The sequence below is a fragment of the Drosophila nasuta genome, chromosome 3 (assembly GCF_023558535.2).
Source record: "Drosophila nasuta strain 15112-1781.00 chromosome 3, ASM2355853v1, whole genome shotgun sequence".
Lineage (NCBI taxonomy): Eukaryota > Metazoa > Arthropoda > Insecta > Diptera > Drosophilidae > Drosophila > Drosophila nasuta.
The window spans coordinates 4,779,533-4,907,882 of NC_083457.1; the positions used below are offsets into that span (position 1 = coordinate 4,779,533).

A 128,350-nucleotide genomic window follows, 5' to 3' on the forward strand; every position below is an offset into this window, starting at 1 on the left:
CGCAGACCAAAAACCAAATGAGCGCAAACAGTGGGCGAAGCTTGCAAATTGATTGTAAGTTTGCGCAACGCATTTTCGCAGACCGGAAACATTGTTGCAACTCAGCGCAAGACATTTAAAATAGGCGGGGCAAAGTTATTGTTGCTCTGCACTTTCAATTCGATTGGCAAGCTGCCACACAACGCCATCTGCAGCAGAAACCGCAATCGGTGAACTGTCAGCAAATCGAACTTACGTTGAAGGCCAATGTGCAGCAATGTGGCAGCTGCAAGTCGAAGTAATCGGCTGCTCGACTTGCTCTTAGTCTGTCTGCATGCCCCATTTTGCGTGGCATCTGTCAACTGCGTTGTGTATACGTAAGTGTCTGTGTGTGGAGTCTGTGCGATAACAAAGTTTTGTCATGGCTTCGACTCTATCTCCAGTGAGCAGCAGCAACGACAGGCAAAAAGGTCACAGCCACATGGCATATGCAAAGAGTAAATATTTGAGCTTAAGTCACATGCAAATACCCTGTAGTTTCAAACCTAGTAAGAAATTGTTTTGCTCTGAAATGGGATTGTAAAGTTAAAATACGTTCTGATCAAAAATCTTTTCAATTCGAATTGTATTCTAGTTTTTATGCAATTAAAGTGCATTTTTTTTTGTTGCAATTATGTTCCATTTATTTATTTTTATTAAATCAAATCAACTAAAAAATAACTATATAATATTTTTATAAAACCAGTTTACCCTTTCTTAATTCATAAATAAACAAAAAATACAAAACAAATTGATTCTAAATTGCTAACGTCGTCTATACTCTACTGTATTTAAAACTTCAATTAGAACAATATAAAAATACACAATTGAACATATTTTACCTGAAATTAAATATTGATTTGTTTTTACATTAGAACATCTCTCCCATTAAATTGTGGACTAAACTTTTGTACAAACTTTCGCTTATTAAATTTTTTGTACACACACATTACAGGGTATTGGCAAACACAAACTCCTGCCCACACTAGCACACTGACTGAATTTCAATTTCTTTGTCACTTTTGTCGCTTTCCTGGCGTTTTTTTTTTGTTTGTGTTACTGTTGTTGTTATTGCTGTTGTTGTTACTGCTGGTTCTCATCTACTGCTCCTTCTATTTACGTCTCCCTTCTCATCCTTTCGTCTTCGCCTGTTTAATGCTCAACAAGTGTGTTTTTGCCTGGCGAAGGGCGTTGATAAAGCTGCAATACAAACAACAACAACGACAACAACTAAGTTAGGTAAAGAAAGTAAAATCCGACTTTTTTCGTTGCTTGCCTTTGACTTTTATGCTTTGGCCATTGCCATCGTCGTCTTTATTTCCAACGTCTTCGTTGACTCGGCACACTGGGACACACATTGAAAAAAAGTAGAATTTCTGAAAAATTACTGTGTTAAGTAATGATTATTGTAACATAATATAAAAAAAATAATGTTATTATTATGTGTTATAAAAAGTTATAAAGTTCAATTCATGTATTTTTAATGCGTTATTAAAACATTAACATTTTGAACTTGCAGACACAATAATAGTTGGCAATATTAATACAAATATTAAGGATAACATCGTATTTAACTTTTCATTTCATTTTGAATAGTTTAATATATGTTTAAATACTCCAGAATTCATAGATCTTAGTTTATTAAGCTGTTAACGATATAGTAATATTGTATTTTAAATATCATATTATTTATACTGTAAAGATTTTTTAATGTAACCAAATTAATAATAATTACTTTTTTGCTCAATGTTGTCATCTCGGTCGGTTTATAGCCTTTTAAATGAAACAAAAGTTAACAATTACATCATTTACTTGGTGAAATTATAATTTTATTTTTTTTTTTACATATATTATAAATTATTTTAGTTGAAGTATACATAGTTGTTTTTATTTAATTTTGTCGTATTTATATTTGATATAATTTTTTTTTTATATAATTATATAAAATTATTATGTATTTTGTGCCACTGTGCTTCGTGCTTCCATCTGTTTACTTTGGGCAAACTTTGTGAAAATGGCGTTTTGGCATTTGGCTGTGAAACAACAACAGAAATTGCGTCTATTTAGCGTCTTCTTATTGTCAAAGTGGTGTCCTGTGCCAGTCCTCAGTCCCCTTCGTCCTCCCATATACAATATATGTATTTGCGGACATTTAACAGATTATTTTGTCAACGTTTGTCTGAAACATTTTAGTTTTTACCGTAATAAAAAAACAAAAAAAACAATAAGTGAAAATAAAATGATAAAAAAAAGAACGAAATGCAGACATTTGAAGGACATGCGCTGCGCTAGGTAACAATTTAAATTCCTGTAGTAATTTATGGGCCACGGCAGGGGTCCTCGCTTTCGCTTTCTTCGTTTTTTAGGGTCTGCTTTGACTTTGAATTTTTCGCAACACGTTGCGTTTGCGGCTGTTTTGTTTGCCACTAAGGAATAAACAATGTCCTGGCAACTTCCTGTTTCCTCATTGCCTGCGCGTCGGCCTCTACGCAAATTTACAAAGCGCACATAAAGCGTCAAAAGGAAGCCAGCAACAACCTTTTCTCATTTCCTTTGTAGCCCACTCACACAACTACAAATACACAGCTATCTATGTACATATGTAAGTATGTATGTATGTATACATTCATCGGCTGCCGCTCACTTGTTGCTGTAAGCGTTACCTTTTTGGAAAAAGCAATTTCATGGCATTGCTTTTAAGAACGCAGCATCCACCTCGACATCAACATCCACATCCACATCGACATTGAATTCGACAGCCACGACGCCTTGCAAAGTGACAGCAACAAGCCTGGCCCCGAGTCTGATTGGCCACCTACATACATACACACATATCCAATCCCCCAGCACCCTTTTTAGCAAGCAATATTTGATTTTGGCAACGTACAGACAACCAATACACACACACATACAGGCACCCACACACACACACACGTACTCATTTACACAGTCTTTGGCTGCAACTCCCCCGCATGGCCTTTCGACTCCTTCAGCAGCTTGGCTATTGCCTTGTACTGTCCGCTCATCGTCTGGTGTCTGCCGTCTAACGTCTTTCGCCGCCTGCTTGTCTGTTTGAACGCATTACGAATTTCGACTTTATTTGGCCCGTTTAGCCGTAACCAAGAAAATTAACTTGCCCATCGAGCACATTCACTAATCTAAATAATTTGTTTGTCTTTCCATAATTTGTTCTTTTCCAAACGCTAAGCTCCTTATGTGACACTCAATGGCAGCTGTTATTGAACTTTTAATTAGAAGAAACTTTGCAGTCACTGTCTGTAGGCTGTCAAAGATCCGTTTGCGAATTAAATGTTATCCATAACTTTTTAATATATCACATTACAATTGTTGACACATTGAGCGTGATCGTAGATAGAAATAATAATAATAATAATAATAATCAAATTAATAATAATAATAATAATAATAATAATAATAATAATAATAATAATAATAATAATAATAATAATAATAATAATAATAATAATAATAATAATAATAATAATAATAATAATAATAATAATAATAATAATAATAATAATAATAATAATAATAATAATAATAATAATAATAATAATAATAATAATAATAATAATAATAATAATAATAATAATAATAATAATAATTGTTATAGTACTATTTTCTTCCTTCTGTACTGTTCGATACTTAATAAAGAAAAAAAAATTAATAATAATTCGCAATACTTTAAAGTGATTTCTTTGTCATGTGCTTTACTTTAAACCAGTAAAAATAATAATTTTCATACATATTTCACAACGTACAAATATAGCTATATTAAGTATACGGTCAATCATTACAACATATAAAAACGCATGTCGAGAAGTATGCTATATTATTTCAATATAAATACTGGCCTATTTCTAGAGTATTTCTAGAGATAATCCTAGCGTAATTATATTACAATTTATTCTAATTAATGCGTCATGAATATTTAACAAACTTGTGTCATTTTCCCATAATGCAAATAAGTATAAATAAATTAGCTACAAGGGTAACGAATGCCCAGTTTAATTAAAAATAAAAACAAACAACAAAGAAAGTTTTTAATGTCCACATAAATTGTCACATATTGCTTAAAAGAGTTATACGTTTTATTGAGACATTGATAAATGGATTTAAAATATCGATTCGAAAAAGATTAATTCTCTTTCTGATAACAAGGAGTATAGTATAAAACGTTTTTAAATTATCCGATTCGTTTTTATACCCGCTACCCATAGGGTAGAAGGGTATTATAACTTTGTGCCGGCAGGAAATGTATGTAACAGGTAGAAGGAGGCATCTCCGACCCTATAAAGTATATATATTCTTGATCAGCGTCAACAGCCGAGACGATATAGCCATGTCCGTCTGTCCGTCTGTCCGTCCGCCCGTCTGTCCGTCTGTCCGTATGAACACCTAGATCTCAGAGACTATAAAAGATAGAGCTATAATTATTTTTCGACAGCATTTGTTATGTTTGCACGCAGATTAAGTTTGTTTCAAATTTTCGCCGCGCCCCCTTCCGCCCCTACAAATCAAAAAAATCGAATAACAAGCGTAATTTTAAAGCTAGAGTTACGAATTTTGGTATATACAGTAATAACTATAGTAGTTATGATCCCTGAAAATTTGGTTGCGATCAGAAAAAAATTGTGAAAGTAATTAAAGAAATACTTTTGTATGGGCAAAAACGCCTACTTGCTAGGGGTCTTAGTTGCTTTGGCTGACAATCTGGTATATTGTGCCGTCTAAGGTATATTTTGAATGCGGTTCTATATCGATATTCCACATATACCGTTTGGTTTTTTAGTATTTTTGCAGTATATTTGGTATATTTTGAGAATAATACCGCAAAATATATTGCTTTTATTCAAAATGGGTAGGGGGTATCTCACAGTCGAGTACACTCGACTGTAGCTTTCTTACTTGTTTTTTTATGAAAGCAAGAAATTTGTAAATGTCATAATGGATTTTAATAAATGTGAATTGTATAGAACAAATAAATGTTTTAAGATATTCGTATATCCGTGCCCAGTGCATTAGCTAGTCACCATCTTTTGTAACCTTAAATTGTGTGTCGTCCGTTTAGTTGTTGCGTCTCTAGAGCGGCAACGTTGGCGGCGTCTGTGCAAATAATCATACTTCAAAGGCTATAAATCGTTATTTAAATTTCATTTTTTCACATTGCTTAAAGTTTCATTTGGCCAAATTCCAGTTGGGAGGCATTACGACAGCCAGAGCAGAGCAGAGTAGAACAGAGGAGACAAGTAGGCAAGCAGGGACACGTTGCTCTCTGCCTTGTTGCCTTGTTGCCTTGCTTCATGCTGAGCTCTGAGCCCGTGGTTTGTTTGGCAATTTGCGCGTGGACGGCGGCAAAGTAAAGTATGCTTTATAAAAATTCAGCTTATTTGGCAACGAGTCCCGAATGTGCTCTCGCTTGTTTCAAGCGAATATTTCTTCATAATCGTGAGAACACTGTGTGTGTGTCTGTGTGGATGTGTGTGTGTGTGTGGGTGTGGGAATGTGTGCAGGTGTGGGCAGTATTGCCTGTTTACTCTTCTGGCTAGCTAGAATGTCAGCGCGTGTGTTTACTATACTCGCATACACAGACATTCTCTCACAATGCTGCGTACTTTATTTAGCATCCTTTTTGATCCTCTTACGATATTACATTCAAAAGGGTGACGATGACAGGCAACTTTGGGTTTAGCATTGCTGTAAATACCTTCATCTGGCTTGCTTCAAAGCTTTCCTAATCCAATACAGGAAATAGATAAGCCTTGCTTGAATATTGAGGTATGCAAAACCAAATTGTTTCAATTGGCAGAAAACACATTTCGCATTCATTTTAAATGAAATTACTTTAAGTGGGCAATTCACAATAGTTAAACTGCTTTCAATGAAGAAAGTTTTGTGGCAATCCTTTAAAGTACTTGCTGAGGTATTATTATTATTTAATATAAACGAGGTGTTCTCTGCTTTTGAAGCTTTGTAGTTTGACAGCTGGCTTCATTGCCATTAACAATATTTTGGATTTCATAAAATATAAAAAGTACGGTATTTTTCTAAAAATATCACGAACAATTATTAAAATATATTGATACACTAATACATTCAAAATATACCATAAAGTACAACCTAAATAGATCATTGATCAAAATAACGTATTTTTGCACGCTAAATAATTGCTTAGATTACTGCTAACAACCAAATTTTAGGGAATTATGAAAATCGACTTATGTTACAAAATCACGCTTGCTATTCGCTATGGTTTTTAATATACAGGAGACGGAGCATACTATAAATCTAAAACAACCTTCCAAAAATAACAAGAACTTTCGAAATGAATTTATATTTATCTCAACCGCTTATAGTCTCTGAGATCCAGTGTTTCATATCGCCAGTTGACACTGATAAAGAATATATACTTTATGGAGTCGGAAATGTCTCCAGCTGCCTCTTACAAACATTTTTTGTAGGTATAAGTTATAATACCCCGTAATGATGATGGGTACTAAAATGATGAGCATATTAAATATGTGACAAGCACAACAGGCTGCACTCCATAACAAGTAAGAAAGCTATAGTCGTGAGTGCTCAACTGTCAGATACCCATTACACATTTTTAATACAAGTCAAACAGTTCAGTTCTTTTTTAATATATCAAATAATACCAAAGGCTATATTTTGTATATTGATATAGTACTACATACATAATATACCATAGAGTACAAAATATACCAGATTGTCAGCCAAAGCAACTAAGACCCGTAGTAACATAATTAATCAAATTCTACAATATTTATCTGATCGGAATCAAAATTTTCAGGAACCGTAAACTATGCTTATTATTGTACGTACCAAAAATCACCTCAGTCTTCAAAATTACTTTATAAGGTAGAAGATGACTTCCTCTCCTTGTTACAAACATTTTGTGCCTGCACCAGTTAAAGTAGCCTTCTAACGTATGAATGAGTATGTGTGGGTTAAGCTGAATGTTTTACATTAAAGATGTGGCAGGTACAAACGGAATCATAGACTTCATAAAATCGAAAAAAAGTTTTCTGCATATAAAACAAGCTGAAGTCACTAAATTTGGAGATAATATTAGAGGTAAGTCCTTTACGAATATATTACATATCGATCCGTCCCTCTAACTCTTGAAAGAAAGTCCAAGTTTGTTTAATACAAGTTAAGCTTTCAATTCTTAAACTTAACTTCAGCAATTAAAGGCTGTTCACAAAATTGAAATATTGAAACAACGAACATTAGTGTAATTGTTTTAATTTATCTTAAGTATAATAAGTAAGCCATCATATGAGACGCCTTCTCGACCTTCCAGCCCTTAAGGTTAACAGATTCACAATTGAATCCTGTTAAATGTGCGGCTTTAATTGTACGCTTTCCTTTTACGCTGCAGCACATTAAGCGGGTCTTGTTATCCTGGTATAATCCTTGTTAAGTTCTTAATCGATTTGCGTGTCGTCACTGAGGATACGGCTGAGGGTGCGTCCCCCTTGGTCTCGACGCATTTACTCAATTACAATTACGACACCGTCATGCCGTGGCAAGCGAAGCAGTGGTGGGGAAGGTTCTGTGAGGGGGGAAGGCGAGAGGTGTTGTGGAGCACCTTGAATCCAGAATCCCTCGATTGGCAATGGCAATGGCTCGTATATTCATAAATTATTTAAAGTATGTCAATATTTGTTTTGGTGGCCAACGATAATAATGATGATGGGCATGACGACGAGAATGATGACTTGGCCGTTGATTAAAGGACAGCTTCAGAGAGAGATTGTTGATGTATTTTGTCTGTCTGTATGTATAGGATACTATGTATATACTCGTGTATGTACTTTCTTTATTGAACTTTAAATTAGTTTTATTTTGGCGTCCTCGTGCTGTGTGAAAAGCAAACAACAAACTTAGTTGTAAATGACAGCGAAATAAGATGAAGCAAACGCGAAGCTGAAAGGAAATGCACGATGACAGAAAAACAACAAGAACAACAACAAATATAACTGCGAGAAAATAGCCTAGCAATTTGTATAATAAGTCCTCTCGGTGTCTTGCCTGGCCTCGTCTCGAAAAGATGAGTCCTGCTAAAAAGCGATGGAAGTACGGCGGAGCGTTAAATATAATGAGATAAGCTCATTAAAATGATGAGACTGGCAGGTGACGGTGCGGAGATCAGGAAAATTCAAATAAATGCCATGTCCTTTTGACCAATTGTGGGACGTCTTCGTCCTTTGTTTTTTTATCCTTCGTCTTCTGTCTTCTGTCTGCCTCCCGTCGACTGATCCCATCAATCAGACGATGCGCATTGCCAACTTTAAGTTAATTATGGAAACTTTTGCACTTGATTGATTCTCTTGCCAAGGCAACAACGAGCGAGAGGCAGCAGCAGAAGTAAAAACAACCACAACGACGAAAACAACAGTCGCAGATACGAGAAACACCGAAGCGAGTTCCTTCTCGGGATGCACTGAAGCGTATAATCCTGACAATGTGCCGGCCCTGCGGTCCAACCGACTGTGATTGACATCAGGCACTTAACGCGTTTTTGTGTCGCCTAAAGTGAGTTGCCCTCGCTCCCTCCGCCTTCCCCTCTGCCACTCTTGGTCTGTTAATGAGCCGCAAGTGCGCAACAGTCGCATGAGTTGGCAGCATGTGGCAACAGCATCTTCATATTTATTCTCACCCACTGCCCAGAAATGAAACACAGAATTTAGAGAGTTTTGTTTTTGGCTTTTTCGTTTATAATGCTTATAGAGGCCATGACCAAGGCCAAGACTGGGACTGAGACTTTGACTGAGACTTCGACAATGTACAACAACAACAAAATTGCACTTTCTATCTCGCATTAAAATTGTCATCAAATTGTTTTCATCTTTTTCTGTTTATGCGTTCATATAATCAGCAGACTCATCAGCATGATGTCAGCATATTTAGTTAAATTCATAATGGATCTGCTTCATTTGCATTCCACAAAAGCGTTATGCAACAAATTCTTAAATTCTAATACATTTGCATTTATTTGGTTTAGCTAAAAGCACTCCTCAATTTGACAGCTTTCAGGTTTAAACATATTCCAAAGTTATTATTACAATATATATTTCAATCATTTGATTATTATGTTATATCGATTTCCTGAATAGAGTTAAGCGAGTCACAACAAAAATTGCATTTGTTGAATAAGTGTACAGTGAAAAAATATATATTTATCTATATACAGATATGCCTTTGGTCGAGGTCGAGTCAGCTGTAAGAATCTATTAATCACTTCTCAAATTCACATTTTCTTTTGCACATAATAGTATATTTATGATAATTGATCTTTCAGTATTTGCTAAACTCTCGCTTCGCTTCGCTTCTCGCTGCCTCTGCTGACCTCAGCTTAAAGCTTCTTTGATAGCACGTGGAAGATTCAAGAATTGCATTCTAATGCAATTGATTATAATATTATATGATTCTTTTGTTAAACATTAAATAGTACACAATAAATTCGGTGGGCATTTAGTTTGCTTAGATTCCTTTTTTTATTTTGATTTGAATTGATACTTCGCGAGTTTGTGTAATAATAGTAATATTCATTTTAACTCGCTGCGCTGCGTATGCGCGATGCAGATTGCGTATACGCTTGTTTATATGAATTAGTTTATTTTATTTTATTAGTTTAGTTTCGTTTTGTTTTGTTTTGGCGGAAAAGTTTAGCGTTGCCGCAACTTTGCTCTCAACTAGTGAGTATTTCCCATGTTTGCATTGCGGCAAATTAAAAGTTTAACCGAACAAAACTTTCTCCCCCTTTTTTTTTATTAAAATTTAAATTTCAAGCTACAGTCGAACAGATTCTGAAGTGTTTCCTTCGCATGCATGCACATGTTTTGAGTGTGTGTTGAGTGTGTGATTGTCTGAGAAAAATCAACATAAAGTTCATTCTCGAAAGCAGAGAGCGAAGTATAAAGAAAACCAGAGATGTCTTATTAGATTTTGACCTAGTATGTTTGCTTAAGCGTATGAGTTCGAAACTGTTAGAAGATAGTGTAAATATATCTTAAACAATTATGTTTGTATCTTCTAAAAGAGTTTAATAAATATATACCATATGGCTTTATGAACTATTCAATTTTTGTGTTAGCTTAGTTAATAACAACAGTCAACATTTAACAGTCATTCCGATATGAGTTTTCTTTACGATTTGGAAGAGATTTTTTTTGTTTTGCTTGTTTCGAAGTACTCAAAGGAGCTCTTTCATAAATATGCATTTATAATATATGTATATCCACTATATATGTATATATGTATGTTATTTGTATGTGTGTAAACTCTTAAAACACATTTATAAACATTATATTCTTAATAAAATAGTTCTCTACAATATTTCTGTGGGCTATTCTTGAGTTCACGCTTAGAAAAAAATTGACAGCATATTAAAAATCGCATGGAACACATAGAAATATATTTGTTTAATTTTTGCTTAATTTCTTTTAACTACGAGCACATACATATGTGGGCATTTTTTTGTGATTATGTGAGTGAGTATGCGTGTGCTTGTGTGTGTGCCACGCCCAATACCAAGTCACAGTCAGACACGCGTCTCGCTTATCAACGAGGTCTGCCTTTAAAAGTAGGTGCGGTGCCAACATCAAGGCCAGACACTTGCCCCGACTTATCGTCCCGTTCGGTCTCTGTTCGATTGCCGTCTGGGTTTAACTAAGAAACCCAATCAAAACATCCGCCATAAACAAAAGAAACAATCGCGAGTCGGAGGCCTGACACTAGTCATTTATACTCGTCTACGAGCTAATGACTTGTTCTACCATATCTTGATTTGCTGCTTTGTTTTCTTTGACTGTTCGTTCGAGGTGCGGTCAACGTTGCAGGCGCAGTCACTGCAGGCTATTCCGTCTATCCTTTTTATCCCAGTTACCAATTAGCTAGGATATTATAGCTGCGACAGGAAATGTAAGTGACAGGAAGAAGAAGGAAGAAGGGAATATAACATATTATTGTACTGAATACTAAGATATACCAAATGCTAGGAAGGAGCTTTTGGTATATCTTAGTAGTATTTCAGTATAATAATTTGGTAGGAGATAGAGCTTTTGGTATGTCTTAGTATTTTTTCAGTATATTAATTGAATATCATTTAAGCTATGTTTTGCACGAAGAGTGTATGTCCGCTTGACGGCCTGTACACATACAACTTTTGGTATATTGTAGTATTTTTCCCGTATTTTCATTTGGTATATTTTTACAATAATACCACCTGTCTATCCACATATTTTAGTTGTTTTTGGTATATAACTATTTGGTATACTTTAACTGTAACGCCGAATTTGCATTTATTAATAATGGGTAGCGGGTATCCCGACTATAGATTCCTTACTTTTTAGATATGCATTTTTGAACTTTGGCTTTAATTTTTTATCAAGAAAAGTCTGCGATTTTGATATTTTTTTTAACCTACCCAAGTCAGGCCAACGAGACTTTTGGCATGTCAATGCTAAATACTATTTGCAAATTTCAGCAACATTTTTATTAGGTTCTTTTTTTGTGTCAGAGTTTAATAACCTTTCTTTATGTACACTCACACACACTCATCTCATCTGTACCCACATACATATAGATTTACATATATTTTGCTGCATATAGTATGACATACATATGTTGTACACAAATTGGCTGTAACATATTTGCAACGTTCATAATAATTCGTCGACTTTATAATACTCGTAAAAATGCTTTAAAAAGAGAACATCAAAAACAGTTTTAGCAAGCTGAGCATTGGCTATATAACTTAGGTATTTACGAGTACGTCTATATGGTAGATAATATTGGGCTATGTATTTATGTAAATTGCGGTCTCTTTAAAATACTAGCAAAATAATTTTATTTCATTTTCGTTTTTCTTGTATTTTTGGTTTAGCTCTGATTTGCTGCATGAATTGCTCGATTCTCTTAAAGCACGTGAAGATTTTCACAGCTTTTGGATTTGGAAATGTCGCTAAGGCAAATTTTCTGTAGAATTTCCTTTGCCAGATGTAGGGATATGTGGGTGCGTGAGGTTTTCATCTTCGAGGTAGATTTCTTTTCGCGTTTCTCCTTGAGGCGCATCTGCAAAACACGAAAATATTTGTTCAACACCCCCATTTGAAATTGAATCGCCATTAAATGGGAGGTATATTAAATATCCGGACTTTGTCACAATTTTCATTAATTAGTGAGCTTTTGGGTCTGACAAGGCCAGAAAACTGGTGCTTACCACACAGACACACACACACACACATACAGCGACCGACAGCCAACGAGTAACCGCAAATCCATTTAAGTTATTTCCTGCACAATTTTCGCATGCATCAGTGAGTTGCGTGTATTTCGCACCTAAACCTAAATAACCGCAAAGCCTCAATGTGTTCTGGTGGGTGGGGGGAAGTAACTGAAGCGTAACCTACTACTCTAAGAGCCTTGCTTACCTGCTTCAATATGCCGACGAGCAGTTCATCGACATTGTGCTGTATGCCGCTGGACGTCTCAATAAATTTGGCATCGCGTGAGGCGGCCAACGTTTTGCCCTCTGTGTGGGTGGAAGGAGAGCAGAAATGAAGAGTGAAATATGAAATGAGATTGGAAATGCGAGTGGCGAATGGCGAATGGGAAATGGGGATGAAACGGCAATGAAATCAAGCCATCATAATTAAGTCCTGGATTTCATAGGCTTTTCTTTTGCAGCTAGAGATGAGCGCGTGAGCACGAGACTAGAGCAACGCCGTGTCACGGAAACACTCGCACATCTCTAGTTGCAGGGAAACAGGTAATGAGAACGTGAGCACGACTCAAACGGAGTCGTGTCACTCGGCGACACGAGCTCATCACTAACTGAAAAGCCATCTTGATTGCCTACCTTGCGATGTGATAAGCCGTGCCCGAGCCAAATCCGCTTTGTTGCCAACCAATATGACTGCCTTGTCCTTGGTATAATTCTCCTGCCACAAATAATTGATAATCTCCTCGGCAATGCGAAATGAGCCCTTGTCGACAACGGAGAAGACAACAACGCAACCATGAGGCTCGTACGTCGAAAGCGAGTTCTCCACACTCATCTCGACGCTGGGATGATCGATGAATACCATGTCGGACTCCTCGTCGTCCAGCAGAACGCTCACCGTCTTCTCGCCGAACTCATCGTCTAAAACTCAGATCAGAATTAAACTCTATAGACATAAGCGGAAACCAGCGGCAATGGGGATTGGCATAGGTTCCACATCAAAAAAACTTGGGGTAGCACAAACTACTCACTGTCCGACTGCTATCCGACTCCACCTCCCTTCGGACAGTCAACTTACCTAGACTCGCATCGTAGGTGTGCATGTACTCCGATGTCATAAACTGATTCACCAGCGCCGTCTTTCCCACACCAGCATCGCCCAGCATTACGACCCGATATCGTGCCGGCGGCGGTGGCTCCAAATTCTCCGATTCATCGGGCGAGGCCGGCAGAGAGTCCACATTGGCATAGCCGGCGCCACAACAGCTGCCCTCAAAGGGAGACCTCTCGCTGGCCCGACTGTTGGTTGAGTTCACACTGGTGTTGCTGCGCGATCTGCGCGAGATGATCGAGTCACCACAGTTGACCACGTTGCCCTTGCTTATCGAAAAGTGGCGCAGTCGATACAGATCATCGCTGGCCCGTGGATTATATGGACGTTCTGGCAACGAGCAGACGCGCGGTCGAATGTGATCGGGAACTATTGAGAAATTACACAAATTTTTGAGTGATTAACATCAACTTGAATGTGTAATATACACTTCATCACTTTTATTATAACTCTTTAAAATTAAGTTCTAAAGCTTTAAAGCTGATTTAAGTGAATAATGTCTATCAATTAATAACTCGAGTTAGAATTTAGTGTCATTCGGATAAAATATAGGACAAACTTTGCTTTTGCATGATTCTTGGTTTATATTCTAATCTGTCTCTATATTGAGTGTGTGATGTAAATATGTAATATTTTTTTAATAAGATGTAAATCTAGTCCTAGTCTCCCACTATGTTATGTTATAATAGTCAGTAACATACTGACAATTATTAATATATAATTAGGTTAAGCTGCAATATCCTAATTTAAACAGGACTTAACCCAAAAATAAAATAAATAGAAAGCAAGTTAGAAAGCTACAGTCGAGTGTGCTCGACTGTGAAATACCCGCTACCCATTTCGAATAAAAGCAAAATATTGCGGTATTATTTTTAAAATATACCAAAAATACTACAAAAATACTAAAAATATACCAAATGGTATATTTGGTACATCGATGTAGAACCACATTCAAAATATACCATTGACGGCATACCAGATTGTCGGATAAAGCAACTCAGACCCACAGTAAGTAAACGTTTTTGCCAAAACAAAAGTATTTCTTTAATACCTTCTAAATACTATAGTTATTATTGTTTACACAAAAATTCTAGCTTTAAAATTAAGCTTGGTATTCGATTTTTTTGATTTGCGGAGGCGGGAGGGGGCGCGGCAAAAATTTTAAACAAACTTGATCTGCGTGCAAACATAACAAATACTGTCGATTATAGCTCTATCTCTTATAGTCTCTGAGATCTAGGTGTTCATACGGACAGACGGACAGACGGACATGGCTATATCGTCTTGGCTGTTGACCCTGATCAAGAATATATATACTTTATAGGGTCGGAGATGCCTCCTTCTACCTGTTACATACATTTCCTGCCGGCACAAAGTTATAATACCCTTCTACCCTATGGGTAGCGGGTATAAAAATATGTTGATATGTGATACACATTCAATTATCTTTACGGAATCTAGACTTATACTCATTCAATCATATTTTAATATTTTTTTATGATTAAGATTGGTGATTTTCGATGACCCAAAGATTAGATTCATTAAAATATGAGTTACATATTTTGCAATATATTGTATAAAGGAATAATAGATTGATAAAAATATGAAACTATGCTCAATCTTTGCAGTTCTTCAACATTTTTGGCGGACCGAATTATAATGTAGTTAACAAATAGCAATTTCTTAAAGATTTTAAAGAGTCTACCTATTGTACCTATTGTATATTTGCGAAAGTCTCAGAGATGATCACCGAAGAGTAAATATTTACTTACCTGGCAACTCGAGAAAATTGGAGGTGCGTCGCTGTCGCCCGCGATTGGAGCTCTGGAAGGCTAGCGGACCGATGTCATCGTTGGAGAAGATGGATGTGTTGGAGCAGGCGCTCTTCATGGACTCGCGTGAGCTGCGACGACTGGCCAGATAGGCAAGTCCACCCTTGGAGCTGCCACGACGTCGAGGCTTGTACTCGACCGGATCACGCTTGGGCTTGGCTGGCTTGCAGCCGCTGAGCTCGTGCTCCGAGTCCTTGGTGAGATCGCTGGTGGACTTCCGATAGCGCAGCGAGACAACACTGTCCGAGCAGGTTCGATCTAAGGTGGAGTGCGAGCTGTGGAGCACTTGGTAGCCAGGATTGGAGGTAATGTTGATGGCATGTCGTCGCTGACGATGCGAATGCGGTTCATCCGACATGGTGACATGGCCAGCATCGGTATCCGTGTAGCTGAAGCTGGTGGTTGTCGTGGTCACCAGCGTGCTGTTTGTGTGCTGTGTCATCTCACCCGATTCCATTGAAAGCTGAGTGCACTCCGTAATACACGAGTCGCGTTTCAGCCCATAGTAGCTGCCAGTGGAAGCACTTCCAGCTCCTCCTCCACTGCTGTAGCCACCCGCAGAAGATGCTGCTGTTGCTCCAGTTGTTGCTGTGGATGTTGCTGCTGCGGCAGCATTGAGGCAACGTGCCTCAATCTTGGTTATCACCGGCAGCTCCCACTCGTCGCGACGTCGCTTGCCACTCCCCCCGCGTTGTCCTCCCACACCTGTTGTGGTCAACTGTGGCAACGTTTCAAGTGGCTGCTTTGAACGCATCAGCTTCTTGGAGCCCTGGCGACGAGGCGAACTCGGTGGCTCGTAGTAGAGCGAGCCATCATCCGGCGAGATGGGTTCGTAGTACTCAAACTTGCGGCCCAGCGCTGCCTGATCCATGCCGGGACCCGGACTGACGGCATCAAAGACAAATTTACACGGGGATTTGGGACTGCGCACGCCATGTCCGCTCATCAGCGACGAGGAGTCGTCCATGGATCCCGAGGCCGAGCCCGATGTGGGCGTTTGGTAGTAGGACGATGGTGTCGAGCTGCTCACCTCATCGCAGCTGTCGTTGGCAAAGGTCGTGGTAATCTTGGGACTGCGCGGAGGCTCATAGCTGCCATAGCCATAGGCGGACTGTGTGGACGTGGCATAAACCGAGGGCGGCGCTGGATGATAGCTCCTGCACAGAGAGAAAAACAGTATTTGAAAATGCAAAGCAATTTCGATTCTACTTAAGCCTGAATCCTGTTTAAATTTGTTAAATGAATCCTGTTTGACGATTAAAAAGACCAGGAATTCCTAAAATTTAGTCATGAACCTTCCTTTCCTAATCTACTCATCTTTTTTTCCATTTTATCCCTGTTAGTAGAGCTATCCCTAATCATTCTTAAAGTTGCTTAAGGTCCTGAGTTCAAAGTGATCGGTTGAATTGAGATTTCGTATATAGCATTTCCATAATTTTAACAATTGAGAATGCTTTAATCGAATGTCGTAGACTCATTTCCAATAAAAGCAATACTAACAAGTAAGAAAGCTACAGTCGAGTGTGCTCGACTGTGAGATACCCGCTACCCATTTTGAATAAAAGCAATATATTTTGTGGTATTATTCTCAAAACATACCAATTATACTACAAAAATACTAAAAGTATATTTTGGGGTATTATTATAGAAAAATATACCAAATATACTAAAAATACTAAAAAATATACCAAATGGTATATTTGGTATATCGATATAGTACCGCATTCAAAATATACCATAGACGGCACAATATACCAGATTGTCGGCCAAAGCAAATTAGACCCCTAGTAAGTAGGCGTTTTTGCCCATACAAAAGTATTTATTTAATAACTTTAATAACGACAATTTTTATCTGATCGCAACCAAATTTTCAGGAATCATAAATACTATAGTTATTATTGTATATACCAAAATTCGCAATTCTAGCTTGTTATTCGATTTTTTTGATTTACGGGGGCGGAAGTGGGCGTGGCAAAAATTTGAAACAAACTTGATCTGCGTGCAAACATAAGAAATGCTGTCGAAAAAAAATTATAGCTCTATCTCTTATAGTCTCTGAGATCTAGGTGTTCATACGGACGGACGGACAGACACACAGACACACAGACGGACAGACGGACATGGCTAGATCATCTCGGCTGTTGACGCTGATCAAGAATATATATACTTTATAGGGTCGGAGATGCCTCCTTCTACCTGTTACATACATTTCCTGCTGGCACAAAGTTATAATACCCTTCTACCCTATGGGTAGCGGGTATAAAAATATACCATAGGGTATTTTAGATATATTGATACAGTGTGTACATACGGACGGACGGACAGACAGACATATCAATAAAGTCTCATTTGTTGACGCTGATCAAGAATATATACTTATATAATACTTTATAGGGTCAGAGATGCCTCATTATGCCTTGTACATACATTTCTTGGAGGTACAAAGTACCTACCACCAAAGTATAATACCTTTTTACCCTATGGGTAAAGCATTTCGGGATTAAAACAATCAAATATTTGCGAACTTAAATTAAGTCAATCTTGGATTATACTGATATTGAGACTTTTTCAAGCTTAATTTAACGTGTTTATTTTACAATATTGTATTATTTTTTTCTGTGTGTGGAAGACCAACTCAATCTCGTATTTGGAATTTTATTTGTGTTTACTCACCTGGGCGACTTGGGCGTGGCGCCTTTGTAGGGCAAAGGATTGCTCGCCGCACGTGCTGGCGTCTTGTGTCCGCCACCATGTGCATGCCCATGGGATTGTTGATGCCCATGACCATGCCCACCATAGCCACCTCCTCCGCCTGCGCCACCAGCTGATGACTCGCCGCCATCCCAGCTGTGCTGCTGTTGAGCCATTTTATCCAATTGCTCGACTGGCGTTTAGTCCTCTCGGTGCTGCTGCTGTTGCTGTTGCTGATGCTGCTGAAAGTTGGTCGCAACTCATGTGTAAATATTACGGGCCATTACTCAACACAAACACACACATGCACCCAAACACACACTCACACATAAACACATTTGCCTAAAAGTCCGCAGCGAGCAAACATAATTTATGGTTTTATCTTTATTTAATAAAATAATGAAAACTACAATAAAACGCAAAACGCAAAACACATAAAGACCACGGCCGCGGCCTCGACCAAGCCATCATTCCCTTCTCCTCCCCTGCCCCCTCTTTCCCACACCCCTTGTGGCCACCACAATTCCGCCTAAATGGCTCACGGGCTTAGCAAATTTGTTGTGCGTGTGTCTCGATGTGTGTGTTTTTGTGTGTGAGCGTGTGTCAGCAAATTGCTTATGAAATTTTGCGTTGTGGCTCCCTCAAAGTTGACAGCACAAGTGGCTGTGGTTGAAACCCCCACCTTAACTCCGCCTCCCCACCCCCTTTGCGGCTGTCCACTCAACTGTGAGGTTAAGCTCTTAAAGCATTTTGTTGCAGCTTTCAAATGTTGTCTTTTGTCGCACGTTGCATGCAACAAGCTGCCTCGGCTGCCATTGATTCCCCGCTGTGTGTGTGCGGGCAAAAACTTGATGTTTGTCTTTAGATGGCTTACCGAACTGCCAGACACACGCAAACTCACACGCAGAGGACGACTTGTATTGACAGCAAAGTAGTTTGTCAGCAGTTTAAAGATTCTTGTCCTAATCTAGGTTCAGCCGACAATGCCACTGAGTGAGGTTCGACAGACAATTAGAGACGCTAACTTGTTGAATGTTGAATCAAGTTAACTAAATTTGTAATCTCAAACAAATTATCCTACTTCTACTTTCACATGATTAACTCCATCAATCATTTAATTTAATTTGGTATCCTTATTACGCATGTAACACCGAGGTAACATGCTTTCATGCCTTCCAATATATGTCCTTAAACTTTTGTGATTGAATACGAAATTCAGTTCAAATAATCTTTACTAATATTACAAATCGAATATTTTTGTAATCTTGGGACAAAATGATAATTGTTCCATCGACAGACGTTATTCATTAATAGCGGGAATAAAAATCTGAATGAAAACAAGTAAGAAAGCTACAGTCGAGTGTACTCGACTGTGAGATACCCGCTACCCATTTTGAATAAAAGCAATATATTTTGCGGTATTATTCACAAAATATACCGAATATACTGCAAAAATACTAAAAATATACCAAATATGTGGTATATCGATATAGTACCGCATTCAAAATATACCATAGACGGCTCAATATACCAGATTATCAGCCAAAGCAAATTAGACCCCTAGTATGTAAGTAGGCGTTTTTGCCCATACAAAAGTATTTCTTTAATAACTTCCACAAATTCGTAGCTCTAGCTTTAAAATTACACTTGTTATTCGATTTTTTTGATTTGCGGGGGCGGAAGTGGGCATGGCAAAAATTTGAAACAAACTTGATCTGCGTGCAAACATAGCAAATGCTATCGAAAAAAAATTATAGCTCTATCTCTTGTAGTCTCTGAGATCTTGGTGTTCATACGGACAGACGGACAGACACACAGATACCCTCTACCCTATGGGTAGCGGGTATAAAAATCCAATGAAAAACAAAATTTAGAATTCAGATATTTAACTAAAAGCAAAATTGCAAGTTCCAGAAAAATTCAAATCAGATTAAGCTAACATTCGATTAGTGATTACCACATCACCCTCTCATTTTAAACACACATTACATTTATTATTTTAGCTTTACAATATTAACTTTATTTCTTCTCGTAAATGCTAAATTTATAAAATACAAAAAACCTTTTTCTCAGCTTCTGTAAACTCATTCATAAGACGAATTTAGTTAAGTTGATTTCATTTACGTGATATGCGAACTCAGGTGTCTGGCTGTGGCAAGTAGTACTTGCATCATTTGTTGGCAGTTCAAACGTCTAAGCAATTGAGCTTTAACAGCAGAACAAAGTTCAATTCGAGCTGTCAACTGATTTCGATTTTCATTGGCATTTCTCTTGCTGATTTGATTGTTGCATAAGGGCGCTCTTTAACTATTTGTACTACAGTTTTATGCTTGTTCCTACTATAAAAAGAACATATAGTTATACTCCTGCAACGTGCAACGACAGCAACAGCAAAAGCGGCAGCGACACTGCTATAAAATTGTCCAGCACTTACATGAGCAAATCTAGTGTCTTCCTTTTATTGTCCAGCTCCTGCGGAGCTCATTTTCCCCGAGTCTCAACTGTTGCCATAGCTTGCTCTCCTGTCCCCACCTCATCACCCCACGCGTTTAGTTATCTATTGTATTGTGTGTGCAGCGTATACAAATAGCCAGTCACCCACTCACCTTCGCTCTGAGCAGATACAAAAGCGTGGCTGCGTGGATACGTGCTCATATTGTAAAGCAAATAATATGGAAGCAGCCAACTGAGGGCGAAAACTTACCGTCTACTCGGGTATATATGATTGTATTCTTACTTCTATATACTCCCTAAACGGGCTGTCCTTTGGGGCTTTACTTGGCTGTGACAATAACTGCAACTGGTGGCACATTCAAAGTTCAAAAGTATACTGTAAATTCTATTCAGTTGTGCGGAAGTAATTAGCAGAGATAAAACTTGCTGATGGCTTTACCTATTTCCAAGAATATGTATTTATGACATTTACCTTTAGCTGAAAAACGTGCTTGCTTCACAAAATCAATAAGTAAAGCAAAGTATTAAATTTAAATGAAATTTAACTTGGCATTTTAGAGTAAGTTCTTAAATATTATGAATTTTTTTAAAGAATGAAGTTAACTTATGTTGAAGCTGAGAGTTCATTTATGCAAATCAAAGTGTCATTACTGAAGAATTCCCTAAAATCTTTCCCAATTACTTTACTACAACGATATTAGCTTTAATGACTTTCCAGAGTTAATTACAGAGTATATTATAGTCGAGCATTGCACTCAATTAATTAAACTACGCTTCAGTGTGCCTGGGAATCACGTAACCTGGCCTGTTGCCACCACAACCAATCATTCAGATGGACAGACAGGCAGACGGACAGACAGACAGATGGCGAGACACATGGACAGTGGGCGATTGTGTGTGGGGGAGTAAGCTGGATTGGAAGCATGGATAGAATAATCATACAAATGTTGAATAGAAAAAACAGTTCACAATTCCGTGTAACTTTCCAGTGCTGATAACATTGGACAACAGTTTTGGTTATGCGAAAAATCTGTGGACACCGAGAACAGCAAAAGCAAAAACAACAGAGACACAAAAATGTCAGCTCCAATCTTATTCGCCCTTTCACTCTTATCTCATGGCATCTTTGTCTATTTATCTCTGTCTGTCGTCGCAAACGAATCAGTTTGTGTGTTGGCATTACAAGAATTGTCTATGCATGACAGGGATATCAGAGCCTACGCCATAGGAACGCAGTGAGCTATGCTATTGTGTTTCAACACATGGAATTTGTAAGAATTTTACATAAACGTATGCGACTCACTCTTAAGCAGGTAACAGGAACAAAGCTAACTTCAGGGTCAATATAATTGCTGCATATTTGATAAGGCAGCAGACTCAATATATTTCTCTTTTTCTATTCTCCTAAACAACTTCACACAGGTGATGGAATTCAATAATGAAAAATGAATAACTTATGCATTTGTTTTTATTGTATTTCAAAGTTATGCATAACATTTGCGGAAAGATAACCTGAGGCCGAAAACTGATTTGATTTTGAGGGGATTTGTGAATAAACAAGTAAGAAAGCTTTAGTCTAGTGTTCTCAACTGTGAAATAACCGATACTCATTTTGATTAACAGCAAAATATTGCGGTATTATTCTTAAAATATATAAAAATAAATTTATAATGAAATATACCAAAGGCTGGGCTTTTAATAGTTTTATATAGTACCATTCAAAATATACCAGTTTGCAACTAAGACATGGAGTAGGAGTTTTTCCGCATAAAAAACTACTTCTAAAATATCTTCTCCAAATTTTATCTGATCGCAACCAAATTTGCAGGAATCATATTGTATGTATCACAATTTTCAATATATGTATATATATTAAATACAATTCCTGGAGGCACAAAATTGTAATACCCTATGGGTAGCGGGTATAAAAACATAGCAGAGGGATGTAAATAGCATAACGAAGGCAAAGGATTGGCGACTGAGTAATTTGTGAGAGTTACTTGGAAAAATATACGCTGTTTGGAATAGTCATCGAAAAGTTCAAATGTCTCTGACCTGTGGCCAAAACTGTCTGCTACTCCTAGCCTTGCCTTGTGAGAGCTCTCTAATAACAACGTCATCGCCATCATCATCAGCAAGCGTAATGAACCCGAGTGCAGTGCCAAGAGCTATTAGCTTATGGGTAAACCTCTAACCAGTGAACGACTTGTTTCGTCTTGTCCAAGGCAGAGAGAGGGAGTGAGTGGCTCAACCCTTTTAAGTAAACTTTGCTTAATTACATGCCCGCACCCGTTAAGCACATATTTAACGCCCACATAACGTATACGTCTCTACGTGTCTGTATACATAAGTAAACATAAATATTTTCTGAGCAACCACCGCACCTCTTAGTGCTTAGTGCTTACTCTTTGGATATCGGCTGAGTTCTGACCGGCCAGCACTTGGCTCCCAGAATTAGCGTTTGTGGTGAAAAATGAATATGTTGCTGCTGCTGCTGAGTGTGTGTTGATGTTGATGTTGCTGTCTGTATGTGTGTGTGTGTGTGCAGCATAAACAAGAAAAGTCCATAAAACACTTAGGATCAAACAATATACAAGGGACGTCAAGAAAGTGTAGCCTACTTAGTGGGGCAAAATGGGGGCTGAGTTTTCTTGCTGGTCAACGACAACGACAACAAGAACGAAAACAGAAATGGCAATGGCGAATTAGAATTCTAGGCTAAAAGTCACGTTCGCAACTTAGTTATTAGATTCTGGGCAGCCACTTGGCACCAACCACCGACCCCCGATCCCTGACCCCGCGCAGCCCATCGATTTTATTGCAACACATAATTCTTGGCGTGCGCCATTTGTGCAAATCTCATGTTGATGGCATATTAAGTGACTAGCTGAGGCGAACTGAGAAGCGGGCCCAACAATTTAGTTTTAAATGCGTCATTTGTGGGTGCTGGGGGCAATCTCTGCAGTCCACAGAGTGTGTGTGTGTGTGTGTGGGTGTCACGATGGAGCACAATTGTGGCCCAGGTTGGGCGTAATTAGACGCGTCTGGCTGAGAAAGTTGGGCGCGAGGATTAGCAATTAAGCGAGTGTCCTGTGCGGCGAACGACGCGCAACAAGTGCTAACAGGGACACGCGTAATCCCAGCAACCGACACACACACACACACACTCACACTGACACACGCACAGGCATACATAGACACACTCACACGGAGACAGACGCAGTCTCTCGTAAGTGAGAAGTTTGAGCGTAGAAAGAGCAGCGCATAAATCAACATGTCAAATCGCAGCTTAGCAGCAGACAACACACACATACACACTACACTTCCACTCCCACACACACACACGCATATATACACACAGACTTATACTTAGTCTCAACTTAGGAGGAAATCATATTTTATGTTTACCATTCTGGGTTGTTTTTGCAAATTGCGCTTGTTTGTAATTTCCGAAATTAACTTTTCTAATTGTCTTAATTGCGTTACAACACACTCTTGCTCTCTCCGTCCCACTCCCACTCCCAGTCCCACTCCGACTCGCACTCCCGCACTCTCGCTGCGTCTCCTTCGTGCACAAGAAGAGCAATTGGTACTATAAACTAAGAACACCAAGCAACAGTTTGTACAGTTAACCGTTTGCCTCTCGCTGCACTTCCGTTTCCGCTTGAATCCGCGCGTTGCAAGTGCTGCAAAATGCCGCACACGATAATCAACGACAGTTCGCGTCCGTAGCTCGAGCTGAACTGTGTCTCGGCTCGCCAGCTTGGCTGCATTTTGTGTGTGTGACGAACGAACCTCGCCATCGTCGATGCCGACGACGACGACGACGACTTCGACACCGCAGCCAAAAGCTCTAGCCTAACCGAAAAAAGCACTTCCAGCTTGGAAGTCATGTATCTCTTTGGGGCACTTTTCAAACTCAATTGTTCGTCTTCAATATACCGCCAACATACATGCAACTGTTGCTTCTTTTATTTATTTTTTTAGATAATATTCTTGGTATACATATTTCAAAACCTAAATAAGCTTTAATCTAAGTCAAATCAAAATTGTTACATTAGCTTTTTGTTATCCCACCGAAGTGCAGATTGGTTTTCTACACCGTACATATTTGTATTCAGCTAATGACCGGCTACTTCTCTTTAGTGCATACTTCTTCCTCCTTTGTGCGTACACAAATTTTTTTAAATTTCAATCATAAAATCAATTTGTATAATGGAAATAACACAGGAATCAAAGATAACTGCATTTGAGCAGTCCAACTGTGAGAAACCCACTAAATAGCAGAGGCGTAAAATTTCGTAATGTGTTTGAAAGGCAGATGCAATTGACTTACTCCATACTAAATTTCTCATTTAGTAACTACCAAGTTTATTTTAAATTTTTTTGAATAATACATTAAATAATACAAAATAAATAACAGAGGCGTAAAATTTCGTAATGTGTTTGAAAGGCAGATGCAATTGACTTACTCCATACTAAATTACTCATTTAGTAACTACCAAGTTTATTTGAAATTTTTTTAAATAATACATTAAATAATACATAATAAATAACAGAGGCGTAAAATTTCGTAATGTGTTTGAAAGTCAGATGCATCTGGCTTACGCCATACTAAATTTCTCATTTAGTAACTACCAAGTTTATTTGATTTTTTTTTTAAATAATACATAATATTTTATGAATGTGCTGTTGACACAACGTCTCCGTGTTAATTCAATGCGGCTCAGACGGAGTGTTGAAACAATGAAATTACACTAAATAAAGTTTCTTAGAGAACAGATGTATATTTCGTAAAATGCCAACCCTTAAGTAGTAAGCATTTTGTGTTTAATTTTTTACCTCACATGTTTATATTTTTTTGGTATATTACTGCGGGATTTTTAAGATCACTTCGTGTTCATGCATGAATATTCTTTGTAAACCACAATCTAATTAACACTTTACCAGTAAGATTGTTATTGTTATTCCGATTCGCGAAGTCAACTTTTGCAGCTAATTAAATGTATGTGTCAAAAAAGTAGCTCTATATTTTATAGTCTCTGAGGTAGCGATCCCGTATCGATTATTATCGCTTAAGAATTTATATGGTTATGTGAGTATTAGATGCTTCTATCGTGTTTCAACAAAAAGTAAAAAAAACTGACCAAAACAAGTAAGAAAGCTACAGTCGTGTTTACTCGACTTTTAGATACCCGCTAACAATTTTCAATAACAACAAAACAATAAGGTATTAAATAAAATTTACCGAATTTGTATACAAATACTTCGAGAATACATCGAAAGCTTTAATTTGTATATCGATATACTTTGGAATTCAAAATATACCATAGAGTACAAAAGTAAATAGTTTTTATCTAATTTGAATCATTTATTCAGTAGTTAGTACCATAAATCGAATCTAGCTTAAAAACTACGCTTGTTATTCATTTTATTTCGATTTGAAAATAAGTCGAAATATATTGACTGATCACATCACTTGATTGAACACTCAAGCTTAATTGAGTATAACGAATTTGGAAATATGATCACTGCTTGAAAAATGGCGAAGTAAGTTTGAGTAAAAGTATAACAATACATCTGATGTTAATATTGCTCATTTTTTTAAACATTTTCTATTAATTTCAATGTTATTCAAAAAAGAATTTTGAACTTTAGAGAATTGCGGATAGACTTTTGTAATTTGAACAAATTCAAGGTTTCTCTCAGTTCGTTTTAGAATTAAAGCATTTAGGCTACTCCAGTCATGGTTAAAAAACAGGAAAGAAAATAATCTCAAAACAGTTCTTTTAAATAAATCATACTTAATTTCGAACCTGTTAAAACAAATTGGTTTAATAAAAATAAATACATTATAAAGACAGCTGAACAACTTGTTGTGAAGCTTTCTCGACTGAACCTTTTTACCGTATTTTGTCTAAATCCTAATGCTGAAAGGTAAGAAATTTCATAGAAAGTGAATTGGAAAAGAAAGAAAGTCAGTAATATTTAGAATAAATTCTTATGGTTTTATTTGTTTTTTTTTTCTTTTGTTTTCATTTTGTTTTTGTTTTCCCTAATATAAATGTAAACTTATTCTAATGCTTATATAATAAATAGTTTTGGAAGTCTGCGCTTAAGAGCTAAAGAAACGATCTAAGTGAAGAATTGTGTAGTTAGCATAGTCTTCGGGTAAATAGAGTATATAGGGGTGTAGTTAGTTGGGAGTTTTTGGGGTTATAATGGTTATAGTTTTGGTTTTTGTTTATGGGTATGGGATAGTTGCCTATCGGTATAAGGTGTTGCAGGGCGGGTAAAGATGTGTGTTTGTGAATTGTGTTGTGTTGTAAAATGTTTGCAATAAATTCTCAGCTCGAAAGCTTTTCGATTCGTTTACAAATCGGCAACGCGCTCGCTCAGCTTATCCAGCTCAGCATAAATGCTGGCGGGCAAATCGGCGCCCACTTGGGACTCGAAGTAGTTGCGGATATCTTTCACCTCCTGAGTCCAAAAGTCCTTGGGCAGCGAGAAGAGCTGCTTCAGATCCGTCTGCTCCTTCATGCCAGCCAAGTTGAGCTCCCCATCAGCGGGAATGCGACCAATGGCCGAATCCTGATAGCAAGACTCTCCATTGCAACGACGCAGAATCCACTCGAGCACACGAGAGTTCTCGCCGTATCCGGGCCACATGAATTTGCCCTGATCGCTCTTGCGGAACCAGTTGACATGGAAGATCTTGGGCACCTGGCCGCGCTTCTCCATGCTCAACCAATGAGCAACATAGTCGCCAAAGTTGTAACCGAAGAAGGGACGCATCGCGAAGGGATCGTGCATGATCACCATGCCTTTGTGCTCAGCTGCTGCGGTGGCTTCGCTGCGCATGGCGGCTCCAATGAAGACACCGTGAGTCCAGTCACGAGCCTCGTAGATCAGAGGCACACCAGCTGGACGACGTCCGCCGAAGAGCATGGCAGAGATGGGCACACCAGCTGGATCTTCCCAGGCGCCATCGATGATGGGGCATTGAGCGGCAGGGGTGCAGAAGCGGGAGTTGGGATGAGCGGCAGGTTTGCCCGAGTCCTTGGACCAGGGCTTGCCCAGCCAATCGGTGATTTGTACATTGGGAGCCAGGCTGCTCTCCATGCCCTCCCAGAAGACACCGCCGTCCGATGTGGATGCCACATTGGTGAAGATGGTGTTCTTGAACACAGTGTTCATGGCGATGGGGTTAGTCTCCGTTGAGGTGCCGGGTGCAACGCCGAAGAAGCCGTTCTCTGGGTTAATGGCACGCAGAACTCCTTGCGAATCGAACTTCATCCAGGCGATGTCATCGCCCACACACTCCACCTTGTAGTTGGCCAGCGAAGGGTTTAACATAGCCAAGTTGGTCTTGCCACACGCCGAGGGGAAGGCGGCGGTGATGTACTTCTTGACGCCCTTGGGATCGGTGATGCCCAAAATGAGCATGTGCTCGGCCAGCCAACCCTCGCGCTTGGCAATGGTGCTGCCAATGCGCAGAGCGAAGCATTTCTTGCCCAGCAAAGAGTTGCCGCCATAGCCAGAGCCATAGGAGACAATCAGGTTCTCGGCGGGCTTGTGCAGGATGATGGTACGCTCGGGATCGCAGGGCCACGATGGCTGCTCCACTTGGCCATTGGCGGGGGTGCCCACAGAGTGCAGGGCACGCACGAACTCCTCTTTCTTGGCCAGCTGCTGGAGCACAGAGGCTCCCATGCGGGTCATGATGCGCATGGAGGCGACAACATAGGCGGAGTCGGTGACTTCGATGCCAATCTTGGAGAGGGGCGAGCCAACGGGTCCCATGCTGAAGGGCACCACATACATGGTGCGTCCCTTCATGCAGCCGGGGAAGCGTTGCTGGATGGCAGCCTCCATGTCGATGGGTGAAATCCAGTTGCCCAAAGCGCCCTTCACACCATCCTTGGGCGTGGGAATAGTCTCCTCGCGCTCCTCGGTGCAGATGAAGGTCTTGGACTCGACACGCGCCACATCAGCGGGATTGGTGCGAGCCAACCAGCAGTTCTCGTACTTGGGCAAGGCCACAATGGTACCTTCCTCAAGCAGAGTCTTGATTAGCATCTTGTTCTCCTGCTCGCTGCCATCGCAGATGTGCACCTGATCGGGCTGGCACAGGGCAATCGCCTCTTCGACGAAGCTGCGCACGCCAGCTGTCAAGGAGTTGACATCGCCATAGGAAGTGGGGATGCCACGGATGTGGCTGTAGAGGCCACAATTGTCCTGGCGCTGCTTGTGCAGTTGGGGAAGACCGCAGCCATTGGCGGAGCTGAAGAGAGGCAGAGAAAAGAAGAGAGGTGGATGAGCGAGAGTTGTTTAAAAAGTAAGTGGGTCAGAGACGGGGTGATCGATGAAAAGTCAGTCAGTGTGTCAGACTGTTAAATATGTTCGCAAATGTATTTTTTTCGCAGCTGAATAATCAACTCAGTGAATCAGCTGTGTTAATTTGAAAAGTCATTATGATTGATCATGGAAGTTTAAGAAATACATTTCTATTTAAAATATAAAAAATTCATTCAATTTGTTGCTATAGGAACTTAAGAAATTGCAAGTACATATTTATAAAAATGTATGTTTTTTGCTCTAGAAAATTTAAAATAGCAATTCAAGTAATTCTGATTTTTTTGTGAATCAGATGAGTTAAATTAAACAATCGTTATGATTAGTCAGTGTATTTCTGGGGAATTTATGTTTATATCATAAACATATTGAAATTAAAAGAATTTCATTCAATGTTTTGCGCTTTAATAATTTGGAACAAGCATTCAAGGAAATACACATTTTTTCAGCACACAAATAGCATTGAAAAATGCAGTTGCAATGCTTTGAAATATTTGCGTAAAAATACATTTGTGTCGTTTCATGAACATGCATAGTATATTATGAGAGACTTCTCTAGAGACTTCGCTATGCCTCTAGTGTATGTCTGGTATGGTTATTTTTCTTTCTTTCTTCTTAGCTTGCAACTCGTACTTACATAATTTTGCTTTGTTCAATGAGCTCAGGCATTTTGTTAGTTTAGTTTTAGTTTATTTTCTTTATAAGACTTTGGAATATGGCGCACAAATTTTTGTGTTTATTTTTGCTTTTTTATTGGCAAATTTTAAAATTTGTTAATATCACAATTATCAATTATCACAATTTGATTTATTTTGTTTGTATTTGCTTTTTCTTTTATTGGTGTTGTTTTGCTTTCATATGTTTCGCCAGAGTTTTTTGTCAAATATCAATTTGATTTTCAGATCACTGAAATTAAATGTTTCACTTGATCTTTCCATTTACTCAGTCCACGAGTAACTGATGCCAACTGTTCACCGCGGCTGCCTTTTATACGCTCCCGCAATGCCAGCACTGGCGCCTGCCCGATCCGACTAGAACAAGTTCGTGCGACGATCGGCTCAACGTTCGGCTAATCGCTCGGCAAATTGTGACGGCGTGCGCTCGTTTGAGGCGTCGGGTCAAACTTCGGGCACGCTGATTGGCCCGTCGTTGGGAGGCTCGCCGATTGTTTTGGTTTTTCACAGAGCAAGTGTATGGATGAGGTGGCATCGAGAAGGGGGATTGTCCGCTGCATGGCAACAGCAAAAGAAGCGCGTAGTAAAATAGTAGATGTTGTTATTGTTGTTGTCGCTACTGTGGCAAGTTTCAGCATTTATTTTTGTTTTCTGTTTTCATTACGTTTCGATTTCGATGCCGTTTTTTGTTATTTTTTGATAAGCATCGTGCGCATTGATAAGATTTGAAGCGACTTGTTGATATTTTTCGCTGACTGCTAATTTAATTATTTTGTTTATTTATGTTAATATGCGATATCGGGCAATTGGCGTGCGTAAATACCACTCAATTGGCAAATAGTTTTCTCACAAAGTCGTATTCAAATAGTACGCTAGATACACGTAACTCGAATCTCACTTTATTGCCACACCCACGCACTGATTGATAAACAAATGACGAATACAGTAGTCACTCGCTATTTCGAAGGTTTGACTCATCCTAAGCTGAAGCTTACTTAGAATGTAGTGCAAGAAAGAGTTTTAAAAATATCCTTTATTAAATTTCTCTTAACACTAATTATGCATTTGTTTTTAAAAGCTATTTAAAAAGCCTACTATATGTGGATAAACAGCTCCTCACCCATTCCCAAGGCATGAACACGCGCCCACCTACGCCCATGTGGCACCATCACATGGCATACGATTTGTTGACACGTTGCCAAAAAAGAATCTCACTTTCTTTTTTTTGCAAAGTATTTCTATAAGCATAGAACTGGTGACGGAAATTTTGATGATCTGGCCAGCTCTCTTTCTTCGCAGTTCTCAGCGCTCGATGTTCTTCTGGCGCTATAATGTTGGCCATGGCCATCAGCCAAAAGCCTTTGGAGGCCATGAATGGCCAGAGCAACACACGTTGCTGGCTGGCATTATTCATGTGACATGTTGTACCCAATAATAGCCAAATGACTTTCGATCATGTGTTCTTTGCCAGTGGAAGGAGAAATGAAGGTTCCCACAACTGAACTCTAGACTTTAGAACTATATCGGATAGTTTATCCACCTTATTCCCTGGCGAACTCTTCATCTTTCCCACTGCATTGCTGTTTAAGTTAAAGGTTTCGCTTTTTATCAGCCTGTCTCCACGCGCCTCTTAAAAATTCGCTGAAATTTTTTTGTGTGTTTATTTTTAAACCATGGACTTGTTTTTCTAGTTCAGCTTGATAAGCCTGATCATCATCATCATCATCATCAACAGCAGCAGCAGCAGCAGCAGCATCATTATTACTGTCTGCCTGCTTGTGCTTCCGTTCACACACCCCCCGATCTGCCCTCGTCCGTCATGGCTCAATACTATATACTATATATCCCGCAATTCCCCCTTCAAACGGGCGACTGATGACTTGACTCTATTTTTCTGAATTTACGTCAATCGATTGGCGAATCAATATGGAAAAATCAACATGCATATTGTGTCTATATACTCGTATAATATAGAGTTATAGCTCTATATTTATTACATCGATTTGTCAATGCGCCTAATCAGGTGCTCAACCAAGCCCCTTCCTAGTGGAAAATACCTTCTAAATATAGAGCTGAGCGCTGATTTTAGAACTGAAGCTTGCATTGAGCCGGATCTAATTATTTTCAGTATTATGTGTAGTTTCTAGACTTTATTAATAGTTCCCCGAATACTATAGTTGTTAATTATCAATTAAATTGAATTGCACAAAATTCCAAATTGAGTTCAATTTTTCACATGCAGTTGAATTTGAACCGGATCTGAAACCCTTTTCATTAGTCGCAATTTTGATCTTATCAATGTTCATTCTATTGTATCTGGTATTTTGGTGCATGTCGAATCACACCACTCCGATAATCAGACCTTGGCAACGCCCAGCAACGGAGGCCTGTTTCAATTTTTCAAGATCAATGTTCGTCGAGGCTCGTTCTTTATACTAGTATATACTATAGCACTTTCTGCCCCCGAAATTTTTTTTTGGTTGTGGTATTTTGACACCCATTTTATTTGCTTGTTTTCGCTGCGATCTTGATAATTGGCAACAGTGCAGGAGAGGTTAGCGCGATTATGGATTTATATGCTTGTTTACGCCAATATTCGAATTGTGGTCGGGCCTCCGACTCATAAACTTGCTGGCTATTGATAAGCTCTGGCCACGCCCCGTCGAGACCCATTTAAAAATACTCAACTCGGAACTACATCAAAATCTCATGCTCGCTTTTTATTAGTAGACTCTTAATAAACTATGATTAGCAATAACCTATGGAACCCACATCACATGGCTGCCACACGCGCCTTCAACTCGACCAGCTGAGTGGACACCTCCTTGGGCAGATGGCCACCCACCTGCGCCTCAAAGTACTGCTCAATCTCGGCGACCTCCTGTTGCCAGAACTCCTTAGGCAGATCAAACAACTGCTTCAGATCCACACTGTCCTCCAGTCCACTCACATTGAGTGCATCCTTGCTGGGCAAACGACCAATGGGTGACTCCTCGTAGCACTTCTCGCCCTCCACACGTCGGAAGATCCAGTCCAACACCCTCGAGTTGTCCCCAAATCCAGGCCAGAGGAACTTGCCTTCACTACTCTTGCGGAACCAGTTGACATGGAAGATCTTGGGCACCTGACCGCTCTTCTCCATGCTCAGCCAGTGGGCGAGGTAATCGCCAAAGTTGTAGCCGAAGAAGGGACGCATCGCGAAGGGATCGTGCATGATTACCTTGGCCTTGTGCTCAGCTGCTGCGGTTGCCTCGCTGCGCATGGCAGCTCCAATGAAGACACCATGTGACCAGTCGCGAGCCTCATAGACGAGCGGCACACCAGCTGGACGACGACCGCCGAAGAGTATCGCAGAGATGGGCACGCCAGCGCTATCCTCCCAGGCGGGATCGATGATGGGACATTGGGAAGCGGGCGTGCAGAAGCGGGAGTTGGGATGAGCGGCAGGTTTGCCTGACTCCTTGGACCAGAGTTTTCCCAGCCAATCGGTAACGGTAACATTCGCCAGCTGCGATGTCTCCATGCCCTCCCAGTAGACGCCGCCATCGGAGGTGGAGGCCACATTGGTGAAGACCGTGTTGCGGAACACGGTGTCCATGGCAATGGGATTCGTGGCTCGTGATGTGCCAGGGGCAACGCCAAAGAAGCCATTCTCTGGATTAATGGCACGCAGAACTCCTTGCGAATCGAACTTCATCCATGCGATGTCATCGCCCACACACTCCACCTTATAGCCAGGCAGCGTCGGTGTCATCATGGCCAAGTTGGTCTTGCCGCAAGCCGAGGGGAAGGCGGCAGCCACGTAGATCTTCTTTCCCTGCGGATTGGTGATGCCCAGAATGAGCATGTGCTCAGCCAGCCAACCCTCCCGCTTGGCAATTGTGCTGCCAATGCGCAGAGCGAAGCACTTCTTGCCCAGCAAAGAGTTGCCGCCATAGCCAGAGCCATAGGAAACGATCTCGTTGTCGGCAGGCTTGTGCAGGATGATGGTGCGCTCGGGATCGCAGGGCCAGGAGGCCTGAGCCTGCACCCCACTGGCTGGCGTACCCACCGAGTGGAGACACTTGACGAACTGACCGTCGCCTTGTTGCAGCACTTGGAGCACTGGGGACCCGGCTCGCGTCATTATCTTCATTGACTCGACAACGTATGGCGAGTCGGTGATTTCGATACCGATCTTTGAGAGTGGTGAGCCCACTGGACCCATGCTGAAGGGAATTACATACATGGTGCGTCCCTTCATGCTGCCGGGGAAACGCTCTGCGATCGCCGCCTTCAAGTCAGCCTCAGATATCCAGTTGCCCAGAGTGCCAGGCGTCGCCTTGGGTGTCACCGGCACAGTCTGCTCCTTGCGGTCCGTACAAATGAAGGTCTTCGACTCGACGCGTGCCACATCAGCGGGATTGGTGCGAGCCAGCCAACAGTTCTCATACTTAGGCAGGGGAACAATGGTGCCTTGTTTGAGCATAAGGCTCTGCAGCAGTTTGCTCTCAGCCTCGCTGCCATCACAGATGTGGACGCGCTCCGGTTGGCAGAGGTTGACACACTTGTCCACATAATCCCTGACTGCTGGCGTCAAGGTTTTTGCATCGCCGTATTGCACGGAGAGAGCACGACAGACCAGGCGAAAGTTGTAGCTCTTGGGCGGCGCAATAAGTCTAAGGAAATAGAAGAAAGATAGAGGATACGATGAGGATCAAATTGTGGAAAGATTTCAGTGAAGCAGAACTGAGTTCAGTCCTCAAATACAAATGTTATGCGACTAACAACGCTTGGGCACAACTGTACCTCAATTAGTATTCTAAGTATGCTCGCACAGCTGCTGGAAAAGAGTCGACGCGACGCTGTATTTACCCCAACACAATTGTAAAAAAAGAAGAAAAAAAAAAAAAACCAAACTGGCTAATCAGCTGTTGGCTGCTTGTTTCAGGCAGGTTTCTGCGTATACCCTGTGCAAATAAAACATCAGTTGGGTTTTATGTGCTTATTAGGAAGGCAAAGAAATTTTAATTTTTTTTAATTCCAGCTTGAAGTTTAGCTCAGAACATTGTAGTTGATAACAAGCAGCAGTCAAAGAAATTATTTTTAAATTATTGTAATAATTATTACTAAAAATTGCTCTCTCTCTTTACATCTTTCTACGATAATATTATATCTTTTAAGAGCTTCGAAATCTAGTTTAAGCAATAGTAGATTTACATTCAATGAATTTTCCCAACAGATAAAGATTTAAAGAATACAATAAAATAAGTTTATCTGCCAAACTTGTCAATTTACTTCAATCTTTCTACCATAGTGTATTCTTGAAATAGCTTAAAGCGTATCGCAAAGTCGATATCTTTTAAACCCAACATTTTGTATTTATTTTTGTGTTAAATATCATGAAAAACTTGCTCAGACTTTTGCACAACACAACAGACGGCGTTCGGTTTTGGGGATTCCAAGAGCAGCAGCCAAGTGGAGACAACCTTCAATTGTCTCTGTTTGTATCGTAGAGAGAAAGACGGAGAGAGAGAGAGATAGAGAGAAGGCGTCGTCATGACTGCGTCACTTTCATTTGGCTTGTGTGTTGATCGTCTGAACGAAGTGATGCAATGTTTCATCAGCCATTCTGGCTGTCTGGCTCTCTGTTTTGGTGTTGTCTCTTTTATCGCCTCTCTTTTGCTTCGACTGATCGTTTGTCATGGCACCAACTGACACTGAATGCTTATCATGGCACTTAGGATGAATCTCTGCACAAGTCCTGCAATTAGTTGCCCTTAAATGAGGCAATTGAACTTCTAATCCCCCATCTATGACCCCTTCCTCACTCTGCTGTCGTTTATCGTGTCTGCTGTTGAGGTTAATCAGCTCATATCATAATATCTGGGCCACTCAGACATGCTTCACATACAAATGCTATACTCTATACTCGGTTACATGGACAATGCTGATGGGGTGCAAAGTCCAATCATTCGAGCTCTGTTCCATTTGGTGACGTCACGACGCAGCGTTTTATGTAATCTAATTTGGCTGAGCAGACCAATATATTCGTAGTTTCGGAACTGCGCATTTGTCTTCTCGATAGTAACTATGTAAATGTGTGTGTGTATTTGTTGTGCGTATGTCAATAGTGTGTGTGAGTGTGCGTGGCGTGTGTGATGTCTGATGTCTGCCCTGGATAGCGTCATTAACACACATTATGTGCATGACTATGGCATGATAATAAGTATACTCGATATCTAGTCTCGCGTGGAGTCCACTAAACAAAGAGATAGAAGAGCTCTTTTTAGAGCTGTGTCAACAACTATTCAAAATAAATAGAGTTGAAAAGCAACAGCTGATCGCAAATAAATTCTGATTCAATCATTGAAATATATTTAAGAAGTAAAAAACTTGCAGTACAGATGCATAAATTCAATATTGATAGTAGAATAAAAACAATAACAAAGTTAGGAATTCTACAAAATGTTCTATAGAATTAAGAATTGTTATATAGACTTTTAAATTAAATTAACAACAATAACTAATAGAAAGTATGCATAAATAAAATGTCTAATTATAACAAATGCTTTTCGAGCATTCAACTGATTTCCCCTTCAATAATGTCTAATATTGTCTTCAAATTCAGTTATATAAATCATTTTCCTAAATAAACAATTTGGTTGATTTGCCACTGAATTAACCTTCTTGAATTTGCGTATATAGCAAAAGTGCTAATGAATTAGTCTGCTAATTTAATGTGTATGCATTTTTAATAATTTCTGTTTGTTTTGTTCGTTTTTTCGCTTTAATCCAATTGACAGATTTTATCGTCAGTCGATCATCTCATGTACTATGATTTTTCCGTTTGCTGTTTTGCTCGACTTCTTTTGACTTATTTGCATTTGTTTTGTTTTCGCTTTGTTTTGGCGAAACTTAATTTGATAAAGCGCAAAGATTTGTGGCCGTCTGGTGGAGTTTTTTGTTGGGTTTATGGGGCTTTTAAATGGATTAAAACGAAACACAGAACTCTTAATACTTGCTAAATATTCATGTAGCATTATGTTTGCTAATGCTAATGATAAGAACTGACCACAGCTGCAATTTTAATGGGTAGAGCTCGTGTTGTCCATTCCAAATTTTGGCTATCAGTATCTCGACACTTGCAACTAATTACTCGGCACACATCTCCCTAAATACTATACAATGTTTGATGACTGTCACGCGCCAATGCGAACTAGAAATCTATTTGTGATGATAACAAACCCAGGGTCTGTCTGTGTAAACAATCTTTGACTAAGGCTATGGGAATGAGAATTGGAATGAGTGGATTTGGGATTTCAAAGAGGGAATTTCTTCATCTTTTTTTTTTTGTTTGGCATTTACAAATGGCAAGTACATTTTTATCTCAGTCACAGAGATGCATTGTGTGCTCTTTTAATTCAATATAGGACCAACACAGTTGCATTTCATACTGTAAGATACCCTGCCTAGAATATGAAGATAAGGGTTTATCTTAATCACTAATTCTATTTTTAACACTACTCTAAAATGTAAATATTTATGAAATATTTTTTATACAATAAAAGATATAGATGTAGATACCTACAGTTTGAGATACTCTAAAGAAAATAGAGAAGATATGCAGTCATTGCAAATAGTTTACTTCCCTAAAAATCATTTTAATATAACATATTTTGTTTACATTGTTTATCTATAGTTTTATTATTATTCATATTGTCTTTATTGTGTATTCTAAATACACTTGTGTAATATAAATATTTTCTAATCTAAAGGTTCAACAAGTAATGAAAACAAATGAATTTTGTTGAAATTTATAAAATTTCTTTTTTGGTTGATTCGCTCTCTATAAATACCAAAAGAAACGCATTATATTTTAGACACTCTAATATATAATAATAGAAATGCTAATCGAATAACTTGTACGAAAAAATGTGCATTCGATTAGCATGTCTCTCACGCATTGCATACCCTACTGGATGCTGAATGTACTGGGTATCTGGCTGCTGGCTGATGCTTTGTTGCCATTGCTGCGGCACATTTATTTTTGTACTACGTATATTTATTTTTATTGAGATTTTCATGCGAAATACGCAGAAAATTAACAGGCGCGTGTTTTTTATTCTCATATACTTTCACAACTGAATACGTATGCAGTATATACGTGGAAAATTTATTGAAATACTATATATGTGTGTGCAGAGATATGAATAGGTGCTGTATATAATATTTATTTGGGGTTTAGACGTGGCAACAGAGTAACGCCACTATTTTGTATTTAAGTCATAAGCGAAAAGTTCCAAATAAATCGTATTCTAAGGGCGTTTGTTCTGGGGGATAAATTCGTTAACTCGCCTTGGCCGTCTGTCTTAGTTTTCGGCAAAATCGAGTAGACTAAGGGCAGAGCCCCCAAATTAGATGTGCGTATCGCTGGAGACCTTATCAGCTGGCCATCGAACAGCGAACGCCAAGGCACTAAACACGTAATACTAAACGCGTATCGCAAGCAAAACCAGTTTCGAGGGTGTCCAGTTTGAACCAGTTATCACTGACCGACCGACCAACCGATCGAGCTGGCCAGACAAATGTCTTTGTTGTCGACGCGTGGCTCCACTTAAGCAGCAATACATTTTATTTAGTTCTCAGCTAAATTGTTTACAGACCGATTTATTTTATGACGTCTGCCGAAAAGGGAATTTCGCGACTATTTCGACTTAGTCATGTTAACCTGCAACCTGTCTCTCTGACAGCAATAAAGTTGATGGAAAATTTTCCCTACGTCACAAACATACTTTCTATAATCTCTACAATCAAAAACAATATGCAATCTAAATAAACTTTCTATATATTTATTTATTCTCTTCGATTCTTGACTTCTTTCGAATTCCACACCCTTACATTACCTAAATAAATGTATTAAGTATTGTTCATATATATATGTAAAAAGTAACTGGCATTTATCCTTGACAACATGTCTTAAATATAATTCATGACTAAGGTCATCGGACCGTCCGGAATGTTGCCCCACTTAACCAGTTAAATGCCAACTCAGGATGGATTGCAACGAATCAGTTTTGGGAATGTTGTCCTAGTCATCGAGAAATAATAACATACTATACTACTCGCATCCATTGTCTGAAACCAATTGAAGGCCAAGGCCAATTAGTTGTGTTGAAAGTTGCCCCCACAATAAATATAAGAACTAATATCAATTACCGGCGAGAACTGGTCTTTGCAGGAACTGAGAATAATTGTTGAATTTCAGTTTGATTATACTAATGAGCTCTATGACATATCAAAGTCCAGTATCAACGTGTGTCTGTCCCTGTGTTTACCAATTGATAAGAGAACGATCGTATCTCTCTCTCTCTCTCTTTCAGTGTAAAACGTAGTAGGTGGCGTGTAGATTATAGAGTAAAGTCTTCCTATAATAAGTGTATGTTCGTTTGTAATGTCGTAAATCGTCGTGGTCTGTGCGGGTGCTCTAGGCATTTCTACGGCATACAGTGGCGCAGTAGATCACCTTATTTAGTTGGTAATAGAATGCAATACACGTCATGAAATTTTCACATTTTCATAAACAATTCTTGTTAAACCAACGACACTTCCCTTCGGATATCTTATCTTATCTTGCATTGAAATATTTTATAAAAAACCCAACTGAAACCGACATGAACCGAAATATGAAAGTGTTCTACAAGTAAACAAACAATTAACTGATAACAACTGAAGTATTCGATACAATTAGCGAGTTCCAATTCTTCTAGACTTCTATTGATCGATGTGGAACAAAGACTTCTGAGAAACCCATTAGATGAGTCGCGTGGCCAATTTGATAAACATTGTCATAAAGTAATTACAATTACGTACTATATATAAGATTGCCCACATTTATTTTGATTATTCATTCATCGAATGCGAAAATATGTGCAAATATTATTGTCTTTCTTCATTGTTTGAATAATATTATTTCTCTTGTCAAGTTCTATTTGTATTTGTGTCTCTGTTGCTGCTCACTTGGGGGGGCTCGGCTAACAAAATAGCGTCAACAACAACAAAAGCGAAAATATTGTTGTGGTTGTCTTTGCTGTTTTGCCGTTGCTGTTGCTGTTGCTGCTGTCGTTGTCTCGGTCTCTTGTTGTCGTTGCCGTTGTCGTTGTCGTCGGGTTGTCTAAGGTTATCATCAGCGTGTCAGAAGAACGTCGTTGCTAGCAAACTGTCAATGGATTGCACAAGTAATAATAATAACAAAAACAGTGTCAGATACACGTACATAACATATGTACGTTGCCTGCACTTTGATAAAGCGCATGAAATATGAAAAGGAAACCTCCAGCGATGTTGTCAGGCCTCAACTCACAAAAACAATTGGCCAAGAGGTCCAAAAAAAAAACAAACCAAAAAACCACGCCACTCCAACGCTGCTATCAAAACAAAAGCAAGCAAAACAACAGGAAAAACAAGTAACTAAACGTTAAAAGAGATTTCGATTTTGTCTGTTTTTCGGTTATTTTGTTTTTATTTTCAGTAACCGGCGCGGTGCTGTTCCTGTTGCTATGCAGCCTCAAAAACAAAGGCAGCCACCAACACAATCATCGATTTGTTTTTGTTTTGATTGCTTATACGCCAGCAACGTCAGACACACAGATACACACTTGGACAAAGAGAGGCGGCAGAACCAGTTGGTTAACTGCAGGCAAAGCGTCGCTCCCCGAGATCGCTCTCTACACACACACATACACACGTTCACACATTTATACAGAAAGAGAAGGAAAAAACCGGAGCCAAAACAAAAATACAAAAATAATAGACGAAGCGTGGGCGGTACGGTGAGGGGAGCGGAAATTGTTGAATAAAGAATGCGAAACACAAAGCGGACAAAGCAAATGCTTACAGAGCGAGCTTTTGCCCACAAATGTATGCAATAATTGCTTGCAATTGAGTTATTTAGTTGTCAGCCCCGAAGTATGCTACACTTTTTTTATTGCGCACAGCTGTGCAAAGAGAAAATACGGGCTTTGGGGTTCTTCTAATCGCAATATGCGCGTAATCGCCAGCCAAATAATATTTATGAATTATCAGCATTTTGATTGGCTTAACTAAAAGCAGAGTCTTGAACAACAGGGAGATTAGAATTAATTCAATTGAGACCCTGCAACTAACAAAAATGTTGCATAATTTTAAGCGCATGCAAAAAGTCGTATGACGAGTCAAGTAAGCTTCCAATTCATTGATAAAACTGTTTAAACATGGGGGGTAACAACTGAGAGAGTTGATAGCGTGCGTGAAAATTGTTTATAAACAAACTAGCGAGCGTGTAAACTTAAGCATGCGAGAGCGCGATTGTAAACAACATGAGAGCGGCCAAACTTAAGAACATTTTACGTTGATGTTGATGTGGATGTTGATTATTTTATTTGTTGTTCATACGAGTGCATTGATCTTGAGAGAAGTCTATGGCATTAACATTGATAAGAATTGCTGCGGATGCTGCGAAAAGTTCAGTGTGGAATTTTTCTGTAAGTGAGACTAGTTTTACATGAGCCGAAAGCGATAAGAGCCCTTCGATTGAGGTAGGTTATTGTCAATGAAAACTATTTGAAGCATATTGTTGAAAATAGTAGTAAACTACATAGCTGGTAAGACAAGTAGTAGTGCAATGCCAAAGCATAACTCAATAGAAGTCCCTGCTTAACTCGAGCAATACTGTGCTGTGCGCTTTAAATGGCTAACCACGGGCTGACAATGACCTGCTTATGGGGCGACATTTAAATCCGATTAAAACTTACCCGCTTCGCAATAAGTGGATGCCTTTGAGTAGCATTTTGTGTTTTCTCGTTTTATCGCTTTATCGCTTCCCTTTTTTCTGTTTCCTTTCACTTTCAGCTGCGTCCGTTGCAGTTGTAGTTGCAGATGCAGTTGTAGTTGTAGTTGTAGATGCGGTTGCCAATTGAGTTGAGTTCGTTTAATGAATTTATTTCGTTTCGCTTAATTTGATGAAATTGTAGTCGTAATGCGAATTTAAATTTAAATGTCTTGCACTCTGCACAAACTAATTGAAGAAACGTGGCGCGAATCCAGAGAGTTCTCTCACTCTCTGTTTTAATCTCTCTTGCTCTTGGCACTTGTTGTGCTTCAACAATAATCGCACAGCTGCTGCAACTGTTGCTCCTACGACTGCTACTGTTGCTGCTCCTACTGTTGCTGCTGCTGCTGCTGCTGCTGGCACTTGTTGCTGCGTCCACACAACAAACCAAACTGAAACTCTATGGCTGGCGTTGGTTGGGCTTAAGTAACAGATGTATCGCATACCATACGACACATAACATACGCTTTGCTATACATTTTTCGATTCGTTTCGATTTCTGTTGTGTTTGTCTTTATTTCGCTCTCTCCACTTCTGTTTTATGCACAGCCACTTACGCTCACACCCACACTCACACTCAGTGTCATCAACATATGTGCTGCTGATAAGATAAGAGACCTGCCCACGTTGCCGGCTTGCCGTCTGCCGTCCACCGCCTGCCGCATGCTACGTGCCGCTCTCCGCATGCACCTCACTCGCCAGACGAGACGCGCCTCCTGCCGCCAACTTGGCAGTCGCTGCAGTTACTCAATGTCTGCTCCGGCAGGCGAGAGTTCCATCAGCCGATCTCAGCTGTTGTCTGGATGCCTTATCGCTCTGACCTGTGCCCCGAATTATGCTACAACAATAGCAACAGTCGCTTATCGTTGCGTTGCGCGTTCCACAGATTTCTATACCCCATCTGGGCTATAGCCAAAACAGTTTTGGATAGCTTGATACAGAGAATCTTCTAGTCGTGCAACTCTTTTTTACTCAGTTCATATCAATCACTCAATAGTAAACACATTTATTATTGTTCTTTTCGTTTGCGGCATTATTTAATAGCTCCGTATTGTTTATGATGGTTATTTTTGCCACTTCAGGAATGACTGTAATTACCTGTACTGAAACCAATTGAAGCAGCAATGCAGCACTTGCAATAATTAACAATAATATTACAATAGGATAAATAAGCTATGAATGAGGGAGAAAAAACCATTTGGATCTTTATCAATAGCTACTTGCGAAGCTATTTGGCCGAACGAAACTTGAACCCAGAAGCGATAAGTATAATCTGTTGGAAATGTTTTTAGCGTTTACTAAACGTTATTCTCAGTGCAAAGTTCCTTCCTCTCGCCTGAACGCCAAAAGAAATTATTAAGAAAGCAAAATAAACAGACTGCATTGAACACGCAATTAATGATTGCCAAAGATGTACAATGGGTGCAAGTGGCAATTAAGCTGAATATAATTTATAAAGTGTATATTCGCTTGCTAATATGAAATAACAATTTTAATTAGACAACGAAAATGTTAAAAAAAAAGTAAAAACTGTTTTCACTTTCATTGGGTTAATTGTGATGTTATGTTTAAGATATGCCTTTTTTTATATATTTTCTGTTATAATGATGTGTTATAGGTTGCAGGTATTGGTTATTAATATATCACATAGATTGAGAACCGTGTTACAAATCTTTAATAGGAAACTAGTATCGACCATAGGATAACATGAAAATTCACCTTATCAATCATGGGTAGTTAAATTAAAATAGTGTGTTTATGCGATTGGGTTATTGACTGAAGTAATGCATTATAATTGTCGACAAGACGATTGAGATCTACTGAAAAGAAAGTGTGGATATGGAATGTTCTCCTATGCTATGTGCAGAACTCTCTGACAGCTAATAATATTGAGAAAAGATTTTCACTCCTTGTGTATCCAAACGAAGGTACTGATCTATGCTACATCTATTATTGAAACAATAACTTCAACAGCTTAATAAGATTCCACGTGAAAAAGCTGAAATGTTAATAGAGTAACTAGAAATACTCCAAATTGTGATCATCTAAATAGAATTCACCATATTGTGCAATTGAACTGAATTCGACGTCGTTCGCTTAACGGTGCTCGAAATTCGAAATCGACCGAACGTTCTGGGGTTCTAATCGCAGCTATGAGGCGCCAATAATGAGGTTTACAATGACCAATTATTTCGCTGTTTGACACATCTGAGTATTCTTCGGTTTGCTGATAGGCGCATAGTCTAGTTAGTGCTCAAAGCTAAGCAAAAGCTCATTTTAGGTTTCAAGTTCTTAACGGTCACAAAAGAGGGCGCTTTGCAATTTTATAGTGATGCCTAACTGTCATCATTTAAATGTAATCAGTTACGCTCGAGACTAGGAGACTAGCGTATTCGATTGTGGTGAACGCTATGTAACAAAGATAGCGATGTGTGGACGTAAAGATGTTTTGTGTTAATAACATTCAATTTAGTCAATACTTCATTTTTGTAATCCATCTATTCCAGTTTATTGTGAATTACGGTAGCAGAACAGTTTATAAAGACCGAAAACAATTTCTGGCTCAGAATGAAAGGATTTGAATTTAATGAAAACACAACATTACAATTGTTTTGCTCTTCTTCAACTTAACCCACTATTCTTGAAATATGTTTATTAATAATAATTACCTGCGTACATATGTATATCATAGTAATATTTCACATAAGTAATTTCTCGATACGTTAAATACAATCGAAATTTACATGAGTCCATTTATTCGCATCGTTCGCTTATTTCTTAAACACTACGACAATAATTGATATACAATATTTATAGTTTTATTTTATGTTTGAATGTTGAATTTTAAACATGCGAAATAAATTGTACAATTTGATCATCAATTGGTGTAAAGGACAAATAATATTCGAAGGAGGAGGATTAACTGCGTAGATCCTTCATTCATTCCAGTTACTGTCAACAGATTTTATATACTTAGCTATAACTATCGTAACTAACGCTTCTTATCTACCACTCGCGCTCTCGACCAGTGTCTTCGCAAGGTACATAAATAGAACATGTGGCAGGCACTGTACTGTACTAAACTGTACAGTGCCGCCAGCATTTTACAACTATAGCAATCTACTGACTGAAAGGAAAATACTGATTTGAAAATCTCTTCAAAATGGAAATCAAAATTCAAAATTCTCTGTATGTATAAACTTGTGCCTATCGGAGCGTTCACAATTCAATTTCATAAGTATTTCTATTTTGTTCATTTCATTTCATTTCATTTAATTTTTCATTGTATTTTTAGTACTTTTTATGTCTTATTGTCTTCAACGGTTGCCGTTATTAAAAAATTCCATTTCTTTTGATTATAGGAAATTCAATAGAGTGTTTATCTTGTATGTGAATTATAAATGTATGTGAGTTGCTTTTAAACCTGTTACGGAAACCGAATGTTAAATACATATATAGTATGATTTTAGAACAGAGGTGAAAGATGAATCTGGAGTTTAGTCAGAGATTAATGCTGCTTAATAGCTAATTCATTTATTTATAACGCTTCTCGATTTTTTGTTTCGACTTGTAATAGAACTTTACAACCACTAAAACTATTCACAGCAGATTTTTATTTTATTTTTCCATTTGTTTTGAATACTCGTTTAGGAGAACACTATTAGTGTTGGGTGTGTGAAAATAAAACTTAACTGAAATATGGAAATATGGACAGATTAAGGATTATGAAGCAAGTGGCTGTATGAGAAAGAACAGTGTTTGAAAACATAATTTCTTGATGATACATTTCTTAGACTACACTTTGAGGATATCATTTAGAATATCACATATTCCATTTGGTTTTTTCTACTCTTCGGTTTATCATCTTTCTTTTGTGTGTGTTTATGTGTGTATGTGTATTTTTCCAGATTTTTGTTGTTTGTATTTTTGTAAATTTATTTGGTATATTTTTGGTTATCGTTTGCATTTAACAACTGAACTAGAAGTTATCTTGTTAATATATCAACTTGTTTGCCATTCTTATTATTATTACAATAGTTAATATATATGTATATATAAATATTTATATCATACTTTATGTAGAGCTAAACTGAATATATTTGGGTGTTTGAGTATGTAAGTTCAACTTGAAGAAATGAGACTAATAATGAGTTAAACTCGTGGAAATGCATTCGTTAAAAGTGTTTCTTTGGATTTCTACAAAGCATCTTGCAATTAAAATTCTCTCGGCTAGGCAGGGTTAGATAAATATAGTATATATATGTACATATAGATATATATGTCGATTGGACTTAAAACATACGAAAATACGGCTGTGATTAACAGTTAAAGCATTTAACTTTTTCCAACTAAATACTACGGCAACATAAATAAATGTATGTAATCCCTTTCTCAAGATCTCCAACTTTGTTCAAACCCGTTTTGTAGTTCAATTGTAGCTCATTGTACATAGTGTATCTTTGTGATTGTGTATGTGTTAGTGTGTGTATGTGTGTGTGGGAGTGTTAGTTTGTGAAATGTTTATTTAACAATTTTTATATTTGATTTTTTGTTCTATTCATTTGAAAACGTTTTACTTAACTTTAAGTTGTATTATTTTAATTATAGATTACATTAAAATACTTAAAATACTCTCATATAAATGGTTTAGCGCTTTCATAAGCATCTGATTTACATAGTACATTAAGTATATGCATATATACCAAATATATAGTATATTTGTATATATTTATGGTATATTACTCACCCTTGCCACCTCGCAATCTTCTTGCAACACACTATCTACACATCGTATGCGTCCTTTTTAAAGTTCTGCTTTCTGCTTGTTGGCACATTTAGATGATTGCTGCCCGTTTTGTTGAGGGGCGTGGTTGGGTTTGTTTTGTTGTTTGTTGTTGTTGTTGTTGCTGCTGTTGTTGGACGCATCATCATTAAGCGCATGGTCATAGGCTTATCCTCCTCATCGTCCTCGGAAAAGTCGCTCTGGGTCTTCACATGACCACCCAACGCTGGCCCACTGAAATCATTCTCATCGTCCTCCTCATCGTCCTAAGAAGGCAAACAGTTTGTTGATTAATTATTAACACTACTAGAGACGTTGTTAATTAACTTTAAGGATATACAAAATATGTATATATTTGATACTTAAAAAAAAGAAAGATAGTTAACTAATGGCATAGCTGATATTAAGCGCACTTAGAACTGGATTAAAGCCCATCGACAGCTACAGTTTATGAACTTCAGTAAGAGTTCATGACAATACAAGTACCAAAAGACAAACGAAATCAAAGGGAACAACAAACAAAACAATGTAAGATATTAACAAAATTATACATTTTAGTTTGAAATTAGTTTTTGATCAATTTACAATACGTTACTTTACCTCTTGTGTTTGCATTACTGAACCATCTTTAGGCCAGAGTTGCTACTCGTAATCTGACTGCGAATAGCCCATCCGTCTGACTGTCTGTCCATTCTTTCTGTTAGTCAGTTAGTCACTTCTTCGGTCAGTCTGCAGCCTAAGCCTAATCATTGAGCCTTGTCTAAACTTGAAGTTAACTTTTTATCATATAGTACGAGTACGAGTACGAGTAACATTTGCACTAAACTAATTTGTGGTAAATAATTGTTATCATTGTTCTTCTTCTTCTTCTTCTTCATATTTTCGTTCTCTTTGTTCTTGTAAAGAAGGCGCTGAAGAGTACAAATTGCAGTTGTTCGATAGATACGATAGAATACATAACATTTTGCTTATGTATGTATTTCAAAGTATATTTAAATGGCATTGCAATTGTTTGTTGCTAGTTAATATGCTGTGCGTTGTTGTTTAAAAATATTTGCTTGTTGCTTTACTTATTTCAAATCGGTTCAACAATAAGTGAGCAAGTTTGCTGTATGAGACTTTTGTATAGTCAGGCAGACGGCGCGTGTTTAATTTCTCATTGTCCTCGAAATGCGTGGAGTCAGGCGATGCAACGGGTCTACTTTGAGAATTGAGTTGAGTTGAGTTGAGTAAGGATTTTGGGTATTTACTTGAGTTGGATACTTAAAATGTGTTGTTATTCGATTATTTGTAAGTTTTGGTTTTTGGTTTTCATTTTAGAAGTTCTAGTTCTGTTTGCATGAGTGTGACACATAAAATAGAAGGGAAAGAAGAAAATCGAGAATTGTGATATTAGCAGCTGTCTTATGAACGTGGCGGTTGTTAGGTGGCGATGATAGGACAACATAGAACTTACTTCAAAGTCTCCAATTGTGAAGCGTGTCGCCGCTAATGAATCTTGCGGTGGCATATCCGGACTCAAATTCTGATAGACATTGAGCGAGATGGAATGGTTTTGAATGTCGCGAATGTTGATGTTACAAATTTGAAGCATTTTTGTTTTGTTTTTGTTTTTTTGGTAGATAGAGAAACAAGCGCAAATGTGTGAGTGAATCGTTAAGTGAGAGAGAAGACACAATTAGTTACATTTATAGTAGTAGTTGAAAAGAGAATCTTAGCTTAACTTCAAGACAACAACACAACTAAGTACTTTACTATACAGAATATCCAAAATGGGATAAAACCCGCCCCGAAACCCAGATTTACACTCACATCATCATCGTTGTCAATCATTTCCTTGGTAGAGGCGGTTGTCTCATTGCGACGTATCGAACCCTGGTGAATATCCAGATCCACTTTCAGGCACTGGAAGCTGCGCATGAGGAACACAATGGGCATGGGCAGCACTCCCGCCATTATCATGGCCAAGGCAATGCCCATCACCCAATTGGGGTAATTCTTTTGCTCAATAGCACCCTGAATAATAAGGAGAGATTAGTGAAAATACTGCTACAAAATTAAAAAGTATTCATTAGCTACCAGTTCGGCATTCCAGGCTCCATATGTGGGATTGCGAATGACCATGAAGACCACAGAGGAGATCAATATGCAGACCATGATAACAGGGCCAATGTAGCGCCAAGTTAGCTGCCAGTATAGACCCGGTCTATAGCCCGTCATCTGATAGATATCCTCAGTGAAGCTGTGAATGAAAGTCAAATTGTAATCAACATTCAAAATGCAAATCTCAATAATTACCGCTCGTGTCCGTAAATAAAGATGACGGCTATCATTTCCATTAATGCGACAACAACCAAACCGATTGTGCCGGCAAAAGAGTCAAACATCTTGAGCCAATACTCGCCGGCACCTGTGCAGAAGATGAAACCGACAATAAAGCAGAATAGACATACCACGCCAGTGACATGTTGTTTCTTAACCCGCTTTATGATGTCTATGTCGAATAACGTGCACAGCATGCCCTCAAGGATGCCGATCTGCGATCCCAATCCCAGCGACAACAACATGGTGAAGAACAGCACAGCCCAGAATGGTGCACCGGGCAGCTCGACGATGGCCTGGGTGAAGACAATGAATGCCAAGCCTGTGCCCTCAGCAGCCTAGGGAGATGGTAAAGAAGAATTTAGCAGAGTTTATATAATATTAACTAGAATCTAAAGTGATCAACTACTTATAATAAAATTCTAACCAAAACATCTAATTTGCTTCTTGCAGGCAATCGAAATTGACAGTAAAATAATCAAAATTGTAAATTAACAAGTAAGAAAGTTACAGTCGAGTGTGCTCGACTGTGAGATATCCGCTACCCATTTTGAATAAAAGCAAAATATTGCGGTATTTTTTAAAAATATACCAATAATACAACTATACTACAAAATATACCAAACGGTATATTTGTTATATCGATATAGTACCACATTCAAAATATACCATAGACGGCACAATATACTAGATTGTCGGCCGAAGCACCTAAGACCCCTAGTAAGTAGGCGTTTTTGCCTATACAAAAGTATTTCTTTAATAACTTCCACAATCAGAAATCATAAATACTATACTTATTATTGTATACAAAAAAATTCGCAGCTAAAGCTTGAAAATTTCGCTTGTTATTCGAATTAATTGATTTGCGGGGGCGGAGGTGGGCGTGGCAAAAAATTTGAAACAAAGTTGATCTGCGTGCAAACATAACAAATGCTGTCGAAAAAAGATTATAGCTCTGTCTCTTATAGTCTCTGAGATCTAGGTGTTCATACGGACAGACGGACAGACGGACAGACACACAGACGGACAGACGGACATGGCTATATCGTCTCGGCTGTTGATGCTGATTAAGAATATATACATATACTTTATAGGGTCGGCGATGCCTCCTTCTACCTGTTACATACTTTTCCTGCCGGCACAATGTTATAATACCCTTCTACCTTATGAGTAGCGGGTATAAAAATATTACTTTTTACAGCATGTAATAATAAAATGGTACATTTTCAATGCAGTACTATATCGATATACCAATTGTATTTTTTCGGTATATTGATTTGGTATATTCTCAGACTGTACTTCTCATACTCATACTTTTAATGTCTCTAATAAAATGTTCGTTCACACACTTATAAAATTATTATAATATTCATTTGATATCCCTATCTATACGTTCTATTACACCTTCCTTATAACATAATGTTAATATTAGATTATCTAATCTATCGACTGTAGTTATCGTACTCATTTTTCTTTCTTGTAAACATCCCCAATAATAAGTTCATTCAAACAATTAAAAAATTATAATAATTATTTTCCTATCTAAACGTTCTTTAACACCTTTATAATAACATAATGTTAATATTCGATTATATAAGTTATCCGCTTTAACCACTTACATTGTCCAGTTCCTTTTTAATGTCGCATACACTGAGCACAAATGGTTTTGGCTCGGTTGCATTGTACTTGGCCATAGCCACATTGAACTCCTCGACTGTGGCATTCGTGTAGGGCAGCATATCATACTTTACCAGCATTTCCGAATTTCTAAAAGAAAACAGAGCCAAGAGAGACCAGTTGTAGTCGGATTGAACCAGTTAGGCAATAGAGTAGAGAATAATAACTCAATACCTGGGGCAAGCTCAATGGGTCAACACAACACAAAAGTTGAAGAGCAATTGTCAATAGCTCAAAGAGAGCGATGGGAATGCTGTGGAACGGCAAGAGGGAGTGGGGAGGGAAGGGAAGGGAAGGCATTGCAGAAACCTGTGCAGCGCCCATTAATTGAAACAAATTGACCGCGTATCGATTGGGCTATCAATGGGCAAGCAAACAACAGCAAATGTAGCGACGAGCTAAAGATAGCTGCTCGTCGTCGTACACAAGCTGCCGCATGCCAGTTACAACTGGTGAATGAGTGGATTCGATGGTCAGTAATGACCCCGCCCAGTGCGCTGATGCCCGCTGATGCGTACTGATGGTGAACTTGCAATGACCCCAGACCCAACCCTAAGCCATGTCACAATCAGTGCTCACAACTCACCCGGCATTACAGCGATCCACGTTGACTGTGGCCTTGAATCCGAGTATAGCAAAGATGACGACACTCGCATAGATGGCGGTGACCGCATTGCATACGGAAACCAGCAGCACGTCCCGGACGCAATTGTTTTTCGGCGTATTGTAGCTGCCGAAGGCAATCAGCGACCCAAAGGCCAGGCCAAATGAATAGAAGACCTGTGTGGCCGCATCCAGCCAGACCGTCGGCTCCAGTAGCTTACCCAGCTTGGGCGTATACATGTGCATCAATCCGTCGCCAGCGCCGCGCAGCGTGATTCCTCTTATGAAGAAGATGGTGAGCACAATGTAGGGGAAGAGGGAGGTGAAGTAGACCACCTTGCCGGAACTCTGGATGCCCTTCATCACAATGAAGAAGACAATGGTCCAGGACAGCAGAAGGCACAAGACAATCCACCACTTAAGGCCGCCGGGTTCATCCATCGATGGGGCCGCATCCAATGTGGTTCGATACCAGAAATATGTTGTCTCCGACGACTTGGCGCATTCCTCTAGCTCAAAGCCACTGCTGTTTGTCGGACAAGTTGACCACGGCAACGGATACTGCAAAAGAGAAACAGATTTCATTATTTACCCTTTTATGAATATACTCGTAGTAATAACTTACTCGAAAACTGTTGAACAGATAGTAGAAGACCCACGTGATGATCACATTGTAGTAGAGCGCCACAAAGAGTGTCACAATGCACGAGGAGATGCCGATGCCACCCAACCACGGATGAATGGTGTTCCACACACCCAAGGCACCCAAGCGCATACGCTGACCCATGCCCAGCTCGATGAGGAACAGCGGTATGCCTTCCAGTATCAACATTATCATAAAGGGTATCAGAAATGCACCTGCAAAAGAGCAAAGCAAAGTCAACTCATTACTTATACGACACGTTAAACGGGTCGACTGACTTTAGTGGGTCATTGATTCATAGTTAAGAGTATTCCCAATGGGTCTATTTTTAGTCGATACATTCGTAATTGAATTAAAACCAAAAGAGCTTGAAGCTCGGAATGTTTCCTTCAATAAAAGTGCGTTGTTGTTTGGCACAAGAGAGGTGTGTTTATACACATACGGTACATAGTTCGCCTCGGGGCCAAGGCCCACAATTAAGCTCTTCCGGCAGTCCCAATAAAACCCGCCAAGCGCCACCGCCGCCCTTACACAAGTGCAGCCCATTCACGAGTCGTAAGCTCTGCAATTAGTGTACATTAAATCTCATAATGTTATTGTCAGAGCAGCGCATTTGATTAGCTTCAGCCTCATGCGCTCATGATATCGAATTTGTATGTACGAATGCAACAGGAGCGGACTGCGGGGGAAAGAGGGCCATTGAGCTAACAATGTTGGATTTGAACTATCAATTTTATTTATCCAGACTTGTTTGACATTTTGTCAATATGCTGTTTTTATTTACAACCTCCCGTTGAATCAAATCCGCCTCTGCTCCTGCCTGCTTCTGTATTGACTAAAGTCAATGCAATTAACGTTATCATCCAGACATATTAACTTCAGTTCGATTTGGGTTGACCCAGTGCATTGATCGGGCAACGATTTCTTATCTCATATATACAGTATAATTCGTTGAGAGATATTTCACTATATTATGTTACTTACCGCCACCATTCTGTTGGCATAGGTAGGGAAAGCGCCAGATGTTGCCCAGTCCCACGGAATAGCCGATAATACTGAGGAAGAACTGCATCTTGCCACTCCAGGCGGCACGATCCGGTTCGCCTGGGATGTCCACCGATTGCACTGAGTTACGTTGAGGTGCGGTTAACACAATGGTCACCCCATGGGTGCCATCGCCCCTGGCTCTCGTGTTCAGTGGCGCCATCTCGTGGCCGTTGCGTGGTGCATCAATTATTTTAGTGGCAGCCATCAACGTTGGGAGTTAACTGCCCCTTTTACTTCAACGTCACTTTTTCTCTGTGAATTATAATGTAGAACTGAATTAGTATGCAGAATAATTATCTACTTATTTAATGATGATATTGTAGCTTCAAAAATATAATAACATAGTGTTTATTGGGGCCTTTGGCGATAGTTTGTAGTAATAACAATTCAATCTACTGTAATCCACGGTTTTTTTAGGGAAAATTTTAATATTCTATCTACATTCGATTTTTATTAAGTGTACAAAAGTAAGTGACTACAGTTAAATTCATTGTCCAAGTAAGTTACGTAATATGCGAATTGAAATGAGCAAGCCAAACAACTTTTTATCAGTTTCTATTCATTCTTTTTTTTTATGAATCGAAACCTTTTTCGAATTTCGGATCTACCGCTGTCATAGCAACGATCCAATAAAAATTATTTTTTTTAAGTCCTGCAATTGGTATTGCTATTTAGAGACTTAATAAATGTGAATTCAAATAATATAATAAATTTCTTTATGATCAGCTATTTTTCTAGTTTTATTCTTTTTTTATCAAAATTGCTAAAATACTAAATAATATTCCTGCTATTGGAATTTCATTTTGTTCCATGAAATGCTACTATAAAACTTATTATTTAGTTAATCAACTATTCTGCTTACACGTTTTTATTATACTCATAAAGTAGCCAAGTATCTGAATTGTGTATTCATGCAGTCTGCAACTTTTTGATGAACCTGTCATTTGTTTGATCAATAATGTAGCTATAGACCATGTGTGTTTCACAGTGAGTCTCTGCAGACTTGTGTATACATGCAAATAAGCTTAAGCTAACCATTTTTTGTGGCACGTCCTTGAGCTGGCTTTCGAGTGGTTCGTTGTATATGGCGGAATTGTGATGCCAGGTAACTCAATTTGTGCCCTAATTGTTTGGCCATTATAGAATTTTATTTGCTTTCTTTATTCACTAGTTGCCAACATTTTCTTTTTTTTTTTATTTGTAATTTTATAAAGTTCAGTGATGAAGCTTAAGTGGATGCCAAACTGACATATATTTGTATGTGTAGTTTGCTCCTGCCACAAACAATGTCAGTGCATCTCATTCTCACTCCCATTTTGTCTCTTGCTCTCTTTTCCCTATGTCCTCTGTGTTACCAACTAATCTACCAAACACCAAGAGCTTTCAATTGCAACCAAAGAGAAGGTTGCCACTAATTAAAATGCAGTCCAGAGTATGTACATGTAGTATTAATGTGGTAAGTCGTTTATTTTATGTACTTATGTGACTACGCACATTGAATATATAATTCGTTAAACTGGATTAGTTAAGTAACATATTATCCAAGATCCCTATGCATAATTATATGAATTTATTAAATGGTATTAAAGAAAATTTCTACTTAATATTAATACCAGTTATGGTCCCTAATATAAAATATTTATTCTAAATATATTTTCAACCCACTTAAGTAATACTATATATCTTCTTGGTCATACCTATTCGTACGTCTGTTAATATATTCCTTGAACACTTGCATAGCAATAACTATAAAAGCTACAGATAGGAACTTGGAAACAATATTCGTATTTAAATTTAGAGCAAACATTTAGAAATGGTAATAGTATTTATAATATAAGTTCTATTAGAATATTATATTGTGATGATACAAAAAACGAAGAGTTTACTTCAATAGAATTTTTACTTTTGTAGCAAATCCAGACAATTAAAGAAATATAGCATATTTATTATATCCGTTTCATATGATTTGAAACTTTTAGATATAGTTATAAAACATATGAAGCAAAATTAAATATAAATAAATTCTCAGAACTTTAATGCTATTTTGATTATCCAATGGATCTTTCTTTACAATCTTATTTTAAATGTTAATATTATCCCATTCTGAAAATTTAAATAATATAATAAATATAGTACATATAAAAATCGATGCAATTTGATTCCACTTGATTCCAGAGTATTTCATCGTCTCAATCGAAACTTTTCATTCGTTCACTGACAAATGGCAGTTGCTTTTACTTTTAATTGTTTTACGTGTTGCACAGTGTAAGACCCCCAAAAAGGGCTGCAGAAGGTCGTTACAAAGCAAAGCAAGCAAAAGTACGCACTAACCCACACACACACACACACACACACACACACACACACACACACGTTTATACATATTAGCAAACACATGCCCATGGCTATGTATTTGTGTGTTGTGCTATTTACTTGGAGGCTCGTCTCGCCTGCTGACGTAGTAAAATGTCGCCAACAGAAGTCCACAGTAAAACGGAAACTACAATGTGGATAAAAGGGAAGGGCGATGAGTGAAAGAGAGCGACGAAGAATGAAAGAGCAAACTGGCACATACATACAAACTTATGTATGTATGAGTAAGCAGCTGTGCAGCAAGAAGAAGGAACATTAGGTGCACTAACGAAAGAGAAACTCACCACAAAACGACGAGGCAAGAGAGTGACAGAGCGAAAAGTGGAAAAGAGTGAAAGAGAAGCGGCTAAAAAGCTGTCTGAAAAAGCTTTTTGGCGTCCTGCTGCTTCATTGATGGCACTGAACGTTTACATACATACTACATAGGCAAGTGGGTGCAAGGGTGTGTGTGTGTGTGGGTTGTGAGTGCGCCCAACTTGGCGTATACGTAATGCGCTATGACGTCTTTGGCTGCTTTTCAAATGGCCAGCGGCAATTGCGTATCTTGTACAAGAGCTCAAACACTCGCTGGTTAGAGGATGCAATTGTAAATATTTATTCTAGATGGCAAATCAAATGACAACTGACTGGTGAAAATTCTAAAGCTGCCCACCCAAATTATATCCCTGCACTCTAATAAAGCACTCGAAGCGCATTATTATTCAATTGTGCGAAAGAAATTCTCCCTCTCCTGAAATGATGTCTCACCCTTGACCTAGTCGCTTAGTTGCTGATTCCGGTTTGTTTATCACTATCGCCTCTGTCTGTCTGTCTGTCTGTCTGTCTGTCTGTCGTCTGTCCAATCCTCCAACTTTCTTTCTCGCTCTGTTGATTACACAATCCAATTTATGTTACGTAAAACGTTGTGTGTGAAAATAGCAGTCCTGTGAGGTCCTGAGCTATTGTTATTGTGGCCTAACACTGATTTCTACGTCGCAATTCTTGTTGTTGTTTTCCATGCACCTGGCATTTGACCCATGCCTTAGTGCCCCCTTCTCTCTCTCTCTCTCTCTCTCTCTCTCTCTCTCTTTTCAACCGGCGATTCTATATATAAATTTCAAGCTGTCCGCTGTTGTTTTGTTTTTGCTCTTGCAGGACACATCTGGCCCTGGCCCTGTCAACAGCAACCTTTCCGCGAGTGACGCGGGGGTGTGCAGAGGAACGTTGGCATGAGTGTTAAGTGGTCTGCAGCACATTACTTAAGCAATTTTTGTAGGATATTATTTAATAATAGCCCCAGCAAAGGCCACAAATTTATTTATTGGACTCAATTAGGGCTTCAGTAGTATACCAAAATATTATCCCGATTCCTTCACTAATCCACGAACAGTCGCACACAACTCTTATGTAACCGCATTGTAATGCACACAAAATAATTTCACAAGAGCAAGGCAAACGCGTTGGCTTCGACCTCAGACAAAAATACATTTTAAATGAATGGAAATCTACCGAAAGTGCGCCCAAAACGGAGCTACCTCTAAAATATCATATACAGACTCACACACACATTGACACTCACTCACACTCAAACACACACATTGGGCATAAAAGCTTGCCATTTGTGGGCTTGTGTTGGTGTCTTTTTCGGTGCGCTTTAAGTTGTACCTTTGAATAAAGGACAAAAGGGAATTGCGTCGTGCCAAAATGTTATTCAAAACAAGTATTATAAAAGCGCAAATTGAGCAAGCACTGCTCATAGATACCCTATAAAAGTGTATGGGAGTATATAATTTTTTTCTCACAGAAAGGTTCTATAAAGATTGAAATGATTAGGAAAACATGTAGAAAATAAATGATGAATAAATAAATAAATGATATAAAGAAACGATTGATATTAGGAAAAAGATTTATGATTTATAGTTTGGTAATAACATACTGCACTATTCCTTAATACTAGATTCTCAAAAGCTACCAATTTAATAATTATTAAGAGAGTTGCAAAGCGCTAATTTTGATATATAACAGATATTATTATCGCATATCGTATATGTCGAGCTGAGCTGGGCTTTTTACGACACACTTGAGTGCAGTATTAAGCGGAAATAAAATACAATTCCATATGGTAGTTGTACTCATATGCCCTTTTTGAATTTAATAGCTTCATATTTTATAGTCGCTGCGTTTGATGCGTTCATAGTCTGACATATGAGGTTCGCTCTGACAACTTTTGGCATAGGGTAGATATGGAATATGTATATTTGTGTATTGTAAGTTCAACCCTTCAGCAACGCTAGGCGATAGAGAAGGATTTGCCTTGCGGCAGATTCCTCTAACTCTGACACTTTAAAGCCAGCACACTCAAATATAGTGTAGAACTCAAGGGAAAGAACAGAGTAAAGGATTATCTAGTGTGTAGTGTGTGACATGGCGTGTTACCCGATCCAATCGATACGCGAATTGAGGTAGTCGAAATAGAAGAGACACTATAAAAAGAAGAAGGGCGGGGGCAGGTTTCATTCTGCATAAATCATGCAGTTTGATTAGCAATGAAAAGCATTCGATTCATGCCATCGATTTGCACGTTTTATGGGGCTTTTTGGATTTGTTATTTGCTATTTCACCTCTCTCTCTCTCCCTCTCCCTATCTCTATCTCTCTCTCTATCTGTTCCGCTACAGCTTTTGCCACCGCACACTTGAACACTTGTAAACATTGTCGGCAAACTCAAGTTGCTCGTATTTATGAATACACACATTGAGAATTTTAATTTTCAAAATTTTCCCATCTATTTTTAGTCAAAGAACAAGCGCATTTTTGGCAATTGCAATGCTTCAATTGGTTTACAATATTTTTGTCCAATTTTTGGTTGTTTAGGAATCAATACCATAAAGCGTTGGCCTCTGAACTTGTTCGACTTCCCACGCCATGCCTTTGTGCGCTTCGGTTAAAGTGGCGCCGATTCTATTCTCTTTGATAGCGTAGCTGAACAAAAATTCAAGTACAAACCCCACTTCCCGCTTTTGGGGTGCGTCAGTGGCCTGACCTTGATGATTACGCTCAAGAGTCGCCACCTGCACTCCTCGACGGTTTTCTAGAATTCCAAGTTAGTCGCCTTTGAAGCTGAAGCCATGGCTGAGTTGGACTGGACTGGTTGGAGCCACTTTAATCTGCTTTAGCTGTTCCATTTAGTGGTTTTGTATTACAATTCGCTTTGTTTACGCATCCCAATTCTTGGTCTGCAAAAACTAGCTCAACGCTTATGTAAACACTTGCACTTAGTTTCAGCGAAATTGTATCTCAAATCATGAGACAATGGAAAATTTACCAGCTACCCAAAATTGATAAGATTTTAGCCACATAGAAACCAAATTAATCCAACTTTTTGAAGGCAGCTAAATTTTTAAAAATTTAAATGAATTTCAAACACATTCAATATTTTACAATGCGGAAATGTTTATTATGCTATTATTATAATTACAAGCTACGCAGAATAGAATACTTACTATCTATAAGAAAGATTTCAATGCCAAATGCAACACAATGTATCGAAGGTAAACATCAATTCATTTGGTGGACATAGTATCGACTTTTAAACCCCAAAAAACTACTGCCTTATATGGCGGAATTTCAACACATAATATACTTTCGCTCTCTCAACACAATGTGAGAAAGAAGGAAGAGAAAATGAGGGAGATAAATACTGAGAGGGTGGATGTAGATGTGGATGTGGACATGGATGAGAAGAAGGGAATCGGAAAACTGGCAATTGTCAGGGCCAAAACACAATCAGCCAAGCACAAAGTTCACTTTCTTGTTTTTTGGCAGAGCATCAACTGTTGGGCTGTTGGGCGGATGCTGCTGCTTTGGCTATGGCCACGGACATGGATGTAGATATGGATGTGGATGTGGATGTGGGGAGGAATAGGACATGGGTTAAGCTTTTGGACAGAGCAACCCCCAGCCAATGCCATTGCCAGCCTCAATGCAATTTCCCTTCACCACATTTGGGTAGATGAGAGCAATTGAGCACGCAATAAAGAGAGACAGAGAGCGAGAAAATGCCTGAGTCGAGAGATGAGAGAGAGGAAGGCAAGCAAAGGAGAACTAGTGTGAAAAGCTTGTACGGAAATCCACGTATTTTTCGCAGCAAGAAATCTGTTTATGTTTATGGGTTATGCAAAAATCAATCATATGATATTATTACTAACTTCTGATTCAATTTGCAAACTCATAACAGTCTGTTATTATTGTTGCCACACATTCTTGTTGAGCTTTCAAAACACACGTGCTTCTGCCCCATGGATGCTTTCATTTTTATACTCTTTTTTTCACTGTAAAAATGACAGAATAAAGCATCGTTCGACGTGCATTCTCAGCGAATAATTTTGCATGACAATATTCGCTGATTGCAGATTATGCATTTAAAAACATTTCACAAATTTTCGTATTTCGGAATTGCTTATGGCACAATCTATATTCAATTGTGGACTGTGTAAAAATGTTGAATTGAAATCGCAATGCAACCGAAAGATTCTTAAAGGGAAGCACGTGTATCCTTAATGTATGTGTATGGGTGCGTTAGGTATTGGTGAGTGTATGACCGCATGTATATGTGCTGTGTGCGCAGGACACGTCAGGATACAAATTCTGACAGTTCTATGCGAAGTTGAAACGTACCAAACTTTCAGTTCGCTTACTTCAATAGGGCTCTTTAAGGGCGGAATTTTTTTCACACAGACACAAAGGACACAATCGCGCGGCTTTTTGCTTTTTTCTATCTTTTGGCTTTGACAGATACCAGATTCTCTTTGAAAGATAAACTTGTTGGAATTTCTTGTAGGCACTTTGCACCACACTCACAAATTCCAAAAATTCTGTCACGAAAATTTGCGTTTATTTTATTTGTTTTAATTTGTTTATTTATGGAGCTTTGCTCAATTCTCACGACCGTTGCTTTGTGCTTTCCGTTGTAAACTGATTTGCTTGGCGCCGTTAAAAACCCACGAGTGCTCTGTGGTGCATTAGATTCATTCGATTTCACTCGATAGCAGCGCGAGAAGCTCGCAGTTGGCTGTGGTGAAAAGCATTCGTAAAACCACCACCAAATTGAGAATTTTGGGCATTCTGAGCAGTGACGCTGAAGGATATAACAGGATGGTATGGAAATTTTTCATATTCCAAAGCGGAAAATTATTTTCAAATATATTATACAACCCAATAAATCACAAAGCACAACCCCCGAATGAGTATGACAAAGAAAACAGGACTTGGGGGATTTTAAAGCTTCCGAAACTCAATGCAAGTTATAAATTAGATAATGAAAGAGTCAAGTTAATACTTTTATTTTAAAGATTGCTCAATATTATTTCTCATTTGCCATTTTAATAAATATTTAAATAATCTTTTACATAAAAATAAAAAAGACAAAGCGATCAGCATAGAATGTTACAAAAAAACCTGAAGTTCATTTTAAATTAAAAACATTACAATTTATTTTAAGATTGTAACAACATTTTTAGTAATAAATCTCATTTTTTATATTTGTGATTCAAATTGAGCGCCTTGCATCTGATCTAATTTCAAAAACATACTATTTTACACCAAAAAATATACCAACATCTGCAGCAGTGCATTATAATTGGTTTTGCTACCCAACGCTAGGTGTCGCTCCTATTAGCATTCTCATTGTCAGAGATTATTGTGAATGTCATGCTTACGGTGCGCTGTGATTGCCGTATTTTCTTGTTGTTGTCAGTCGCAAAATTTTTGTCTCAATCGATTTTTTTTTATTGTATTTAAAATTACCATTTAACAACCTCTCTTCAATAAATACCACAAAAAGAATAAAGCATACAGCAAAACTACAACGAAGATGGATGCGTAAGTAGAAAGAAGTGCGTTTAGTGATCTGTTTAATTAATCGGTCGACACTTTGAGCACAGTTTACTAGACGAGGAGTTGGAGTCTCTGGAGGCGATTCTTATGGATGATGTGCGCATTGTACGAAATGCCAGGTAAGTACAATAAAAAAATTAAATTAGAGTACTTACTAACATTTGGAAATTTGTCCATTGTACAGCGGTGCTGTGGAGAGCATCGAGACAACAGTTCTTCCGTTGACCGGCGAAGAGGATGAGCAGCAATACATCTGTGTGACACTGCAGGTGCTGCCACCTGCCGGCTATCCGGATGTGAGTCCAACATTCAAGCTGCTGCGCCCTCGTGGCCTTGATGATGCCCGCTTGGAGGCGATTAGAAGCGCCTGCAATGCTAAGATCAAGGAATCACTTGGATTTCCCGTTGTCTTCGATCTCATCGAGGTGGTGCGCGAACATTTAACTGGCAGCAATCTGCCCAGTGGCCAGTGCGTGATCTGTCTGTATGGCTTTAGCGAGGGCGATGAATTCACACGCACCGAGTGCTTCCATTATCTACACAGCTATTGTTTGGCCCGCCATTTGAACGCACTGCGTCGTAACTACCAGGAGGAGTTCGAGAAGCTGCCTGCCTGGCTGCAAAAGACAGCCGACGCCTTTCAGGCTCTCTGTCCCGTCTGCCGCGAGCATATACACGACGAGTCAGATAGCCTCAAATGCGCCATGCCGCCATCGGAGCTAGAGAATGCGCCTGATTTTCGGGTAACACAGGAGCTGCGTCAAATGCAGCATCATATGTCCCAGCTGTATTTGCAGCAGAAGAGTCGAGGCGCCATCATTGATGCAGAGGCTGAAGGCAGTGCAGTGATTGCCATAGAGACCGAGGAAGATATACGCCGTCGACGTCGTCGCGAGGAGGCTGAAGCAGCCAAGAAGTTGGCTGGACCGCAGGAGGCTACAGGCAGCAGCAGCACGGCAACTACTCAAGCGAAGCCAGCGACCAGCAGCTTTGCGCCCGTGGTGCAGGAGACACAGCGCATTATGCCGGAGCCAACTAACAATAATTATCAGCATCATAATCGACGACATTATCGTGGCGGTCGCCGTCATCATCACCATCATCATCATCATCGCAACGAGCGTGCCGAGAATGCGCACAGCACTGCCGGGGGAGGTGGCGGCGGAGGAGGAGGAGGAAATGGTGGTCCCAATGCTGGCCAAGCTCCAGCCAGTGGCAGCGCATCAAATGGTGGCGCTGGCAAGCAACCAAAGGCTCAGACTGCCGCAGCCGGCCATGCCAGGTGACAATGGCGCAGCACCAGGCTGCTGCGGCTAACGATTCCATTTCAAGAAGACGCAGCAGTGACGTCAACTATCGCAATGGCAATGACAAGGCCAAGGCACATAGCGTTGCCATTCCCAATACCAATCCCATTCCCATTGTCCTGCTGCTAGTATTTAACGAAAACAACTACAAGAACAACATTAACGAGAATAACAGGAAACGTATAGCATCTACATAACCCACAACCCGTTGCCACTTCTGCGTCGTTTTATAATCGATTTTAGTTCATATTCTTTTATTTTATTTTTGATATTCCCATTGTGGATAAACTCAATTTCTGTGAACTTGAGTTAAGGCTTTCGACCTGGACAGGTGTATTGAAGAATTAATGTTTAGTTTAGCATTAGCGAGCCGGGGTTAGCTAATTTCAATTGATATTTGTGTATCGATATCGATATCTATATGTATTTAGTTTATTTATACGATACTTGTATTTGTAATTGCTTACAAAAGACTTGCGGCAATATGCCGGGATGATATTATAGGAGTAGAGCTACGACTACAATGTAGGGCATTCAAACTAACTAGGAAGTATTTAGCAGCACCAACTGGCAGCGCTGGCGTTGACGAACACTTACACACACTCACACACACACACATACACTCATTTTATTAAAACGATATTTGACTACTATACGCATAATTCTGCAATTGCACATGATGTTTAGCATAAATGTTTCGCTCTATCTCTCTTTACACTCACAAACTCTTATCCCACTTTGCGTCGACTTTCCCTGTAACAGCAAAACATAAAGTAGCACAAAAAATGACAAAAACCATTTAGGCACAAATTCGTAAACCGGATGAATTGGACGTGGCTAGACATTTGCCACGCCAATCTAGTCATTTAATTGAATGAAAGTCACAACCGATATTACAAAATACAAAATAATAATACAAATACGAATACGAATAAAATACTAACAATTATATGTGTCGCATTCACGTATTTAAATGTCTAAACTAATCGAATGTTTGAGTAGCATTTGGATGAGCTAGAGGATGCGTAGAATGTACTAACTAACAAACCAAATTTCAATGTGTCAAAACAAATCGGAAAACTTAAATCAATAAATCGAATTAAAAAAAGAATGTTGTTTACATTTCGATGCACATTTACATATATTTTATCAACCATAAAGGATCAGAGCTTCATCGTAAGTTGTTCGTCCACTTTATATCATGATTGATTCTGAATATGTATAAAAACAATACGGTTTTAAAATTTCAGCCTCCTTGCTATTACCGTTTGATTCATTTCATTTTCCTTTACAGGGTCAATCCTTAAAATAATTCCACCCAAAATAAAATTGGCTCTTCTCGAGCTAGAAACAACTTGACATGTTTGTTATTAATATTTTTTTTGTAAATGTTTATTTCTCGTTTGAATTGTTTTAATTAAGAAGTATTACAAAAACTTTGAATGTTTCTCTCGTTTCGTATAACAAAATAATTTAGTATTAGTATTATACAATATTTATATAAACGGGATTTCGTTTGAATTTGTTGTCGTTTTTGTTTCTCTTAGTTTTCTTTTTGTTTTCCATTTGCATATACAAATCAAAAATAATTATGCATTACAAATTGTGTGTGGTATTTGCGCTTAGTAACTAAATATTAATTAAACTTAGAGTAATGACTTTTAGTATATAATTAAATAATTTCCTCATTCTTCTTCTTTTATGTGGCCTTCTCATTTACTATTATTGTTAACACAACAAAATCAGATTTTATTTTTTAACGGGATTATTTTCTCTTTTTTTCAACCTCAATGCAACTGCCATCTTTACAACATCAAAAGCGACCTCAAACTGGCGATTTTGAGAACGCAATCGAATATTGTAATTAGATGGCAGAGCATCTCGGCACTTTAATTCGAATGTTTTTTTTTTATAATTTTTCCTTTTTTTAATAATTCCTTTTAATTGCCTTAAAGCACTTGGAGTGTATTTTGCATTATATTATTATATATACAAATTATAAATTTGGAAATATATGTATAACTAGTAAATAGGCATTAAATATTAGTAGTAGCAAAAGTTTGCATTAGTTAGTAGTACTCTCGTAAGTAGGTTGCGTTCTTTCGGATCAACTTTGTGTGATAGCTTTATAAACTCTGAACTATAAAACTACATTTTACTCTCTATCCTTCTTGTCATCACTCATTGTGTCTTTTATGCTTTACCAACATATTTCTTCATTCTTCTTTAACTGGTTGCTAGTGATACATTTTAACATTTTAATGTAACATTTTCTTAGCTTGTTGTTGTTGTTGTTGTTGTTGTGGGGATGTACTTGGGGGGAGGGAGGCAGGTAATTCACAATTTGTTGTTGATTAGTTAAATAACTTCAGTGCATTGTTAGTAATTTGTGTATTAATTGATAATTGGCATTTCAAACTGTTGGGTCTTCCAATCGCCGACTTATAGCCGGAATGGTTCGCGTTTCTCAGTGGGCGTGGTGCCTCGCGACGTCCGCCTCATGGTCGAGCTGAATGTTGGCTCAGCGGAGGTCTTGCGTGGTGTTTGCATTCCCGATGGCGTTGTACTGCCACTGATGTTGCGCCTATTGGAGGGAAAGATAATGCATTAGTAAGTATACAATACTTCTTCAAAAATATCAAACTTTGAACAGTGTAACATAAATTAAATATTAATAAAACAATAATATCAATTAACAAACTGTCAATGCTCTCGCAAATCGATACTGATATCACACAATGTTATGGAAATTGTAATCCTATTCTTCAGAAATATATTCAATGTGATTTGCGAGCACATATCCAATGAGTATCACAACAATAATAAGAACATCTTAAAGCATCTGTTAACATTACGTTCATTCATTCCGTTCAGTTGCAGTTTGCCATGCACTGTGTGGTTACAAATAATTAAACTTAAAGCAAATAACTTAGAAGTATAATATTTTAATAATAATTACTTGAACTGAAAGAGTATCTACTAGTATGTTGGTGTCGTGGAGGTGCTTATATAACTTAGGAGTAGTATTAGCAGCACTCTCGATTTAGAACTTTACCCCAAGCTAGGATTGCCTGTCGAACTGGTTGGCGATGATGTTTTGGAATCGTTCAGAGGTATCTTAACCGGTATCCTTGATGGGCGGCTTTAGTGGGTGTATGCGTGGTTATATATAGTGGTAACAATTTACGAGTAGTTAGCAAATATGCAATTAAAACCATAACCAAGATTTATGTGCTACATCTTAGAACTAGAAGTTCGATTAGGAATTACCTTACTCTTAAATTATGTAAATCAACGTATAAATAATTAAAAATATGTAATGTTTAGTGTATGCTTGTTGCGTTACTTAATTATTATGTTTTGTTGTTGTTGTATTTGGGCATTACCTAGTGGGTTTGAAGCCGAAGCCTGTTAGTGCTGGTATACTGGATGATCTACTCATGCCTCCATTGCTGTATATTTTGAATCAGGCACGAGTTTCGATTTTTATAAATGGTATATTTTTGTTTTTGTTGTTGTTGTTTTGATGTTGCAGTTAGTGTTGTTGCATTTCAAGCAAATTTCGAGATGAGTCAATAAATGCCAATTCAGAGTTTTAGTTAGCGTTTGTTTTCAATGATTTTTTTGGTTGTATTTTTTTTTGTTGTGTGAGTCAAAAGTTAATGCAGAAACCGAAAATATAAGTTTAAAAAAATAAATTAAATAAATTAATAATTTTGTATTTGAATGACAGAAATCCCACCCAGCTATCCCCAATTTACATAAATGCAGTTTAATAACTAAGGATTTAGCTTGAGAGGACTCACCTTGTGGGCGCTGGACTCGCAGAACCAGATGCGGTTTTGCGTGTGATGGTACTGGTGCCATTGAGCCTGCTGCCCGGTGTGGCAGTGGTCACTGACAGACGAGCCGGGCGGGGTGTTGTGCTTGTTCCTGTGCCGCTAATGGTGCTCGATGCGGATGGTTTACGCTGCGGTATGCGCGAGGGTGTGTGATCATCTGAAGAACAAATAATAGAATTAGATGTTGTCTCAATCGGGATATGTGTTTAAGACTTACCTGTGCTGTCCAGCGACAGTGTTGAGCCATGACGCGAGGGCGGCTTGGAGCCTTGTCTGCTGAGCGGGCGAGAATTGGGCTTGGAGCCGGCACGTGATCCGCCTGGCGTCAGACCCGTGCGTGTATACGTAACCTTGCGGGGCGTATAGCGACCCGATGGTCCTCCATGGCTGCCCTCATTATCGCTGAGCGAGTCTGGCGTGCTGGCCGAGAGCGATGATCGCGATGGCCTTGACATGGGTATCGAACGTACCGAACGCTCGCGAACCTATTAAAATATAAGAATAGAGTTAGCAACTGGTACTGTCTGTCGAACAATTCTACTTCAAGTGCCCGCAAAACCCGTTGTACTCTCCGCCTCTCTGCAGTTCACCTCCTTTCTTCTGTGATCAGTGATCTTTAGCTCCTTGCTAGTTTTAGCTTTTAGTTCACTTACCCAGTGTGTTGTTGGATGACAATGCAGCACGTGGGGACTCAGCGGCACCGAGCGGCTTGTATTGCAACGCACAAATACTGTGCCGCCGGCTCCCATATGTATGGGAAAGGCGCATGGGACTTGGTCTTGTGCACGTATTTTCTCAAATATTGGCATTAACTCGGCCAAGTGCTCATCAGCTATCGGTATGTATGTGTATATATATATAGAGAATTGGAATTTGTAACGCATTAGCCAGGTAATTTGACCTGTATTCTTACAGCTGACAAACGGTATATGATCATTTAAGCCTTTCATTAGTCAAACAAAATGAAGCTCTCTGGCTTTCTGGTTTCAAGTTCAACAATAAACAACAATAACCGCCTACCTAAGTTTAACCTCACACAAGACATAACAAGATGAATAAAAACAATAAAACAGTAGCAGCTGCTTAAATTGCTTTTAGTGTATACTGTAATTGTTTTCAGCTGCATGTGAACGTTTTTCTAGCATTAAAATCAAACGTTAAAATCGAACCAAAGAGATTACGAAATAAATAATAAATATATGTATATACTTATAATACATGTATGTAGATATATACGTATATGCATGTAGTATAGCAACAACAATTACAATTTTACAATAATAATACATATTTTATTCTCATGCACAAAAATCAAGAGACGGAGCGGCGCAGCGCATCGGCAGCAGCTGTTGCTTTAGCTGTAGCAGCGAGCTTTTTGTCAACAACACACACAATAAACCCAAATCGAAGCACTAAACTCACCTCGAAATGACCCTAGTGTAAAATAGGAACTTTTGGTAGGATGGTCTGGGATATTTGGGGGTATTTTCTTCGTTGTTTTTTTTTTTTTTTGCTTTTGTTAACCCACGTTTTTTGTTTTTTTGTGTATGTTTGATTTACCTTTATGATGGGACCCTGTCCACTCATATATGGCGGCAAGTTGGGGCTACCGGCGCCGCCATTTTGCGAACTGTTGGCAGTTTGAGCAGCATTGGGCGTGGAACGTCTGGTCGTGAATGCGGCCATGCTCTGTGAGACGCCATCGGCCAATATGAATTGCTCGCGTAGCTCAATGTTAGTGCGTCCCTTGGCTGCTCCGATCAATGCGGTATTACGACGGTATTACCGGACATTCATTTGGTATTTTTCACCACAGACATACAATTGCATATACCCGCCACGCAAGCACGCACACGCGCACGCACAATACGAGCATGTGTGAGTGGTATATGTTGTGTTTTGTAATTTGGTATTTTTTTCGTTTTTGTTTTTGTTTTGGCAGGGCGAACATATAACAACAACAATAACAACAAAATTTTGTTACCGCAAATTACATAGATTTTCAGGTTGTTCAGTGTGTGTTCAGTAGTTTTTGTGGTATACAAAGATATAAAACATTTTGTTTTTTTGGGCGCAGGCGGTGCATTGTTGGCGTGGGCGAGCGGGCGGCGCAAGAGCAATTATAACAAAGTTGTGTGGGTGTGTGTTCAGCGTGTGTTTTAACATTTTTTTTGAGAATATCGGGCATATTTCGTTATCGGTATCATTTTTGTTTTAACGAAAAATTTATATTTGAAAAAGAAAAAAGGGGGAAAACATAAAATAAGATTAGTAAAAACGAAAACGGTATACAACATTAATGTAAAACAAATCAAATTTTAACAAAAATTGGACGAACTTGAAATGATATGAGGAGAGGTTACAACAGTAGCGATACAATTACAGTTCATTTTAGTACAGACAGCACTGTATTTAATGTTAGGCAGCAGAGTATAACAGAAAAAGCATGCAGTAATAATGTTCTAAATTTATTGTAGCTCTTATGAGATTACTAAACCCATATTTTTAATACAAAATGTGATATAATAGCAATAAATACGCAGAGTTAACAAATAAAGCAGCAAAAAAATGAAGTATGATTACTAAATGGCAACTAAGTATATAGCGTGGGAAGGTATAGGCTTTTTATTTATTTTGATTTAGGTTTGGATTTGGATTTGGATTTGGTTTTGGCTGTTGATCTCGCTTGGTTATTGTGTGTTTATTATGAGGCAGCAAATTTGGCGCTGGCTATCAAAAATGTCTTCAAAAACAAAAGGCGCGCTGTTAATTGGTTTTCGTTGATTGTTTGTTTAGAGCAACTTTTCGACCAAACAAAATTATGAGTTTTAATTGGTATTTGTTGTTTTTAAGGTTGAGATTGGCTATTAATATATTTTAGGCACAATTTAAATATATTTTGTATTATTGTACTGTTTTGTTTTTTTTTTTCGTTTTGTTTGTTGTTGGTTAAATGACCATATCCGTTTGGTATTATTAATATGATTTAGCTTTTAAATAAAATAATTAGTTGTTAAGCACAACTGTTTCTAGTATGGTATGTATGTATGTTGTTTATTATGGTTGGTATGTATATATGTGAGAGAGAGAGATTTGTGAGACATGATCAAATGGTATTTATGATGCATCGTTTATAATCTAGGTATATAGACAAAATGCATGATCTGAATGGGGATGGTATTGTTTCAGTGTGGACTACAAGACTATACTAGAATAATATATGCGAATTATGGATATGAAAGTCCCAACAAAATTTCGTGTATCTGTGTGTACAACACAACTATTAATAGTAGTAGAGTGTATATATGTGTGTGTGAATCTTTGTTTAAAGGGGACTTACCGCGACAAGGATCGTTCTTCTGCAGGAATTCATCCAGAGCCACCCAGCCTCCTCCAACGCGCACCATGACAGTGCTGCGCAGAATTCGAACCAGGCGCAATTTCTGGGAATCTCCAAACTGTAAAGCGAGAGAAGAATTAACATATGTATATGTAAGTTAAATTACAATTTCGCAAATTTTTGTACTTACTCTGTATTTGCCTTCGCCAACTTGGAACACACGGAATTTCTGCCGACATGTGCAAAGCATGACCAGGCGTTTGACTTCGTCATGGATCTTATCGGAATCTGTGGCGGGTTTACGTTCCTGCCAATCGGGTCGCAATGCGGCAATGAACTCCTGCCAATCAATGAGACCCTCGCCATTGCGATCGAATAGATCAGCAACAGCCTTCATTTCCAATCCAGAAGTGTCGAATTCTAAATGAGAAATAATGTGATTTAATGTTTGTATTCATGATTTGCTTGCTAGAATACTTACTGGTATTGAGAATGCCATCGATGAAAACATCACGTGGAATCATGCCATTGTTGTCCTTGTCCATCTTACGGAACAGATCGGTCAAGCGCGACTTCTTGTGATTCATGTACTTCAGGAACTGTTGACAAACGAGAGAATAAATGAATTATGAGTTAAATGTCACTTAAAAATAGGTTGATGACGCCATCAACTTACGCGCTTGCGCCAATCATCCCAGCTGAAGTTGCGAGCACGCTCCACATCCTTCAGATACATGAGATGCTCATGCAGCAGACGCTGGCGCTCCCATGAGAGCATCCAGACATCGCGCCACTTGGTCCACAGAAGCTTAGCGCGTGGTGAGCGGAATTCAAGTTCGGGTCCGGTGGAGCTATATGGAATAGATTAAAAAGGATTAGAGAAGCGAAGCAAAAGTAGATAGCAACACACAAAAGGAAAGCTAATTAGTTGGCGAACAAATCAAACTACGTACTTAACACATACTCGCATAGATTCATAGAGATACACATGCAATGAGTACAGTTTGAGCTGCATTGGATGTGACAGAGAGCAGACAGAACAGGGAGAGTAAGGACTTACCTTGGCGAGAAACGTGGGCCATAGTGCGGCAGGCGATCTCTGTCGGGCGTATCACGCGTGGGCGTAACACGACTATACAGCGATGTATATATAGTACATATATGAGCAAATAAGCAGCAAAATGCAAAGATGTTTGTTTGTTTTTTGATATGAAGCAACGTTTACGTAGCGTGTGTGTAGACAGGATGATAGTAGAATCCAAAAGAGACAAAAAATACAAAATAACGGATCAAGTAACGAAACAATTCACAAAACAAGAGCATAAATATAAGATTGATAACAAAGATATACAAAAGTTGTTTTTTATACATAAAAGAAATAACATTTCGATACGCAGCATTTCCAAAAATAAACAGTTCCAAAAGTTTCGACAAGTTTTTAGAGAAAAAAAACAAAAGAAATTTTCGTTTTTGAGAATTTTGAAAGTGCATGCACTATTATTTTTGGAACATTCATGGATCCAAAGATCAGCTTAATCAATTTAAACGATAACTCACCTGCCCTTGCGTGCATTAAGACCTTGATCACGAGAGCCCTTGAAGCTGTGAATAGGAAAGAAGAAACAATAGATTAATGGAAGTGTTCTAAATCGAATTCTACTTTTCTTTAACTATTAAATTACAAAATAAAGCAACAGTTATAGCAGCAGCGATGAGTTATATCAATTCGATGTGGCGGGGGGCAAGTTGAAGGTAGATGTGGGGTACTTAATGTCGATTGATGAAACAAACTTTGCTACGTATTAGCGATTTTTAGCGCTACTTTGGATATAATGTTTTAAGCTGGTTTTCTTACACTTTTAACTCGTTTACTTGACATGATCTTCATTAAAACTGATTTCAATTGTTTTTCTCAATATAAAATATGGGATTAATTTGATTCAAAAGTTATTTTAGTATTTAAATCGAAATATTCAATCCAATGTTAAAAATTTTAAGTAGTCATGTATATTATAAAAATAAATATTTGTCATTTACAATTGAAAGTCATGTGTCAATTAAACGAGTAACGAGTGAACCAGCAAAGTTATTACACGAAGCTATTGGTTATGTATTTGTTTCGGTTGTTGTTGTTGTTGTGGTATGTTGCAGAGATGTTAGGCAAAAAGTACACTTAAACCAGGCTAGATGTGTGAGTGGCATGGGGCAAGTGGCAAGCGCATTCGTCACATTGCTCTTTGTTTACAATTTGTTTTTAGAGTATTATAAAGTTGCTGTCAAACCTTTGACGTCTCAGCGTGCCATCGGGCGACTGTTCGCGCAGATCGTGACTGGAGCCACGACTATATACATATATATATATAGTTGTTGTTGTTGTTGCAATGTGTTGGATATACATAGTTTTTGATATTTTGTTTTGGGTAGACGATAGGCAAGATAGTGTGGTGCAATTCATTGCGGGGAAAGTAATTGGATTTTTTGTTTTGGTTTGTTGTAGCAATAAATTTTGTGATAAAAAAAGAAAAATAGCAAAAATAAAATACAACAAAATTATAAATCAGAAAAGTATATACAGAGATCAGGCAATGCCTTGTGGCAACTGCAAAATACTTACACTGGCGTCTTGCCGCTACGCGATGGCTTCCTTGCACCTGGTGGCAGTTGGCGTGGCTTGCAGGCGCGGTCCACTTCATTCTGACGGCGTGCCGTGTTCTCCATGAACTCCTTGTGATCTTCAATCAGTTTCTCAACAGGTGGAATCTCGTCTGGTAGTTGTTCATGCTTCAGATCTAAAAGATTAAAATGATTAACTGTGAAGTCTCCCGTAAAAGTGTTCAATATAATTTTCGACTTACTCAATAGAGTACCCTCGAGTCCGCTGAGCCACGCGAGCAGTTCCTCAATTGTGTCATCGAGATCCTTGAGCGATTGCAAATGCTGCTCCAGTTTCGACTCGCGATTGATAGCCCATTGACGCACCTCCTCCCAGCGCTGTTGAATAATCGACAGCCAGTTCTTGATGATGGGAATGGCATCAGGATAGGCCTTGCTAATGATTTCCTCAGCATACTCAAAAGTTTCGCTCTTCTCACGCTCACGGACGCGCAAATCACGCATGAACTCCGTGTGGATATCCATCATTTCGCGTGAGACCTTCTCATCATCGGGTGCGTTCTTGGCATAGCGTAACTTGTGCTCTGCATGATCCAGCCAATCGAACAAAGCTTGGACGTTTGCATTGAGTTTCTCTGCATCGACCAGGGCCACCTGGAGGCGCTCGCCACGTTTGGCGACTGCACTCTGAACTTCTTCCCAAATGGACTGCATTTCATCGAGTTGGCGTCCTACTTCGGGGTTGTTGCCAGAGCGCTCCAGATCGCGACCGGTCTTCAGGACACCTTGCATTTGAGCAGCACGCTTCTGCAGATCCTGCTCAATGTGCTTGTGATGTTCGCAAAGTCCCCTGCACAGTCTCCAGGTCACCATGGACGGGTCCGTTTTCGTTGAGGCGACTCTTGGCCTTCTTCAGCCAGTCGAGAAGCTCGCCAAGAGCATCACTGAACTGTCCAGAGAGCAACAAAGCCTCCTCCAGCTTGCGCTGACGTTCAATACTCTTCGACCAGACTCGCGTCCATTGCTCCTTGAGCTCCAGCAGCATCTTATCGAGCACGGGACGGTCACCCTTAGGTGCACGCTCCATCAGGTTCTTACCGGTGCGCATGGTGCCATCGTAGACCGACTGCTTGGCGCCCAGCTGGCGATGTGTCTCCTTCAGTTTGCCAATGTATTTTTTGATCTTCTGCGGCTCCTTGGAGGCAGTGGCCTCCTCGATGATCTGATCCAGTGTCTGCTCGGTTTCCTGCAGATACTGCATCATGCCATTCCCAGGCATCATTGAACTCACGTGCCTCTTTGTAGCCATGGTCCAGAGCACGAGTGCGCTCTGCAGCCTTGCTAACGACACGTTCCCAGCGATGCTGTACGGAAACGAGTAGATTCTTGATCAGAATGACATCCTGCTTCTGGCTGAAGTACTTGAGATGTGTGCCCTTCTTGTCCAGCAACAGCATGGCCTCGCGATGTGTGCTCACATCCTTCTGCAGCACCTTATGCTCCTCCATTTGCGCCTGAATAGTCTCCAGTACACGCGAAACGGGTTCGGCATTCGACAACTGTTTTTCAGCCTGTGTTAGCCACTCGACGAAAGCCTGTAGCGTGTCATGGAACTCTGTTGCCTCCTTAAGAGCAATCTCCAATTTGATCTTCTTGTCGGAGGCACGTGAAACGACCGCATCCCAGCGTTGTTTCAACGTGCGCAGAGTGTGCTGCAGATTGCTTGAGGACACCTTCATTTGGTTTTGACGCTTGATGTACTCCTGTCCCTGAGCCTGAATTGTTTCGACCTTAGGCCTATTCTCCTCCAGCTCATTGTAGACCTCCATAAAGCGTTCAAGCTGCTCGGTGGCAGTCTCTGGCAGACCACCAACTGGCTTGCTTGCACCAATCACGGCATCTACATCGCCCAGCCATCCCAGTATATCCTGAACCTCGGCAATGTAGCCCTGGGCCTCACGCAGAGACTCCTCCAGTTCGTGCTGGCGATCGCTAGCCTTTTGCAACAGTTGCTTCCACTCGTTGTTCAGCTTACGCAGTTTCTCTTGCGTCGTCGAGGCCTCCACTGATCCCTTCTCTGTCTCGATAAGCTGGCGGCCTGCATCATTCAACGTGTCCACGGAGTTTTGATGAGCTTGAATATCGTTAGCCAGCACCTTAAGCTTGGCTAGCTCAACTTCCAGCAACTGTGGATCTCCGGGAATCTGCAAGTAAATCGATTAAGTCAACTTCAGTTACAAAGATGGTAAACAACTTCCGACTTACCGGCTTAAGCTGATCCAGCGTGCCGTCTGTCTTGTTGATCCAGACGAGCAGCTCGTTGAGCGCATGCTGGAATTGTCCCAAATGGAGCAAAGCATGCTCAAGCTGCTTCTGGCGATCGACCATGCCGCGCAGCAATGCCTCCCATCGTCGATTGACCACGGACAATGGCTCCCTGATTGATGCCGCCTGCTCCGGCGAAGTGCGTTCCGTCAGTTCCACAGCTTGTCTATAAGGATGACATCAAATGGATTAGTATACAAATCATTGAAATAGTGTCGTAAATGCAGGCACAACGCAACAATATCGATCATAACTGGCCGATTGACCGATTGGTGATCATGCAAAATGAATATTTATGGAACGGTATGTTCCATGTGGCTTGCGGCATAAATCAAATCAAAAAAGTAAACATGCGCAAACATGATCTGGAAATTGTTCCAGACTCTGTGTAGAGCACAGATCGCAGCTTAACAATTGCAAGGCACTTAAGAATAAAGCACAACAACGAACGAACGATAGAACGTACGAAATTTGGAAACTATCTTGCCTTTCTAGACCTCTGCCAATTGTACGAGGGAACGAAGATCACACAGACGTCGTAAAAATATCGTATATTAGACATTAGCATTGTATTCAATTACTGTAATAAAACTTAAGCAAATAGCTTACCTGTTTAATGCTTCTACTTCGACCATATGCGGATCGACTTCGTCCTTGAACGACTTGAGTTGTTCAATCTGTCGCTTGACGGCATCAATGTCAGAGCCTACGGGTCCCAGATGGGCGAACTTATCCTCAGCCTTGGTGAGGAATTTCAGCAGATTCTGGAGTGTCTCATGGAACTCCATGGCCTTCTCCATGGCATCGATAAGGTTCTCTTCGCGCTTGGCGTACAATGCAGTGATGTTGTCCCAGGCATTGTCGAGATCTTCAATGTGCTTCTTCACCTCTGGTTTATCGGGTTCACCGCACATGTTCATCAAGTTGCTTCCATGGCGACGCACCTGTTCCACCTCGGGTTTGGTCTGATCGATCTCATGTCGGATCTCTTGCAGTGCAACTTGTTGCTTCTTGATGTCTTGCGGTTGTGCCGCTGGTGGCTCCTGGCAGGACAGCGTTTCCTCCAGATCCTTCAGAGTCTTCATAACGCTGTTTAATTGCTTCCAGAAGGGCTCCGCAACACTGAGGATATCGTCCAGTGAGCTGCCACGTTTCTTCGTCGCCTTTTGCACGTCATTCCACAAGTTGTTAAGCTTCTCCAGCTTGGCCTTGATGTCGCGCACTGCCGGATCAGCCTTGTTGCCAGCCTTGGCAATGACATCGTTGGCGGCACGTTGCACAGCACTGAAGGCATCCTGACGCTTGTCCAGATCATCCATCAGAGCATCGTTGTCCTCAATCTGCTCGCGAATCTTCTGTGGCAATGCAGATAGTGGATCCAATTGATTAACCTGATCCACAGTATTGGCCAGAGCACGCAGCATGCCCTCCAACTTGTCGGAGAATTGACTCGACTCCTGCAGAGCGCTTTCCAGCGCCTGTTGACGTTCACGCAACTCCAGACGCAATGCAGCATAGCGTGCATTGTCCGTGTCCAGAATTTCATTGATCTTTGCGCTATCGTCGTCGGCAACCAGAGCACCCAGTGCTTCGCCCGTCTTGTTGAGTTTATCGAGCAGCGGCTTGTGCTCGGCAATTGAGTGCAAGAGACGCTCGTTCTTGTCCTGCTGCAATGTGATCTGATCAGGACGCAGGGCAGGCATGCTGAGGCGTGAGATTTGTTGCTCCATGTCATCCAGCCAAGTGGTCAGACCCTGGTGCGAGTCGGCAAAGTGCTCAGAGAGAGGCAGCGCCTGCTCCAAGATGCCCAAACGTTCGCTGCACAGTTGCGCAACGGTATCGACGATCTCCTTCAGGTCATCAAGCTTCTCACGCAGAGTGGCAGTGTTCTCGCTTTGTGGAGACTCGCGTAGCACCTTCTTCGAGGCGGCAGTGACGTCGCGAACACGTCCCTTTTGGCTGGAGATGTCGTCATTGATGGAGCGATGCTCCTGCAACTGAGCGCGCACCAGTTTGGGTTCCATGCCTGGTGGATCGGCTTCACGCAATGTGGTGTCCATTTCACGGAACCACTCGAGCAGCTCATCAATGTCACCGGTGACTTCCTTGGCCCGTTGATTGCTCAAGTGCAGGCGCTCAGCCTTGCGCTGAATCTGCTCCACAATCGAATCGAATCGTCGGTTGTCACGGGTCACAATGCTCTCGATGGTGGCAGCACCTTCACCCGGAGACAGTTGGCATAGCTGTGGGCCAACTAGGTTGATGGTGTCCAAAATGGGACGCATATCAGACAGTTCGCTCTCTAGACGCAGCACATCCGCCTGTCGTGGTTCGCTGGGTGCCAAGGCAGTCTCAGCACTCTGCATCCATTCGACCAGACGATTGTGAGCCTCGTGGAACTGTTGCACCAAGGGCAGCGCATTTTGGGCGTTCTTCAGGAGATCGCCACCACGATTGGTAAGATCTCCATAACGTCGTTGCAGCGAGTCCAGTTTATCCTTGAGCTGGATGGCCTCATCGTTGGAAATATGCTTCATCAACTCTGCACCAGATTCAACGGTGGATTCCACATTCGAAGCGTGTCCGGCAATATTCTCATTGAGCTCCAGCAGATGATCCATTTGTTCGAGCAACTTTTCGGCATACACTGGCACAGACTTGAAGCGCTTCAATTCATTCTCCATGCTCCCCATCCAGGCCACCAGATCTTGGTAACTAAGCACCAGGTGACGCAGTCCTTGACGGGATTCGGCAAGCAGAGCGCCAATGTTGTCGCTGGCATCAACTAGACCGGTATAGCGTTCGGTAACACCACGGACCTTTTCGCCTAAGTTCACAGCCTCCTCATCGCTGACCAAGTGCATTAGCTGAGCGGCCACATCGGCGAGATCGGTAAAGTCGGGCTGCTTGCCAAGAATCTCGTCGTGCAAACGATCATGCTCGCGTATGCGCTGTTGAATCTTCTCCTCATCCGTGGGTATTAATTCCATGGCCTTGACGGCACGCTCCGTGTTGTCTAACCACAATTCCAGTGGACTGATCTTATCGTGGAATCGCTTCGCCACCTCCATGGCTTCCTCCAGATCCTGTTCACGCTGCTCGGCGCCATCGGTGAGTGCATCGAAACGTTTCATCAAATCGTTCAACTGCTTCTCGATGGAGGCACGCTCAGCGGGCTCACAATGATTTGCCACCTCTTTACCAAGATTGGCAAGCGAGCCCATTGAGTTCTGACGATCAAGAAGCATTTTCTTGAGGAACTTCTGCTCCTGCAGTTGAGCCTTGACTACCTTGTAGTCCGAGCTGGGCGGCTTTTGGTTAGCAACCATTTCTTCAGTATCGCTCAGCCACTTGGAGAGACCGGCTAAGGCCTCCTGGAACTTTCCAGATTGCAATAGCGCCACATCCAGGCGACGATCACGCTCGTTCATACGCTCCTTCAGATCGTTCCAGCGATCGTTCAATTTCTCCAAATCCTTCTCAATAGTGCTTGTCGAAACTCCACTGCCTGCAGAACGAACCAGATCGCGTCCAGCCATATTCACTTTGTCTACATTGACAGCCAGGGGCTCCACCTTGTTCTCTCTGAAATTGCGGAAGTCCTCCTGTTGACGACGAATCTGATCCAGTTCCGATCCGACGGGCTTCATGCGCTTGAACTCGTCGCTCACATCCTTGATGTCATCGAGGGTCTGTGATTGAATGTCGTAGAACTCTCGAAGAGCCTTCAGAGTGCTCTGCAGATTGTCTTCATGATCTCGCACACGATTATCCAGACGTCCTAACGTCTTGCGTAGCGTTGAGATTTGCTCACGCGTTTGAGTTGTGTCAGCAGCAAAGCCGGCATCAACCAGGACATCGGCAGCACGCTCTGCATCCTCGAGGCGACCGACAAGACGATCCAGTTTGTTTTGCAGCTTGCTAACATCATCCAACTGCTGTTGAACAATCTTAATCTCGCGAGCTGGTGGCGAAAGCTTCTCGACTTCTGTTTCCAGATCATTCAAATCGATGCCTAAGCTCTTCATTTGCTCGTTGAACTGCGAGACGGCTGTAGCGGCTGATTGAAGCTCACCGCAACGATCATCCAAACGTCCTTGCAGCTCTGACATGCGATCGGCCAAACCATCAACTTCGCTTGTCAAATGATCGGCATCTCCGCCAGCGGCACGGGCTTCTGCACTAATGTCCTTGGCCAACGCCTTGAGCGATTGCAATGGTTTGCTGAGATTTGTCAGCTCCTCGCGAATGGCCTTGACCCGTTCCAGCAACTTGGGATCCTTAGCAGCACCGCCGAGTGCATCATGGGCAGCTAGGCGATCCTCGCAACGACCCAGTGAATGATCCAAATTGCGCAGCTCATCATTAAAGTCACCCAAGCGACGAGAGCAATTCTCAATCTCGTGAGCGCGTGCAATCAGATCATTATTGAGACGTTCCCAACGATCGCGAATGTCTTGAAGCTCAGCCTTAATGGGTTCCTTATCGATATCGCAACTTGTGAGGAAGGTATCGCCAAGACCCTTCGTGTTCTCAAACTCGCCCGAATGCTTCCACACCTCGCTGCGGAAGGTCTGGAGATCACGAAGGCGTGTCTCCAGTTTCGACTTAGATAGCACGCCGGGTGTTAGATCAGCAAGCTTATCTTCGGCGGTGCGCAGCCAGGCAAGGAAGGTTTCCGACGTCTGGGAATACTTCTTGCAGTGCTCCATGCATGTTTGTAGACGCGTATGACGATCGACGGCTTCACGACGTAGTTTCTCCCACTGTTGTTGAATTCGATCAAGATCACGCTTGACGGTGCGATCCTGCTGTTTATCAGACAGATCCTTACCCTTATTTATCAGCATAATCACTTCATGCTCACGTGCCATTACTTCACGGTAGATAGGCTCATGGGTGTCGATCTGGTGCTGCAGCGTTGGCTTATGTGCGGAAACTAGCAGACGGTCGGTGAGATTAGAAAGTTCACCGGACAGCCAGCCAAGCGTCTTGGAACAATTCTCCGCAAAGTGGCGGCCATCTCGCAACGAGGCCTCAGTCTCGGCTTTCTTAGTGTCCAATTTCTTTTGCAGTGCCAAATATTGTTTTTCCAAGGCAGCTACACGTGAATTAACGTCCGCACGGGAGGCCGGATCGCCGAGAATATTGCACAGAGTTGTTGCGGATTGTTCCACATCAGCCAACAAGGGGCGCTGGCCTTCCAGTTGACGTTCGAGGTTCTCAATCTTGCGCAAATTCTCTTGATGGTCGCCATCAGTGGGCAACGTATCCAAGTTATCGCTAATGTTTTGCAGAGCTTCGCGCAGACGATTGACAGCCGCATCGAATTCCTTGGAGCTATCAGCTGCACCGCCCAAACTGTTGGCACGATCGTCCAACTTGCCCATTAGATCATCCCATTTGGTAATCACATCCTTGAGTTTCTGTTCGACTGCTTGAGCATCAGGAGTGCCGGCCAAATGATCAACGACATCGTGGCCCAAGTCCTGGAAGTGCTTCAATTGAGGTTGTTGTGTGCGGAACTCCTCGCGCAGCACTTGCACCTGTTGTACTTGGCTCTGGACCATACGAGGATCAGATGAGATGGGTCCTAGGACCGTAAACATGCGTTCCTTACTGTCCAGCCAGCTCTTGAGGTTTCCATGCGTATCCAGGAAGTCACGTAGCTTTTCGGAGAAGGCTATACGATTCTTGCAAATATCGTTGAGATTCTTCCATTTCTCCTGAATGTTGTCGTTCTCCTGACGCAGTTGATCGGCACCGAGCACATCAGACTTGCGACGCAATATGTCCTTGATTTGCGCTTTCGTGGTGTCCAGCAAACTCTGCTTTTCGTACATATCTTCCAAGATCTTGCGAGCCTGCTTAATGCAGCGATCAGCTTCTTCTTTGTTGGACACAGACTCCTTAGGCACCTGGCGCTGAATGCGATCCAGGAATTGAGCCAATCCCTTCAAGTTCTCGTACTGTTTGCGCACCTCTTCGCTCAGGTTGTCAAGCTCGTGCTGACGATCGTTTAGACGAACGCCAATCAGACCGTAGCGATTGTTGATCTCGCTCAACTGCTGCTGAACCGGAGACTGCTCAGATAGCTGGAAGCCATCCTGAGAGGATCTGCGGCTACCGAATCCACTGGAACCAGTCGATAGTGGCGACAGTATGCCTCCCTTGGTCGGGCTGGGGCTTCTGGCATCTCCGGACATGCGACGCAGCGGGCTGGTCCTCTTAATGGGACTATATGTCGACCGTTTCCTGGAGGGACTCTCTGGTCGAATGAGAGCATCATATTGGGCACCTATGTCATTGATCTTGTCGATTGTAGGTGCATAGTCGCGGTAGTCTTTGCAGATGGGTTTCAGCTCATCGTGTTGTTGCTTGATCTTGTCCAGGTCGATGGCCACAGGCGCCAGTCCATTGACACGGCCCTCGGTGTTCGTCAGCCAAGACAAGACATCGTCTTTAAGGCTCTCGTAAGCCAGACGGCGTTCAGCCTTCTGCTTTGACAGCTTGGCACGCTCATCAATACTGATGTTGATGTTGCGCCATTGAGATTCTAATGCCTTGATGCGATCCCGCAAAGCTCCTGTATCGGTAACATCACGGAGACTAATCAAATCCTTGCCATTGCGCACACAATCTTCATACTGTGGCGCCAGTTGATCCTTTTCACGAGACAAATCCTGCATGCGGCGTGCCAACTCCTCCGTAGACAGCAGGCTGGTCTCACGGCTGTCAAGTGCCTCCTGCAAGTTACCCATGCGTTGCTCAACGTTGCTGATATCATCCAGGTACTTGGACAAACGGTTGTAGACATCGTCCAGGAATTCTCCACGCTTGTTGGCCTTCTCGTACAATTTCTCAAATTTGCCGGTAACATCGTTCAGATTGGATTCAACCTTCTTGGCAATGCGAGCATTCGAAGCGCTCGATAATAAATGCTTCGCTGAGATTTGGACACTGTCAATGCTGGCTTGATGCGATTGCAGATCGGCAAGTAGCACTTTGTGCTCACGAATCTGTTCTTGCAGGCGCTCCTTAATTAGCGACGCGGGTCGCAGATTCAGCTTGTACTTATCTTCTGCCTGATTGACCCAGCTAACAAGGCTGTCGAGTGCATCTTGCACGCCCTGCGACTGCACCAAGGTTTTGTCTAAGGTCTTGCAGTGCTCGCCCAGCGTATCCAGAAGTTGCTGATAGTTGTTCTTCAAATCAGCAATTGGCAATTCCAATTGATTGATCTCCATTGGACTCAATTGACCACCCAGGCTACGCAAAAGGTTATCCAACGCTTGCTGTGCATTGTCGACCAGACGACCACTAGAGAGCAGCTCATTATGGAGCGCCTTAGCTTCATTCATTTGATCCTGTACACCCTTTGGATCACCAGCAACTGGCTCAGAAATGACGCGGGAGACGCGTGGTTGAACACTTCTCAGCCACTCGTTGGCCTTGTCGAGAGCATCCTGGTACTCGCGCTGTCTGCCACCCAGACCGGAAACCCGATCCTGCAGTGCATTGACACGATTCAGTAGATCCTTGTACTGAGCTGACACCAATGAAACCTCCTGGCGTATTGGACTTTCGGCACTCGACAACGGTTCCACATGTGGCAACCTCTCGGGCAACGATGTGCGGAAATCGTTGAGAACTGCCAAAAACTCCTTGCTCTCATCGACAAACTTCTGAGCGGCCATCGTAATGAAGCGCAGATCAGCTTGGTGTCCAATCACATCGCTGACAAACTCACGTATGGTGTCAGCTTGCGAGGAAAGACGGGTGAGGTCTGATAAGGAGCGTTCTTTGTCCTCCAGCGTGCGACGAGCTAGCTGCAGCCAGTCAGAGAACACGTCCAGCTCGCTGCGCAACTTAGTCAACTCATCACGTCCAGCCTCCAGTCGACGCAGCAGACGCACGGTGCGATCATTGACACGATCCACACGAGAGCGCAGCTCACGTCCAGAGTTTTCAAGGGTTGTCACCTCTGGTGCAGACAGTACATCGCCGCCGGTGAGCACAATCTGACGGATTTGTTCGAGGCAGGTTGCAACAGGGCGCTGCTGGGATTCAATTTCATCCTTGATTTGCTGCAAGAGTGACAAGTCGACAATATAGAGAGTGCAATGGAAAGATGTAAGTATGTATAGATCACTTACTTTGAGCGCATTGATTTGATTGCGCAATTCATCGATTTTTTCGCGTGGTCCCCCAACGCTTGAGATTTTCTGTTCGACAGATGTGACCCATTTAAGAAGATCGTTGACATTCTCTTCGCACATGTTGAACTTCTCGAATACTGCTTGCTATTATAATGGAACATTGTTAAAAGAGGACAAAGGACAAAAAAAGCCCAATTATTAGATTTATAGAACATAAAAGTCGGTATATATCTTAGCCAGATACGGATCTGCTTCAACTCATACAAAAGTATGATGGGGGTATAAATTGATTTACATGTAATGACAAGTATATATCATATGGATGTTCATCATATAATCGAAAGGCAAAATATGTATACAGTATGAACACAAAATATATATAAATATTTAAATTCGAATAGATAGCACACACAAACATACAGAGCTGAAATAATAATAGAGTAATAACCGAAAACAAAGCAAAGCAAAGCCAGTTGGAAAGAGGAACAAGTACATAACATACTTAGGCATAAGTTATAGTTTATAGTATTAGTAGCAAATAAAGCATAATTGAGAGACAGCACAAACACCAAGGGTATATTGTGTTTTACTACTTAACAAATAAAAACAAGCACTACTTTGGACTACGAACTACAGAGCTTATACTTGTTTAGTATAGGCATACTAGCTACAGTGTTTAATGGAGGTTTTTGGTTGGATTCATTATTGAGGTTTTTATTGAGGTTAGTGTTAATTTTGTGTTTTTATTGTTCTGTTATGGTCTTTAGTTTTCGACTCAAAAAATAAAACTGCAAACAAAATAATATAATAATTAAAAGAATTGTATGTATCAAAAATTATATGCTGAAAAATAGGTAGAAAAGTTGGAATTTAAACAATTGTATTTGTATGAGAAATATTTAACTAAAAATCGGGGCTATGCACAAAATTTTAACTTATGTTAAAAAAATATAACTAATGGCGCCATAATAAAAAAATATATAAATTGCAGATCAATACGATAGTCAACAATTGGATACTACTATTTGGTTAGCAAAAGACCTAAAGGAAATGCTGCCTAGTTTTGTGTTTAAGTACAGAAAGTGGCGTGAGAGATAGAGTATATATGAGGAATATGAGTATGAGCTATGTACGAGTATATGTTTATGCGATAGTATATATAGTATATAGACAAATCGATAGAGATGTGGTAGATGTATAATATGAAGTATTGCCGACGTCATTCGTGTTGAGGAGTTGAGTTGAGTTGCGTTTGCCAGTTCAAGCAATTGATGAAGCACACGATATATTGATATATGATTTGTTCTGATTTAACATGATTGGGTTTGATCTGATTGGTTTTGGATTCAGTTCGATCAACCATTTGGTGTGATGTAGAAGTATGATATGCTATATGTTGTTTTGCTGTGCTAAAGTTCAGCAAAAGGATTGCCCTCATTTGAAACTTATACGTTATACGCTATGTGAACGAACATTAAATTGAATGCCATGCGCTGCAATATAAGAAATGTTGCCCGTTTTGCAAGCAGGCAAAATAAAATAATAATAATCGTAAGTAATAATGAGAAGCAGACTGAGAACTGAAAAGGGGTTAGTCTGAAGTAGAGATATGAGATAGAAAGATAGTAGAGAGCGCGCTGAATCAAAAATTTCTTAAACAAATTTTATAAAATCATAATAATAGATAATACCAAAAAGTAAACATGCCACGAAGCTTTAGATTTAGTATAAATTTCATAATTTGTTTTGGTTTCATTTCATTTGTTTTGGTTTTGTTTTTGCATTTCCGAGACTGTTTTGTGATGGAAATTGAAAGTGATAAAACCTGATACATACACAGAAAGTAGACAGAGAGAAAGAAAATGAGAAGAAAAAAAATAGGACTGATAACTTACCCGCTGTTCGGCTGGCAGGAGTAAGCCCTTCTCGGCTGCCTTCACCAAATCAATATTATTCTTTGGCTCATTAGGATCGTTAAGTCGGCCAGCAACTGGATCGATTAAGCCGCTGCCAATGGCGGCAGTCAGTGGTACGATGACCCCAGTGCTGGGATCACGGACCACAGTCGAGGAGGGATCAATTAGGCCGGAAGCAATGGTTTCAGCCAATGTGTATTTCTTACGCTTGATGATATCGGGATGCATTTGGAAGGGATCTACTAGACAACCATTGGTTGGATTATACAGGTTGAATGTGATCGATTCTAGCAAACCAAATGACCGTTTCGGTGTACAGATCAAGCCTGTCTCGTAGGCTTCCTGCAGTGTGCAGAGCTTTGAGGTCTGTGTATTCAACACATTCGCCTTATTGGCATCCATGAGACCCTTGCGGAATGCCTCTGGCAAACGCACCAGCTTCGCCTTGGCCAGATCCTTGACCAGTGCCGAATCGGGATCAATAATGCCTGCACTGGCGGCGTCTTTAAGCGTGTATACCTTCGGTGCTTCGATGACAGTCAGTGAATCGTTTGCGCTATCCTCGCCAACGCTGCTAACGGTGGCACCTGGCAGATAATTTAGCATGCCGGTTTGCAGATCCAATTCCTTGGACTCGGCTGCCTGATCAAATGTGATCGGTTCGCGCACGTAAATAATCAATGTGGGATCGAATGCAAAGTACAAGGCTTTTGGATCAACGAGCGTTCGCTTGGTGACATCGACTAAACCGCGTTCCTGAGCCACAGCGTATGGCAGGAACTTATAACTATCAAAATCTCGTACAAGAGCCGTTTTTGGATCGATAATGTTGTACCTGATTGCCTCCTCGAGAGACATTTCGCGTGGTTTGCTAATAACGACGCTCACGGGCGTTTGACTCAACAGCTCGACACTGTCCATGCGACGGACGACTTCGTTGCGATCTGTTAGAGGTCGCGGTACTGTCACGAGTATGCCACGAGTGAATGCTACATCATAGTTGTAGGTGGACTTTGATTTAGGATCAAAAACGCGGCCCTTTGTTACATCAATTTCGCTGTTTTCGATTGCCTCGGTTAGAGGAAGCTCTTTACCCGTTAACTGATTCTTAAAGACGGTACTCGCGGGATCTATGAAACCTGCATGTATGGCTTCAATCAAGTCGAGATATTCACCGGTCGTGGGATCACAGAATTTGCCAGTGTCGGGTCGATACAACTGCATACGCAATACCATTTCGAGACTCAAGAGGCGACGATTCGACACGATTAGACCTCGAGCTCTAGCTGTCTGTAAGTCTAACTGTTCACTGGGCAAATTGTAGCAACCCTTGGTATCATCTATGAGCTGCTCCTTTAGGGCAGCCGCAAGGCGCATGTACTTTCCAGTCGCATGGTGTTTAACTAAGCTTGAGGACAGACTAACCACATCTTCAACGCATGCCTCATTCAGATTGAGCTTGCGATTCGTCACTGGATGAAGAACTTTACGTGTGGGCACGTCATAGAAGCCCATGGACAAGAGCTCGTAAAGGCCAAAGCCAGCGTTCTCAATATCCACAATCAGTCCCAAACTCAATGCTTCCCCTAAAGGCACAAAGGCACTGCTGCCCGGTTCCTTAAACACGCCCTCCCTTCTATTGATGATGCCATTGCGGCAAGTCTCGCTGAGGGTGAACATTTGCTCAGTCTGCTCGTCAAAGTAGCACGGCAAATGGGGATTAATCACAAAACTACGCATACCCTCAAGTAAGGTGATCTGGCGACCAGTCTTAGGATCGCTTAGCTTGCCAGTTTTGTCGTCGAATAGACCCTGATGAATGGCACGCTGCACGCTAATGGGAGCATTCACATCCATAAGGATGCCAATGTTGAAAGCGTGCTTAATAGTAACAGTCTGGTTGTTGTACAGAAGTTTTGAGCTCTGGGGATCGATAATACCCTCATCCTTGGCGTGTGTCAGATTTAGTTGCTTGTATAGGCCGGTCTTGAAGTCCCTGATCTGAACACTGTGCTCATCAAGCAGATTAGTGTCGAGGGCTTCGGCAAAGTTCAATTTATAGCCCGTCTTGGGATCGACAAAATGACCATCGGTCTCGTCATAGATGTTTTTCACAACAGCCTCAATGAGACGCAAGGGTTTCTTTGCCTCTACAAGTACACCCTTGTCGAAGGCTTCCTTAAAATCAATTTGCTTATCTTCTGCGCTGTCCCTCACCGTACCTTGTTGGCTATCCACAATGCCTGTTTCGGTGGCTACACCGAAGGGTATAACCTGACCACACACATTGACGACCGTCGAATCGGGATCGAGTATTCCCCTACGAATAGCACGTTCAGTTGTTAACTTCTCCCGAGTGACTGTATTGCTAAACTGGCCGGTCTTGGGGTCGTATAATCCTCTGTATACAGCATCAGGTAGACTGCGCTTGCGCTTGGGTGGAATAAGAATCCGATTCTCGAGTGCTTCGTTTAATGACAGCTTCGTAGAGGCGAAGGGGTTGATGACAAAGCCACCAACTGGATCAAGATAACCCTTGGCTATAGCCTCGTTTAAGGAAATTATTGATTCCGTTTTGGGGTCTAACAGAACAAGCTCTTCGGGATTAATGAGCTTCTGGGCAATGGCCGACTTCAAGTCGAGTTGTTTCTTGTCGATGGTGAATTTTGCTGCCAAAGGATCGTATAGACCACGCAGCAGGCAATCGACTAAGGAGAGGGGAGACTTAGTACTAATTAGATAACCCTTTACAAAGGCTTCATCCAAACTGATGTTTGGCGAACTGAGAGTGCCACGTACTGTATCCAACAGTCCCGATTTGGCAGCTTCCTTACCGGGCACAATCTTATCATGCTCAGCATCCTTAACCAGCGTTGAATCCAATTCGACAAAGCCCATTTCAATGGCCTGTTGCAGCAGTATATCCTCACCAGTGACAGGATTGAGCACCCTGCCAGTGCTGGGCGAGTAATATTCTCGCTGAAGCAGCTCAGGGAGACTCCAGGTAACGCTGTCGGTCTTAACTAGACGTTGCTGTACGCCCACGTCAAAGGATACGAGCGTATTGTTCTTATTATCCTTTATCTGGCCAGTTGCCGGAACTACAAGATCATCCTCAATGGCGCAGTCGAGTTTCAACTCTTTCTTTGTAACTGTATCAACAATTAGCGAAATCTTTGGATCGACCAGACCAATTTCAATAGATTTTTGCACATCGACTTGATTCTGAGATTCGGAATCGTAAAGTTTGCCAGTCTCTGGATCGTAAAGACCCTTGCGAACAGCAGCTTCAAGGGAAATCGGCTTACGTGCACCAGGCACAAGGAAACCTAATTGGAATGCCAGTTCCATGGGTATTTCTTTCAGTGTCTGAATATCTATGACCGTACCAGCCTGCATATCAACCACTCCCAACTCAATTGCCATACGCAGTGGAATGACCTCACCGCTAACTGGGTCGCGCACCGATATCGACTGAATGTCCAGCTTGCCAGTGTTGATGGCCTCAACAATGGAGCAAACTTGACCATCGTCAAGAACGACCTTTCCTGTCTGTGCATCGATCACAACATTCTCGATGGGCGCGGGACGCTGTTCTTCTGGATTGGCACGAATTATCCACTGACGTTCAATGCATTCAAAGAATGGTATTTTCTTGCCAGTTTTTGGATCGACCATGTGGCCCGTATGCTTATCCAAAAGAGGACGCTCCAGAGCAGCGGTCAAGGTCTCATATTTGCCTGTACTAAAGTTTTTCACCAGTATTGTTTCAGGATTAAAAATATTCATTTCAAAGACGAGTGTCTGGAAGGATATCTTTTGTCCCGTGGACGGATCTATGAAGTACTGATGGTTTGGATCGTATATGTTCAGTTCGTACAGCTTTTCAGGTGTCAGTTCGGTATCAACATCCACGAGGTAGGTAACCTGTTGCAGTACAATTAATTTGTCGTCAATAATTTGCACTTCGTCCAATGGACTTAGTTGTTCATCCTTGAGCAATGTTGCCACACTCTCTGACTGAGGCTCTCCATCTACAATCACTTGACATTCTTCTGGACTAATAAGTTTCTGTGAGATGGCATCACCGATAGCCAGCGTTAAAGGCACATCGCGCTTGCCCGAGTGTTCTATGGTGGTTATTTGAGTCTCCTCCACAGTATCTCTGGCCTCATCATCTGGTGTAGTTTCTGTAGTGCTGCTACTTGTTGTTGTCGTCGTCGTCGTAATCTTTGTAACAATTGTCGTGCTTGACGAGCTTTCTGGCAATGATTCCTCTGTAGTTGCCGTGACAATTTCCGTTGTCTTCTGAACAGGTTGAGCTACCTTATCTGTGCTAAGGGCATCCACCAAAGCCTTGCCGGCTAACACAGGTGCACCCACAATAGCAAGTGCTCCCAACTTGGCTGCATCTTTGACATTTTGCAGAATGTTGCTGCCACCTGCAGTCGATGGCTGTTGTCCTTTCTCATTTTCAATAAAGTCAACAACTTTTTGATGTTTATCTGAGGTGCTATCCTGTGGTTTCCCTTGCTCAAGGGAACCTGGTTGTTGTTGTTGCTCCTTTGTTACAGTGGTTACTGTGGTTATCGTTTCTGTTGTTTGTGCCGAGACTATTGGCTCTTGTGTTAAAGTCTCTTTAGTTAGGACTTCCTTGGGCTTTTCTTCGCTCGTTGTTTGTTCTTCTACTAGCTTTTCCTTCGGGATCTGTTCTTCCGTAAGCTTCTCTTGTGGTGCTGATTTTTCCACAGTAACAGTGACCGATTTTTCAGGCAACTGTTCCTCACTGGTAACTGTTGTTGTAGTTATTGTAGTGGTAGTGATAGAGGTTGACGATTCTGTAGTTGTTGGCTCTTCAACAGTTACAACCCTTTCTTCCAGAATAACGTTGCTTTTGGGAGTTTCAACAGGTTCCACGATTACAGTGGAAGTTTCTACTGCAGGAGATTCATCTGGTTTGTCATCTGATTTTGACGGACTTGTGACAATAGTCTCTGTAACTTCTTCAACAATGGGTTTCTCTTCAATTGTCTTTGTTGTTGTTACGGTTGTCGTTGTTTTCGTCGTTGTTAACGTTTGCGATTCCGTACTGACAGGTTCTTCGGTTACCGTTACCTTAATCTCTGTGACTTGCGACTCTTGGTTCTCAAACGGCGCCAATGGTGCAGTGTAAGGAGGCTCAAATTCAGTTACTTCCTCTTTAACTGTAGTTCTGGGCTTTGGTTCTGGTTTGCCAACTGTATCTATTTGAGACTGTTGCTTATCCTCTTCCTTGGGTTTCTCCGCTATATTCTGGGGTTCTGAGACAATTGGAATTGATTCCGTAGTGGTCACAGTGTGGACGGTGTCGATAACTTGGGTAACATCTGGCTTGACCTCTTCCATTTCTGTTACCTTAGGCACTTGTTGTTGTTCCTTAACAGGTACAGTTGATTTCTCCTCTTGAATCACCACAACGGGTTCCTCTTCCTTGGATTCTGTAGTTGAGGTAGTGATAGTTGTGACTGTTGTCGTTGTGGTACTTGTGAATCCTTCAGTGATTACGCTGCTTGTTCCCGTTGGCAATGTCTCAGGCTGTTGTTCCCTTGGCAGTTGCTGTTGCTTTTCATTGGCAATGAAATTGGCTGTTGTGGAGCTGATAAACTGTTCGGTATCCTGCAGCAGAGTATCAACTTCACTTGCTACTTGTTGGGGCTGAGGATCCCGTGGTTGTCCTTGTGGCTGCTCCTGGACCTTTGATTGTGGGGCTTCAACGAAACTAACTACAGGTTTCTCTGGCTGTTGTGCATCCTTCGAGCTAATAATTGTGGTAGTTGTTGTAGTTGTCGATTTTACGTCATCAGACGGCGACTTAGCTGACTTGATAAGACTCTTTACACCACTGACAAGAGCACCACCAGCCAGGACAGGCGCTGCGATGACGCCGAGAGCGCCCAACTTGGCCGCATCCTTAACATTCTGCAAGGTTTTGGATGGTTCTTTGTTTGACTTAACTTCAATCTCTGTGCTTGCCGTGTCCTTTGCCGTTTGCTGTGTGGTTGTGCTAATAACTTGCATTTCCTGTTTACGCGTGTCCGAGCTCACCACAACGGTTTGTGAGCGTTCTTCAACAACCATAGTTTGATCGCTGGAAGTTGGAATTGTAACAGAGTTGACCTCATCCACATTCAGTTGATCGCCAGCCGAAGCTTTAGTCTCTCTTGTGACAGCTTCCTCGCGTAAAATACCTAGCTCTTTAGCCTCTTCTAAACTGCACACTTCACCAGTGTTTACATTCTGCACTTCATTGTTTGAGATGAGTACATAGCCTTGCATCAGTTCAATGGTTTTAGTTGTTACCGTATGTACAGCTCGCACTGTCTCCATGATTTCTGTTTTTGCAATTGGTTTTTGGGTGACAACAAAGTCCGACAATTGCTTGACTACAATCACTCCATTCTCTAATGCCTGACGAAGGGGAAGACGCTCGCCAGTTTTTGGATGCGTCACAGTCTGAGCAGCCACGTCAATTAGATTCTGTTCCATGGCTGACACCACTTCAATGGCATCCGGTTTAGGTGCATAGGGAATAGACATAATGAAGTTATCTTCAATTGCCTGCTTAATGGGCAATGCCTGCTTTGAGCTTGGATGCAGTACCACACGCTTTGTGGGCTCAACAAGACTCTTCTCCACGGCAACTGGCAGTATCATGCCAACCGGTGGAATGTCGACCTTTGACTTTTGCTTGTCATAGCTTACATCAAACAAATTGGCCCTAATGGCCTCTGAGATGTTCAGGGTCTTATCATTGTAATTGAATGTGGACTCATCGGGATTGATAATGCCCTTCTCGATAGCTTCTTCTAGCGTGCATTTTGTGGGTTTCTGCAGTGTGGAATGAGGATCCAGCACCTCACAAACGATGGCCTCATGAATGCTCAATGGATAGCCGCTCTCGGGATGGACAATAGTCTGTGTCTGTGGATCAATGAGACCCTGAGCCTCCAGTCTGGGTACGGAGAGGCTCTTTGCCAGTGGCATGAGAATGTGATTGGTTTGTTCAGGATCCAAAATCTTTTGTTCGACAGCCTGTCGCAAATTTAACACTCGATTACCCTGTGGGTCCGTGACCTGGCCACGTCGACCATCGATCAGACCCGTGTTGAGAGCCTCGGTAATGTTGACAACTTCGCCCTGAGGATCAGTAAAGTTGCGGGTATCCTCGAGTATTTGACAGGTTTCCTCATCGATAATACCCTTGCGCAATGCATCGCGTGGTTTCAAAATAATCTTGCGCATTTTCTGCAGCACCACAACCTTTTCTTCCGTCGTGATTGTTTGCTCATTTTCAAACGATCGTCCACGTTGCAATTGATCACGTGACACGATGCCACGCTCATAGGCAACTTCAACAGGAATTTGCTCACCAGTGCGTGGGTCGACAACAAAGCGAACTGTACGCAGAGCTCCTTCAGCTGCCACCAATGGAGCACCCACCACACTGAGCAGTCCCAGTTTCGTGGCAGTTATCAAGTCAACAGGTTGACCTTCTGCATTCAGTATTGTTGCCGTTCGGGGATCATAAATAGAGCGAGCGATGGCCTCCGTTACTGAAATCGTTTGTTTTGTTGTCGGATCCACAATCTTGATGAGCTGCTCATCGATCAGTCCCTGTCGCGCAGCATCAAAGATGTTTTCCGTCTCGCCGCTCTGCGTGAAAATTACAAGTGCTGTCGATGGATCATAGATGGCTCCAGGTGCAATTTGCAGTGGCTCCGGTGAAGCCAATTCCCGCTGGCATGTGCTAACCTCCACAAAGCGTGGTGGAGCATTCTTCAGTGGAGTCGACACCTCGAGCACGTCGGGCATGTTGTTAACTCTCGTAATCCGTAAAATAGTCTTTTGGGTAGCTCCACGCGTTGCCGGAACTGTTTCCAAAACAATTTTACCCTCGGCGATGGCACTTCGCATACCCAGAACCTGCTGCCTATTATTTGTATAGTTTCCATACCTATCCAGGATGTCGCGTTCGAAGGCCGATTTTATGGAAATTTTATCACCAGTGTTAGGCTCAATTACGGCGACAGATAAGTTGTTGATGATCTGCTTGTCAATACATTCTTCAAAGTTGACTAACCGATCGGTTCCCTGCACATGGAATACTCCCGTATCGGGATTAAAGAGACGCTGCTCAATGGCATCCTTGAGACGCCAACCACCTGGTGGCAATTCCATAATTTGTCGCTCCGTCACATTTTGTTCGATGTAGCTGCTCTTATCCATGTTGATAAACTCTGAGACGACACGTTGTGGTTTAATGAGCTCCTGGGAAATGGGTATTTCAACGGACTTTTCCACATATTTCGTGTGCTGTGTATTCAGTTTAATGGGCTCGGCTTCTGGTATTATCTGTTTCGTCACTATTGTGATAGTTGACTTTGTCTTTTTGCGGTTTGTCGGCTCCGGAACCGTCTGATTACTATCTGGTACGAGTAGGCCATAATTAAGAGCTTGCTGAACGGAATACACATTACCCGTTTTGGGGTCTTTGAAAAGTTGTCTGTCTTCGTCAATGAAACCTTGTCGGACGGCTTCTGTAAATGTTAAGAGAACAGTGTCTCCAGGCTCCTGTGAGCCGGCACGTATGGTAACATATCGATTAATCGTCCTTGTTACAGTCTCAGTGGTCAGTGTAATATTAAGCAGGCTGCTAAGCAGCAAAGCACCCTCGGGGGTTATGAACTTTCGCTCGATGGCGGTGTCCAGAGGCACTGTTTCACCAGTCTTAGGGTCGAGCAAATATCCCGTTTTCGGCTCAATTAGATTGTGATATACCAAATCAAAGACATTCAGCTCCTTGCCACTGGCATTGTGAACGCCAATGCCACGACTAAACATCTCATAAACCTCCTGGCGCACCAACCCCTCACTCACAGCCACCTCGAGTGGCACCAGACTATCCCGACCTGTCTCTAAGGCAAAGCCCGAGCTCTTGCGACGCAATAGATCGCGCGAGAGGGCAACATTAAAGCTAACATAATCATTGCTACGCAGATCTTTGAAACCATCAATATCAAAAATAGATCGCTGAGCCACCGAACTAATTAGACCACGTTCTACCGCCTCGGGTATGCTAATCAATTCGCCTGTCATAAAATCGCGATACTTGCATTCGGCAGGAAGGACAATGCCATCGGCAATAGCTTCCTGCAGTGTGATCAACTCACCCTTTCGCTTGGTAATGCACTTAAGCTGATTACCATCCAATACTCCCGACTCGATGGCCTGCATGATGCTTAGTTTCTCGCGACGCATTGGACTCGTGATTAGATTCTGTTTATCGAGCAGATTCAGATCACAAATGTCCTTCAGGGTATACGGCTTAACAATCAATTGACGATTTCGCGCCTCCAAGAAGCTAAGCTTCTCTTTGGTTACCTCATTCATATATCGTCCCGTTTTCGCGTTCAATACACCCGACTGCAATGCCGCTTGCAGTGTAATTTTCACGTCCCGCTTCGCGTCGACAACTTCGCGAACGCTCGCATCGATCAGTTGATTGGCAATCGCCGAGTCTAGACGGAACTTATCACCGGAATTACGATCAATGATCCAGCCAGCTGTATCTACCAGGCCATGGGCAATGGCATCGCTTAGGCACAGCGCATTCGATTTGATTGTCACCGATTCGTGCCGGATGAGATAGCCACGCTCGTAGGCCTCCGCCAGGCTGATAGTTTGGCCCGATTTGACCCGATACAGACCCGTCTTGGCATCCACACTTCCCGCATAAATGGCGTCGGCAATATTTCTCGGTTTCTCCGGTGATGTTGCATCCGTTTGGGATTGCGACTGCGATTGCGAATGCGATTGTTCTACTGTGACTGTGTTGTTTACCTTGATGCGTTTCTCGGCCGTTTCATAGCCAGATTCCGCTTCGCTTATCTCGCGCTGTATCACCTCCAACAGCGACAACTCGCGGCCGGCCCCATCACGTCCAGCGCCTGGCTGAAGCAACTGTCTCGCCAGCTGCTCATCAATCAGACCCTGATCGGCCGCCTGTTCCAGAGTGATGCGACGATCACCCACCAGCATTTCGCCGGTGCGCACATCAAGGATTCGCAACTGGATCGCCTCACCGATGGTGAGTACACGACCAGTGCGTGGATCCCGTATGCCGGCAATGTCCAGCACCGAAGTGCCATTGCCTGGCAATCTCTTCAGATTACTGCGTATCTCGTGGAACTGTATTTGGGACTGGGGTGCAGAGTCCACTTCCTGACCGGCTACAGCATCGATGCCATCGCTGCTATAGATGCTCTTTGACGAGCTTTTCGTTGTTTTCGTTGAGCTAAATCTGCAGAGATGAACAAATGTTTAGCGATCAAGAGCAAAGAGAACAACAATCCAAGCAAATACTTACTGTGTTGTGCTATATGTGGTGGTATAGAGATCATCTGGACGTGCAGCGTAACCATCGCCAGTTGGTACGCTGCCCGCACTGAAGTCAACTCTAAAGGTCTTCAGCGGTTTCTGTAGACTTTCAGCGTATTGCTAAACCGGAAAGATGTGTTTAACATTAGCAAACAATTATTTCAAATACGTTTTTGGCAACATTTTGCATTGCGAGCGCGCGTGGAGGGAGCAGTCAGGGAGTTGGGGGGATGGATATGGAAGTGGTAGTTTTTGTTTTGTTTTCGTGTATTACCTGAAACTCGAACGCGAAGTCATAGTCACTTTCCTCTGCCACATGGACAGTTGTGGTTTGTGTTTTGGTATTGCTTTTTGTCGTCTTACGACCCGATCTATGCTGAGGCATGGCTAAAGCTTTCGATTCTTTCAATTTGACAAAGTCATAGTCAGCAGTTTGAGTAACGTTTGGTTTTGGTTTAGGCACTTGATTTAAGTTTGACGCTTCTTCAATGCACTGCGAGATTTCAATTGAGGGTCAAACAAAAATTAGAAATTTCATACAAACAAATTTCGCTTTCGAAACTTGATTTCTCTTATGCGATTGTATCTGTTTTTTTTTTGTGGCTTGTTGACAGTGTTTATGGTTGGGCTTAACAGTTAGACGATAAGAACATTCAATAAAGGCTAGTGCTAAATTCAAGAATGAACTATATTTAGTTTACAGGCTGAAATACTTCTTGTCATAGCATAGGTTTTTTTTTTTTTTGTTTTTAAAAAAACTTAATGGATCTACAACATCGATAATTTGGCTTCAATGGTCCCCTTAAGTCTGGCCACCGCACAACAGTTCTTGGAATGCCGGCAAATCGTAAATATAACACTCGACTTATCAGCGGGCCCACATATAAAATATGTTTATATATTTATCAACTACCCAGACAAATGCAAAAATCACATACACAGACATACACAAACACCATAAGCAAGCCTTTATGAAAATAGAAATGACGCTATTGTTGAGGGACGTTTAAGAACGTGCTGTACGGCATATGGACGAGTGAATATCCGAGTAGATGTACGAGTAATATTCGAAATAAATAAACTCTTTTAGAGTGCTACAAGTTGAGTCAACTTCGAGATGGGTGAACATCAAAAGTCTTGCCAATCTGCAATCTGTGTAATTAAGTTTTATCTTTATTTCTCCAGTGATGGACTGAGAGTGCAAACGGAGAGCGATTCACTTTGTTCACGGTTATGCACTGAGAGCATGTGGCATGTTACTCCAAACTGCGACCCCTTCATTACTTCAACTCAATTGAAATGACTGCAGTATTAAAGTTTTTTTTTTATCAGTTTGCTTTTTATCGAGTTTGTTAATGGGGTTCTTTAGATTCTCAGAGTTAAATACGCAGTCTGTTTACGCTTAGACAATCACTTTTATATGTATTTAGCATATTGAGATTTATACAGCAACAAACAAAAAAAAAAAATGCTAACGAAGGTCGCCCTAGAGTTAGTGGAAGCAACAAATAAATTATAATTAACAAAAATACAGACACAGAACACATACAAAAAAAACACACACACACACAAAGTCCGAAACGAAATGAGCACAAGTAATGATGTCATCAGTGAATTTCAATATAATATATTAAACAAGTTTGCCGCCGAGCACCCACCGCATTCATATGCAAATACATAATATGAAACAGCAACACTGATTAGATGTAATTAAAGCACATTTTGCGGTCGTTTCATCCTCTATCAAGTTTCCCCTCGATTGCGCTCCTGGGCTCCTAAACGAATTGCGCTTGACACGCTTTTTAGTCCAAGCAAATGACTAAGGCGCCGGCTAGTGACGTGAGCTGCATCATTCAGCACACACATACCGCATGCCACATGCCACATGCCTCATCCAGCATTCGCTTTCATTTCTTTGACAATTTTTCTTTTTTTTTTTTGTTGTCTACTAATACAGAGGTTATACCTAAAAATACCTAGATACTATATCTGTGTGTGTTTAAGGCGGCGCCCAAAATTGTATGTCGAGTTTAATCGATAAAATAGCTGCGTTGCAGGCATACGAAATGCAGAGGGGGATGACACAAAGACGGGCAGAGGGGAACATATAAAGCACAATGACATGTAGAAAAGCCGCAAACAAAAACAAAACAAATATATTTAATGACAGCATGAAATGCCTAAGTATTAAAATCGAATTTAATCAGTGACTAGTTGACACCGCAATCTATTCTTCCGTCTACTATTTCTTTGATGAATTACATCTCAAAACTGTTTGCCGATTAGATAGGGGCACGCCCCACAGCGCCTTGACAGCTGATCGCAGGCGTTGATATCACAAGCTCCAGACACATACACATGTATGTATGTGTGTGTGTAGGTCAGTTGGGCAGATGGCAAATGGTCACTTAATTGTGGCTTAAGCAGAGCGTAGAGTTTTTCGTTTTTAATTGACTTTTTTACTGCCGCATCATTATTATTGTTATTATTAACTTCTTCTTTGCGTTCGGCTATTTCATTTTTAACAACCGCTTGAGTCATACAGCTTGTGCAAACTCAAACTAACAACAATAATACTTTTCTTTTTCTTAGTTTGTCCCTCTCTGCTCTGTCGGGTGCTTTCATTAACACCCGAAAATAAACAAGACAAATATAACATATGGATTCTTGCGACATATTCAAGGCTAAAGCAAATATTGCATGATGTTGCTGCGCTGTTATTGCTCGTTTATTTCCATTTTCACACTTCAATTCAATTGTATTCAGTTCTATTAGATTGATATTCTTCTATGCTTCTCTTCTATTTTATTGCGGTGACTTCATTTCGCTTAAATTTGGACCTCCGATTGGTACGTAGGAGGCGACAAAAACGAATTTAAATTTCTATTAAATAAATAAAAGCAGGCCACATGCATGAATTTTGTATTCAATTCAGAGACACAGACACAGCCACACACACTAAGAACCAACACACACATACATTGACAGATACAATCGCACTTTCTAGCTGACAACGCGGCGTATGAGTGTTACGCGCCGGCTCTATGCAACTTTTTTTTTGTTTTTTTTCGGTACTACTTCTGTTTAGTTTTGTCGCTTACATAGAAAATTTGCAAATGTTATTTTTGCTTTCAACTAAAAGGGCAACCTTTGAGGTATTTTTTTTTGCCTTTATTTGTAGTTTCACGGCACAACAAGACGACACACACACGCACACGCACACACCGAGAGCCACGCTAAAAAACTTCTTTAGAAAATTTGAACGTGAGACGCGTTTAATCTTTTTCTACGTCGTTATACAACCACGTCGCATTCGGAACTGATTGAAGCAACGGAACCGCCAGTCGCAGTTGACCGTAAAAACGCTGAGAGAGAATGACTGAGAGCGAGAGCGTTGCTTGAGCTTTTGTTAGCGAGCTTTTGCTGATTTTTCAATGGGAGAACGATAGAGAGCAAAAGAGCAATAGAGAGGGAGCGAAAAGCTGCCCCAAAATGCCGGTAAATTGCTCAGCTGTTGCTCCACCAAGTGATAAAAACAAACTAATTAACAAAAGGTATATTCGTAATGCCCAAATAGTAAGAAGCGAGCATAAAATGCGGAAGAGAACAACAAAAAAAAACAAAGAAAATGGTAAGACAACAATCACAAAAGAAACAAAAAAAATGACAACATAGTTTGCCTACCGATTGTGGATTCTGGAGTTTGTTTTCGATTTTGTTAGCGAAAAAAGATGAAAAACGAAACCAGTTTTGTTACTTTGTCCAAGTTTAACCTTCTAAATCGCAATAGTGCTCATTCACTCCACTTAATGCCAAGCCTCGACTTGACGCCCCTGTTATGATGTTATGCATATCAAGTTAAGCCTTTAAAACCTCAAAACTGGCAATGGATGTTGGCAGCAGCAGCAATAGATATTCATGATGTCACTGCTGTCGCTTAGCACCTTCTGTTTGTTGTTGAAAACAATACCGTCTAAGCTCCCCAACCTTAGCTTCAGGCATTCCACATTTTTGGTAGCTGCACTCATGAGTTTACTCACCCCAAAAAATTGAGAGACCCTTCTACTATGTGTATGCTAATTACTCATAGTTTAATATTTAAACAATTATTTACACTTGTGCAAAATTTGGAGATGTTTTTGCATATCACAAGTCGTCATAATCAGCATTTTTAAAACCAGTTGTTCTGGCTTAAATTGAATTTTTAATTGAATTTCTTATTTCTTCGAAGAAAAAAACAACCAGTTAAGCAAACATAGCCAAAACTGAATTGAGTTGACAGGGCAACAATAACAGACGATGATCTGTCGATGACGTCGTTCCGCTATCTCATTGAATTTCTAACTATTAATAGCTTAATACTTCACAAAACGAAGTCGAAATATGCGGAGATTGACAAACGGCATGCTTAATTTATGAAAACTTGAATTCATTTGCCTAATTGGCCAAAAAACGCAAGCATTATAAATACAAAAAAAAAAATGTATGCAATTTACACAGACGACAAACGACTGTCACGAGAAGTCACAAGAATCAAAAATAAAATAAAATAAAATAGGAAAAAAAAAAATAGTTTAATTTGTTTTTATAAATTAATCAAGTGGTGATTTATGGGGCAACATTTCAAACGTTGACACCGCTCTGATGTCATTATTTGTCCATGTGTCTGTATCTATTTTGAAGGTTAATTTAATAATAACAGTGCATAAGGCAACAGCCTAACAGATACAGATACAGCCGTAAAGATACAGATACAGATACATTGCTGAGCTAGAACTCGACTTGAATTGAAAACGAAAGCATTAAACGAGTTGCCTGCCTGCCTGCCTGCTCGTGTTGTTTTGAACTTGAACCTGAGACTTTATTGTTAGGCTGAGTGAGATGGCTGATATGTATTACCTAGTCTCACTGTAGGTAATGGTAATGATATTTCCGACAATTGAATATCGGTATGTTGTACATTTCTAAATTTAAGTGCTGACGTAATTGTTCTGTTCGGGTCCGGGTATCTCCCTCGTGCTCACTCTCTAGTGTTCGCTCGCATGCAAATATGACGAAGATACTCACCAGACCATCGCTGCCGTTTACCTCGATTGCAGTTTTTAGCCTCTGTGACAATTGTTCCAGCAGTCTGTCGTATTTCGTGTTTAAATTATCCAAACGCTGGCTGTAATACTGTGTCGCACCCGGATCGCTGTCCGCCGGACGCAGATCCCTGCGTGGCGGCGAGAATGAAGGACGCGCCTCAAGCAACCAATCCACAAAGCGCAGACATTTACTATCGTAAATCTGTCCGTCGATGTTGTCGTTGTTGTTGTTGTTGTGCCCACGTTGAGGTTTGTTGGGTTAATTTCGGTTAAATGTTAGTATTTGTTGTGTTAAACAAATTTAAGAGGGGGTAGATATCTTTCGATAATGTTTGTGTGTTTGTTGTTGTTGTTGTTGTTGGTAGATATTTAGTGCTTTTTATTTCATTGATTAATCAATACGAGAAATTACGCTGATTACAATTGCTTTTTAATTGCTTTTGTTGGTTTGTTGGTTGTTTGGTTGAGTGGTTGTTTGTTCTAGTGTAAGTTGTTGTTGTTGTGTTGGTCAATATTTTGTTGGTTGTCAGTTTTGGTTGTGGTTGCTGTGTTATTGACGCACCTTGTACCCAAAAAGTTTTAAACTACTACTCGTAAATCTTGAGCTCAACATAAAGTCACCTCCGAAATTGAACCACAATTTCAAAGTTATTGTTGTAAAAAGCATTAAATATTGTGTTTAGGTGTAGGGATAGTAAGACTTTCAGAGTGTAGAGACAGCGAGAAAGAGTAGAAGTCGTGATGCTCTCAGCATCTTGTCGACCATTAATCGAAAAGATTCACAATCACACGCACACACATACGAAGAGAAGTCTATCGCTCGACACGGACTGCAGATCTTTAGTTCCGAACTAATTTTAGATAATAATAGTGTCCTGTACTTTTTGATCCAGTGCTATTAAATAATAAAGTGATCTCATATTAAATATACTAAATACACTGGCATTTTAGTATTTTCTTTGGTATGAAAACAGACTATCCTTAATATTCTTATATGTATGTAATATACCATATTAACGGTATTTTCTTTATTTTTTTACTGTACAAGTTCAAATATTAATTAATTTTCTCTTAAATTTGGTATGCAAATTATAGAAATACATATTGAATTGACAAATTAAAAAACTTCTATCCTAATTTCTCAATAAATGCCTTTTTGATACCTTTCAATAAGTTATATTCAATGAATTGCTAACACTAAAGACTCTGTCCTATGCCGAGCGCATATTAAGTACATCCATTCTTAAAACAGGCATACGAATTTTTACCTTAGCTTCGCGAATGAGTCGTCCTCCAGCCACGTTGACATTTTCGATTTTTGGTTTTCGTTCGATAGCAGCTCCGAGCAGTTTCTGTTTGCATTATATTTTTTTTTGCGAGGGGAATTTGGTAGCGTTTTTATGGACAATATATTTTGATTTGTTTTTCATTTTGTTTTGGTTTTTTTTTTAAGATTTTATTTTAAATTGATTGATTGGATTTTTGTTTTCGTGATCGTGTTTCGTGTTTTTATTGTTTGTTTTTATAGTGTGTGATTTGTTGATAATTTTGTGAAATATTTCATTGTTTGGTGGTGGGGTGAAAATACAAGAAATTAGACAAAAATACATATACAATTAGTTGTCAACTACAAATACAAAAAATTCTACGAATGATGATGGTGATATCGATGACAGTTGAATATATATATATATATGATGTAGGTGCAGCTTATGGAACTAGGAAATTCAAAACTACGAGAACATAAATTAATAATATAATAATAAATTATAAGATACTGGGACATATGCACAAATGTGTTCACATTTACAGGTGTGTAGGTGGGAGGGTGTTTGTGGACGATCCAAAAGATCGCAAATGTATATATATATTGATATATATACAGGAATGTGTTTTGTGTGTTTTTGCCAGGCAACTGGCAATTTTCTACGTTTGCGTTTTGATATTAAACAAGAACTACGGACGTTACAGGACAGTTGAGGGGACAGGGGACAGTTAACAATTGAACTAATTTATTTAATAATTTCGCACACATTAAAGACATTTAAAACATGTCCGACACCAGAGTTTTTTGACCCATACAAAAACAAAGAAAATTGTTTACTATAGCAACTACATTGGGCAGCAGAGTGGGACAAGGGGACGGTGGAGACGAGAGCACAAGTACTACGCTTTCGATTTTACTATACACATCGGATAAGATAACTTATGTATATATATGTATATATACTTTGTGTTTGCTTTAAATTGGCTCTGAAATTTGCGCTCAATAGAATTTATAAGGGGTGGAAATAAACCTCTATATTGGATATAGTATACTATAATATCAAGGAACTGATCATAGAAATGATAAATCAAATGATAATAAATCAAATCAACGATAATAAAACTATGAATATTAGCAATGTGCACACTACTCACGTCTAATTCGTAAGCTGAAGTCGCTGTTGGCATGGCCGATAGACGTTCCGTAGTGCCATCCACCCATGATTCCTCGACTTGCACGCTTGATTGGAGATTCTTCATCAGGCCAATTGCCGTCTCGCATGAGCGCATTCTACAAATGGTTGGTGTGAATAACGTTATTAAATACACAACACAGAATTGATCTGTCTAAGTGTGGAAGGTGGAATTTAATGATGCGTACATCTAAAACAGGTGTACATATCCACATCCACGTAACCATATCCATAATATGCCTACCTTTCGCCCAATTGATTGCAGACCGCACTCCAGCGCGTATTTAGACGCTCCACGTTCGAGTGCAAACGCTTGAGATCGCCTAGCACCTTTGTGGGCACGCCCATACGTCCCAACTGATCAGCTGCATCATTCATCTTGTCCATCTGCGGCTGTTGCTGTGTGATGATGTCCTGCATGTGAGTCAACTGCTTGAACACATGCTGTAGTCCCTCGGCTGTTGAGGGCAGATCCTGGTGCTTGGCCAATTCGTTCTCTAGCTCGGAGATAACATGCTCGTTGTCCTCGAGGCCAGCCAATGAGGCTTCCAGCAACTTCAAGCGATCCTTGTGCAGTCCGCTTTGGGTATTGAGTTCCTTCCACAGCTCCATCAGATTATCCAGCGATTTCTTTAGCACTGGCGTCTTCAGCGCAATCGTACGGAAGGTCTCTTGCAAATGCTTAAGCTCGGGTTCGAGCAACTGCAGACGTCGCTCGTAATCGGCATGGATCTCGAGCACGTGCTCCAGGGAGTCCAGATCACGTGGCAATGGCGCCAATATGATCTGATCCAACTCTCTGGCCATATCCTCCAGTTTGCTCTTGATCGCAATGCATTCCTCGGTGAAGATGCGACTTGCCTGTTTGCTCTCCTCTGTAAATTGATTGGAAAAAGTTTATGGGTTAGTTTGTCATAGTTTGAGGGAGTTACACAATACCGCGTGCTTTGGCACCCGCGAATAATTTCTTCATTTTGCGTCAGTGCTGTTTAACTTGTGTCGCGTTTGAATTTAGACTAGAGACTAAGTTCATCTTCCTGGTCTGCTCGGAGCAACTCAAAAGACTATTAAATTCAATTCAATTAAAAGCTACTGCTTAATTGGCCTTTACTTTAACGCAGTACTGACAGCTGGCGAAACGCCGCCAATTGAATCGCGACCAAATCAACGCCCGCGCCACCACCCACGCCCACTTTGTTGTTGTTCCCGCCCACACACTCACCTTCGGCTCGGGCGCGCTTCTCAAACTCATCGAACAATCGATTGACCTCGTCCATTTCACGGCGCAATCGTCGCAACTGCGGATCATTTGGATCGCCCTCGCTGAGCAATTTATCCGCATCGTCGTTCAGAGCGCGCCTGATGGCCGTACGCTGTTCGGGTCCCATGGCCAGGAACTGATCAAAGTCCCAGCCCTTGACCACACGGATCGTGGCAAAGATCATGTTCTGACGCAGGCGCAGATGCTTTTTCTGCCACAATGCAACAGAGCGATCAAACAACCGCTTAAGTCGCTCAGCAGCATCGATAGCCTCCTGGTCGGGAGGCGGCAGTAACAAACAGGCGCCGGGTATGGATCCTTCCTGACCCTTTGAGGTGCGCACACGCCACTTCACACGTCCCGAATTGTCCAGCAGTGTGACCGTTTCGCCCTTCTCAATCTGCAGCTGACCTTGCTGCTTGTAGGCACAAATCGCCTGCACTGGACCCTGTCGATTCACCGGCTGACGTCGCTTATTCAACGGCACAATTGTCTGAGCACGACGCTGCAATGTTGCGACGGTTTCACCGAAACCATTCAGCTCCTCCCGCAGATCCTGCATGCCGCGCAACAAAGCCTCGCCTTGATCCAAACCGAAGTCGGACTGCGAGTACTTGCTGTTGAGTATTTCATCACGTTTGGTTAGCCACTGCTCGGCATCCTTGATTTCGGCAAAGAACTGATGGTATTCGGTGGCATGTTTCAGGTGCACCTCCAGGCAGAGCGTCAGCTGCAATAGCCATGCCCATTGCTGTTGCAATGCCGTCAGATGGGCCTCAATGCACTTCGATGCAGGATGCTGTTGATTGAGCAGAGCTTCTCCGCGATCCAAAATGGTTGCAAAGTGCATTTCACGTTTCTCCAGTTCGGACATAAGGTTCTAGACAGGGATCACAAAAGGAAGGAGCATTAGTTAAATCTTTTAATCACTTGGTAAGTGGACAGTGCACTTGGTGGGATGTTTTATTTTGAAAGATAGATATTTTCCCCTTCCTTCATAACGAAGGGGAAATCTTTTGTAACCAATCTTACCTCGTCGCCATTACCAAATGCACGCTTGGAATAAGATAAAGCACAACACATATGTATATGAAAACTAGCACTAAGATCTCAGAATATCTGCGATATTTGAGAAAATTAAAGTCTTGAAACTTACCTCGTAGTATCTGTGCACGGAGGGCAGATCGAGTTGTTTGTCCGCCCAGTCACGTGTGATTTCCACCTGTTCCTTCTCGTTGAGCCACTGAAGTTCGTCGGAGGCATGCTTAAGGAAGTGCTGCAGCGAGTCCAGATCGGATAGACGCTTTGTCGAGGTGCTAAGCAACTCGGCATAGACCTTTTGCAGTTGATTGAGACGCTGTTGATACAGATTCAGTTCATCGCCAGAGAACTTGGTCTGTTGACGTTCATCGTTGAGTATTTTAGAATGGAACTGATCGATGATCTTGTGCTCGTGCTGTTGACGATCGAGTTCCTCCTTGACCGATGGCAGATCACTGCCATAGTCCGCGGCAAGCAATTGTTTCTGCAATCATATTTAATAGTTTAGTTTTTAGTTTCATTCACATTATTTTCAACTTACCAATTTATTCTGGCACCATTCGATGTGCTCCTGCAGATCACGGAAGTGGGGATTGGTATCAATCTGTCGGGATTCGACAACCATGCGCGTCTGACGCGTTACGGTCGTCTCATGGACGGGGAACTTTAAACCGGACAGTTTCTGTACCAGGTTCGTATGGAAATTGGTGCGCAGTTGAGCCCAGCGTTGATGCAATTTGTTGACCTTCTTGTGCAGTTCGCTAACATGGGGATAGCGTCCCTCGTTGAGTACATGGCAGTCCTGGTTCATGTCCTGTATGGGCTCCTCCAGATGCCTGATCTCCGTCTCAAGTGCCTCCACAATGCTCTTGGCATCTACCGGATGCAGACGCTCAATGCGACGTCCCTCCTCGCTGATGCGGTTCTCCAGATCGGTAAGCTTATGGTCGACATGCTTAATCTCACGCTGCACCTTATCGGCCAGACGCTGCAAGCGTTCCAATCGCTCGATCTCCTGCTGGAGTATGACCTCACGATCCTGCAATGCTGTATTCATGCGGTACCAGGCCTTCTCAATGGCATCTGGTCGCAGATCAGCCTCCACATCAACTTCACCCACGGTTTCGAAGTAACGCTCCAGCTCCTTGTAGATCTGAATGAGCTTGGACTTTTCGCGTTTGCGTGCGCTAACTTCCTCGCTGCGGAAACGCTGCAGATCGCTCAGCAGACGCTTCATCTCGATCAGCGTGGGCGGGAACGAACGTTCCTGCAGATAAGCGGTCTTTTCGCGACACCAATAGATGAACTGTTGTGCCAAATCGCGATATTCATGAACGCGACGTTGTGACTCCATGTCGAACAATGGATGAATTGATGGTGGCTCCGGGAATACATCGTACAGCGATGAAATGTACGTGATCAGGGACTTCTCATCCGGCTCATTGGTGTCAACATCTGTCAATACAAACAATTAAAGCATCTCTCAATTGAATGCTAGTTTTGAACTCACCCTCGGGATCCAATAGACGTGTAACACCGTACTCCTTCTCCACAATATGGAATGCCGTCTCGAGGCGATCGCGTGGCCGATCGTTCCTTGCCTTTCGCCAGTCAAGCAAGTCGGGTCGGTTGCGATGCACCAAGGCCGAGAAGGCCAAACCATCACGCCACGATGATGTAAAATCATTGACGCGCACGCCCGGATAGCGAGCGGTCGATCGGCGTGCCCAGCGCAGCAGAGCCTCGCGAGCAGATACGTTGTCCTCTTTGCCCACAACAATATCGGAGATCTATGAATGCAAAAGCGATATGAATTATTAAAACCACTTTTACAGGTAAAATACATATCGAAATGGAAACAAATGGAGCAAGCAACTTAAGGGTTATGGGTCAGTCTATCAATTCCTCCCTCCCTCTTCACAATTTTACCTCTCTGCGCTGCGTGCTCGACTCAATGGCCGGCAAAGCGCGTCGATACTCCAGCTCGGAGCTGCGTATCATCTTCGCTGGTGGCAGCAGATCCTCAGCCGGCTGCTGATTCTCCTCGGCACGACTCAGCGTGGTCACCTTGCGCACAATATGCGTGGTCACACGCCGATGCCCGTTCGGTGCCCGCTGCGAGGTCTTTGTGCTTTCCACACTCGAACCAAGCACCTCGGTGGAGATGCGCTTATTGCGCGTCACCTGATGATAGCTACTAGACGTAGCCGGAACGCCGCTCGAGGGCACCAAAGCGCGACTGCTATCCGATGGCCGTCTGCCATCAATTGCATCCTGGAACGTTACAGTGCGCTCAAAGTTGGTGCGCTCGTGTGGAACGCTACCGTGCGGTGGCACGCCCGGATAGTCCGTGATGACAGCCTCAACGGTTCGTTCTCGTTTCGTTTCGTGCCGATAGCGCAGACTAGAGTCATCGATGTTGGTCGTTATCGCGGGGCCGCGGGAGGTGTGCACCACCTCGCTCCCGCTGCTGACATACGGTTGGCCACCATTTGTCTGACGCACAAGCTGTTGGGTGCGCTTCAGTGTCGACTGGGAGCTGGAGTGCATAGTTGCTGCTGTATGGAAGCCAGCTTTGATCGATAAGTTTCGCAATCGTAGTCGTTATCGAATGTGTTGTTTTATATTTCGTTTCGTTTTCACTTTGTTTCTCGTTTCGTTGTTCGTTTCGTTGTTTTCTATTCTTTTGCTCCCTCTCTCTCTCTCTGTCTCTTCTGCGATTTGTAAGTTTGCTATTTTTGTGCGTGATTTCAAAATGATTTAATTGTTTCGTGCTCGCAGACAATTCGAGTTTGCCGGCACCGCAATTTATGTTTAATTAAGTCAAAAGCCGGCTCCTACTTCAAGCCCCAAACACCGGTGCCCGGCTTGGGCATCCACACAACACCGGATGTCTTGTTCTGTTTGCCCTAGACACTGAACGAACCATCACAGAGAGCGGCACCCACCGAGGGGGACCCCATTGTTATGGTCGCTCCTCATGTTGTTGCGGATGATGAGCGAATTATTTATGTGTTGTACGTACACATAATTATCCATTCAACCAACCAGCCTAACTGTCCAGCTGTCTTTGCGGGCACCTAATACCCTCACCTTATAAGAAAGCTCAATTTTAAAAAGCAATTTATCATGAATTGGAATTATCCAACATGGATAGCCACGAACTAGAATTCATTGGCAATGCTAAAGATATATTATTTGCAAGTTTCTCTTCTCGGATATAAACTGCGAAATGATTGAGGAAGTGTATCTAGAATTCGTCACGCAAAATTAAATGCTTTGAAGACTTTTCTTCACGTTTCTGTTTTTATTGTTGTTGTTGTTGTTGTTTTGAGGCAAAAGAAACAAACAACCATAACTAAAAGTTCATGTGCAAGGCCCATCATCGCCATGGGGCTCAAACCAAAACAACAACAGTAATTAGCTCCAACTAATTTTTTGCATGAGAACATTGCGGAATGGAACACTGTTGAGGGCCGTTCCAGAAAATGCGCAACGTTTAGAATGCGTAGAATGGAGATTGCTGTATGCACATTGTTATTTCAAGTGCATTGCATTGTTTATAGTACACCACAAATTATTTATTAGATTTTTTCATCACATTTTTAGTGGATTAACAAGACAGCTGCTCGCAGCACTTGCAAATTTTATTTTCGTAACGTCAAGTTCAACCACGACACAACAAGTAGTTATAATAATAACAACAACAACAACGAGTCAAGTAAAGTGGTCTGAAAGCGGGCATGGCCAAAATGTGCGCCCACTCGAAGAGCATATGGTATCATTGAAAGGTGACGCCTGCGCAGCAGCACCAGATGCGTGACATGACCGTCACCAGATCCTCCACACAGCCGCCACACAACCATAACCACAATAACAACAAATGCTAATTGCAACATTACTGAAACAACAGCAACAACAACAACAACAACAACAACAGCAGCAGCAAGAGCTTAAAACAAAAGTCTTGGCTTTAAGTGTCTGCGGAGGCGACACTAAAAGGCGTTAATGGCTTGACATTTTGAATGGCTTTGTAGCAAGCATCAACAGCGACAGCGACAGCAACAGCATCTGGCTGTTCTGCTTGTTTCCTATTTCGGTGGCTGGCTACTGTTCGATGTCAACGACAGCTCTAAGAGCTGTTCATAGATAAATTTGTTTGCCCAATTTGCATTGTTTCGAGATTTCTTTTTACTGAGTTTTCAAGCATAAATTATACTTAATAATGCAAAAATAAGCAAAGAGGGGAAAAGTAATTGTGACATGCCAAATATTATTGTACATTTTCCACAATATATTTTGTAGGGTTTTCTTTTTTTGGTTTTGTTTTGAAGCAAGCGCTGAACCAGAACCCAACAGAGACTAAAGCAAATTTTGCTACACTGTGAGAAAAACTGCAAAATTTTTAATTTTGATGAGTTAATAGTAAATTTTAAAAACTCAATTAAAGTTCTAAACAATTTGCAGTGTACAAAATGGCAACACAAAAGAGGCAACAACAAATTTACAGACTCATTTTATTGCATTTGTTGGGCAAACAAGCAAACACTTTACAGACAGCACTCGAGAGTCGTTTAAATGAACTCGTCATAAAAAAATTAATTGAAACCAAATTGAGTTCAATTGCAACAGCAACAACAACTGCGCTTTTCGAGATTGAAATCAATTGATATAAGGCGGCATTTAATAAATCAAATTTAACGATTGCAAGCGCATTAATAGCTCATTGATGCGATGGAAGCTGGAGCACACAACTGAAGTGGGTTGGAGATATAAATCTCAAATTGAAATGGAAATTGAAATTGAAAACTAAAGAATGTTGATCTTTGCGTTGCGTTCGTCTGGTTTCAATTTGCAGTGACATCATTGGCAAAAAAAAAGAGTTCGTTGTTTATGTCTTTCATTTCACATTTCACTTTTAGGGCGAAAAAAACGAATTGTGCAGCGTTTTTCTTACGTTAAGCGACGCACGCGACAATAGAGCTTTAAAGTGTTAATACACTCCTGACTCTAGTTACAGATACTGTTACGGATTACGAAGATGCGACGAATTGCAGATACATTTACATATGCGTATCTTAGAGATACATGCGGCGACGGGGCACTGACAACAAATGTGTGCGGCGATTCGACAACGACTAAACGCGATCGGGCCAAGTTAAAACGCTCAAAGTGTTGGCACACAACAGGCCAGGTGTTGTTACGTCGACGCCGCGTCGTTTAGCGTCGCAGTCGCCGTCTGTTTGGCGAGAATAGCGAGAACAACAACCAGCAGCAGCAATAGCAAAAGAAACTAAAACGAAACGGAATGGAATGGAATTGGAACATACTAATATGACTGGCGTTGGCGTGTTCCAAAAGCACAGCTCGAAAACATATATTTTGGAATTGAAATTGCGATCGTGCTGACAACAGCTGTGCGTATGTGTATGTGTGTGTGTGTGTCGCGACGTCGCTGCTTGCGTCGCTGCCAGCGGGCAACCCCGTTATGGATTGCTGATTTCGGGCTCTAAGCTCCTACATGCCATATGACGTATGTACATGTGTGTTTACAGGTTTATAGCAAACACCACTTGCAGGTGTGTGTGTGTTAACAAGTGTGTGCGTGTGTGTGCGAGTGTCGTAGCCGTGGCAACCAACGCCTACGCCAACGCAGTAAACGCAAGAAAAGCACAACAAGTACAACTGCTGCCAACGCAGAACAACAACAGAGACACACGCAAAATGAAGGTTACAAGAGCAAACGGAATACCCTGTAATCCGATTAATTAAAAAAGAAGCAGGGTATAAAAGAAGTTCTGACGGATTTAACGCCACTGAAATTAGAAGGCACAACCCGGAAAATCACTTGAAGCTTAGTTCACATAAAAATACCCTTTGTATGCATTTGCAGGGTATGCCCGCAAACAGCATTACATAATATGGCGCTTCAACTTCAAAGTTATCATTGTGGTTGTTGTTGCTGTTGTTGTCATTCGTTGTGGTAGCTGAGATTTGCCATGTTTTCTGCGGTGGTTATTGGCTTCTCTTCACCTCAAGCAGAGCTGCGTCATCGCGTCAGGCAGGTAGTCGGTCTCAGAAGTACTTTGTTACCAGAAATAGACAACAAACCGAAAAGCCAAAGCCATAGAATGGTCATAATAACAATAAGAATGCCAAAAAGACTAACTCAAACGCAAACCAGATAGAACAACAAGTTATAATATGAGTCGCGAAAGAGAGAGAGAGAGAGCGAGACTCGTCGCACAGTGGGTCAAGTTGGCTGTAATCGGAAGCCATCTGAAAGCGACAACTAACAACATGACTCTCCGACATTTATCCATATCTTTTTTGCCATCTCCTTGGACATCGAAATTCACCCAAACCCCAAGCTAAATTAAGCACAGCAATTTGAATTTTAAAGCTCATAACACATCACGACAAACTCATTACAAAGCTGCTGAAGATTGGTTCAGGCCAAGCCAATCTATGAACTGACCCCAAAAGAGAAGACACCAAGACGGAGATAGAGGGAAGAAACAGATATACACAAGCGAATGAAAAGTGCTGGGAATCGAATGGAATGAAACAGAAAACAACATAATTTATAATAGAAAGGCTATCAAATAATTGAGATGCTCATTTGTTATGCCTTGTTTTTAAAATTCTGATAAATTGAGTGGCCAACTTAATGAGCATTAAAATTGTCTAATGTTTATTTTTATTGGATAATGACATATTACCGAAATACATTAAACAGCAAAACGAGAACATTTTTCTCTGTTTAAAACCTCAAATTCCTGTTCTGTGTTATGCAACCGTATTATACTCGTAAATCTGAGCTTCAAATGTTAAATGTCACTTCTCAAAAGTGTTTTAAAATGTAATTAAAATGCATTCAAGGCATATGCAAATCACTTTTCGATCCAAATTGGCAACACAATCAGTTCCCAACATGGTTATAGAAAGTGTAATTGTTGCTGTGTTGTGGGTGTTGAAATCCCTATAAATGTTGCACTCACAATACGAGGCGGAAAATGCTGTAACACACCTGATTATAGTAATGTTCTTTCATACAATTTGTAATGGGGGAGTGACATTTGTGTGGCCATATCATGAGGTAATTAACATGTAATATTCTATCCGAGCAGCCAGTGTTTGCCCTACATGGCTAAAAGACAGTAACTGTTGCCGCCTAGAGACACAACACAACATGTTTACTGTATGCATATTAATCATTTTATTTACCAGTCATATACTAAGCGAATGTGGAAGTACTCCAACATGAGTTGAGGTACGTTCATAAATACCTTTAGCTAATAAATACTTTTGACGTTTCATTCGGTACACTGCAAAAACAGAATGCATGCTTTTGCATTTTATTTTTATTTATTTTCAAATAAATGTAAAATAGGGAAATATATTCTTAGCATTGACACAATCTAAAAATATACCAAATGAATATACCGGAAAAATACTGAAATATACCAAAGGATATATTTGGTATATCGATATAGTACAACACAAGATTGCCATGCCAAAGCTAAAAAAAAAGTATTTCTTAAGTAACTTCTACATTATTTATCCGATCGCAACTAAATTATAACTAAAATTGGGAATTTATAAATTGAATATATGTTTCATGCCGTTGTGATATGAACTACTCCCCCATTTTTGCACAGTGTGTGACTCCATTGCTCTACTGCTATTTGCAACCAATAGAATTGCAAATCTAATTAGCCACTGCGCGGAGGAGAGGCAACAGAGAGTTGACAGCATTGAATGGACGGGGAAGGGGAAAAGAAAGGGGTCAAGTCGACTTAACCAGGCTGACAGACTTATTAATACTAATGTGATGCAAGCGTGTAAACAAATTATGCATTATCTATATAATTTGTGGTAATTTGAGCATCGTGTTTGCACTTGAAACCCGTTGTTTGTGGTGGGTAAACAACAATGCAACCACCAACCAAAGCAAAGCAGGAAAAGTGCGTCCAACGGTAGCGATCAATGTGATTTGCAAATGCAATTAGACACATCACAATTACAATCCTAAACACTTGTCTACCCCCAATTGAAATTGATACGAAACAAATCTGTTGTGATTATCGTTTACTTAGTGCGCGCCACAGCAGAAGAAAGGGGAAATTAAAGCATGATGATTAGTTATTACAATAGAAGCACACTTAGGGCTTCCTTAAATGTTAGTTTGAAGGTTTTGGACCCAAAGGAATAGATAGCTCAATGCGAGTATACTTAGCAAGCAGTTAAAAACAGCGATAAAACCAGCTGGTCGATGATCAGTATTTGCATTATTCAAGTCGAGTTATGCGAGTTTCGAGTCGAATGTGGGCACGTCATTAAATACACCAAATGGGCAGCATTCCAGGCTGCTTTTACTGTCGTCAGCTCGTCGACGGTCGTAAGAGAACGTGTGGGCTCATCACTAATTATATATAAATCTCAAATATTGTTTACTTAGAACAGAGGAGAGACCGGTATTGTCTATCTATTTGTCAGTCGTCTTGTTGTAATCTCGGTTACGTACTTGAACTGTTTATACGAATGTCGAACTCGGACTCTATTCATACAATACAATACTCGTACAATACAATACTGGGTACATATTCCATTCATATTAATTATATGTGAATTGAAACACGTTCGGGCGGCGTGGCGTGTAAATAAGTACTTGATCACTCGATCGCAGTGATCTCTTGATGGCTTACATATATGGATAGATTTGGCATTTGCATACGAAAATGCGGAATGTTTTGCGTGGTTGCGCCTTGCTGTCTAGTGAATGAGTTAATGAAATGATCGAATGATCGAATGAACGAATAAACGAATGTACCACCAACCAGTTTGCAGGCATTCGCACCATATTTGTGCAAAAGCTGGCATTCGATTTATTAATGAACAGCGAAAGATTCGAAATATTATGACTATGTTTATCAGTTATTTATATATCTATCTATAGATATTGAGTTTGATTTTCAGATTCGATGCTGAGCTAAGCATCCCACACAAATGCCATTAATAACATAATTTGGACAAATAAGTGCATTTTTCGATCGTCGAAGTTCAGCGTATAACTAGCAAGTTCGTTGCTTGTGTTGAAGTCTTTCGTTTCGCTGTCGAGCTACGTGATATAGATTTTGAACGAGGCGGGTCAGCCTCTACCTTAAAGAACAGTGCTGATGTCATGAACAGGGCACATATAACTCTTCTTTTTCAGGCTTTTCAGTTTTATTTTTATTTGCCTTTTGTATACTTTTTGTTGTCTCATTGTTTCTGTTCCACCTGACTTGAAGGCTGCGGCGAACAGTTGTCATTGACTTTATTGTAACAGAAAACGCGACAAGTTATAATAAATCAAAATTCCAAATGGATTTCAATTTCAACCGATGACGTGAGAATGATATCTACATACATAAATCTATCCATCTATCTGTGTATGTGATTTGTGTATGTGCATTTCACAGATACTTTCTTTCAGCTCACTTTTAACGCCTGGGCGCCTTAGCTAAATGTTATCTGAGCTTTGTTTCTTCTTTGTATTTTTCTTCTCTTTATTTTGTTATGGTAATCTGCCCAAATATAGCTGCCGCATTTGTGTTGCTGTCGAATACACCTGAGCAAGCCAACTGACCAAAACGAGCAGTGAATAATGAGCAAATTGATGCAAAATTAGCCGCAGCTTATAATGAAAACGTTTGTCAGCGTAATTCGAATGGCTGGCAATCACGATTCTACCATATACCCTGCAAAATGTTTTATGATAAATTTGACAGTTTACAAATTATTTAATTTTGTCTTTTTCATTCTGTGAGCATTTCAGAATTATTAAATTGTTAAGAGAAGTGTTGTAGAGCATATTTTAGTCGCCAACTCTCAGCTTCAGCCATAAATTATAATATTAATTTTGTGTTTTTCTTGCTTAAATTAAACAATTGAGCGCGCAGCTTAACAACAACTTAAAGTATTTCCAGCTGTCGGAAGTGAGCGAACACTAAAACGTCAAGGCGAAGTCAAACTGGCAGAACACAACTCGACGCTCAGACTTGGATATTCAATGGAGTCAACTGTGTTTCCCCCTCTGATTTTGTGCAATCTCAGTCAGCCGAGTGGGTGTTTCAGAGATCACTGAGATTAGTTGTATGGAACAATTTATAACTTAATTATAGCTAAGCAGCGTTACAAAGTGCCTCTGGGGCTACTGGCAAATTGCTTGTAATTTATTGGTTTTGCCTCTGATCGATTCAACGCAATTTAATATTTTGCACATTGACCCACAAAATGCGCTTTTTAATTGAATTAAATGCACACAAAGCGATTGTCATGCATATATTGTTGTATAAATAACTCTTATGTCATAATTGGGATGGAATCCAAACAAACGAGATTTGCGAACTTTTTTAGATTTATGCAAAGCAGTTGAACAGCTTAGGTGAAAAATGAGGAGTTTAAATTTTGCAACACCTAAACTTTTTACCTAAAAAAAGAATTTAAATAATATACAGCAGCAGAACTTTTAGCATTTCATTAGCTACTTTTCATTGTTTGTTTAAGTTTTATTTGGATATTTCAACTAACTAAATTTGATATCTGTAAATTTTATTTTATTATATTAAATCTAGTATATAATACTACATTTAAATAGAGAAGATAGTACTGGCTGTTGGGGTCTTCGATTGAAATTATATAAATAATATACAGCACAAGAATTTTGGCATTTGATTACCTATTTTTCATTTTGAGTTTAAGTTTTGTTTGTAAATTGAGCAAACTAAATTGTGCATCTAAATAAGAATTTTAAAAAAAATACAGCAGAAGAAAATTTGTCTGTATAAATATGTTGGGAAATTTAGCAAACTGAATTGTATACATAAAAAAGAATCTTAATACAAAAAAGCAGAAGTTTTCAGAACTCTCATTCTAAATTTTATTTGGAAAATGTAATATCTTCAAAGAATCTGCACAAGACTTTAAACTTTTAATTACACAGCAATTCTATTAAGTCTTGAATTAGCACACCTGTTGGTACCTTTGATCGTAAATAAAATATTCTGTTGGTATCTTTGATCTTAAATAAAATATTCTGATTTAAGCTATTCCAAAATGCACAACAATTCTTTGCAATTGCATAGTTTGTTTTATTTATCACTAGATTCAATTATTTTGAGTGATGCCATCACAAATATCCTTTTATGTCGCGGTCACAAATTTGCATTGGCCACAAAAATAATGTATGACATCAGAAAATAAAAGCAACCGAGTCGCGACACCCGCAACTGTAGCCGCAATATGCATAAATCCTTGGAATCAGCCAATTGTCAAGCCGTTGATGGAGAAGAGGAGGAGGGAGAGGGGCATGAGGATGGTGATCGCGATGGAGACAGAAAGAAATAATAAATAACACAAAACAGTAAATGACGCGCGATTGAGTTTCACATTTGCCAAGTGATTTACAATTCGCTTTGCCTCAATTGAATCAACGACGCATTGAGGCAAGCTTGTGTCGTTGTTGCTTGTTGTTTGTGCCTCATGGTCGCTGCTCGTTGCTATGTTGCTGCCACCGCCGTCGACAGAGGCTGAAGCAGAGACTGAGACTGAGACTGGCAGCATCATTGAGCATTTATGCGCGCCATCGATCAAGTTGAGCCGCCTCTGAATGCAATTGCAACGACAACGACAACGACAACAACAACAACGACAACGACAACATGCGGCATGCGCCGTCACAAATTACGAAATAGCCGAGTTTTAAATTGCATCTAGTTTTATCGACATTGTTGATTTCTGTTTGTTGACACACTTATTGTGACTTCAAGCCAGACTTGGAGACGGAGACGGAAATGTGTGTGCGACAACAACGTTGCCCATTGACCGATCCATCCATCCATCCGTCCGTCCATTCAAACGATGACTAAGCGCCAGAGCTGCTGGCAAACTGAGAGCACCACAGCACCAAGTGATTTCCAGTTTAATTCGTTCGTTGCGATAACTTAACAGAAATTGTGCTGTGATAAGCGGCATAGAAAAAAAACGGGTATGCTCACAAACAGCTAAACAAATTCACAGGAATAATGAATACAGTTGGAAATACATTAATATAAAATATTTTAATTGAAATCTGCATACATCTGTTAACGCTCACAAATTTAAATCTTTTTGGGTATATTTATTTTTATACCCGTTGAGCAGGCTATTATAACTTTGTGCCTTTGTGTCTCCGATCCCATAAAGTATATACATTCTTAATCAGCATCAGCAGATTCATTTTAGAGTTAGAGTCACGATTTTTGGTGCATAAAATAATAGCTAGAGTCTTTATGATTTGTAGAAATGGTTGTGATCAGATAATTATTATTAAGACTGCTTGGGTTGACAATCTGATATATGGCATATTTTAAATGTACATCGGTATACCAAAAATAGTCATCGGTATTTTTTAGTATTTTGTAGTATATTAATTCGGTAAATTTTGAGAGCAATACGACATTGTCTTGCTTTTATTGACAATGGGTAGCGCGTATCTCACAGTCGATCACACTCGACAATAGCTTTCTTACTTGTTTTAGTTAATTTTCATACGGGAGAGTATCGGTTCAGCTATTGATTATGACTCTAGTTTTAATTTCTGAAAGAGTCACTCGATTTTCAGTAGAAATTGAATGAGTAAGCATCTATTTTATGTGTATTTTAATTTTAGCTAATTATGAATGAGCTTAAACAATCTTCATATATTTTCTCATTCTTAATATCTTCATTGATCGTTAAGTTTCAGTTTTTTAATGAACTCTGCAACTCAGAATTGAACTAAGATGAACAATTTTATCAAATAAATAGTATCTCAATATTTTATAGTCTGTGAAACTAAATCGTCTATATCGTTTCGGAATTACTTGAACATTATGTCTCTTGCCTTACTTTTCTTTTAATAAAACTAAGTAGCCGAAACCAAAAATACAAATCAAATATATGCAACTTAAATTCTATTTTATAGAAGAATTTCATAGAAATTTAATGTTAATTTTAGCTAATTATGAATGAGCTTGAATTAAAATATTTCTTCATTGTATTGTTTCAAGTCAAGTTTTAGTTTTGAATGAACTGTTTGAATGAACAAGTTCAACTACACTTCATTCGCACAATTCAATTGTGACTGTGTGTTGTGTAGGTGGCCCGAGCAAGTGGTTGATCTGTGGCGGCCTTGCTGACAACAACAACAACAACAACAAGAGTAACAACAATATTGATCTGACAAACTGTAGCAGCAACCACTTGGACTTGGTTATGTGTGTCAGACAACGAAGCGCTGGTGGTAAGACGACGACGACGACGACGACGACAAGCTTGCTTGCTAGTGGCGAAGAGAAGGCAAGCTTGATGCCTTAAAAGGCATCGCCGCATTCGCCAAAATAAGTCAACAGATCTGAGAGAGCCGTTCAACAAAAATAAAAATAAAAATAAATAAAGAACCAAAAAAAAAAGCAACTGCTCTGATGGGTAGGAGTAGAGATCGCTTAAACAACTCAGCAGCAAAAAAAAAACAATAACAACATCGAGTGACACACCATAAAACTCACTAGTTTTGTGTGTGGGCCGAGCTCAGTTGCAGTTGTCTCAATGAATCGATGTTGAAACTATAACAAAGAGCTTAAAACTATATAAAACTCGCAAGACGCCCAAATGAAAACAAAAGCACACACAAATTGTTAACGATCTCACGAATTGGGCGGCCAATTTTGAGGGTCACCTTTGAGCGCAGCAAACTGTTCACCCAATTATTTGATGGTGGGCGCTGCCCGATGACTTTGAAACAACATTCGGGTGAGCTGCCCACAGTTATCCAACAGAGTCGATTGTAAGCTATGATGCAACGCATAAACAGGTTCGAAGAAGCAGCAGGAATTCAATTAACATTTTCTTAAAACTTGCTCCATTTGTAAAGGAAATTCGTCAGTGCTAACTTACCTGGAAATGCAATATAATTGTCCAGATCAGGCCCAGCGTTAGCTTGGGATTGCCATCCACAATATCTTCGGCGCGTATGTTGACCAATTTGATCTTCTTGTAGCGCAGAAAGTCCAGCGCCATTTGTGCATTCTGCAGCATGTGGAAACGCATTTTTCCCTTCTCTCGTGGCTGTCAAAGAATCAAAAAGAAATCGTTGTTCAATCGAAGCTGCGTTGGATGGAGAGTCATGTGAGTCATCTCTACTTACCAGGTGTTCGCCAGATAGCACCTCCAAGAGTGAAAGCAAATTGTGACCATCGCGCAAATCCTCAAATAAATCGACAACTCTTCGATTGGCCTAAGTGAAGAGGGGAAACGGAAAGCATTTAATGTTGGAAAATAGTTAATGTTATAGAGGAACTACAAACATGCAGGTGTTGGAAAAGTGTGCGGGTTTTTTTTTTAGTGGGTGAGTGAATTTAGTGGTAAAAAAAAAAAGAAAACAACGACAACGCAACTATAATTAAAATATTATTTTTAGTATTAACAATGCCTCGAAAAAAAGTATGCAATATTATTGCGAAAAGAAAAAAGAGAGCTATAAAAACGTTTTAACAGAAATAAAAACCAAGTATTAACGATCTCTCATAAGCAACATTTATATACAGTCGAATGCTTGAGCTGAACTTACAGACTGTGAACAACAGGGTATACCATTTGTCGTAACACAAACGTGTAACATTGTGTAAGTCTGTAAATTTGTAGAATTTTTTTTGTAAAGATAATAAAGGAAAATTAATGTACATGTAAGTTAGAGAAGTAACCCAAACTAATACCTTGGCATATTTCCAATGCTGCTTGTATTAAACAAATAGAAAAGAAGATTGAGCTCAGTTTTAATGTTGTTTTTTTTTTGGTTACAAAAGAAGAATACTCTCAATACCTAATCGACTAACTTTATGTAACTATTTTTGCATAATAAATGCACTTCAATAGGATGAAATATTATTGATGACAATGTTGATGATGTTTTCAACTAAATCTCTTTCTTTCTCTGCTTTGGTTTCATTTTCATTTCCATTTTTTGTTGGTTTCGTGCACTCACCTTTTTAAGATGTTTGTTAACCCATTTTGTGAAAGTCTTCTTTTGAATGGCATCGCGTTCGTCTGTGAAAATGTGAAAAGCGAAAGGTTATGCATTAATATTTAAAAGCTCTTGTGTGATTCCAATTTGTCAGCAGTTAGGATTGGTTCATGCAACAACAAAACTCATGCCAAGTATTAAAATATTTCTCTTAAATCATTCAACAATTTTTGATATGATCTAAACTGCAGGCTGACGACATCATCGACCGAAAATTGCTCAATAATTTATGCAAAATTTATACGCCTACTGTAAATAAAAAAAAATTATCGAAAATCTAGCTATTATAACTATATTTTTATCGCGTAGGCGATGAATTATGGCCTAAACTTTTAATGAGCTTGTTTTGTACACATTTTAAAGTCAATTCAATTCATTTCAACTTAATTGACAATTCATTTAACTTGTCTCGTAATTAGCCCGACTTGTTCCCTCTACATACTTACAAATATTGCGATAAGTTTATATATAAATCTCAGGGCCTCAGGCATTGACTTTATTCATAGTCCGAGTCCGATAAGACTAACAATCTGATAAGTCATTGCCTTGATTTACTTTGGCCTATAAATAAGAATCGAGTTGACCAAAAAGGGACAGTGGTGAAAGAGGTGCACTATCGATCAGATTTTACTATATGTGAAAAGCGATTTTGATCTAGGCAAAGGCATTATCTTGCTTTCTTCAGGTGTCAATATAATTGATTAGCAAACAACAAAGCTCTAAGCCAATAGAAAACATGTGTCGATTGTGCTCGACTGTGAGATACCCGCTTCTCATTTTCAGTAAAAGTAAAACTGTACGGTATTATTTTTAAAATATACCAAATTAATATACTGACTAATACTGAAATATACCGAATGTTATATACTTGCTATATTGATATAGTATTTAAAATATACCAAATTAACATACTGACTCATACTGACTAATACTGAAATATACCGAATGTTATACTTGTTATATTGATATAGTATTTAATTTAAAATATACTATTTGTTGGACGTACAAAGTTATAATACCCTCTACCCTATGGGTAGCGGGTATAAAAAACAAAGTTCAGAGCCCATTGACTGATATGAAGAGTCGAGTACAAAATGTACACACAAAACAGTTGTAAACGAAGTTAAGCGATTAAGCGAACCGATAAATTGTAGTGCAGTGTAAATAAAACGCAACAGCGACCGTAAAACTTCGTGTGAAGTAGAAGGAGAAGCAGAAGCTCAAAAGCAAAACAAAAAATGCAAAATAAAAAGTAGATAAAAATGAGTGTATAAAAATATAAACTCTAGAGAGAGAATTCTGGAGTCACTCGCTCTCTCTCTGCTCTCTCCCATTTTCTCTTCCCTTTTAGTCTCTCAATCTCTCTAAACTCTTTTCTGAGCTTGTGTGTGTGAAGGTTGTTAACTTGTTTTATTCGAGTTATTTTGAGCTATTAATTGCATTTGTGTTTGTATTAATAATTATTTTGCTGACTAAAAGCAACTGCAGACTAAGCCAACATTCTACTTAAGTGTGAATGACTCACACACAAGTGTACAAAAATACTCGTTAAATCCTTCTCTTCGTAGATCTGATTACAAAGACAACAGAATAATATATTATCGAATATACAATTCTATTTATCTCATACGTAAATCAAATTTTACCAATTACACAACTCACGTCACATTCATAAATAGCTAAGTCCCCATTATGACTTGTGTTCATGTTGTCATTACAATGTAAATTATGCTATAGATACATATATAGATACCCTATTTGAATAATACAAATATATCAAATTTCATATCTCGTTTAATATCGTTGTTTTTCTTTCCTGCTTTGTGGAATGTTAATTCAAAATTGAACACCAAATTAACTTACATAACTCGACTCTTTAGCGGTATTTTTGAGATCGTATTGGATTAAATAGCTTGAATTCAATTAACAACTATAAGGAAGCATCTTCAAAGTCAAAGAAATAAATATATTATATATCATTTCATCAGGATCATTACGAGCATGTTAATCTTTATTCACAAGCTGGGTAACTTTCGATTGTTGTTATTTAATTATGTAAATTTCCCTCAAAAATTTCTATCAAAAGTAAAAACAATTCCATTTCAACAAAATGATCTAAGACTATATGATTGTATTTGTTATAAGTGGCAGTAAAAATCGTATCTTTAGAGGATCTATTAAATTTATCACACAATTAGGAAACTACTTTATCTGGCAGTATTTTTACTCTCCTATTTCAACATTATTGACTATACAGGGTATAGGAAGTTTATCACTTGCGGACCCCGTCAACATATCACAATTCATAAATTTATAGGGTTCACTTCAATTTGACAACACGACACAAGGTGTAGAAAAGTATTTGAGTGTGTGTGTGTCTCGCACACACACACAGGCACACTCACAGCGAAACACACGCTATCTGCTTTTAATGCTGTTGTTGGCATTTTGTTGTATTCGTGAGCGCGTGATGATGTCACGTTCTAAGTTGAATTCGTTTCCACGATTAAGTGTTTGTTAACGTATTTTGTTGCTATTAGTATTGTCGGTGGCTCGTTGTTATTGTTAACGAAATTTCAGTTGGCGTCTTGGGTCGCATTTGAGGTTCGTTAATGTTTATTTTTGCATTCTGATTAGCGCACTTCAATGTCAGCGAACAACTACAACAATTGGTACACTAAGCGAAGGACGTTGCTTGACCACAACAACATCAATATCAACATCAATATCAATACCAATATCAATAGCAACGATATCGATGACTACAACGAAAAATTGGCAAAACACTCGTAATGAGTTTAGATAAGGTTTGCTTTTTTGCACATAAAGTTCATTATGCAATTTCCTATAAATAACGACTTTGCGTTTCGGTGCCGGTTGGTTTTCCGCAGACTTAAATCAATTGATAAAATAACAGAACCATTCAGTCAGAAGTATTTCTACGTCTATACTATATCCATCCACACTATATATGATGATACTTGATGAGCTCAAAGTTCGAGTGAGGGGCCCGATAGAATTTTAAGACATTTAAGCGCCTACCTTTCGCGCTCCTAACCAATCAACACATTACCAAAATGGTTCGAAATGCCACAAAACGTATTATAATAATTTATTATTTTCCATAATTCGACGACGATTCCGAAAAGATTTGTGTCAACTTCAAACAAAAGGCAAATTAATTTAAAAATCAACATAAAAAGCTCATAAATGTGTTATTTCTTATACCCTCTCTATAATCGATAAAAACGAAACGGGTCTGTGATCACATACTGCTAACTAAAGTGTTGAATTAAGGTATCTAATAGTCTGGCAAGCTTTGGCTCGACCTTTTCTTCATAAATTAGAAAAGCATAAACGGGTTCCTATGCACGATATTGGTGGATACAAATATATATAAATATATATGCATATTTCCCCCAAAATGTGTTGAGACGAAATTCGAGGAATTCTGAGCAACGACTAATTTGTCGACGAGCTATAAGAGTTAATTGCCTCAGTTTGGTGTAGATTGTTGGGTGACCAACCTCAAGATGAACCAAACGACAAGAGCTAACAACCAACCAGTTTAAAAATATTTACGCAAAATAAAGAAGACGGAAAATAAAATACTTTTGGGCTGAAGCAACGTTAGATAAATATTGACAGAAGTTGGCAAACAGGAGGGAGACCCCACCTAAGTTATGCAGACACAACTGAAAGAGTAGAGTAGGTGAAATGTTTACCTTAAATATGGGAGGGTTTCGAATAGTTCGTTACGTTTGGCTTGGTTTTTTGGGTGCCACTCTTTGAGCATTGAATGTCCATCAAATTTCATGGTCAGGGTCAGTCAATCAAAGTGCTTTCATAAACAGAAAGGTGTCAAATAGGGTTTCGTCGCGTGTATTTTGCATATTAATAAGATATTAATTTGTTGCCTTTTTTTTTGGCGTCCAAAGCTAGCTACGATGGCCTTGAACTCTGGCTAGATGCTAAAACGTAGATACCGTATAATAATTAGAATAAGAATTATACAAACTTAATTTTTATCGAGATGTGTTAAGCATTCGCAAATGCAAATCATTTCCGCTGGCGGTATTTTCAATATCGCTTTTAATAACATAGCTAACGAACTGGAAAAATGTTGACAAGCGAGTGAGAATCGAGTAGCGAATCGTTTATTTTCAATTGAATACTTTTCAAAACTATGTTTAAAAATTTAAATGGATGATTAAAGTGCTTATGTTAAACAGCCTTCAAGGATAGGCAAACTTCTAACGAGTAGCGAGTAACGAGTAACTCTTTGAAAGCTTTATAAACAGCTCATCAAGCTATTAGTTTAAAATAAACAATCAAGGAAGGACGAGAAATTAAGAAGTGAATGGTAGTTCGAATGTTTTCATTCACAATTGGAACTAACGAATATATTTCATGTGACGAATAACGAGTAGCGTATATGTTAGTACGGCTTCCAATCAAAAACTCGCTAAAATGCAACGAGTAGCGAGTAAATATTAAAATCAGCTGGAATTGGTTTAATTTGATCTGGAGCGGGCGGGCAGCAGGTAACGAGTAACGAGTAACGAACAACGAGTAACTCTTGAATTTGGAAATGAACCTTGGCCGACTTACGCATGATATCCCAATCTTCTATAAAATGATCCCAAATGGACATGCTACCTTTAAACTGTGTCAACGCATCCTCGTAACCACCCTGCGGTTGCGCCTGCGTCGACGAGTGTTTCGCCTTCTTCGCCGCCGGACTCGCTTCAATCAGACCTTGCGAGTGCCGATGATGCGAATGCTGCTGCTGCTGCTGCTGTTGATGATGGTGGTGGTGATTGCTGCTGCTGCTGCTATTATGGCCATTCGCATACAATTCACGATCACGCTGCTCACGCTGCACCTGATGATATTCCAGGGTGCCATTGCCACCGCCATTGCCACCGCCTCCGGGCGAGACAGAGATTCGTGCCGGCGATGCGGCGGAGCTGCTCGTTGTTGTGGCATGATGATAGCTCTGGTGATGCTGATGCGTCTGCCTTGAGCTGCTGCGTTTCATGGAATTGGTGGTGGTGCTGCTGCTGCTGTGATGTTGCTGCTGCTGCTGCTGGCGCTGAAGACTATTGGTTGATGCCTCATGTTGAATCTCATTGGGATCGAAACCGAGACGATCCTTATAATAGGAATGCGATGTCATCTTACGATGTCATGAAGCACTCAAGCACTTTAGGATTACTTTCGCTTTCAGTTGCAGTTGCGATTTATTTTGTTGTTTTGATTATTTTTAGCACGTATTCGTCGTTGGAGTTTTTCTTTATTCGTATTTCTTGTATTTTGTGTATTTGTGGATGGCACTTTGTGATTTTATTTTTATTGCTTTGCTGCTGACTGATTGACAAAACGAATGAGAAATGCTGGACTTTTAAACGCGACTCTTCCACAGAGAAACCAGACAAAAAGGGAAAGGAGCAGAGAGATGTGATGTGTAATGTATCAAATGCAAATTAACCCCATGAGTCAGCGTACTTGAACGTGAAATCATCGAATCGAATTGCAACAAAAAGAAGCAACCAAGCGAGCATAAAAAAAGGCAAAAGCAAATTACAATTAAAACAAATGCAATAAATAGCATTGAGAAAAAGTTGAGGAAGTCGTTGTCTATTTGCAAATCTAAATATCTCTCTCATGTAGCCGGCATTTTGTTCCAATTGGCCAGCAGCCAAATTTTGAGCCACAGGCCACGCCGAGATACTTTTGTATCACTTGTATCTGTATCTCTACATATGAGTATCTTTATCTGTGTATCTGCAAGTGACAAACGACTTGCTGTTTTCTGCATTTGTTGCCCGGCTCTTGAACTGTCTCGACACAAAACTACAGACAATTGACAAAAAAGAAATGAAAAGAATCGCAAAGATTCCAACGCATAGCTGAAGTTCAGATACGCTTTCCTTTTGATAATAGTTTACAAAAACATAAATGAAATATTCATCATTTTATTGTCTTGTCCAAGCATGAGTAAGTATTTATTCTATTTTTATTCAACTATTTATAGTAGATGTTTTAGCTAATTTCCTGACTTGTCTCTCAAATTAACAGATGCTCTATATATTTGCACTTTAAAAAAGGGCAGAGCACCATTGGGCAAATTGAAATTATAAAGATAAATTGAAATAAGACAGCACACAGCTGCAGATACCGAGATACAAATACACCGGGAGACCCAGAGACACTTACAAAGATACAGATACAGATACAGATACAAAGCAAAAGCGGCAAGTAAAAGCGAGCAATGCTCTGAATTGTTTGTCTCCCGTTTGTCTCTTTTTTTTTATTTGTGCCTGTCTGTGTGTTTTGCATTTAAAACTCAACAATGACAATAATAAATTGTACTTTCATTTGCGAAACTCTTCGAGTTTGCCGCTGAGCAAATTTTTTTATTTTTGGGTGCTTATAAATGGCATTTTTTTGTAGCGCCTTTCTGCATTCTCAGCTCAAATGCATGAGGTCAGCTTTCTTTCAACTTCCACAACTTCCATAATAAATGTAAAAATAACTACATAAATAATAGTATAAGCACGCAACAGGCAGCTGGCCAATGAGACTTGCTGTCGCGCTGATTAGATACAAGTCGTCGAGTCGCCTCCGCTGCTCAGATACAGATACAAATACAGATACAGATACAGCAATAGATACTGATACTACAAATTTCTCTCTCTCTCTCTCTCTCTCTTTCTCTAGTTCTCTGGCGCAGTGTCTCAATTTGTTTATAGGTAGCGGCTATTTTGTTATTGTGCATTGTGTTTGCATTGTTTTCACACACACATCACAACAAATATGCAAGTGAAGGGGCGGGCGGTTGCTGATGTTTTTCATTGCCGCTTTTACTCAGTTTTCCTAATACTATTATTATGGTTGTGGTTATTATTATTGTTATGTTTATAAATATGTTGATTGTTTTATTTGATTATTTGATTTGCATATTTCGATGAGTTTTCAATGAGTTTTTCATTTGACAATTTCAATGTTAATTTGTTGTTTGTGTTGTTTCACAGCTTTCTTCACTTTTCCGTTCGGTTTTCACTCATAATTTGTTTGCTTTTGTATTTGTTGTTGCTGCTGCTGCTGCTGCTGCTAGTTTTCTTCATTCACATGCAAAAATTCACACAATAATTCATAAAATGTATTTCTTGTTTACTAATTTTCACATCACTCGCTCGTCGCACTTTTTCAACACTGTGTGGCACAGTTGCTCCTCATAATCTTTCACACTCTCCCCACTGTCCAATTGTCCGTGTGTCTCCCATTTGTACTTGCGTGTATGTGTGTGTGTGTGTGTGTCTAATGCCGAGACCTGACTTTAGAGGTTCACTTCTTTGCTGAGCACAAATTGCCATGAACAGTAACTAAAGCTGACGACTGTTCTTCCCAGTCTTTGTCAACTAATATTTGAGTGAACTGCTCAACTGAGAGCGTGATAGAAAGAGAGAGAGAGCGCAACTCAACTATGCCTGGCATTTGCAAGTGGGTAAGAAGAAATGTGGCAAAGAGAAGATAATGAAGAAAAAAAAAAACCACAGGTAGCACAGAGTTTGAGTCACATTTGGAATTTGCCAGCATATTCGCCTTGCAGCGAAATCAAATGCTACAGCAACAAACAACAACAAGAAAAATGTGCGTGTGCAGTCGCATAAGCCATGAGAACAAAATGGAACAGAAGAGGTAGCGCCCAAAAAATGTATAAAAATAAGAAAAAAAAAATAAAATAAAACCCAAAAAAATAAGAATAAGAAAAGAGCGCGTCAAAACTGGTTATTGAATGAAAAGCCAAGCGGAGACAGAACAACAAAATCAACACACAGACAGACGGACAGACCGACACACACACAAACAACAAAATAAGCAAAGCAAGCAAAGAAGTTTCTTGACTGTCTTTTGGGACTGAGCCATTCTTTTGACTTTGCAAATATTTAAAAAATGCACACACGAAAACATACACACACACACACGCATGCAGATAGGAACAAATACAGCTGCAACAAGTTGTGGGACAGAAACGAGGGGAACACCCTCTGAATCTGCATTAAATATTCAACAGTTATTTTATGGTTTCAGTCACTCTATTAAGTCATTTCTTTAGTCACTATTTTACTGCTTTATTATGTGTTAGATAAAACACGCGTTTTGTTTTGTTTCTTTTTTTGCATAAATTCTATATTATTTTTTATATAAGCTCCGGAATTATTACGCTTTTTGTTTCCTCTGCGATTTTTGCACAACTTTTTTTCACTCGCTTTTAACACACACACACACGACACACAACGAACGCGTTCTCGTCGTTGCTGCCGCTGCAGCTGTTGTTGTTGTTATTGTAGGGCCGAGTTAGAAAAACGGCTGTGCGTTGGCAGCAGAATTTACAAATTGTTGTTGTTGCTGCCTACTGCTGTCTTTGGGCACTTAAAAAACGAAAAACTTTTGCTTGCAGAGGAGAAACGCCAACCGCTCGGTATCGTTGTTCAAATTGGACTGAGAGACCTGACGGAGCGCAAGCAACGATTTCAATGGGTGCCGCCAATAGTCGACCGCCTGCCTGCCTCTCTCACTCTCTTTATCACATACTCTGCATGCGTGTGAGTGCATACGTGAGTTAAGCAGGTGTATCGTACTCTCACTCTCTGCGCTCTTGCTCTCTCGCAATGTGGCGCTGTGTCTGTGTGGGCAGTGATGATCGTTGTGGACTCTTTGAGTGCGTGAGAGTGAGCGCGACTTTTTGCTCACTCACTCGACTCCAACTCACTCAAAGCCAAAAAATGCCACATATTTGGTCAAGATTTTCGCTATGCGCCTTGCCTTTTCTGCGGGTCTTTAATTGCCGACAACTGCGGGCGAGAGGAAGCCGCTTATAGCTGGCTTATACTGTTGCGGCGGCTCTCAGGCATGTG

The 128,350-nt window shown here is 40.4% G+C and overlaps 6 protein-coding genes across 13 annotated transcripts; 1 reads left to right on the forward strand and 5 right to left on the reverse strand.

Moving 5' to 3' along the window:
• Nucleotides 1-10,828: 10,828 nt before the first annotated feature.
• Nucleotides 10,829-24,126, reverse strand: LOC132791277 (uncharacterized). 6 transcript variants are annotated; one of them, XM_060800138.1, is made up of 7 exons: nucleotides 24,011-24,126; nucleotides 17,906-18,162; nucleotides 15,173-16,389; nucleotides 13,368-13,769; nucleotides 12,926-13,216; nucleotides 12,498-12,598; nucleotides 10,829-12,138 (listed from the first exon to the last, which is right to left on the reverse strand). In XM_060800138.1, the coding sequence occupies exons 2-7, from the start codon at nucleotides 18,097-18,099 to the stop codon at nucleotides 11,983-11,985; spliced, it is 2,361 nt and encodes a 786-aa protein (XP_060656121.1). In that variant the 5' UTR covers nucleotides 18,100-18,162; nucleotides 24,011-24,126; the 3' UTR covers nucleotides 10,829-11,982. The 6 variants fall into 6 exon arrangements, with proteins under 6 accessions (XP_060656121.1, XP_060656120.1, XP_060656118.1 ...); XM_060800137.1 differs by having other exon boundaries at nucleotides 17,906-18,165; nucleotides 24,004-24,126; XM_060800135.1 differs by having other exon boundaries at nucleotides 23,786-24,126.
• A 2,289-nt stretch (nucleotides 24,127-26,415) lies between these two features.
• Nucleotides 26,416-29,673, reverse strand: LOC132794148 (phosphoenolpyruvate carboxykinase [GTP]). Its single transcript, XM_060804411.1, has 2 exons — nucleotides 29,370-29,673; nucleotides 26,416-28,661 (listed from the first exon to the last, which is right to left on the reverse strand). Exons 1-2 carry the CDS (start codon nucleotides 29,399-29,401, stop codon nucleotides 26,750-26,752), a joined length of 1,944 nt encoding a protein of 647 aa, XP_060660394.1. The 5' UTR covers nucleotides 29,402-29,673; the 3' UTR covers nucleotides 26,416-26,749.
• A 2,432-nt stretch (nucleotides 29,674-32,105) lies between these two features.
• On the reverse strand, nucleotides 32,106-41,617 carry LOC132794149 (phosphoenolpyruvate carboxykinase [GTP]). Its single transcript, XM_060804412.1, has 2 exons — nucleotides 41,178-41,617; nucleotides 32,106-34,064 (listed from the first exon to the last, which is right to left on the reverse strand). The coding sequence occupies exons 1-2, from the start codon at nucleotides 41,210-41,212 to the stop codon at nucleotides 32,180-32,182; spliced, it is 1,920 nt and encodes a 639-aa protein (XP_060660395.1). The 5' UTR covers nucleotides 41,213-41,617; the 3' UTR covers nucleotides 32,106-32,179.
• LOC132794147 (sodium-dependent neutral amino acid transporter B(0)AT3) lies at nucleotides 33,975-59,659 on the reverse strand. 3 transcript variants are annotated; one of them, XR_009633187.1, is made up of 11 exons: nucleotides 59,358-59,659; nucleotides 52,267-52,581; nucleotides 51,265-51,497; nucleotides 50,623-51,200; nucleotides 49,979-50,126; nucleotides 48,336-48,697; nucleotides 48,117-48,279; nucleotides 47,850-48,053; nucleotides 47,494-47,562; nucleotides 46,638-47,368; nucleotides 46,213-46,303 (listed from the first exon to the last, which is right to left on the reverse strand). XR_009633187.1 is itself a non-coding variant. In XM_060804410.1 (10 exons), exons 2-9 carry the CDS (start codon nucleotides 52,532-52,534, stop codon nucleotides 46,037-46,039), a joined length of 2,223 nt encoding a protein of 740 aa, XP_060660393.1. In that variant the 5' UTR covers nucleotides 52,535-52,581; nucleotides 59,378-59,659; the 3' UTR covers nucleotides 33,975-34,064; nucleotides 46,002-46,036. The 3 variants fall into 3 exon arrangements, 2 of the variants coding, with proteins under 2 accessions (XP_060660393.1, XP_060660392.1); XM_060804410.1 differs by lacking the exons at nucleotides 46,638-47,368; nucleotides 47,494-47,562 and adding an exon at nucleotides 33,975-34,064 and having other exon boundaries at nucleotides 46,002-46,303; nucleotides 59,378-59,659; XM_060804409.1 differs by lacking the exons at nucleotides 46,638-47,368; nucleotides 47,494-47,562 and adding an exon at nucleotides 33,975-34,064 and having other exon boundaries at nucleotides 46,002-46,303; nucleotides 59,358-59,658.
• Nucleotides 59,660-60,404: 745 nt separating this feature from the next.
• Nucleotides 60,405-61,861, forward strand: LOC132788669 (E3 ubiquitin-protein ligase RNF25). Its single transcript, XM_060796185.1, has 3 exons — nucleotides 60,405-60,560; nucleotides 60,623-60,694; nucleotides 60,760-61,861. The coding sequence occupies exons 1-3, from the start codon at nucleotides 60,553-60,555 to the stop codon at nucleotides 61,859-61,861; spliced, it is 1,182 nt and encodes a 393-aa protein (XP_060652168.1). The 5' UTR covers nucleotides 60,405-60,552.
• A 1,384-nt stretch (nucleotides 61,862-63,245) lies between these two features.
• LOC132788670 (uncharacterized) lies at nucleotides 63,246-107,073 on the reverse strand. The gene is given in 29 exon segments (XM_060796187.1): nucleotides 63,246-64,466; nucleotides 65,269-65,334; nucleotides 65,689-65,881; nucleotides 65,942-66,209; nucleotides 67,285-67,475; nucleotides 69,065-69,182; nucleotides 69,255-69,484; nucleotides 69,546-69,663; nucleotides 69,741-69,915; nucleotides 70,125-70,196; nucleotides 70,622-70,666; nucleotides 71,679-71,853; nucleotides 71,920-72,526; nucleotides 72,528-72,947; nucleotides 72,949-73,881; nucleotides 73,943-74,168; nucleotides 74,612-82,089; nucleotides 82,159-82,305; nucleotides 84,057-94,416; nucleotides 94,483-94,613; nucleotides 99,561-99,782; nucleotides 100,849-100,932; nucleotides 102,002-102,137; nucleotides 102,284-102,914; nucleotides 103,262-104,180; nucleotides 104,457-104,825; nucleotides 104,883-105,796; nucleotides 105,852-106,131; nucleotides 106,271-107,073. Coding segments are annotated over 29 exon segments (26,271 nt in total). The 5' UTR covers nucleotides 106,892-107,073; the 3' UTR covers nucleotides 63,246-64,324.
• Between the last annotated feature and the right edge of the window lie 21,277 nt (nucleotides 107,074-128,350).

Bases quoted from the DNA above. Each gene is read 5' to 3' on its own strand.
- LOC132791277 (XM_060800138.1), bottom strand. From the start codon at position 18,099: ATGGCTCAACAGCAGCACAGCTGGGATGGCGGCGAGTCATCAGCTGGT. The intron at 16,390-17,905 runs GTGAGTAAACAC...CTCTCTGTGCAG, and splicing joins GCCACGCCCAAGTCGCCCAG to GAGCTATCATCCAGCGCCGC. The intron at 12,139-12,497 runs GTAAGCAAGGCT...CGTGTTTTGCAG, and splicing joins TCGTCGGCATATTGAAGCAG to ATGCGCCTCAAGGAGAAACG.
- LOC132794148 (XM_060804411.1), bottom strand. From the start codon at position 29,401: ATGCCTGAGCTCATTGAACAAAGCAAAATTAT. The intron at 28,662-29,369 runs GTAAGTACGAGT...GCCTCTCTTCAG, and splicing joins ATTGAACAAAGCAAAATTAT to CTCCGCCAATGGCTGCGGTC.
- LOC132794149 (XM_060804412.1), bottom strand. From the start codon at position 41,212: ATGCTACTCAAAGGCATCCACTTATTGCGAAGCGG. The intron at 34,065-41,177 runs GTAAGTTTTAAT...CTATTTCCTTAG, and splicing joins ATCCACTTATTGCGAAGCGG to ACTTATTGCGCCGCCCAAGA.
- LOC132794147 (XM_060804410.1), bottom strand. From the start codon at position 52,534: ATGGCTGCCACTAAAATAATTGATGCACCACGCAACGGCCACGAGATG. The intron at 50,127-50,622 runs GTGAGTTGTGAG...GTTTTCTTTTAG, and splicing joins GTGGATCGCTGTAATGCCGG to AAATTCGGAAATGCTGGTAA. The intron at 48,054-48,116 runs GTAGCTAATGAA...CTTATTATTCAG, and splicing joins GAGCCTGGAATGCCGAACTG to GGTGCTATTGAGCAAAAGAA.
- LOC132788669 (XM_060796185.1), top strand. The intron at 60,695-60,759 runs GTAAGTACAATA...TCCATTGTACAG, and splicing joins CGCATTGTACGAAATGCCAG to CGGTGCTGTGGAGAGCATCG.